The sequence below is a fragment of the Syngnathoides biaculeatus genome, chromosome 6 (assembly GCF_019802595.1).
Source record: "Syngnathoides biaculeatus isolate LvHL_M chromosome 6, ASM1980259v1, whole genome shotgun sequence".
NCBI classification, from domain to species: domain Eukaryota; kingdom Metazoa; phylum Chordata; class Actinopteri; order Syngnathiformes; family Syngnathidae; genus Syngnathoides; species Syngnathoides biaculeatus.
Genome location: NC_084645.1, coordinates 8,773,611 through 8,917,789, shown reverse-complemented (window position 1 = coordinate 8,917,789; position 144,179 = coordinate 8,773,611). Strand labels below are relative to the sequence as shown.

The 144,179-nt window shown below is 42.6% G+C and overlaps 2 protein-coding genes and 1 pseudogene across 4 annotated transcripts; 1 reads left to right on the top strand and 2 right to left on the bottom strand.

Moving 5' to 3' along the window:
- The first annotated feature begins 21,529 nt into the window (after positions 1 to 21,529).
- LOC133502816 (5S ribosomal RNA) lies at positions 21,530 to 21,648 on the top strand (annotated as a pseudogene).
- Positions 21,649 to 45,460: 23,812 nt separating this feature from the next.
- LOC133502229 (ras association domain-containing protein 10-like) lies at positions 45,461 to 47,712 on the bottom strand. The gene has a single exon (XM_061822785.1). It carries the CDS (start codon positions 47,551 to 47,553, stop codon positions 46,144 to 46,146), a length of 1,410 nt encoding a protein of 469 aa, XP_061678769.1. The 5' UTR covers positions 47,554 to 47,712; the 3' UTR covers positions 45,461 to 46,143.
- Positions 47,713 to 52,175: 4,463 nt separating this feature from the next.
- LOC133502513 (transcriptional enhancer factor TEF-1-like) lies at positions 52,176 to 120,183 on the bottom strand. Of its 3 annotated transcripts, XM_061823388.1 has the most exons (13): positions 119,901 to 120,183; positions 112,863 to 112,940; positions 87,636 to 87,982; positions 77,086 to 77,150; positions 72,086 to 72,148; positions 63,085 to 63,216; positions 62,832 to 62,881; positions 61,606 to 61,667; positions 60,557 to 60,681; positions 57,197 to 57,370; positions 55,164 to 55,304; positions 53,004 to 53,156; positions 52,176 to 52,900 (listed from the first exon to the last, which is right to left on the bottom strand). In XM_061823388.1, exons 3-13 carry the CDS (start codon positions 87,838 to 87,840, stop codon positions 52,787 to 52,789), a joined length of 1,284 nt encoding a protein of 427 aa, XP_061679372.1. In that variant the 5' UTR covers positions 87,841 to 87,982; positions 112,863 to 112,940; positions 119,901 to 120,183; the 3' UTR covers positions 52,176 to 52,786. The 3 variants fall into 3 exon arrangements, with proteins under 3 accessions (XP_061679372.1, XP_061679370.1, XP_061679373.1); XM_061823386.1 differs by lacking the exon at positions 112,863 to 112,940; XM_061823389.1 differs by lacking the exons at positions 77,086 to 77,150; positions 87,636 to 87,982; positions 112,863 to 112,940; positions 119,901 to 120,183 and adding an exon at positions 72,514 to 72,638.
- Positions 120,184 to 144,179: the final 23,996 nt, after the last annotated feature.

Sequence of the window (144,179 nt, the reverse complement as noted above, 5' to 3'; positions counted from 1 at the left end):
GAGGATAAGCAGTGTGGAAAAAAGATGGATGAAAAAACCATTCGCTCCACCGTCTAGCCTTAAAGGTTCGAAGGTCTGTTAAATGTGTACATACTGAAAGTGTGTTTATTTGACGAAAAGACAACTCGGATTTTCTCCTCATTAGACATGGCCCAGTACATAACAAACTGCAGTTGCCCTCCAATTTTTACCCCATTAAACATCAGCTTTGTCTTTGTGTATGTATGTATGTATGTATGTATCTCCATAGCCAGTGTGGTGTCTATGAATTAGTCTTTGTCTACACAGCTTGTCTAAGCAGGCAGCGGCAGTCTGCTGAGTAAATATGGTGAGCGACAGATAACAGTCATTTGGGAATAACAAGGACATTTACTCACGCTAACCCGCACACCAGAATGCATAACACAAAGGGAGTCATATAACAGTAAGAACTGAAATGAAATGATACATCAAAATCCAGGGTCGAACGAGTTATGTGGTTCAGAATTAGGGGAACTTTGAAGAAAGTTGAGCGGTCATATCTTAAAATGTGGTCTTTTTTCAATCAATCTTGCAATGCGCATGTTCTAAATGTTTGTAAAAAAAAAAAAAAGGCAAACATTATTTTTTGTTGACAAACTCAGTTGTCATTGGAAATATAGTCTTTGTTTTCTTTTTCATGTGCAATAAATATCAATGTAATTAAAGATTGTTCCCAGACTTCTTTTCATAGTGTGTATTTTCTTACCATTCTCACCTTATTGTTTTAATGATACACATTTCCATGCACATGTACGCATGTTGTTAAAAACTCTCGGGACTGGTTTTTGAAAATTGTTTGTTACAATGTCTTCACGTATTGTTCTGTACGATAAATCTTCCGAGTCCTTTCACTTTGAATGTTATATCTTCTAATCCTCTCTTTGCGTTGTTGTTTTGATTCTCAGTGACGAGCGTACACCTCAGACCAAAAGGCTTTTTCAGTCTCATGCTACTGGGTAAATGCAAACATACTGAACGTGTGTTCCTTTTTGTGTTTGCATACACATACAAGCAGTCGTACTTTTGCATATTTACCATTCCTCTTTGCTTTAGTCTTCTTGCCAAGTGGTTTCTGTTGTTTTAACCAGGGCTGTGGGTCAGCAGGGGTCACCAAAAGGATTATTCTAATTGACTGACTAACAGATTGAAAAAAGAAGTATTTGAACACTGCTAACTGTCAGATGTAGCGTACAAAACATCAATGAGAATATTAGACAAGTGACAGAGAAATACTGTATATCAGTCAGGCAGTGATCATTATCATTATTATTAGTAAGTTAGTGATCATTATTTATCCTCTGGTCCAGCATACATATACTTTTGATCTCCTAGCAATTGCATTATTATTCCAATGTATCTGAAAAGGATTGAACAATGTAGCTTATCTGTTAAGTATTTCAATATTTTCTTTTTAAATATTATGTCAGGAGAAATTCTTTGTGTGTCTTGTAATGTACTTAGTCATTAAGCTGATTCTGATTCTGAAGACTAAGTGTGCAAGTTTACAACTCAGGACGTGATGTCATCAATTTGCCTTAAGGGTCACACAACTGGAATACCACAGTCACTTGACATTATACCACAGTTGTGCTACATACCTCTAGCTGTAAAAGTATTGTCTGAGCACCTTACGTATCTGCGTTTCTTTAGCTCGTTGGTATTGTCCTCAAATTACCGTCGGAGGCATTGAATTTGTTAAGAAACTGGTATTTCAAACACAGGGTGAGCTGCAGGCAGAGAACAATGAAACAACAGTTGGAATGACTTCTTCTCTTGTACAATGTATCTCTATCAGATTTATTCCTTCATGCTTGCCGCAGCATTTTCTATTTTTCTTTCACTTCCATTTGAATCATGTCACAAATGTTTTTTTAAGCCTTGACCGCAATCATCCATTTTTTTTTTTACTATTTAAATGTAAAAAAAAGGCTCCTTTCCTCAGTAAGAGCATTGATGATGGCTGGGTTTTCTGCATGAAAACCAAACCCTAACCCAAACACAACTAAGGATTGGCCTTGTGGCCTTGTAAAAAGTGGTCCAGTCAGTCTCCAGACCTCAACTCAATAGAAAATGTGTAGATAGAGTTCAAAGCCCATGTCGCCCAACGACAGCTCCAAAACATGACAGATCGAGAGAACATCTGCATGGATTAGTGGAGAAAATACTGGCTACAGTGTGTGAAAATTGAGTCAAGAACTACAGGAAACATTTGACTTCAGTAATTGCAAATGTGTTTCGTTGGTATTGAGCTAAACATTTTTATTGTTTGGATCTTTATTTTCCACATCAATATACAAATAAATTATTGGAAACAAAACATAATGGTGATTTCTTGGAGTCTTTTTTTTAACAGTGTGTCTCCTACAGTTGAAGCGTAACTATCATGAAAATGACAAACCTCTCACATCTCTGACTGAGGCACTGATTTCCCTGACTATTTTGAAATGTTGGAAATTCTTATTGAATGATGCACAGGGGTGGACACAGGCTTCAAGTAGTCGCAGTTAAACTTCAACTGGTTAGGTATTCCTGTGTAATACAGTGCAAAGAAAAAGTGATTTCTGATTCCGGATTTCTGTATTTTTTTTTTTGCATATCACTCAGAGACAACCCAAGGAATTACAAAATGCAGTTTTCAAATGACAAATTCATTTACTAAGGCACAAAATTCCTTCAAAACTTCTAAAAGTAATACGCCACTGTTAAATCACAAAGTAACTGTGACTAACCACAAATTTGGAAAAGGTGAGTTCAATTTCACAAGCCACATAGAAACCTGTTCACCACTATACTTGTTGAATCAAGAGATTACTTAAATAGAATCTGTCATGGAAAATGAAGTAGGCTACAAGGTCTCAAGAACCAATGCATCAAGCCACAATCCAAAAAAATTCAAGAAGAAAGGAGAAAAAAAATCCATCAATCTGGAAAAAAGTTACAGAGCCATTTCCAAGGATTTGGGGCTTCAGTGAACCACTGTCAGGGCCATTTTTTACAAATGTAGAACACTGTGAACAGTGTCAAACCTTCCCAGGAGTTGACTACTAAAATTACATACGACAGCGACTCATCCAGGGAGTCACAAAAGAACCTCAATCAACATCTAAAGACCCGCAGGCCTTGCTGGCCTCAGTTAAGGTCCATGACTCCACCATAAGAAAGACACTGGCCAAAATTGGTGTCCACGAGAGAGTTTGGAGTGCCCAAGTGAAGGAGTGCCCAAGTGAAAGTTCAGATTTAAATACAATTCAGATGCTGCGGTGTGACCTTAAATCTGCAGTTCATGCTAGAAAACCCTCTAAGATAGCTCCTGGCTTGCTGCCCAGGCTGGCCGTGGCTAGCCAATTAGTCACCGCACACCTGCACCTTGTCCCAGCTGATGCCTCCCAGTATATATAGGACCCGGGGGACGACTTGTCCTCCACCAGATCGTCGTCCTTGATGCTCGTTCCCGCACTCCTGTTTGCCTGACTTCTGCTCCCGTGTACCGACCCACGCCTGTCCACTGACCACCCTCGTAAGCCTGCTGTACTATTACTTCTGATTGTTTGGACTGTCTGCCTGATCCCAGACCTTGGACCGAATAAAGGTTTCCTCTGCACTGTCTGCTTGTTTCTTGAGTGGTGCATTTGGGTCCACTCTCGAGCCCCGTTCATGACAGAACGATCTGGCCATAACATGGACCCAGCCGACTCAGAGGCTATCCGTCGCTCCCTGCAAGTCCAGGGCAGACGCCTGGTGGAGCAGGAGGCTGCTCTCCAAGTAACCAACAAGAGGCTCCATGAGATCTGCACCCGGCTGGAGCCGTGGCTAACCTCCCAGGCTAGCGTGGTTGCCACGCCAACGGTGGCCACTCCACCGGTACCACCGGTTCCGCCCGCACCGCTCTCCACGGAGCTCCCTGTTAGCAGCGTTACCCCGCTCTCCCGACCGGAATGATTCTCAGGCGACTCGGGCGCCTTTCCCACAGACCGCTCCAGGATCGCATTTGTCATATCCCACATGACGGGAAGGGCGGAGGCACGGGCCACGGCAGAATGGAGTCGTAACTCAGTAACTTGTCGTTCTTGGACGTCATTCATCTGCGCACTCACCCAGGTGTTCCAGTATGCGGCGGCCTCCCTCTTGACGCTACGCCAGGGTCGTCGTCGCGTCTCGGACTACGTGATCGAGTTCCGGATCTGCGCCGCCGAGAGTCAATGGAACGAGGATGCCCTGCACGATGCCTTTTTCCAGGGGCTTTCCTCCCAAATCCGGGGTCTCCTCATCGCTATAGGTCCTTCGCTGGACGCACTCATCGCGTTGGCCCTCAAGGTTGACTGAGGGAGAGAGGGAGGGGTCCAGTCCAGCTGCCGCCCAGTCGTCCACGGCTGAACCCATTCAGGTGGAGGGTCTCGACGGGCCAGCGGAGGAGCGTCTGCGCCGGCGACGGGAGGGTCGCTGTTTTTACTGCGGGCGTCTGGGACACTTGATCGCCCGCTGCCCGATTCGACCAAAGCACCCCGACATCAAGATCTCTACTCCTGGGTGTGCAGTATACCGCGGCGGAGTCGGGGGGGGGGGGTCCCTTCTTCACCTCACCTTGGGAACGGACTCCTGTTCATGCACTGTGACTGCTTTCATAGATTCCGGGTCGGACGCAAACCTGATAAATCCCCGCGTGGTCGAGGAGCTGGGGGCAGCAACTTTCCCCACGCAACGGCTTCGGAACGCCTATGCTGCCAACGGCAAGTTCCTTTGTTGGGTTACACATCGCACTCAGACGCTACGTATGAGCTTTCCGGACGCTCACTCGGAGCGTATTAGCTTTCATGTCTTCAACGCACGTAGTAGCGACATCATCCTGGGCAGCCCGTGGCTCAAAGAACATAACCCGCACATAGATTGGGCCACGGGTTAGATCAAGACTTGGGGAGAGGACTGTCACAGTTGCTGTTTCGCTGTCCAGGAAAACAAGGTTATTCAAGTCACGCCGGTTCGGCTAACAGAACCTAGTACCGCCCCGGAGCTGACCGCGGTGCCCTCCTGCTACCATGACCTGGTCTTCTCTGAATCTAAGGCAAAGTCTCTGCCGCCATACGACTGCGCGATTAAACTCCTGCCAGGCACCCCTCCTCCCAGAAGGAAACTGTTCTCGTTAACAGGACCAGAGCATCAAGCCATGAGGGACTACATCGAGGACTCGCTGGCAGCCGGACTCATTCGCCCCTCATCCTCACCAGCCGGTGCGTGTTTTTTTTTTTTTTTTTTGTCAAGACTCCACGCTGCGACCCTGCATCGACTACCGAGGACTGAACGACATCACAGTCAAGAACCGGTACCCCTTGCCGCTGATCGCTACAGCATTCGAACTCCTTCAGGGAGCCCGGATCTTCACTAAGCTGGACTTGCACAGCGCTTACCATCTGGTGCGGATTCGGGAAGGAGATGAGTGGAAGACGGCGTTCAACACCCCCACAGGGCACTATGAGTATCTTGTGATGCCTTTTGGACTGACAAATGCCCCGGCCGTCTTTCAAAACTTCATTAATGACACTCTTAGGGAATTTCTGAACAAGAATGTATTTGTGTATCTCGACGATATTCTAATCTTTTCATCAGATCTGAACTCTCACATCCAACAGGTCAGGGAGGTGCTCCGGCGTCTGTTGCAGCACCAGCTGTTCGTAAATCTGGACAAGTGTGAGTTCCACCGAGCGTCCGTGTCCTTCCTGTGTTTCGTCCTGGCAGAGTTGGAGATACGTATGGCTCCTGGGAAGGTCGACGCGGTGCTGCGTCGGCCTACCCCCGCCAGCAGGAAGGACGTACAGAGGTTTTTAGGATTTGCGAAGTTCATAAGGAACTTCAGCTCTGAGGCCGCTCCTCTGCACACGCTCACCTCGCCATGCAACGTCTTTGTGTGGTCCAGGCCCTGCCAGGTGGCCTTTAACAGGCTTAAGGCAACTTTCACCGCCGGGCCCATCCTCATTGTTCCGGACCCAGATCGCCAATTTATGGTGGAGGTTGATGCATCTAATTCGGGAATCGGAGCCATCTTGTCTCAGAGGAGTCCCAAGGATGGAAGGATCCACCCGTACGCGTTCCTGTCTAAGAAGCTGACCCTGGCAGAGAGGAACTATGATGTAGGAGATCGAGAACTGCTGGCGGTCAAGACGGCAATGGAGGAGTGGCGGCACTGGCTAGAGGGCTCGCAAGTGCGTTCGTGGTCTTCACTGACCACAAGAACCTAGAGTACCTGAAGACCGCGAAGCGGCTGAACGCCCGCCAGGCCAGGTCGGCCCTGTTCTTCACCCGCTTCCACTTTACTCTGTCCTTCCGCCCAGGCTCCAAGAACGGCAAGCCGGATGCACTCTCGCAGATGCACGAGGGGGAGCGCACGAAATCAGAGGCTGCTCCTATTCTGCCAGAGGCGTTCTTCGTGTCCGGCTTCACCTGGGCGGTCGAGTCGCGGTTGAAGGAGGCCCTGGGAGAGACACCGCCGCTCGCGGATTGTCCATCGGGCCGCCTTTTCGTCATTCCATCTCTGCGGGGAGACGTCGTCAACTGGGCCCATACCAAGAAGACGGTCTGCCACCCGAGTATGGCCAAAACGCGTTCAGTGGTCGAACAAAGGTTCTGGTGGCCCAACCTCAGCAAGAATGTAAGGGAGTTCGTCAACGCCAGCCCGGTGTGTGCGGCCAATAAGACTTCCCGCCTACAGCCTGTTGGTGAGTTGCGACCCCTGTCCACCCCCTTTCGTCCGTGGTAACACATCATGCTGGACTTCGTCACCGGCCTGCTGCCCTCCCAAGGGAACACAGTGGTGCTGTCTGTATTGGACCGTTTCTCCAAGATGGTCCACTTTGTGCCGCTTCCAAAGATCCCGTCGGCCAAGCAGACAGCCCAGCTGGTGTTAGACGAGGTCGTCCGTTACCACGGGCTACCCCAGGACATCGTTTCGGACAGGGGTCCACAATTCAGCGCCCACTTCTGGAAGGAATTCTGCAACATCATCGGCGCTTCAGCTAGTCTGACATCGGGTCATCACCCGGAGTCTAATGGCCAGACGGAGAGGATAAATCAGGAGTTAGAGACCGGACTTCGATGCCTGGCATCCAGGGACCAGAGCACGTGGAGCCAGCACATCAAGTGGGTAGAGTATGCCCACAATTCTCTGCCCTCCACCTCCACAGGTATGGCTCCACTCCACGTCGTGCATGGTTATCCTCCGCCTCTGTTTCCTCCATTGGCCACAGACTTTGCGGTCCCGTCGGCCCTGGCCGTGGTATGACTCGGAGCTCGGAGGACACTGCTGAGCATGAGCAGCGCCTACAAGTCCGCAGCGGACCGCAAGAGAAGGGCCGCACCAGTACTCAGGGTGGGACAGCGAGTGTGGCTCTCCACCAAAGATCTCCCGCTGCGGACGGAATCCTGCAAACTTGCTCCCAGGTTAGTTGGCCCGTTCCCAATTCCCAAGATCATTAACCCAGTCACTGTCTCTCTGAAACTTCCCAGGTCGATGAGGGTGCACTCTACATTCCACGTCAGCAGACTTCGCCCGAATCGCCCTTCGCCGCTGGCTCCTCCGGCCAAGCCACCCCCCGCATGCTGGACGGTGGACCGGTGTAAACTGTGCGCCTGCTGCTGTCTTCCCGCCGCAGGGGAAGGGGGGTCCAGTACCTGGTGGAGTGGGAGGGATATAGACCAGAGCAGCGGACCGCTCCCTCATCAGGGACTTTCACGCAGCCCATCCTAATGTTCCTGGCTTCCTGCCCAGGCTGGGCGTGGCTAGCCAATTAGTCAGCGCACACCTGCACCTTGTCCTGCATTTGGGTCCACCCTCGAGCCCCGTTCATGACAAAGAGTGACAAAGCAAAGTGAAAGACTCATTACCAATTAGCGCAAAAGTTTGATTTCAGTTATTGGTTTCAAGGGTGGCGCAACCCTTTATTAGATACAGGGGGCAATTAAATTTTCAGGGAGAGTCAGGACGGTTTGGATATTTTTTGTGCCTTAATAACTTGAATTGTCATTTGAAAACTGCATTTTATAATACCTTGGGTTGTCTGAGTGATATTAAATTTGGTTCGATAATTTGAAAACTTTGTGTGTGATCGATCTGAAAAAAAAATCGGGAATGGGGCGAATACTTTTCCACGCCACTGTACATTCTCTCTTGTTTGCTACACTATGGCAAAAAAAACATGCTTGTACAATTTTACTGAAATGCAGTGGTTTGAATGTTTAAATCTGATTTCAGTCAGACTAATCCATCCATCCATTTTCTTAGCCGCTTATCCTCATAAAGTTCACGGGAGTGCTGGAGTCTATCCCAGCTGTCAATGGGCAGGAGGCAGCGTAGACCCTGAACTGGTCCCCAGGCAATCGCAGGGCACATGGTGACAGACAACAGTCGCGCTCACAATCACACCTAGGGGCAATTTAGAGTGTCCAATTAATGTCGCATGTTTTTTGGGATGTGGAAGGAAACTGGAGTGCCCAGAGAAAACTGATGCAGGCACGGGGAGAACATGCAAACTCCACAAAGGTGGGTCTGGGATTGAACCCGGGACTTCAGAACTGTGAGGCCAACGCTTTGCCATCTGATCCACCGTGACTTATCCAACAGTTTAATTATTTCTGAATGTAAAAAGCATCATTCCTGATTACCTACTGTACATTATCAACTCGTTCAGCCCAAGATCTGCTTTATTTAGTCCAGTGACTGCAATTTGACCTCAGTTATGTATCCATGTATCCATCTTTTACACTGATTGATTGTTTAGCTAGAAATAGTCTTAACTATGTACTTGTCACCCTGACTAATAGAAGGATTATGTTCAGCAGTGTTTGCGTTGAAAGTTGATGACCATGAAGGTAGTGTCATAAGCAAGACTTGGCCACTGCCAAGAGGGGTGTGGCCATGCCACTGCTTTGAGCGGTGACACCTGCAACCAAACTGTTACAGAATATATAAATATATTGCTCCAATACTTACAGGGAAGACAGCAACTGCATGAAAGCCATGTTGTGCTGAATTTAGCTTGCCCCAAGTGTGTGTTTATTGGATGTACAGTATGTGCCCAACAACATCATTTAGAAGCTCCCAAAGTGTTGCTGTCACAACAATGTTTGTTTCTTGCATGTAAAAATTGTCTAGATGAGCGCCGTTTCCCACAAACAGGCACAAGTGTGCATGTGTGTGTGCGTGTGTATGTGTGTATTTTCTGGAATCTGTCATTCTGGTTCAGCTTTCGTGAATCTTTTGTCCAACTTGCTTTTGCCACGACAGATTCTGCACAACTGATGTCTTCTTTGAACGAGTCTGTAGGTAATCAGGAGAAGTGAAAATTGACCACACATTGTGATAAGGCATAATTAATTCATGATTTAAGAAGGGGGGTAATTATTTTTTCTAATAACATTTCAGGTAATTTTGAATCATTTTTTCCTTGACGAATGAAAATCAATCAAAAAATATTTGAAAGCAGCATTAAGTTCACTTCGGTTCTTTTTGTCGGATATTTACACTTGTTTGATGAACCTAAAAATTAAAATGTGGCAAATGTTGTCGTATATTTTCTGGTGTTAACACTTTGCATCGCATATGCAAGGGTTTTTCAGCAGGTTTTTCAGTCCAACAAGACACGGAGTGAGTCACGTAACTCACTCAATCATAATTTTCATTCACACAGTTAATACAATCAAGTTATTCACTTAAACTCATCATTATGCTGCCGCAGTGGTTCCAACATGAATAAAAGCGCATTCACAGTTCCATTTTCTTTGGATTTCATCTGGATTAAATGATTTAATAATCGAGTGAATCATTCTCCCATGCCGTAACACGAGGTATGGTAACCCATTCACATTTTTATTGTAGGTCTACAGTACACACACATGTGCAGTGTTTACTGTAAAGCCCTGGTCACAGTTTGTGGTTGAATTCTTATGTACTCCATGCCCAAACCTGCAAGGAATGTTTCTCACACTAAACAGTAGTAAAACAATTATTGGAGCCATAATAAAATTCTGCCTGTTAAACAATTCGTCTTTTTTAATCGTGCAACACTGAGCAAAACAAAACATTTCCATCTGATACTAAATATTGTATATGCAAGGATTAATCAAGGCCTAGTGTTTCTACCAAATAAAATGTTGTGAATGGCAATGCGCACACACAGGTTCACACAATGATAATCCCAAATGTTATGTTACATTGAAGTCTTTACATGTTTTTAATGCATTTATGATAGGCCCGTATGTGAGTGGCTTACAGAGAGAGAGAAAAAACATCCCGCTTAGTGTTCCATCATGTTTTACAGCTGGCCTGGGCGAGGACACGCCAGCGTGAAAATAGACCTTTATTTGCCTGTTGAGTAGCTTGTGCACCTTTTTAGTAACAAATTAACCTCTCATGAATCAGCAACCATCACCACCACTGCACAAAACAGCTCAATTTTTTTAAAAGCAGTGGACCCCAGGGTGGCTGGTTTTGGGGTGCTTCGGTTGGGTGGTGGAACGCCCGAGATCCTGGACCTGCTGCCAGCTGGGACGTCCTCGGGTGGGCCCCCGGGCCCTATCTCTCCATTCACTTCACTTCAATGTGTCAGCAGGTTCAGTTGCTTAGCATGGGACCACCACCTAATTGCTATAAACAATTCGTATGACCTTGTTGACATCTTGGGATGTCCCCTCGCTTGCACCCCGTTTCTGTAGATGTCTCGAATGTACATAGACACTCCCACCATGCTCCAGTTGAACAGCCGAGGCCACCACTTTACTTATCCTGTCCTGTCCTGTCCTATATTGTGCTGTTCTTCCCTCACAGTGTGTAGCACCACCACTGAACAGCTCATTTGTAGATCTTTTTCGGGAATACACTCTAGGTAGCTAAGAAAAGATTTACAGTGGTACCTCGAAAGAATGGAATAATCGTCCTATATGCTGATTGTCCACTAAACGGAAGCACTATTTTGAGTGGCGCAGCCATATTACTGTACGACACAAAACTATTGGGTTTTTTTTCATGCCATAAAACACCCAGTGCAGTACAATATAGTTTTAAATAAATATTAAATAACCTTGAAAATGTTTGAAAATTTTGAATTTTATCCAAACTCCTTTTGGACACAATGCTCCATTTTATTTGATATCCTTGATACTGGGGTCAGTTTTATTGAGCTTCCACTCTACTTGGTTGTTGAGTTTCACAGTTCATGGTTGTGCAGGCACTCCAGAGACCCGACAGTTTATGCAGATATAAGAAATCAAAAGTCTATTTTCCATACTATGGCCCCTTTAAGGGTTGTGTTTTGTGTAGCCCCCACGTTTATGGAAACCCTTAAAATTGAAACATTGTGTTCAGGTTTTAAATCTCGGAGTCACTGACCCAGTTAGAGCTATTCTGTTTTTTTTTCCTATCTTTCCTTTGAAATTAGATGAACATATGTGACCCCTGCAGCCTGCCAGCAGTGCTTTCGTGTGTGTGTAAATACTTTGCTTAGGAACATTGTCTGTTGTAATACTCTTTGGGTTTCATGTGTGAGAGGTGCTTTGGCACACAGGGCCGTGCATAGTATGTGAGCTCTTGGGCGTCTGTTGACTGAAGCGCGTCATGTCATCCAATTGTTGTTGACTGTATGTTAAGCAGTGTAGGACCTACTCTTGGCTGTGGTACTCACCTCTTAATCTCTTGTCCCTTGGGAGTTTTATTTATTTATTGGGCGACATATTTGCAGCTATACACTATCATATTTATAATAGAGAAGCAAGAAGTGTTTAAGTATTTACATATGGTATTCCTTTGTTCTTGTGATCAACTACGATAAGATGTGAAACCGAGAGTTGGTCTCATTAGATCTGTTTTAAGGGATTTTAAAGTAGATTTGATTAACTGCTCTGCTTGGAGATGTTTCAGTTAATCATCTATTGGTGGCTGTAATGTTGACATACTTTGTTAACAGTCACCCATTAAATTTGTATGTGCCTTAAGAACATGAGATAAAAAGCATCTAGCCCTCTAAATGTAATGCAGTTCTTGTATGTCAGACGTAGTACATTCATATTTGTATGCAGAGCTTTATGTAGAACAATTCTGTTTAGATTGTGGCATTAGGTGACAGATTGGTGAACCAGTACTCATGTTTGATCAGTCAGTGGTGCACAAAACACACACGTCACATATTTTGTTGAAGTGTCAGCATTAGCTTTTAAAATGGAATACAATATTAATAATGCAAACTCTAAATGAACAAATATTAATTCTTTATTAATGCTACTTTTCATTTTGAAGCTCTATATGGCTACACTTTCTATGTAAGCAAACTATATGTGTGTATAAATAGTTTCAAATGTTACTTTTAAACCGAGGGTGTCAGCCCACACCTTGCAAGAACAAAAACCTGATTGTAAATAGCAACATAGCTTGAATGTACCACACCTCACTATTTTTTCTGCAAGTACCAATGATGATGGCGCTCTCCCCTGTACTTACACTATTGGGTGATAAATAGAATGAATTGATTATACATTTCTCAAAGTGTCGCCTTTAAGGTTCATCTTGGGTTTGAGTTGACACAAAACTGTATGATAGAATGTGTGACTGCTGTCTACCTACAAAATGTGGTTGGATTTCACTGGGAAAGACAATTTCTGTTGAGTTAGGTTTGTCATCAGCTCTAAGTCTTGGTTGGAAGACTAAAATAAATGCGAAAAACCATCAGTGCAGAGTGCAACCTGCCATTTGACTTATCTGACCCGATGTTGCCACGGATGTATTTTAATTGTTTCACTCACCCAACTGACTTCAGTGAAGCTCCGCAGGGTGTAGACAAAGCCTCGAAGAAGGAGGAAGCGCCTCAGATGGCCAACATGGTCATAATCTCTTTTTGCCCAATACACAGTAATTTTTCAAAAATAATGCGCAAATTTTTCCCAAAAATATTTTCAAAATGTTAATGCAGTGCATTATATTTAGGTATGGATGAAAATGAAAAAATAGAATCACATTGTATAGTCGTATACAGGTACATAGAGTGGTGGAAAATGTATACGTATACATTTCGATATGAGAGGGGGCCCCGTAGCTCAGTGGTTAGAGCACTGGTTTGGTAAACCAGGGGTTGTGGGTTCATATCCCACTGGGGCCTCCACTCCCTGAGAAGGGTTGCGTCAGGAAGGGCATCCGGCGTAAAAATTGTGCCAAACATATGTGCGTTCATCTGAGATGACACGCTGTGGCGACCCCGAAAGGGACAAGCCGAAAGAAACACACACACATTTCGATATGATATTTGATGTCTTATGTTAATGCAGCCCTATGGGGGCACAAACCAGTGCAATCTGTAGGCCGGTCCCAAGCCCGGATAAATGCAGAGGGTTGCGTCAGGAAGGGCATCCGGCGTAAAAACTGTGCCAAACAAATATGAGCGTTCATCTAAAGAATCCCATATCGGATCGGTCGTGGCTCGGGTTAACAACGCCCGACCCCGGCACTGCTAACCTGCAGGGCGTCGGTGGAAATTAAACTACTGTGGGTCGAAGACAAAGAAGAGGAGGAAACCGGATCCATCGTCAGAAGAAAAAGAGGAATGCACAGACCCCACAACTGAGTGTAGGGACTTTGAATGTTGGGACTATGGCAGGAAAAGCTCAGGAGTTGGTTGACATGATGATTAGGAGAAAGGTTGATATTCTGTACATCCAAGAGAGCAGGTGGAAAGGTAGTAAGGCTCGAAGTTTAGGAGCGGGGTTTAAATTATTCTACCACAGAGTAGATGGGAAGAGAAATGGAGTAGGGGTTATTTTAAAGGAAGAGCTAGCTAAGAATGTCTTGGAGGTGAAAAGAGTATGAGATCGAGTGATGAGACTAAAATTTGAAATTGAGGGTGTTATGTACAATGTGGTTAGCGGCTATGCCCCACAGGTAGGATGTGACCTAGAGTTGAAAAAGAAATTCTGGAAGGAACTAGATGAAGTAGTTCCGAGCATCCAAGACAGCGAGAGGGTTGTGATTGGTGCAGATTGTAATGGACATATTGGTAAAGGAAACAGGGGCGATGAAGAAGTGATGGGTAAGTATGGCATCCAGGAAAGGAACTTTGAGGGACAGATGGTGGTGGACTTTGCTAAAAGGATGGAGATGGCTGTAGTGAACACTTATTTCCAGAAGAGGGAGGAACATATAGTGACCTACAAGAGCGGAGGTAGAAGCACGCAGGTGGGTTATATTTTGTGCAGAGGATGTAATCTGAAGGAGATTACTGACTGTAAAGTAGTGGTAGGGGAGAGTGTAGCTCGACAGTATATCATGGCGGTGTGTAGGATGACTCTGGTGGTGGGTAGCAAGATTAAGAAGACAAAGGTAGAGCAGAGAACCATGTGGTGGAAGCTGAGAAAGGAAGAATGTTGAAAGAGGTGAGGCTCTTGATGGACAGCAAAAGCTCCCGGAAGACTGGACTACGACAGCCAAGGTAATCAGAGAGACAGGCAGGAGAGTACTTGGTGTGTCTTCTGGTAGGAAAGGGGAGAAGGAGACTTGGTGGTGGAACCCCAAAATACAGGGAGTCATACAAGGAAAGAGATTAGTGAAGAAGAAGTGGGATACTGAGAGGACTGAGGAGAGGCGAAAAGAGTACATCGAGATGTGACATAGGACAAAGGTAGAGGTGGCATTGTGCTCATTTCTACGGAGTTTGAGCTCACATTGTTTTGATACCCACCTGACACCACTGTGAAAGCTGCTACAGAGTGAAGTCGAAAAGAGGGGGAGAGGCTGCGCTGCACAACCCAAACTCTTGGGATTCAAAAAATGTTTCCTCACAAACGCCTTGGATGGCACAGAGAATGACATGTGGTGGGAGCAAGATGGGATGTTTATGATACAATGCAAGAGGCACCGGAACTGGACCAAGTCATCAATCATGAGTTCCACTGTGATGCAGCAAAGGTTGCTACGATGGATATTGTTGGAAGACGCTCTTTTTCCTCTGTGTATTTGTTTAATTTCAGGTAGTGAGAATGTTGGTTATCCAAATAAAGGCTGGAGATGATGAACAGTTTCTTTGAAAAATTTACCTACAGAATATTCCGGGCACTTATGAGTTACAGACAATGGCTGTAGAGAGCAGATCACAAGTGTGAAGGTACAGAGAAAGCACACATCCTTTATCTTGTCAGAAGAGCAGACTATGGGTGGTATGAAACCTGTGGCGTGAGATGGGGGCTTTCCACTTAGACAAAGAGTTTCTGTCTCAACCGGTTCTAGCTGGCAATGCATTATTACGAAGTGTCCAGTATGCAGTTCATTAAGGTTAGCCTACGTGCAGAGATGCGCTCAAGTATACATCTGGCTACAGAGCGGAGCCCCACTGAGGACATGAGGAAATTATGGAGTCATGACTAAATATGGGCATAAGACATCTTTCAATATTTTTCGGATTGGCGATGAGTCAGATGCTTCTTTGAAGTCATGTCTATGGATATGTATTGTAGTGCATAAACTGCACGATTCACAAATATTTTATGCACAAATGTTTAATGCAAAAATATGTTTAAGTCAGTGTAAAATATTTTTTAAGACTAATATGTGTTATCAACAGTATTAATAAAAGGTTGAGCCATTATTGAGCATTTATTTTAGTTGGTTGAGGGATTCTGTTCTGACAATTACAGGGACCAGGACAAGTGTCCTCCTGTGGCCTGTCCAGAGATTATATTACGGCTACATGAGCACATGCATAATGATTATTATTAATGATTGTTGTAGAGACAGTTTTTTGAAAAACAATATAAGTATAAACCTAGCAAAATATAAATACAGATCATTCCTATTATTCTAAGCATATAGGTCGCAGCGAATTAGTGGTGTGCATTGTTCATTAGTAGAAGGGTTTTCTTGATTTTTTTAGGTCAACTTTGGGGGTGTGCATTATACTTCAGGACGCATTATATTTGAGAAATTACGGAAAACTTAATCCATGCATTACAATGAGATGACTGGTATTTAGTTTAACAAATAACACTTTTGTTCACTGCTTCTGTTGTTGTTGTTGTTGTTGTTGTTGTTGTTGTTGTTGTTGTTGTTGAATCACTGGAGGCGCCTGAAGATGGCCCTCAGAAACGTTAGATTCGCATGTGGGTGGTTCCGTAGTCATCCAAAGAGAAGAAGTAGAAGAAGATGATGAGAAAATATCAGGAGCAGAGGATGACGGGGTGATAGATATGGAGGTAGAGGGGGCGCTATGACCAGCCTGTGCCACCAGGGCTAGCGGTGGGGAGAACCCAAGCAGAAACAACAAAGGAAGCCTTGAAGTCCCCTCAAATAATGGGCCTGGCTGGAGCAGGCACTGTGGAACCCCATTGGCAGGCGATACAGGTGATCGAACCAAAGTCACAGCAAAAAGGTGGTCTCCCATGGCGCAAATCAGAGTGAAGTGCCCAGGGTTCGCAAGGCTCCCCAGGAGGAAAGCCCCATGTGGGACACCACGGGAAGGTACCTGGTCTTTGTCCCGTCACTGCTGCTGTTGGGCCCAAGCTCATCTTTGTGAGTTTTCTTCTTTGTTGTTTTTTTGTTATTTCCTTATTGTTTTCCACCACTTTCTTCTTCAGGGTTAGCGGACTATAGGTATTGAAACAGAGAATCACATTTTTTTTTAATTTGAATGTTTCTAGGAGAGGTCACTGATGTGGTACACACACCTGAGTTTGGTGCAGGCAGCACGGGATCGATTCCTGCTCAGTGATGGTGTTGAAATCTGCCCTGCGACTGACTGGCGACCAGTTCAGGGTATAGTCCACCTTTCGCCTAAAACTGGCTGGGTTAGGCTCCAGCTCTCCTGTGACCCTTGTGAGGATAATTGGCCTGGATAATGAATGGATGGATAAATTCTGGGAGAACCGGAATGTTAGCCCAGGTTCCAATCAGTTCTTGATTTTCCATGCCCAACCCTAATAACAGATCATTGTTGCTGTTAAGAATAACATTCACGACTTATTTTAAGATCCTTTCTACCCTCTCTGGTAAAGCAAAAAAGAAATAAACTGACATGCGCATGATGCAAATGTATTAGCCGACAACTTTTTATTTATTTGTTAATTAATTTATTTATTTATGTATTTATTTACCTCACTTTGTTGTGATGTGTGTGCCATTGTTGGCAGGTGCACATACCACTGACTTTTGTTTGGGTATTAAAATGGGGGCCCACTCCATTGTGCTTATTGGCACACAGCGTTTGAATGCTTGGCAATATACTTGTAAAGTGGAAGGCTGATGTCAAGGAGCAGTATTACTACTGCGCTTCAATGAGTGTATTGAGTTAGCTCCCCAAGATATTGTGTTGAAATGCCAGATTCGCTCTATTCAATGGCTGTTTACTAACACATTGGGACTGTCTCCAACCACATGCGGCTTAAACCACCAAAGCTCAGAGTAATCGCTGCTCACATACACAAAATCCAACTCACTCAAGCCAACATGCACTCAGAAAAAGCACAGCATACTCCCACATCCACTTCTTACATTACCTCATGCCATTGTCTCAGTGGAACGATTTAATTCATTTGGCCAAATGGTGTAAGTGACTGACAAAGTTACGGCAAACAATTAAGATTGAGACACAGTCGTGAAAAGAAAAAAAAAATCTGTCATTGCATTTGTAATGTTAATGGGGTAGTGGAAATATTAATGCTTCGTGAAGAGAGCTTTAATGTTTCATAATAGAGACATCTAGAGTAGAATGGGGTTGCTGGTTGATATAATCCTACGGTCTCTTTCCTAACATCTTTAAAAGGCAACATTTTCTTTTTTCTGTTTCTTTGAATGAGGGGATGAAATTAACCTGGCATTTTTCCAGTTTTGTATGCAGTATCAGAGGTTTGACACAACTTTTTATGCTATGCCATGATTTTGGGACCAGGGTGTGAAGTTTAACATCCGACATTGACTTGTCCCGCACACTTGAGCTGAATGCCAGTAGCGCAGGTATTCTTTTTGTTACAACAAATGATGATGACTTGAACTTTATTTTTATTATAGCTTGATAAACTACTAGGGTTTCATTGGTTTCAGATATAGGCAAAAATGCGATCAGAAATTTAAATAGAGGAAACAATTACCAAATTTCAAATGCAAATAATTTTCCACAAAATATGTAATTTAGGTGCAAATGTGGTGCAGCTGTAAAGCGTTCACCTTACAGTTCTGAGGACCCGGGTTCAACCCCGACCCACCTGTGTATGGTTTGCATGTTCTCCCCTTTCCTGCATGGGTTTTCTCCGGGCAATCCGGTGTCCTCCCACATCCCAAAAACATGCATTAATTGGACAGTCTAAATTGCCCCTAGATGTGATTATGAGTGTGACTGTTGTTCGTAATTGCTGAAATACAGGGCATTGTGAAATTATTCGGCCCACTTGACCTTTTTTACCTTTCGCCACATTTCAGGCTTCAAACATAAAGATATACAATGTTTTTTTTTCCTTTTTTTTGTCAAGAGTCAAAAAGTGGTGCACAATTGTGAAGTGGAACAAAATTTATTGGATATTTTAAACTTTTTTAACAAATGTCAGGTTCACCAATCAGACATTCATTAAACAGAAAAAAAAGGAAGCAAAGACACCAGTTCAAGTCTCGCGAGGAGAGAGGAGAGGAACTGTCTCGTACAATTCACCACTGCACTCTCTGATTATCCTCTCCTCACACCTCTATTTATTTAGTTTTAAGACACCCCTTAGTTACATGGGTGTTACAAAAAGGAGACAACAAGCAAAACAGTTTGAAACAAGGTGTACATGTTTGTTCATGTGCGTGTGCATGTGTGGAAGATTGCTGAATACATGTGTGGTGGTGGTGTCATTTCTTTAACAGGCAGCAGTTCTAACAGTTCTGATGATTAGATGTTTTTGTTCTTGCTATCTCCTGCTAGGAGGCTGCCACGTTATCTAGAGCAGAGCAAAGCTTTTCTTTATTGGAAGCAGATGTATGATAATTATGATCACAATTATTCCTACATTTCCCCCCGTTTATGCTACATTTGCTACCACGTTTTCTAGAGCAGAGCAAAACATTCTCCATTGTAGGCAGAGCAAAGCATTCTTCATTGCAGGCAGAGCAGTAACTGAATTGGAGCAGAGCAAAGCATTTCTTCATTGCAGTCAGAAGCATTTACTTAAGACTATTTCAAATTATTTCTATATTATCCTCCTGTTTATCCTACATTTGCTCAAATCCTTAAATCATCTAATAGATCACCCTTTCGGCTTACACCCGGAGGAAAATATAGCACTAATTACTTGTAATCTTCTGGATCAGAGAACAGGTCTGGAAGAGAATTCATAACGTCATCATCGTGGTCAAGAATATCACTGTCATTACTCAGTTGTGCTAATAGTGGATATATTTCTGCCAATTTTGAATTTATCGGGGCAATAGCAGTGGTTATAAGTTGGTTAAGTGATGCCTTTATGCAGGGAATACAACAACATCCACACAATGCAAGAATACCTGCAAACAGCTATAGAAACTAGGACACACCAATTTTTTTAGATTTGCCAAACTTTTTTTTCCCACCACTCAGACCTGGCTGATGTGTTTACACCAGAGTGCTCCTTCATCTTGTGGTTCAGGGTGCGGAGGGCTCGAATGGCCCTTGTGCGTGACCCATCAGGTGCTGTGATATTTGGAATAAACAAGACTGGTCACTGAACATTGAGCAGTCACCACCCTTCTCGGCCAGGAGCATGTCGATGTCTATGCGGTGCTGTAACGTCATGAGTGTACAAGGTACACTCCAAAGGTTCAGTGAGGATCTCTGAATGATCCAATGTTGACTGATTATGATACAGTAAATAGAATCCACCTGTGTGTAATCAAGTCTCCATATAAATGCACCTGCTCTGTGATTGTCTCAGGGTTCTGTTGAAAGTGCAGAGAGCACCATGAAGACCAAGGAACACACCAGGCAGGTCTGAGATACTGTTGTGGAGAGGTTTAAAGCCGGATTTGGATACAAAAAGACTGTGCTAGAAATCGTATTGAAATGGAAGGAGTATCAGACCACTGCAAGTCTACCAAGACCCGGCCGTCCCTCTAAACTTTGACCTCAAACAAGGAGAAGACTGATCAGAGATGCAGCCAAGTGGCCCATGATCACTCTGGATGAACTGTAGAGATCTACACCTGAGGTGAGAGCGTCTGTCCATAGGACAACAATCAGTCGTACACTGCACAAATGTGGCCTTTATGGAAGAGTGGCAAGAAGAAAGCCATTTCTCAAAGATATCCATAAAAAGTCTCCTTTAAAGTTTTCCACATGCCACCTGGGAGACACACCAAACATGTGGAACAAGGTGCTCTGGTCAGATGAATCCAAAATTTAACCCTTTGGCCACACTGCAAAACGATATGTTTGGTATAAAACCAACACAGCTCGTCACCCTGAACACTCCATCCCCACTGTCAAACATGGTGGTGGCAACCTTATGGTTTGGGCCTGCTTTTCTTCAGCAGGAACAGGGAAGGTGGTTCAAATTGATGGGAAGATAAATGGAGCCAAACACAGGATCATTCTGGAAGAAAACCTGTTGGAGTCTTCAATAGACCTGAGACTAGGACAAAGATCTATCTTCCAACAGGACAATGATCCAAAACATCAAGCCAAATCTACAATGGAATGGTTCACAGATAAACGTATCCAGGTGTTAGAATGGCCAAGTCAAAGTCCAGACCTGATTCCAATCGAGAATCTGTGGGCACAGCTGAAAACTTCTATAAGAAACATTCTCCATCCAACCTCACTGAGCTCAAGCTGTTTTGCAGGGAATAATGGGCAAGAATTTCAGACTCTCGATGTGCAAAACTGACATAAACCAAGCGGCTTGCAGCTGTAATTGCTGCAAAACGTGGTGCTTCAATGTATTAATGTAAGGGGGCCGAATAATATTGCACGCCCCACTTTTCAGGTTTTTATTTGTTAGAAAAGTTAAAGATATCCAATAAATTTTGTTCCACTTCACGATTGTGTCACACTTGTCGTTAATTCTTGACGAAAAAAAATTAATCTTATATCTTTATATTTGAAATGTGGCAAAAGGTTGAAAAGTAATGACTTTCCTGAAAAAGACGTTTGGGTGGCAGGTACCTTTCAACATTAAAGGTTATGCAGAGACTATGATATTTTGAACTCCAGGATTCCACTTTCCTTTTGACTCAACATACCAGTTAATCATAATTGACCCACCAAACAAATATTCACAATCAATACTTGTTGTGTTAGCTACTGCTAACAACACATTTTTTGTTAAACTGGAAAAATAAATAAATCCATGGTAAACCAGCAGTTGTGGGTTCGTATCCCACTGGGGCCTCCACTCCCTGAGAATTGTTGCGTCACGAAGGGCATCCGGCGTAAAAATTGTGCCAAACAAATATGTGTGTTCATCGGAGATGACACGCTGTGGCGACCCTGAAAGGGACAAACCCAAAGAAACCCCCCATTTTTATTAAATAATATTATATTATAATAAAGCTTACAGCCATGCGACCCTGAGAATGCCCAATCTTGTCAGACCTCGGAAGCTGAGCAGGTTTGGACCTGGTTAGTACTTGGATGGGAGACTGCCTTGGAATACCAGGTGCTGTAAGCTTCTCTCCCGGCTAAATGCAGAGGGGTTGCGTCAGGAAGGGTATCCAGCATAAAACTGTGCCAAACAAATGTGCGTTCATCTAAGATGACACGCTGTGGCGACCCCTAACGGGACAAGCCGAAAGGAAAAGAAGAGTTATATTATAATATTATTTGGTTATTATCATGCTGGAACAACCGTGCTCCCACAGTGAATCTTTTGAATGTTAACATAAAGAGTGCAATAAGGCAAAATTAACAAAATGTATTTACACAGAAAAATATTTATTTACATCTTGATGTACAAATTTACACGGCATGGTGAAAGATTGGTTAAAGTGTCTGCCTCACAGTTCTGAGGGGAGAGGTGAGGACTGGGGTTCAAATCCCAGCCACCCTGTGTAGGGTTTGGATGTTCTTCCAGTGCCTGTGAGTTTTCTCCAAACACTCCCTCATCCCAAAAACGTGTTAATTGGAGACTCTAAATTCCCCATAGGTGTGATTCTGAGCGTGACAGTCTCTATGTTCTCTAAGATTGGCTGGCAACCAGTTCAGGGTGTACCCTGCCTCCTGCGCGATGACAGTTGGGGGATAGATACCAGCACTTCCATGACCCATGTGAGGATAAGTGGCTCAGAAAATGGATGGGAGGATAGCATTATTAGATACTTAAATCTAGTAACATCAATTATTGGTTAAATCTCATCATACAATATATTCTATTGTAAAAAAAAAAAAAAAAAAGAAAAAACATTGCGGAATGAATCGATCAAATACATGATTCGACAGATAGCTGCTCACCCTTCTTTAACATCCTCAATCTACTGCAGATCATTGATTCCTATGCCTTGGGTGCTATCATGGCCTACATTGTTTTAAATAGTTGATTGTTGTGGTTTATTTTTCATTAATGTATATTTTGTCCCTCAAACTTTAGATTGAGTAGCATGATGAAAGGACACATGCACAAGGACACAGCTCCCAGGGGACAATGGACTCCCCCCATGTTCCTCCATGTTCATGTAGGTGCTGTAGCGGCGCCAGCTGGCGTCCGTCGTGGTCCCCCATTTCGGCAGCTGGTGGGGTGAGGTGAGGCCCCCTGTCACTCCTCGGGTCTGCTTCCTCCTCATCTCTCCATTCCTCGCGTCCCACTGCAATCATCCAGGCCTCTTCTTGCAGGAGGGTGGGAGGTCCCTGCAGGCTATGGGGTCTGCTGTGGGGTACTTTTCCATGTCCAATCTGGAAGCCTGTACCTCCCACACTTGTTGGCATGTAGTCGGTGCTGGCGGGAACGTGGTGGGCCGTCTCGGGGTTAATGCTGTGGAGTTATAGCTTCATTTCTGCTACCTCCAGTTCTGCTTCCTGTTGTTTCTTTAGTGCCACCGTCTCTAATCCGTACATCATGGCCGGCCTCACCACTGTTTGATAAACTTTGCCCTTCATCCTAGCGGAGACTCTTCTGTCACATAGAACACCAGAAACCTTCCGCCAACTGTTCACCCCGCTTGGACCCGTTTCTTCACTTCTTCACCACACTCTCCATTGCGCTGTATTGTTGACCCCAAGTATTTTAAGTCATTCACCCTCGTTATCTCTTCTCCCTGGAGTGACACTCTTCCTACTCCGCCCCTCATATTCTGCACATATATTCTGTTTTACTTCGGATAATGCTCATTCCTCTCCTTTCCAGTGCGTGGCTCCATCTTTCTAATTGTTCCTCCGCCTGCTCCCTGCTTTCACTGCAGATCACAATATCATCTGCGAACATCATGGTACAAGTGGATTCCAGTCCAACTTCATCTGTTAGCCTATCCATTACTACAGCAAACATGAAGGGGCTCAGCGCAGATCCCTGATGCAGTTCCATCTCCACCTTTAATTCTTCTGACCCACCAACACCACACCTCTCCACTGTTCTGCTGCCCTCATATACTGTATGTCCAGTAAAATTGGGACATATTTCTCCACCACACCACAGTTCCTCTCTTGGTACTCTGTCATAGGCTTTCTCTAGGTCTACAAAGACACAATGTAGTTCCTTCTGTCCTTCTCTGTTCTTTTCCACGAGCATCCTCAAGGCAAATAATAAATCTGTGGTACTCTTTCTAGGCATGAAACCATACTGTCGCTCGCAGATACTTACTTCTGTCCTGATTCTAGCCTCCACTACTCTTTCCCATAACATCATTCTGTGGCTCATCAACTTTATTCCTCTATAATTCCCACAGCTCTGAACATCGCCTTCGTTCTTAAAAATGGGAACCCTCTTTCGTATCCAACCTTGTGCACATGTCGTCATATGCCTCTTGTTTAGCCTTCATCACCTCTACCTTTGCCCTATGTCACATCTCAATGTATTCCTTCCGCCTCCTCTCAGTCCTCACCATGTCGCACTTCTTCTTCGGTAATCTCTTTCCTTGGATGACTTCCTGTATTTGGGGGTTCCACCACCAAGTCTCCTTCTCCCCTTTGCTACCAGAAGGCACCCCAAGTACTCTACTGCCTGCCTCTTTGAGTAACTTGGCAGTAGTATTCCAGTCTTCCGGGAGCTATTCCTGTCCATCTAGAGCCTGTCTCACATCTTTCTGAAAGGCCACACGAAATTCTTCCTTCCCCACTTTCCACCACCTGATTCTCTGGTCTACCTTTGTCTTCTTAATCTTCCTACCTGGTACCAGAGTCATCCTACACACCACCATCCTATGCTGTCGAGCTACACTCTCTCCCACCACAACCTTATGGGTTTAATTAATTAGTAACCTTCAGATTACATTGTCTGCACAAAATATAATCCAGCTGCGTGCTCCTACCTCCTCTCTTGTAGGTCACTCTATGTTCCTGTCTGGAAATTAGTGTTCACCACTGCCAACTCCATCCTTTTTGCGAAGTTGACAACCATCTGACCCTCAAAGTTCCTTTGCTGGATGCCATACTTACCCATCACTTCTTCATCGCACCTGTTTCCTTCGCCAACATGTCCATTGAAATCTGCACCAATCACAACTCTCTCTCTCACTGGGATGCCCAGGACTACTTCATCTAGTTCCTTCCAAAGTTTCTCTTTCAACTCAAGATCAGATCCTACTTGTGGGACCTAGCCGCTAATCATATTATACACAATACCCTCAATTTCAAATTTCAGCCTCGTCACTCAATCTGATACTCTTTTCACCTCTAAGATATTCTTAGCCAGCTCTTCCTTTAAAATAACATCTACTCCATTCTCTTCCCATCTACTCCATGGTAAAAAAAATTAAACCCTACTCCTAAGTTTCTAGCCTTACTACCTTTCTACTTGCTCTCTTGGATGCACAATACATCAACCCTTCTCCTAATTATCATGTCAAATAACTCCTGAGCTTTTCGTGTCATAGTCCCAACATTCAAAGTCCCTACACACAGTTGTAGGGACTGTGTATGCCTCTTCGTCTTCTGACGACTAAGTCGCTTTCCTCCTCTTTTTGTCTTTGACCTACATTATCTGAATTACTACCTACGCCGGGGGCGGGCGTAATTGTCCCGGGTCATGATCTATCCTTTATGGAAGTCTTTTGATGTATGCTCATATATTTTTGCCACAGTTTTACACTAGATGCCTTTCCTGCTGCAACCCTCTGCATTTATCCGGGCTTGGGACCGCCCTACAGGAGTTGTGCACCCATTCGGGCTGCAGATGGAAAATGGATAGATGGATGAAATACTAAACCACAGCAGCAGCTTGAAAAGTCCACTGTAACACAATAAACTGCAGGTTACCCATAACTTTACACTGAAAACTGGTCGGTCCAATTATTCTTTGCCGGAGAACACACGATTTAAAAAAAAAAAAGAATGAAAAATGAAAAAAGAAACTCAAAAGAAAAGACAGCATCATTAATTTGACTTATATTGCTTAGACAATTTTTGCGTTGGGTGTCACTGTTGATCAGAACTGCAGGCCAGGGCCCTTGCGGCTTCTACTGTCTTTTTGTGTTGTCTTACAATGCATAGTGCCTGAAGTATTGCTGTCATGCACGTTAGACGTGCACCACAAACCACAACTCTCTATGTATCTTTTTGACAAGAACATGGCTTCTTTTACCTACACAATAATTAGCCAATAATTGAGCTCATTCTGAAAAGAGCTTTATTTTAATTAAAGGGGTTCACATTTGTTCCTCTAATATGAATAATAATATAACACAATATATAAATAATAATCATAATAACAATATTTCATTTATAATGCTATTTATGTTTCACATACTAGTGCAAGCTACTATGGGATATTTTATTCCAGAAGTTATATTGGATAATGTTTTTAAGTAAACTGGTGTTCCTCAAACCTCTTTAATTATCAGTTCTATATGCCACAATGCCTTTAGAATAGTTTAGCAGACCAAAATAAACTTTATGACATCATATAGACTTCAGATTTCCAGATAAAATCAGATACACTATCAAAATAAATTGAAAAATATGTTTTTCAGCAGTGCTCCTGCTCAATTATGTTCTTAGTCATCTTGTGTGTTCTGGCAATTTAGTATTCAGGTAATGACCCATTAAAGCCCTGGAATGTTCTGCATGGACCCTGTGACGTGGTTAGAGCTGGTAGTTCAGGATCAAAGATAAACTTCCCAACCTGAGCTGTAGTGAACCAAGGGGGAATCACATACCTCTGTTCACTTAACCTGCACAATTTCAGGACCCCTGACTATGAAATCAAAACCACCAATATAAAACTTTTACCAGCTCCTTGGATGTTTCTCACAGACCAAAAGTGGATTTGTGTATAATATATATTTGTGTGTATGGGTGTGTGTGTGTGTGGGTGTGTGCGTGTGTGTCTGTGGGTGTATTTGAACACCCTGCTATATTGCGAGTTCTCCCACTTAGAAATCATGGAGGGGTCTGAAATTTTCATCGTAGGTGCATATTATGCACTGTGAAAGAGATAATCTAAAAAGAAAAAGTTCAATTTTGGTCTCATCTGACCACAAAACCTTCTCCCATGACTCCTCTGTGTCATCCAAATGGTCATTGGCAAATTTAAGACTGAGTGTTTTACCAACAGTCACCTTCGAAACAGTGGTCCCAGCTCTTTTCAGGTCATTGGCCAAGTCCTGTCATGTAGTCCTGGGCTGTTGCCTCACCTTTCTAAGGATCACTGAGACCCCACGAGGTGCATGGGGCTCCACTCCGGTTGAGATTGACCGTCATTTTAGCTTCTTCCATTTTCAAATGATTGCTCCAACAGTGGACCTTTTTTCAGCAAGCTGCTTGGCAATTTAGCCCTTTTCAGCCATGTTGATTTGTACAATTTTGTGTCTGGTGTCTTTGGAAAGCTCTTTGGTCTTGGCCATGTTACACGTTTGAGTCTTACTGATTGTATGGGGTGGACAGGTGTCTTTATGCGGCTAAGGACCGCACACAGGTGCATCTGATTCTGTATAATACATGGTGTGGAAGTGGACTTTTAAAGGTGGACTAACAGGTCTTCGAGGGTCAGAATTCTATCTGATAGACAAGTGTTCAAATACTTATTTGCAGCTGTATCACACAATTAAATCGTTAAAAAAATCACACATTGTGATTTCTGGATTTTTCTTTTTAGATTAGCTCTCTCACATTGGAAATGCACCTACGATGAAAATTTCAGACCCCTCCATGATTTCTCAGTGGGAGAACTTATTTTCTTCAATGTATTTGTTCTGTTTGACTGTTTGACTGATTGAATTCTCAACAAATATCTTTTGAAAGCAGCTTGGAAAATGGATGGATGGATGGATGGATGGATGGATGGATGGATGGATGGATGGATGGATGGATGGATGGATGGATGAAATACTAAAAGACCATATTTATTTTATGGAAGGATTTTAACTTTGGTGGCACGGTGGTGCAGCTATAGAGCATAGGCCTCACAGTTCTGAAGATTGAGGTTAAAATCACGGCCCTGCCTGTGTGGAGTTTGCATGTTCTCCACGTGCCTGCATGGGTTTTCTCCAGGCACTCCGGTTTCCTCCCACATCCCAAAAAACATGCATTGATTTTATACTCTAAATTTCCCCTAGGTGCGACTGTGAGTGCGATTGTTGTCTGTCTCCATGTGCCCTTGAATTGGCTGGCAACCAGTTGAGGGTGTACCTCTCCACCTGCCGATAACAGCTAGTATAGGCTCCAGCACTCCCACCGCCCTTTTGAGGATAAGCAGCTCAGAAAATGGATGGGATGATTTCCACTTTTAAAATGTTTACATTGGTAGTTTGTTTTACGATCAGAATCCAGAAAACTGCTCATTCTGGACATTCCTCACATTGCAGGCGGGCCAGTCTGATAGTGAAATTCTACGAATCACAAGCTTTGGTGACATGCTAAAAGTTGCGTTCATTGATGCTGGAACAATTATAGATGCACTTAAATGTGTGTTTCCTGGGTGGTAGCATGCTGTGCAATTTATGAATATATTATTTGTATGATGTATTCATAGACGCACAATTTACATATGATGCTTCTTCTTCTTCTTCTTTTCCTTTCGGCTTGTCCCGTTAGGGGTCGCCACAGCGTGTCATCTTTTGCCATCTTAGCCTATCTCCTGCATCTTCCTCTCTAACCCCAACTGCCCTCATGTCTTCCCTCACCACATCCATAAACCTTCTCTTTGGTCTTCCTCTCGCTCTTTTGCCTGGGAGCTCCATCCTCAGCATCCTTCTACCAATATACTCACTCTCACGCCTCTGAACATGTCCAAACCATCGAAGTCTGCTCTCTCGAATCTTGTCTCCAAAACATCCAGCTTTGGCTGTCCCTCTAATGAGCTCATTTCTAATCCTATCCAACCTGGTCACTCCGAGCGAGAACCTCAACATCTTCATTTCTGCCACCTCCAGTTCAGCTTCCTGTTGTTTCTTCAGTGCCACTGTCTCTAATCCGTACATCATGGCCGGCCTCACCACTGTTTTGTAAACTTTGCCCTTCATCCTAGCAGACAATTTACATATGATGCAACCACATCAAATGCATAAAGACACCTTGTCGGTTTCTGACTCCGTCACTTTTAGACCTGGACCGAATCCCTTAATAATCTCAACTTTTGGCAGAACTGATAAGATTCAAAACAAACATATTTAATATTTAAGTATTTTCATTTTTTTTTCTCATGAAGGTGATTGCCTTCAGATCATGTTTAGTTTCAAAATGTGAAATCCAGAAGAAAGGGTGACTTATTCATGTTTAAAAAAAACCTCATGATTCTGACCACTGCCCCACCTGTGTGGAGTTTGCATCCTCTCCCCATGGCTTGAGTTTTCTCCAAGTGCTCCGGTTTCCTCCCATATTCCAAAAACATTAATTGGAAACTCTAAATTGCCCCTAAGTGTGATTTTAGTGCGGCTGTTGTCTGTCTTTATGTGCCCTGGGATTGGCTGGCAACCAATTCAGGGTGTATCCTGCCTCCTGCCGGTTGATAGCTTGGATAGGCTCCAGCACTCCCACGACCCTTGTAAGGATAAGAGGCTAAGAAAATGGCTGGCTGGATTAATGAAAAGAACCCTAACCTTAGACGCCTCCCACCACCACCGTCCAAAACAATGTCCCAATCAATATGCAAATAAAATAAATAAATAAAAAGCATCTTCCCTCAAGCTTCTAAAACAGTGGTTTGTGTGTAACTGATGCATGGTTCATCTTCTTTTTCCCATGACATGACATTGTTATGTCTGTATGAGACACACAGACAATAAAATAGATTAGCTGAGTTTGAAATAAATTATATTTTACTTTCAAAATTTGGAAGGGTTTTGTGAACTCCAAATGAAACAATATTAAGAACCACTGTTCTAAAACATTCTACATTTTAACTAAAACCTTTCAGGTTATTACAGTACTACTGCAGTACTTGCATGATCTCTAGTTTTTTTAGTAAGGCATATGCAAAAATCAATGTTCCCCAACTGCTGTATATAAAAGTTCCCTGTTAAGATCAGTTTAGTAAATTCCTAGTTTCTTCCCATTTATCTCATACTGTCTGTAAATTGCTGTTAACGCATGGAAAGTTTGCTGCCCTAACTGGGACAACCCTTGAAATAATGAGCAGCATAGGAGATGGCTAAATGGTAGTCATGATTGCATACGTTACACGTATTGTCCTTGATGCAGTTCAATTGCATGTGAAAAATAAGGATTAAAAGCAAACAGTAATTCTAAATGAGCATATACCTTGTTCAGTCTGGCATGATGAGACACAGAAGGCAAGGAAAAGTCAAAAGATAATGCATGTGAAGTTGCTTGTGTGGGAATTAGCCATGCGTGAGTCATCCCTACCAGAGTGTCTTTGATCCGAGTTGAAATGAGGTTGTCAAAATGCTGCGATTACACTTCGTTCTGCTCTACTGAACTACTCAGTGATCAGCACAAATCCAACCATTTTATAATTGAATAAGAGTGTTTTGCCTTGCGTGAGCGCACGACACATGGGTGAACTGCTTTGTGGGTAAGAGTCGTTTAACATGCAAATGCCCCAAATCGCACGCTTCTGCAAGAAAGAGCTGAAAATGGCGACAGTAAGGTCCCCCCCCACACACACACACACACACACACACAATCCTACTTTTGCATCCTATCTGAAAGTAGCAGAGATGGAAAATAAAACACACACATAGATATACTCACTGTCGAAGTTATAGGAAGTGGCAATCAGGAAAGCAGCAAGCAGCATCTGTTTCCCTCTATTCATCTTTGGTGATGATGATGAGGGGGATGGAGTCAGATGTACTGTACATCCTGTGAGTCGCTTACATTATCACCCGGTGTGTATCGCCTGATTGCACATCTACAGCTGTGCCACATGGTCAGTACGCAATGGGCCTTGTGAAATGATGTGATTGTGATTTGGCTGATATGGCAACATTGTTTACTACACTGGAAAAAGTATTTAGGATTTCCCAGACACTGAGGGGGACAGTTGAAGTGAGCTGTTATCTGAAAAGAGGATGTGAAGAAATTTTCCCATGTTACTCTCAATTAAAAGGATTTTAAATTAAATCAATGTTTTCACTAACAGATAATGAAAACTTCTGCAGTGGAGTATGTACAAAAAGATAAGAGATTTGGTCTTCATCATAAAACAAACTTAACCCAGTTAACAGTTTAGGCTTCTTCTTCTTTTTTTGGCGGGGGGTATTTAAAAGAAATTTGGACACTGATGATCTCTGTACATTACAACCCAGAAAAAAAAAAAACTCACCGTACTCTCTTTAGCTTTACAATGTGCTTTTTATCTTCCAATTCCTCATACATACATATATTTTCTTTAGCATTGTTACACACCTCACATTTTGCTGATTTGTTGCTGGGCAACAAGTCCCATAACCAACATTGAGGTCCATCCTGCCATTGCACTAATAGGCGGTGCTCAAAGGATCAAGATGTATTTAATTGGTGGATAAGTGTGAATGTGTCAAGAATTAAGTCAGTGGCATCCTGCACATCCCACACACACATGTGAGAACCTTTTGAAGTCTTCACACCCACTAACACACACAAAACACATACTGTAACCCACACACTGTACCTGTAGACATTTATGGAAAAAGCTTCCACATGAGAACATTTAAAAGTCTTACGAAAAAAGTGTCACACTCTCTGTTGCAGTTACACTGTTTGACTTTCTCACACACAAACACATGAAATTCGGATCATTTACTGATACTATCAAGTTTGTTTGCCTTTGAAACGAGTCAGGAAATAGAGGGATCCCCAGCTTGAGCCACTGTGTGAAGACACACGGTTTACATGTACATTAGTACACAGGCTGAAGGCCAAAGCCAATGACCAGTCCACCAACAGCCTCACCACACTGATAAATACAACCCTGAACTTTGTACTTGGATGCCTGAATTACCTTATGTGGTTGAGAAACCTTTTAACACTAAACACACAGGATTAGCCATCCAGCCATCCCTCCACTTTCTGCACCGCTTATCCTCAACAAAGTTGCAGGTATGCTGGAGCTTTTCTCAGCAATGTCCGGGACAGAGGCGGGGTACACCCTGAACTGGTTACCAGCCAATCACAGGGCACACAGAAACAAACATTCACACTCACATCCACACCTACAGGCAATTTACAGTCTTCAATTAACCTACCATTTGTGTTTTTGCCAAGAGAAAACCCACACAGGCTCAGACCTGGAGTCATACTCCTCAGTGGTCCACTTTAGAACATCCTGCAACTAGAGTAAGGGGGTATGGAGAAGTACATCTCTAATCACTTGCTACAGGTATTTTTGTGTGTGTGTGTGTGTGTGTGTGGGGGGGGGGCACTTCTATCTCTATCGAAGTCTAGCTCCTGTATCTTCCTCTCTAACACCAAGTGTCCTCATGTCTTCCCTCACAACATCCATCAACATTCTCGTTGATCTTCCTCTCATTCTTTTGCCTGGAAGCTCCATCCTTAGCACCCTTCTACCAATGTACCTACTCTCTCGTCTCTGGACATCTCCAAACCATCGAAGTATGCTCTCTCGAACCTTGTCTCCAAAACATCCAACTTTGGCTGTCCCACTAATGAGCTCATTTCTATTCCTATCCAACCTGCTCACTCCTAGAGAGAACCTCAACGTCTTCATTTCTGCCACTTCTAGTTCTGCTTCCTGTTGTCTCTTCAGTGCCACCGTCTCTAATCCATATATCATGAGACGGTTTGGACTCACCAACGTTTTTCCCGTCTTTCAAATGCTGTTTAAAGGTTAGTCATCTGTGAAAAGTTTCTATTTGTCTAGGTTGATTACATCCTCCTCCTCTTCTCATAAACATGTATGGCTGGTGCTTCAGAGGTTCTAAGAAAACAGACTCTTCATAAAGACTGAGAAATCTGAATTTCATGTCTCTAAAATGTCAGTCCACAGTTACATCATCGTCATCAAGGAAGAACTGCACATAGATTCTGGCAAGATAACTGCTGTCTCTGAGTGGTCTCGACCTGTCAACCACAAATAATTGCAATGCTTTTTTTGATTGGGTAAATTTTATCAGAAGTTCATCATGGGTTACAGTTGCATCGCAGCCCCTCTCATTCCCCCTACCTCCACCACCGTTCCATTTCACTGGTCAAATGCTGCTACTCTGTCTTAAGTATTCTCAAGAGTCTCCTCTTTGCCTGTTGCCCACCATGACTCATTTCACCAGTTTATTGTGGGGGTGGGTGCTTCTGAGTGTCGTGCAGGTGCCATGCTTTCCTCATAGCAGGCTGAGGATGGTAAAATCCATCCATGTGCCTTCTTCTCCCACACAGGTGGAATGTGATTACATCATTGGCAAGCGAGAACTCTTGTCAGTAAAACTGGCTCTGGAGGAATGGCACCACCTTCGAGTGGGACCAGAGCAGTTATTTGTGACCGAAGACAAAAACATGAAATGTATAAAATCTAAACCCAAAAGACGAAACCCAGGAGCTTTAACCCATCCTTCCTCATTGGGAGATCAAATCCCTGTTCAGGAGGGCACAAGGTGAGCAAACAGATGCCTGAGTGGGATCTCAGACGGCCCTGTTTGTTCACAGTTCTTTTCATTCACAGGTCTTGGAGTGGCCTTGTAATTTCCATCACACATACCACCTGGGAGTCAATGGAACACTGGCTATTTTGCATCAGCACTCTGAGTGGCAAACTTACTCATTAATCACTGCATGCACTATATGCGCCAGAAGCTAGACCTCATTTAGGCCCAGCTCTGGACTCCTCCACCCATTATTAATTCCCAGCTACCCATGGTCCCATATAGCCACGGATTAGGAGGAAACTCAGTAATTGTCACAGTGGTGGATTGATTCTCAAAAGGAGCCCATTTCATCACCCTGCCTAACCTCCCATCTGACCTGTTGTTTAAAGATGTTTTCCATTTGCACAGTATTTGATCAAATATTGTTTCTGACTGGGTTCCCCAGTTTACTTCACAGGGTTTGAAAGTGTTTGTGCAGCATTGGGCATTGGGGCGAGTCTCTCATCTGGTTTCCATCCCAAGATTAATGTCAATGTGAGTGTAGTAATCAGGATCTGGAGACAACTTTCTATTGCATGACTCAGTCCAACCCAAATCTAAAGTCATGGAATGCCCAGATCACTTGGGTTGAGTACGCCCATAATTCCCTACTAAGTGTTATATCCCCTTCCAAGGCACCCTAGGGTACCAAACCCCACTGTATTCCTCACAGCAGAGCAAGCTTGCACTCCCCTCTGTGCAGAACCACATGTGCCAGTCGTCCAAAGTCTGGGGACAAGCTGCTTTGCTCTGCTCCAAAAGGTCTAGGGTACAGGGCAACCATCTCCACACTTGCTTATGCTCCTGGCCAAAAGGTATGGTTATGTGCAAAGACTTTGCTGCTTAAGGTCAACACCAGAAAATTGGGATTTAGACCTTGATGAACCATTTCGCCCTACTCCTTGGTCTTCAACAATCTTTTGGGTTTAACCCACCTAACATGTTATCCAAATTAAACCTCTTCAAGCTATTGGAATCTATAAGAACTCCAAGACTGGCCTTTTTTTTTTTTTTTTTGGAAGCTTGTGAGTCCAGGTATTAACTAACAGTTCTATTTTCTTTATTGCAAAAAACAATTGTCTCAACTTTGTTGTGGTTTAGGTGCAGAAAAATTTGGTTCCATTATTTATCTGCTTTAGAGTGACACATTACCTCAACTGAACTGCAGTCATCTGGAAACACTGTTAAATGTAAATGTGTGATATCTGCATAGCTACGATAGTCAAAATTAAAGTTCTGAAATTTTTGATCCAAGGATAGTATATACAGACTGAAGAGGAGTAGTCCAAGAATTGACCCTTGAAAGACCCCATTGGTCATTGCCATTTGTTCAGATTGACCACTTGCCCGATAGTTACGTAGTCCTCTAGGTAGGATCTGAATCATTTGAGGACTGTTCCATTTAGTCCTACCCACGTTTCTAACCTTTTCACCAGCATATTATGATCTACCGTATCAAAAGCCGGACTGAGATCCAACAAGACCAAAATTGACACCTTTCCCGAGTCAGTACTCAACCATATATCATTTAGCACTTTGGTAAGAGCAGATTCTGTATTGTGATGAGTTCAGAAACCTGATTGAAATTTGTCAAAAAGCCCATTTAAATTCAAATTAATTCCATCCAATTCAAGTGAGTCATGAAGTAAACTGAGTGATTCATTCAGTGAACTGGTGATTTGTTCGCCCAAGGAACCACATCCTACTCTGTCAACATACTCATGAGTGATTTTAACCTGCCTCGTCTTGTTCTCCCTTACACAAATGAGCAAAGGCGAGCCATTTGCTGAGTCATTGCTATCCCACAGCCACCTCCACCTCGACTGGGCCTGGCTTGTCTACAAGTAATCCTTGGAGTACCTTCAGTATGTGAGAAAAGTATCAGTGCTGCAGGCCTCTTTTCATGCTAATCATGAATGGTGAGGGGGAGAGTGGGTGGGAGACATCATAAAACAAGCACGAATGCACCAGAATCCATGTGGGAAGGGAAATGGCCCATGACGTCCACCTGCAAAACTTTTCTTAATAGAACTGTTTACTCTGATGAAATACGCAAAAGAGATTAAATTGAGTCACAATCAAGGTTGTTTTTCAGGTAGATAGGTTAATATCCCTGAGATGGATTTACACTGTGATCACCTGTTCCCTTTTGTGGAATTCTGTTGCTTTAAGTGATGTGAAAGTATGCATGGGTTGATTTTCAGGTGAAGGTAAAAAAATGGTAAAAATGAAAATAAAATCAGGCAACAGTTTGGACACCCCTCTGCTAGAGTGACTTCTCATCTTCTTCTTTTCCTTTCGGCTTGTCCCATTAGGGGTCGCCACAACATGTCATCTTTTTCCATCTAAGTCTATCTCGTGCATCTTCTTCTTTAACGCCCACTGTCCTCATGTCCTCCCTTACAACATCCATCAACCGTTTCTTTGGTCTTCGTTTTGCTCTTTTGGCTGGCAGCTCCATCCTCAACACCCTTCTACCAATATAATCACTCTCTCACCTCTGGGCATGTCCAAACTATCATGGTCTGCTCTCGAACCTTGCCTCCAAAACATCCAATTTTGGCTGTCCAATGACAGTAATGAGCTCATTACTAATCCTATCCAACCTGGTCACTCCGAGCGAGAACCTCAACATCTTCATTTTTGCCACCTCCAGTTCTGCTTCCTGTTGTCTCTGCAGCACCACCGTCTCTAATCCGTACATCATGGCTGGCCTCAGCACTGTTTTATAAACGTTGCCCTTCATCCTAGCGGAGACTCTTCTGTCGCATAGAACACCAGACACCTTCCGCCAATTGTTGCACCCCACTTGGACCTGTTTCGTCACTTCATTACCACACTCTTCATTGCTCCGTATTGGTGACCCCAAGTATTTGAAGTCATCCACCCTTGCTATCTCTTCTCCCTGGAGCTCCACTCCTCCTCCTCCACCCCTCACAATCATGCACATCCACACTCCCTGTAGCCTCACTCTTCCCCCTCCACCTTTCTCATTCACGCACATATATTCTGTTTTACTTCGGCTAATCTTCATTCCTCTCCTTTCCAGTGCATGCCTCCATCTTTCTAATTGTTCCTCCGCCTGCTCCCTGCTTTCACCGCAGATCAAAATATCATCTGCAAACATCATAGTCCAAGGGGAGTCCAGTCTTACTGTCTGTCAGCCTATCCATTACCACCGTTCGAGTGACTTCTCATCTTCATCTCAAAAATAAGAAACCTCCCATAGGTGAAACTCTTTCTCAATTGTTTTTTACATTTCCATATGGAGTTCCACCTGACCGGGTCCTGCCCATCTGGAAAACCAGTGACAGAAATAGATGTGTGAACTTCCTTCGCCATAAAAGCAGAATAGAACCAAATGAACTGTTCTTGTGTTTAATGGCAACGTTCCAGTTTGTTTGTGGTCTTCCATCTAATGTTTTTCCAACAGATGATGCACCAACGTTTCAACGTTTTAATCTGCCTCACTACCTCTTATTGTCAATTCACACATGAATGCATGGAGGCCTGTTTTGACACAGTTTTGTCTAGTTCAAACAGCATACACAATATAATCTCTGTTTGGTGTCCAGTCTGCATTTTTTTACAACTATCATCCATCCATCCATTTTCTTAGCCGCTTATCCTCACGAGGGTTGCAGGGAGTACTGGAGCCTATCCCAGCTGTGAATGGGCAGGAGGCAGGGTAGACCCTGAACTGGTTGCCAGCCATTCACAAAGCACATCGAGACAAACAGCCACACTCACAGTGTCACCTAAGGGCAATTTAGAGTGTCCATTAATGTTGCATATTTTTGGGATGTGGGAGGAAACCGATGTAGGTTTCTGTTTGTTTGTTTTTTAAACGATAAATTAAACACCCTGATTGACTTTTCGTTAACATTTTATTAGTGTGTCAAAACCACATTTTGAAGGCCACAAAGACTTACATGAAATGTGTGCAAATTCTGCAGGCTTCAATTCACTGAAACAGCTCGGACAACATTAAACTTAAGCTGGCATCTCAAAATAAAAAATAAACACAAATAAGTACACCTCATTTATCATTACCATCATCCATCCATCAATTTTCTGAGCCTCTTATCCTCACAACGGTCACGGGAGTGCTGCAGCCTATCCCAGCTGTCAATGGGCAGCAGGCAGGGTACACCCTCAACTGATTGTCAGCCAATCGCGGGGTACATGGAGACAGACAACAGTCTCACTGACAAACACACTGAGGGGCACTTTAGAGTGTCCAATTAATGTTGCATGTTTTTGGGATGTGGGAGGAAACTGGAGTCCCCAGAGAAAACCCACGCAGACACGAGGAGAACATGCAAACACCACACAGACAGGGCCGTTTATTAATACTCCATACGATCACACTGTCATCACATACATTTTTTTATTTTATTTTTTTTATAGTAGTCAGCCAGACTTGGTTGCAATGCCATTGTTGTTTTCATACTGTGTTGTGTGTGTTTGTTTTGCACATTGAGAGTAAAAGTCCTTTTTAGTTTTACTTTCTCATTTTAAAAATGACCATGATTCAAGCAATTGGTTTTTTTTTTCATGTTTTTGAGATTACAGGGTGAACAATGCAGCTGGCTACTTGTATGGACTGAATGACTGGCAACAATGGGAAAATGAATTTTGAGGGTAATAGCCTGTCAGCGACATTGTGAAACAAAACAAAAAACAAAAAAAAGAAAGAACTACAGTATGAATCAGTTCACTTTTGGAATGGGGAACTTAAAAAACTTAAAAACTTGTAAATTTATATTTATGAACTATGAATGAGCAGTTCAGGGTGTAGTTCGCTTTTCCCGCAAAGTTAGCTGGGATAGGCCCCAGTATTCAGTACTTGTGAGGATAAGCGGCTTGGATAATGTATGGAAACTTGTTTAGTTTTGGAATGGTGAAGGGAACCTTGAACTAATTTGCATTGAAAATGAATTTTACTAACACTGCTTGTTTTGGACTGGCTGAGTTCTGGTCTCAGATACTTTGGTGTTTCGCACAACACTGCTTTTTGTCATTATTAGCTAATGGATTTCAAAGTAAATGTGGTCAGTCCAGTCAATACTTGATCTGCATATACTAAATGGAGCAACAACAACAACAAAAAAAAGTACACATTGCAAATACTGGACTAATGCAGCAGCTTGAGGAATACAACATACAACATTTTGTGGCTATACTTTCGCATCTGCTCTAGCCAGACTTATTCAGAAAACATCTCACATTGTTCTCCATCACCCACTGACTGTGCGAACATCACACAGTATAGTCCAGTACGTCACAAGTCAAGCTTTTACCATGACCGGAGGAAGACAGAGGAAAATTGAGGCAATTTTAACACAACCACATATTCTCTTTATTCATAAAGGAGTAAACATGGCTGAAGGTCTGCTTGAAGGAGAACCACATTGTTGTGTACGAAGAACTAAGGAAGAAGACTCACTTCGGACTGAACTCTTATGAGACACCGCTTGAGAACCCGGACTTCATTCTTTTCACAGATGGATGTTGCTTCAAGGGCAACAATGGCCTTCAATCTGGATTTGCAGTAAACAGGTTTTGAAGAAGTACAGCACAAGCTGTAAGAATTTTAGGCTCACAGTCAGCACAAAGAGCAGAAAATTTGGCATTGACAGCAGCTCTCAGGTTAGCATAAAACCACTCAGTAAACATTTACACAGATTCAGCGTATGCACACATGACAGTTCATGTTGCATTAAAAGAATGGCAGCGAAACAATTTCCAAACTGCAACCGGTACACCCATTAAACATCAGGACGACATTCTCAAATTGCGAAATGCTTTACTGCTCCCAACAGCGGTAGCAGTAATAAAATGCAAAGGTCACTCTCGAACTAATGATTTTGTATCAGCAGGAAACGAATCAGCAGATTAAGCAACAAAAAAGGCTGCAGGGTACCGACCTTCACTCCCAACTAAATGTAAGGGAGTCTGAATGTGACAATCAACAGGAGGTGACAGTAGAAACAGTTAAGTTGTGGCAGGAAAAGGCAAGTCCAGAAGAAAAAAGAGTGTGTGGAAGTCGAAAGGGGGTGTCAGAGATGAGGATGGCATATGGCAAAAAGAAGGTAAATGCATTCCATCTCAGACACAATTGAAAAATCTAATTTGTGAAGCCCATGGAACATGCCATGTAGGTGTGGATGAAACATTGGGACGACTCCACTCCTCGTGGCATCCTTTTATGAGACAAATTGTTAGGGGTGAACTGCAGGACTGCAGCGTTTACAGTAGGTATAACAGTATGCCTACAGCAAAACCACCGCAGGGAGTACACGATCCGGACGTGGACGCTCCTGGTCAGGTGATTTCAATGGATTTTCCTGACATGATTAAAACAGTGTCAGGTTACCGGTATTTGCTAGTTATAGTAGATTCTTTTTCAGGATGGCCAGAAGCATATCCCTGCAAATCTGAAACAGCGAGCGTAGTGGTAAAACATTTGGTTAATCATTACATTCCAACACACGGGTTCCCTAGGAAAATTAGATCAGACAATGGAACTCATTTGAAAAACAAACATCTCCAGGCTGTAGAAAAAACGTTAGGTTTGAAACATCATTTTGGTTCTGTGTATCATCCACAATCGCAAGGTCAGGTTGAGCGCATGAACAGGAACATTAAGGAAAAAATAGCTAAGGCTTAAGCTTCATCCACACTCAATTGGTTGCAAGCTCTTCCATTGGCATTGATGAACATTCGGATGTCATTAAATTCTTCTAAAGGGTGGACTCCATTCGAGTGTCATACTAACAGACCGTTTCCTGCACCCACAGCTCCACTGGCTGTGGGTGAAGTTCCAGGCCTACCTGGGCTCAGGCAACTAACCATTAATTTCTCCCATTTGACAGAAAGACTACCAGACGGCCCCCTTGAAATGAACATTTGTGAATCTGTGTGGTTAAAAGTCATTAAACAACAATGGTCTGAACCTAGGTGGAGAGGTCCCTTTCAAGTTACTGAGCGGACAGCCACAGCAGTACGTCTTGAAGGAAAGGGGGACACGTGGTTCCACATCTCATCTACACGACCCGCCAGGTCCGCCTCAGGCTCAGCAATCCCTCCACCTGATGACAACCGGAATCATTCTACAAGGGTTGATTTCACGGTAAACGGGCACAATAATCCCGGTGAATCAACCTGGGACCAGGTAGTCTAACCCCAAGGTCCTGAAGAAGCCGAACCCTACTGCCGCCACTGAGAATGGATGAATTGGTCCCCCTTCAGGCTCAATGCACCAGCCCCTCCCGGTTTCAGGTGTCGGACTCTTTCGAGTCCGAAAGGGGGATTGAAGTGTGTCTTCTGCTCATATTTAGTCATGACTGTATAACTCATGTTCGAAGCATGCCACCTCATCAGATAACCTTAAGTGAATCTTGCTGAAATGTTTACTGGAGACAAGGACGTAGGAATATGCCCGTTATTACCAGATAGATTTGGTTTAGTCATTATGATTGCCGATATTTTGTGATGGTCTTTGCTTTATGATGCGATTCTCATGTGATGCTCTTTGTTTTCCTTTCATACCCTTCTGATAGTATAAGAATGCTGCAAATCCTTTGTATCTTTGCTCTTCTGATCTGCTACAGCCATTGTCTGTCACTCATTTGTGCCCAGAATATTCTGTAAGTAACAGCTTCGAAGAAACTGTTCATCATCTCCAGCCTGTATTTGGATAACCAACATTCTCACTACCCGAAACTAAACGAACACGCGGGGAGGAAAAAAGCGTCCTCCAACAGCGGCTAACTCATTTTTCACTGTTCAACTCAGCCTTGCCCACAGCCCAATATCTTACTAAAGTGGTTGGTGCTCTTTAACTTCAAATCCTTTCTTTCTGACATGCAAATATGCCGCGGGGCCTTGATGATGAAAGCCACTGAATGATTCCTAAGTCAAATGATGTCATCATTTCCTGTCCTAACGTTATCTGACTTGGCAGAACCGGAGCTTGGGCCCGCAAGCTGTTCCTACTTCATTATTCATGATCAGGGTGTTCTCCACCTTTGTCAATATATGTGGAATATTTTGGAGAGGTGGATTCTGGCACATTCTGCACATCTAAATAAATTATATCACTGAAACACTGTGTAAATCAAGGGCAGAGAAGCGTGTTATTTAGGGGTCACTGGTCCATTATGCCCATAAAAGGTTCATGTCGGAGTGTATTGCTAATGACAAGTGACTTCTGTGTCTGTCCCACATGAACGCTTTAATAGTTAAATGTTGTATGTTCTTATTCGTCACAAGAGCTGTGCTGCCCTACTATACTCAAATGTTTAGTTTATCCCAGGGCTATTTGAAAATCACATTCTGAATGTACAAAACTGAGCTCAGTAAACAGGTCTTTATCCATGATTCTGTGTCCATGATCAAAATGCCTTAAGATACTGAAATCTAATATGCATGTTTTTTTTCTTCTGAACTTAATGTAGCATTACATTTCATCCCTTCTTCTGAACAGGTATTGATCGTAAAGCGTTTTGTATTTCCTCTCATTGTGAAGCTAATTTATTTAAATACTGGTCAGCACCGGTAATATGTAAGTTAACCATAAACACTCATTTAAATAAAGCTTACTGTATATTTCATGGTTAAATGGCAATCCATAAAAGTTTGTATCTAGTTCTTGTATAATCCACAATGGAAAATGTCTGGATCCAACCGAAAGGATAATTATTGTATAATTATTGTCAGTTACTTTTGTGCCAAACAAAAAGTACTTTTTCAGATTTTTAAGTGTATTCATTCATTTTTGTCTTCTCATACGCTCCTTTGCCACATTATGTTTTTTTTTTTATCCATGATATGCTCAACATACTGTTACTGTGTATTTGATGTGGTAATGTATTTTTGTAATACAACACAAATGTGAACAGATTGTTTGTTTAAACACACATTCAGTGTAATACTAGTGATAAAACATTGTGGTGAAGCCAATCAACTTACTACATGAAAAAATGAAAGGGTTTCTTTGTGGATGTCAACACATTAAATACCATATTTATGAAAAAAAATTGTCATGTAAGGAGAGGTTGAGTAAAAAGTGCTTAATGATCTTTGATGTGGTATTGCACTCACTACTCCTGGCTTTCAGACATGAAATATAGCTAAATGGTTACATTTGTCCTTTGTTCCACTGCATTTTTTTTTATCTGCAGTGACACTGTTGGTTTGTTCAGATCTTACTTTTTATCATGAGGACGGATGTGGTTGTGTCAAGGAGAAACAGGTCATTCTTAACCCCTAAATGATTCAATGATCTTAGCGTGTATAATAAATTCTCTCATATTTCTATGGAGGCGCCAAATGTTAGGCGCAGTTTGAAAGCAGGCAGCTCACTTGCCATTCAGCACGCCCAGCAGATGCAATACATCGACAGGATATGATGTCATCATATACAAATGTCAACTACTACTACTAACCAACAAAGACTACATTACAAATTATTGCAACAATTTACATATATTTTTTTGTTTACATATCTAATTTAAGCGTAAGACTGTACATGCAACCATAAATACAGTACAGTCTTACCTTCTTGGTAGACGTAACAAGTAAACACCCATCTTTCAATTAATTTGCTGATATTGGTGTTGGTGCCAGTGGCAGGTAGAAGAAGAGCGACTTTTTCTTTTAAAATACAGTACAATCCGGTGCTATGAGCCATTGTCGTCTTTTCAAGTCAACCACGGATGAATGCAAAGGGACACTGAGGAGGAGGTTTGCTGGTATCAAATGAACTTATGGGACTGCCTCTCAGGAACAAGTGTCAATTATGTCAACCAAAAATCTAAGAAGTCAAGACAAAAGTCAAGAATTAGCACCCACACAGCATCATTATTACCGCATGAAGAACCTGTGTTCCCCGTTTGTTAGAATGCGACAGACGGTGTAGAATGGCAGAAGCCGTATCGAGTAATAATTTGACATGAATCCCGAGCAGTCCGACGGACAGCGGCCTCAGGGAACCGTGCTATCTGCACCGGACAGAGTCCGTTTGAAAGTCATTTAGCCACAAACAGAATGTATCACTATTAAAAAATCCAGCATGGTAAAAGATTGCCAGGCATTTCTGACTCACAGTCCTGAGGTTTGATGTTCTAAACTTAATTGTGGCCTTCGTGTCTGAAGACTGGAAGTTCTTCCTGTGCCTGCCATGGTTTACTCCATGTACTCTGGCTTTTTCCCACAAATCCAAAAACATGCAAGTTAGGGTAGTGGAAGACACTAAATTGCCCATAGCTGTGAGTGTTGTTTGTCCATTATGGACCCCACAATTGACTGGTGGCCCGTCAAGTGTGCTCCCAGCCTCTCCACCAAAGTCAGTTACAGTTCGTCATCATAGATTTATATGAACTGCGCTCATTTGCTAGTTTATTAGGTATGCCCAAATATAATTTAATGTAGTATCTCTACTGCATTTGTTCTGTTTACCGAAAGGGTGAGAGGCTATCCCTGCTTACTTAGTCTCTTGGGTTATCAGTAATTTAGCGATTTTCCACGTTCTAAGCCAGTTATCCTCACAAGGTTTGCGGGAATGCTGGAGCCTACCCCAGTTAGGTTTGGGTGAAAGGCAGACTACACCCTGAACTGGTCACCAGTCAGTCACAGGCCACGTTGACACCATCACTGAGCAGGAACCGATCCCATGCTGCACACACCAAACTCAGGCGTGTGTACTACTACACGAACACTTTTTTTTCCTGTACATTGTTACAATATCAATGTTTAATCTAATGTATATGTCGATCACCCCAAAAGTATTGAGTGATGCCATTTCCTTGTTTTTTTTTTTTTAAACATTTGGGAGTGACAAAAAAGGTGAGTGTGACACGAGTGAACAGCCGTACTTTTTTTTTTTTCAGGTTTACTCTGTACATCTGTGGGTCGAAAAACAACTTACAAGAATTATTTTGAAGAGACATTTTTTGGCAAGAAAGAAATACCAAGTCTGAAGTCAGACTTGGGGCTCTATTTTCATAGTGGCAGGGCACGAATGATGACAGATTCTGTTTTTCGTGCAAGTACAAGGCTCATCTTGTGCCGCATTTAAAGGGGATGGGAGAAGGGGCTTTGATTGGCTCACTCACCACTAGGCTGTGTTGACTTACAAAATATCCAAAATATCCAGTGGTTTTATGGTCTTTCTGTATCACTCAACCAGAAATGTTGTTTTTGTTTCATATTCATTGTACGATGTCAAATGGTCCAGAGCAAAAATCAAATACCCGGGCCTCAGTGACCCAGTACTTTTGGCCACAACATTATGACTATCCATTGATCCATGCTTTTCAACTGCTTGGTTCATTGGAGTTGCGGCAGCTTGCAGGTGACCTGGAGCCTATCCAGGCTGATTTTGAGCAAACACCAGGTTTCACTCGTGACACACACAACATACATAAACATGTAGACAAATAACAAATCATAATCACATGTGGATTTTTTGGCAATTAACACTTTTTTTTATTACAAAAATTGTAATTGATTTTGAAAAATGTACTTCTTGAGTAGCATGAACAGCCAGCGTTTGTGAAAGCGCTAGATCAACGTTGCCATGTTGTGGCTGAATAAAATGCTCCTTAAATTTACACCACGCAAGCCAGCTAATGCCACTTCAACCATACGAGTACTTGTACTGATAACACAAAGGCACTTTGCAATTTAACCATCAGACATGCAGGATTTGTCAATGCAATAGTCTGACAGTACAACACAAGAGTGTTTTAGTTCCCACTTGTCGTAGCATCTGTTGTCTTCTACGTTCCTCACCTGCAAATAATTAGACTAAGTCATGTTTAGGGATAATTAAACAAAGCCAAAAGTACTTTTACAGGAGTAATCTAATGTTAGATGAGTTTAGACTCGCTGTACATAAAGGCAGATGTAAAAAAAAAAAAAAAGATCTGGTAGGTGACTCAAAAAAAAAAAATTCAGTAGGTTTTTTTTTTATTCTCAAAAGTAATATATGTTACGACATTTTAAGACTGCAATGTCATTATGTCAAGGGTTTCCTGCTGCATTGTAAGAAATGGACACATTTTATGTAGAAAAAAAACTTAAATTTATTTCTTTGTTCTGTTTATACACATGCAGAATCATTGGTGTAAAACAAAAATTATTCAAAATGTTAACGAAAAACAACTGTCATTCTTACATTTCATAAATAGAGAGGAAAGTTGATGTTTGTCAGTGGTGAAGTGAACTTTCGCCAAAATATTCAGAAAAACCTACAGATATTTACACAGAATGTGATGGATGAAACTTTCAACTTTCCACCAAGGACAACCGCAAGTACCACTATGATGCTTATGTCCATTACAAAGCCCCCAATTGTTGTTTTAAATTTAAAAAAAAAAACCTTTGTGCATTTGGTTTATTTTTAGACTTGGCTGAATTGATATTAAACACAATCTTACAAGAAGATCATAGGTAAGTTTGTTTTCAACCTATCATTATTATTATTATTGCTCATTAAAATGATAACATCAGTCATAAGTCATTACAAAACAACAAAGACAGCGGATTAATCGGCCACATTAAATCATTACATACGCTCCAAGTTATAAATCACTAAGTTTAAAATCAGAAGCGAAGGAAAATAGTTTTTTAAACTATTATTGAATTAATTTTAAAAGGGGTTTTGTGAAACAGAAATTGCACTTTTTGAATGTTCAAGTGAAGATCATTGGCAATTGTTAATGATTTGAGCACATAACATGAAAGGAGGTGTGTTTTGCCTTAGATAAAATGATGTGGCAATTGAGTTTGACACCTGTCACTTAAAATATAATTGACATATCTATGAGGTTGACTTTGATAGATTTAATATAGCCTGAGAAATGGTACTTTTTCAACTCGCCTTGTGCAAGCAACAAGTCAGGCACAGCCTATCAAACCAAATATTAGCTTACTCTTCTAGCACTTTACTTTTCACAGGTTATACCCCCCGCCCCCAGTCCGTGTGATCCAGTTCAGACCAGAGACTCAAACACTGGAGGGTTGTCAGAGTCCTGACTGTGCATGGAGCTCAGGCCAGTGTCCGAGTCTTCGTCATTGATGCTGCAGGTCTTTGACAGTCCTCGGGCCTGCTCCACCCAAATGCTGTTCTTGTCTGCTAACACCCCTGCACCCTTATCTGCTTTTGTATTCTCATCGTTAACCTCAACATCATCCTCATCATCATCATCTTCTTCTTCTTCCTCATCATCCCCTTTGGAGTTCACCTGATTAATTTCCAGAGTCTCCACTTCGGCCATGAGCTCCAGCAGTTCGGTTTCCTTGCTCTCCCAAAGTGCAAGACTCAGGTCCAAGTCCCCCCTAATGCCGTCCAGGTCTGTCTTGAGTCTCAGGCCAATGTAGAGGCTGGTTTTCAGTTGCGTTTTGATCCTCTCCTCCTCCAAGGCCACCTCTTCTCCAGACACAGTCTGGAGTCCGGGTTGGGCAGAGAGGCACATTTCCGACACCTTTTCCTCTTGTCCCCTCTCCTCCCACCGTCGCTTCATCCACCGCCGGTTGAGCTCCTCTTGGATCTCGGCGGTAATGCTCTCCATGAGCGCTTCTCGCTCCATCAGCTCCTCCTGCAACCTCACAACCTCCTCGCAATGGCGTGCGTACTCTTCCAACTGGGCCAGTGCTTCTGGAGTGACTTTGCAGGTCTGGTCCTCCAGGGAGTAAGACGAGTCCTCCAAGTAAGCATCCTGCACATAGTTGACCCCGTGTCTTTTCATGCGCTCAAAGTGCACCTTAGAGTCATAGCTCTCAATCTCCTTGTCCAGCTCTTTGAGTCTCTGAACCTGCTGGCGGATGGTGTGATCCTGAGAAAGCACCAAGTGGACCAAAGTCTCCATCTTCTCCACCGAGCTCTTATCTTTATCAAGACCCTGCTCCTTCTTTTTGTTCATCTTATCCAACTTTCTGAAGGCCTTTCTCACAATGCGCCTCTGCCTCTCCCGGGACAAGTTGGTGGAGGCCGTGGCGGTCCAGCATGTTCTAGCAGGGACTCTGATCACCCCTTCGGGACTCCAATTCTCCCGCCGCTGGATCACCCTCGCCTCAGCACTCCGGGGCCCATTGTCGGGAAGCGACGCATCATTTTTGACTAGGATGAAGCGAACTTTCTCCCGCTCATCCCCCCAAGTGCTCCACAGAGAAAGGATTTTGGTCTTGTTGGGTAAAATCCTTTCGAAGCCCCTCCATTTCTCCACTATGCAATAGGACTGAAGGGCCCCGGAAAGCATCCCAGATGAGGCGCTTTGCTGCAGGTTCTGATCTTCCAGCAGGACTTGGACCACATCAGCACATGTAGTCCTCTTCGTTAGCCCAGAGACAAGCTTCTCTTCTTGGCAGACCCACACAGAAACTTTCCCTTCTTCTAGCTCCATCTCAAAGCGCTTGACCTGCTTCCAGGTATCCTGTTTATTCTTAAAAAAAAAAAGTTCAAACTTTGGGTGAAAGTCAACTAAAGAAAAGGTAAAAAAAAAATAAACAGTGAAAGGACGAGGGAGCGTTAGAGCTCATTTTGAAATCATTTCCTCCATTTCTGGTCTGGCGTGGATGTCTCTGTCGCCCAGGCAGAAAAAGCGCGCGGGGGTGGGGGGGGGTGTTGGGGGGGGGCTGCGTGGCCTACCCGTCTGGCCTCCCGCCTGCCCGCCTGCCCGCCTGCCTGCCTGCCTGCCTGTGTCAGGACAGACTGGGTGTGCGTGCGTAGGAGAGAGAACGGGAGGCTCCTGAAAGCTTTGTGACACGCCCTCTCTACTACGCCCGTCCTCCGTCTTGCCCACAAATAAAATCAACAAATATTATTATATATTCAGGCTAAAACTGATGGAGAGGCTTTGATGTTTGCTTCTTAAGAGATAGACTTCAAAGGAGACCAATGGGGAGTGGTTCATTCACAAGCCTCTCAGTTTGAAGGTTCAGGGTTCAAACCTCAGCTCTGTGGGACATGTTTGTGCCTTGCTCCCTCCAGACATGTGTGCTGCTATTAAAATTAATAAATAAATACATTAAAACACAAAAGAAAAATTGACACCTTACTGTGAGCTGCGTGTAGCTTTTGTTAATCCTTCTTTTTTAATTATAAATCAAACTTTCTTTGGTGTAAATATGGAAATTAATTTAGTGTCCATCAAGTTACTCCCCGATAATTTTAGCAAATGTGTTATTTTCCAAGTGTTATCAAACTGACATCCCTGCCCAAGAAATTGCTGTTTTAAAAAGGTTGGGGAGCCCTGGTCTTTGTGCCCTGTGAGTGGCTCACCGACTAGCCTATGGCCTCTGGCCCAAAATCTGCTGGGGCAGACTGCCACTCAGTGAAGAGAAATGGACTGTTGAAGAAGGGTCTGAAAAGATTCTGGTCCTGCTCTGGTCTCCTTTAGCTTGAGAGGAGAAGGAACAGCTCCATGTGCTTGCGATTGAACAAATGGAGTCCAGAAGGCAGGGGACATGAAATTTTAGAAAGATTGGTTGAGTCCAAGTTTCAGGTGGTCTTACTGGATGTGATGGCCCGCACACTGAGTCCAGTTTTCCCTTGTTTCTCGAGTTTGTGTAGTTCGGAAGTGTAGCATTGTAGTAGTGAATTCCTCTCTGCTCATCAGAACTCCTGAGCCTTGCTGGCAGACCAACGCTCAGTAAAGCATCCATGATCCCATTTCACACACACAGGCGGGAAGCAGTGTATGTACACACAAGTAGATCCGATAAGAAAGAGTTGTTGATGCTAAGGGTGCGTCTGCGCTGTCAGATAACACAGACTATTTTTATAATCTTTGAACTCATTTCCTGTAAGGTCACTAGAACCATAAACAGATCAGCCCAAGATATTCTCATATATTAAGGAAAAAATACCTTCTTGCTTGAAAGTATACTATTTTTACACTTGATCCTCGATAATTAGCAGTGATATAGTGAGGTAAAGTGCAGATAATAGCTCGAGGCCCTGTAGCTCAGTGGTTAGATCACTGGTTTGGTAAACCAGGGGTTGTGGGTTCGTACTCCAATCCCTGAGAAGGGTTGCGTCATGCGTCAGGAAGGGCATCCGGCGTAAAAATTGTGCCAAACATATATATGCGTTCATCTGAGAAAGGGACAAGCCAAAAGGAAAACAACAACAACAAACTGCAGATAATACGTCTTTAAATTCATATTTAAGGCAATGATTATTGGAGATGAGCTGTTTTAAGGGGATGTGCTTCAACCTTATCAGTAACTTTATTTTGGTTGACAATAATAAATGCAAAGGGCTTGGAAAATGGATGGATGGATGGATGGATGAATGAGGGGCAGCATGAGAAGTTTTCAGTTTCCATGCAATGAATTAACATAAGGCGGCTTACACAAGGCGGCACAGTGGATCAGCTGGTAAAGCGTCATCACAATTCTGAGGTCTCGGGTTCAATCCTGGACCCACCTGTGTGGAGTTTGCATGTTCTCCTCATGCCTGTATGTTTTTTTTCTGGGCCCTTCGGTTTCCTCCCACATCCCAAAAACATGCATTCGTTGGACACTCTAAATTGGCCCTAGGTGTGATTGTGAGTGCGATTGTTGCCTGTCTCCATGTGCCCTCCAATTGGCTGGTAATCAGTTCAGGATGTACCCAGCCTCCTGCCCCTTGACAGCTGGCATAGGCTCCAGCACTCCTCGCCACCCTTGTAAGGGTAAGCGGCTTTGAAAACGGATGGATAGACGCCTTCCACAAGTAGCTTATTATCTGGCAACCTCAAGTGGTCATAGAGGAAACTACACTGCACCGTTTTTGTTTTGTTTTGGAGCTCCTCCTAATACTCCAGGTCAGCATCCATCTATTTTCTCAACTTCTTGTTCTCATGTTTGTCGAGGTAAGCTGGAATTTACCCTGGCTGACTTTTGGAAAAGAGTTGAGGTACACTTTGGAGATTGGCAACAAAGACTATCAGCTAATAGTTGTTAAATCTTCTTTTCAAAACTGCCATGAATGAATACTGTATTTAAGTTCTTGTCACTAAGTTAACACTGCAGTACATGATTACAGGTGGTAGAATTTAATTTACAATGTTTTGAACAATAATGAACAGGTAGATTGATCGACAAAACATCATTTACAACTGGCCATTTATTTGAAAGTGAATAGCATATGCATACGAAGTTTCTACAAAGCTAGAAAATATCTAATATACTTTAGACCCACAAGGGGAAAAGGTTACAAAGAAACAATCAGACCCTGTGCGGTACCAATAGACACACCACCCTAGCATTTAGCTTCTCCCAGATGTACTTTCTTCTTCACAAAATAGGATGGAAATTAGAATATCAAAGATATACACAACATCTGCAATAAACATTATTGTCATCTTTATACAAAGCACCTTGTAAAAAAAAAAAACAAAAAAAAAAACAATCTCCCATCGCTTGTACAATAGGAAACAAATATTCAAGGCCATTTGGGAATGTATGTTTCTAGGACTCCAAAGAGAACTTTAACAACAGACAACAATCATTCACAAATTAAGCAGGTGAACTTTGAAATACATCAAATTTTCACCACTTTGAAATTCAGGAAATTTATTGAGTGCTGAGGACATCTTCGTAACAGTTGGTTCCAGCCAGGAGACACCAAGATGATAAAATGGCACAAAAGTATGTTGGAAAAAAAAACAAAAACAAAAAGAAACAGTAAAAGGACCAGACTATGTGGAGATGTGATGTTCGAAAAGTACTGCTTTTTGTTTTGCCTCTAAAGTAAGCGATACAGTGGATGCCACTTCTCAGAAAAGAAAAAAAAATATGTAAGAGCCAATTATAATTTCAAAGCTTTATGTTATGTGGGTCATGTAAAGAGTTTAATGCTGGATTTTGTTGTATTTATGTCTTCCCAATTTTGTTGACCAAATTCTAATTTATTTAAAATTTCCTGAATTTGTTAGTGAACACACGAACCTTAATGCCAAAATGCAGGCATAATTAATTTGTGGTGAATGTGAGGGTTATTTGTTGGGGAAAAATTGCCAAGTACAAGAAGCCAACCTGATTGTTTCGACCAGTTGGAATAAAAATCTCCCAATAATGTGGTAGAGTCCAAATTGTTTTCAATCAGGCAATTTTGAGCCTCGGCAACATCAGTACAAAAACTAAAAAAATAAAAAAAAACATCCACACTGTTTGAGCAGTCACTGCAACTAAGGAGTGTTGTATCTACATTTTTGTGAGAAGTAAAATTACTGTAATAAAACTGAAAATTCTAAGTTACAATGAGAAGACACATTGAACATTTAAATATGAGTCCAATATTGTTGAAGGATGTTTAGTTGCTTTCTAAAATGTCCAACACTGACAAAAAAAATTATATATATATATATATATATATATATCTGTGACAAAGAGATCTGTGAGAAAGAGAAGACACTTGAGTTTCCAGACAAAAGGCACTTCATGCCGTTTCACATGACACGGGTAAACATCACCGGCTAGAGTGCACAGCTTTTGGTTTCAATTTCATAAATGCACTCCTTCATTAATAGGTAGTAACCTAACAGGAAAGACGATACTACCATTACGTGTTCAATGTGCCCCATTGTACAAGCATTTAAAAAACAAAAAAACAAACAAAACATTGGCAAAATAATACGAACACGAGCATGATATTGAGTTTCTTTTTGAACACAATAATCTGGTCCACGTGTTAAAACTCAAAATAAGGTGGTGTAAGTCATCTGAACGACATTTATTTGTAGGGACATCATTGTTTGTTTGTTTTTACATTCTGAAACGTTCTCCCATCTTGTGCATCATGAGCAACTGTGTCATGGTATATACTTTATCAAATTCACAGTGCTTTCCAATAGTTGATACAAAACAGTCAGTCCAACTAAAAATGTACATGAACTTAACTAAAAATGTACATGAACTTAACTAAAAATGTACATGAACTTATATATATATATATATATATATATATATATGTATATATATATATATATATATATATATATATATATATATATATATATATATATATATAAACAGACACACATATAGGTTATTCTTTTTTTATTGAAGAAAGCATACAAAATTGTACAAAAATGTGATTATTTCCTTTGGGACAAACCATTTTTTGTGCAAGACTGCTGCTCACACAATTTAGCATTTTTATCTGTACAAAACTGCCTTTCTACTATACTTCATGACAATGTGGTAGTGTTATTTCCTTCAACATGAACTTGTATGATTATTGACGATACACAGGGTCTGACTTTTAACACATACATTGCGTATACGCAGATAAACATACACGCAGTCTCAGGAAGTGAGGACTATTTGATTTTTTGTTTTCAAGTATGCAAGCAACACAAATGAGAAAATAAGTGGGAGTAAATGGAGACACCTCTTCAGGAAACATGACATCATCTGGTGAGATCAGATATTTTATCTATACCCAAAGAAAACTCTCCCAGGTCTCATCTGGCATGAATTGAAACTAGTCTGACACTGGTTGTCATGGTGCAGCTATTTTTCTTTCCCAACGTGAATTTGTCTGGATTAAAGACACTGTGTGGATTTAATGTTCCGACAGTTCACTTCAAATGTCAAATTCTCATCCCATTCAAAGGCCATATGTGTGTGTGCCAAGGGAAGTGAGTATTATTCCTTGATAAGACGATAGATGTGGTGCTGTGCTCCGTGCTCATTGTTTGACACCTCAAAAACGCAGGCCATGCACAGCAAGGTCTCCTGAGTGTCTCTGTTGCTCACAACCTAAAATCCGCCACCAGCACCCCCACCCCAAAAGAAAAGGAAGATTCATCAGAAACAGGTGCATGAATAGAACAACATCCCACAGACTGTGCTCTTTGCTCACCAGCAAAATCGTGAAGTTCTCCAGTACACTATTCATCATATATTTTTCTGGTAGGTGTTTGAGCTTGTGGATGAAGTTGATCATGTATTCACACATTGGAGAGCGACTTATTCTGTAGACAAAACGGCCATTTTCGAACCTGGCGTATTCCGTCTGTAAGAGGGGAGAAGACAAGACTGTGGAAGACGTCTGTAACAAAGCCTGGAGAATCAGAATTTTTCTAGACTGATGTAAAAACAATGGTGAAGAGAAGACGTACTGTTCAATCAATCAATCAATCAATCAATCAATCTATCTATCAATCAATCAATCAATCAATCAATCAATCAATCAATCAATCAATCACTTTTCACATATAAATGCACACCAAAGTGCTGCACCGACATGAGAACAAACATTTTAAATAGGAGGAAATACACAATATCCCAGCCCGCCATCCCCAAGTTACAAACAAAAACACACCCAGAAACACACAAAGCTGCATACACAACATACATATTCACAACCACAGCACCTATTGATTAAGTTATAGAGACACAACAAGGCATTGAGTATCCAGGTGAGAAAAGACAACCCATGGGAGCCATCCACGAGAAGTGCCGGAGCCCAAAAGGACCGAGGATACTGTCACAGAGACTGAGAAAGACTGAGGGGGACTCCACCGCATTGTGCACCCCCCACCCCAGTTTCTCTGGGCCCAGAAAAATGCCAGGATGACATCCACGCAGGCAGACTGAACACCCTCCAGTGTAGAGGCTTCCATGAGGAATTAAGGAGTAAAACTTTACAAGACTAAGAGGCATTGAGACAGGACAAAAACTAAACCATCATGCGAGATACAATAAAATATAATTACAAAGAAAGAAAAATACATAAATAAATTGGCTAACGAGGAGATAGCTAAATAAATCATCAAGAAATCATTTAAAAGTTCAAAACAAATTGGTGAGTGAATCTTTGATCCCCTTTGAAAAACATCAACAGATTCTGTGGTCCGATGACCTCTGGGAGGCAGGTCAACGTGGCTGAATGCAGCCACTCTGTATATTTTGCATCTAGTTTTTGGAATAATTAAAAGGGCGGCGCCAGAGACCCACAAGGGTCGATATGATAAAAGCATATCAAATAGATATGATGGCCCAAGACTGTCTCAAACTTTTAAAAGACACTGTTAGACATTACTGTTAATTCTAGTTATTTACCACATACTTTACATTAAAATACATGTTCATGTTCATGATGGATATTGATTAATGCAATTTTCACCATGTGTGTTTACGTTACCCAGAGTTTTTTGAAAAAAGTGTCTTCCTAATTCTCCAACATGAAAAGACAATGATTGGTTCATTAAAGAAGAGCTGTTTCCAGCTATAAAGTAGGTACAGTCATGAAAAAGTTATTACACCGCCCTTTCTTTTCTTTAACTTTGAGTTCATATTTGTCCCTGGTACCATGAAAGGTACAGTGGCTACGGAATGTATTCAGACCCCTTAAATATTTCACTTTGTTATATTGCAGCCATTTGTTAAAATAGTTTTTGTTTTCCCTCAATGTACACACAGCAGCACTTTTGACAAAATGGAATTGTTGACATTTTTGCTCGGTGTTTTTAATACTTTCTATACTCCCTGTAGATATCCTGAAAATTAAAATAGAAACTTGACATGAAGGTTAAAATGAAGACTTGACTTTCTTAATCCTAACTGTAATTCCAGTGATTTTGGCTACGATCAAGAAAACCATCAAAAACCGCTAGGTGTCAGCTTGTCAATTCAACCATTATGAGGTATTTTTGCCATTATTACTTTTGAGCAAACAAAAACTGGTCTATTTGGAATTTTTCCATGACTGTACAACGGTTTGTCTACTAATAGCAATCGATTATCAAAACAATCGTTTGTGGCAGCGCTGTACTATCCATGAATGGTGCATTATGTGCACAAATACAATGTTCATATTCTATTTATCAACAAATCAAATCAAATTTGATATAATGGTCTGTTTTCCACAAAAGAGACACATCTCCATGAGAGACGTTATAAAATACTTTACTGTACCCAAAAAAGATATTGATAGCAGCCAGATCTGTGCTGTGCATTTTCAAAGTAAGGTGTTAATGCAAATACATTTCTTGATGGAGAAGGAGTAAAAGTGTCTTACCTCCACCTTCTCGACAACCTGCTTGCCAAACGAGCAGACCTTGGTGGAGCAGGTTATAGTCATGTTCTCTGAGCTCTCATACTGACTAGTGACCCCATAGAAGGCCGTTGGGTCTTCTTGTACATTGTAATTTAGGTCCGCCTGCCAAGATGTGAGCACAAAAGAAAGAATGGAGTGAAAGTGCACAGTAGGATGAAGACACAACCTTCACTCATGTCCAAAAGGTTTTACGAATTAAATACATGGTGCCCCCTGCTGGCTGCGACCATCCCTACAGAACAATATTTAAAAAAAACAAAAACCCCTTTACATTGATAATAATGGTAACAATGACACATTTATGATTCTGGTTAGCAGTGAAAGAGAATTGCATAAACTGTCTTTAAGAATCTGACTACTATATCCATCTTCATAAAAAAGTAAAAATATTCGATGAGATAAACAAATTCTTCAATATACAGTCTCACTGTTAATTAAAAAGCACTCATTTTTTTGTTAGCGCATTTTGTTTATTCTTACTGGTTTTTGTACTGTATCTTGTACCTCGAGATTACCCAGGCTGATTATAGTTTTATTTAATTATTATATGTATTTTTATTTTACAAACTATAAAAGTGCATCACAAAGTTATATACAGTAAATATTAGTCATCGACCTACTGTTTATTTTACCTGGTGAAACATTTTGGCTGAAAAGAATCAACAAGTCTCTTTTCATTTTCTGACTGAAACACGTTTTCACCGAAATAAAACTCCCAAAATAACATGGCACATACGTTACATGGAGTATGTAGAACCCAGTAATGGCTTGTGTACAAATGTGTACACCTCAGCGTAATGAATCACTTGTTATTAACAAACAATGCCATGTGGCTACCAGCCAATTACAGGAAACATAAAGAATCAAAATGATTTTTCACATAAAAATTGGGGAGGAATTTGACTAAAAATTATGTTCTTGTGTTTATTAAATGTATATCTCTGTAGAGCTGCATTGCATCACACAGGGACATGTTTTTGTTGATGCACTGAAAAATGACCATTTATGTACCTAAATAGGAGACAAGTCAATTTTCAAACTATTTTTTGCAACAAAAAGTGTTTTTACAAGAAACAAAACCCTCCCAGATTTGCAAGTGCGCAAAGTTCACAATTCTAAGAGTTCAAATAAAAACATTTTTAACCACCTGTCATCTTGAAGTAAATAAAATGTACCACTTCCCGACATGAAAACAATACTGGTTTAAACTGGTCTGGTTTAAATTTAAGGAAAGAAAATAAAATATTGAGACCAGACTAATGAAGAACATGTTGCTCCTCAATGACTAATTGAGGGAAGTGACTTGGGTGTGTACTACCGGTACTTGTAATGAGTTCTCCAAGGAGAAGTACGTGCCGGGAGTCAGGGAGTGGCGGTCAAATCTTTTGTCTACCCTCTATTGTTTTCCTCACTCGCTCGCTCACTAAAGGGACCAGGCACTGTGAGAAAATGTGATCGTTACCCTACTTTAACCCTAATTCAACTATAAATCTAAAAGCAATACTGATAAAAATCAGTCTACAATGTACCTACAAGTCTCTTGTAATAATGGCTGTCTTACCCATTTGTTGAGTCTCAGAAACAAAAAGTCACACAACAATGAAGAAAGTGCCCTGCAACTGGCTTTCAATTCATTTCATATAATTCACATTATAAGCATGACAAGTGAGAATCCTGGGAGCCAGGGATGCTTCAAGTCAAATGTATTCCAAAGTGGAGATGGAGCAACACAGGAGTCTGGAGGTGAGCAGGTGTTCAAACAAAGCCAGTGTGTGTTCATCACGCCACCACATGCATATCCCAGGTGGAAAGATGTCACACATATAGAACACAACACACACCCTCACACCTGTCAGCGCAAGGAAATGTCCCAGTGGAAAACTACCGGTTGACGTATGACACGATATTGGTAACTTTCAAAGCCGATCCTGAGCTTGAATTAGCTGAGTTGGGAGTAGAGATAAATGTGAAATCTCAATCAGTTACGCGCTCACCCAAAACTTGATGAGATAGAAAGCGTTTTGAGGGCCCTTGGCAAACAGCTCCTTAAGGCCCCCCTTCTTCTCTGGGAACTTGTCGTAGATCTGCCTGATGTCCACACACTCCAGCAGGGGGTCACTGTAGCTCGGATTGCTCTGATTGATGTGCACAAACAGGTGCTTGTTGTACTGAGGAGGGGAGAGCAATCGATGAAGTAGATGCAGAACCTATACAACCCAGTTTGTTAATTATGGCATCAAGTTTGAGGGAATTCAGCCTCTTTCTTCCTTGAACGCATCACTTGCGGAGACATTTCGAGGTCAAAATTGAATATTTATAAAACCATATAAAACCACACCATTGGGCAAAAATGACATCTACATTCATCTAGACTTAATGTTAGTAAATCTAGGAACCAAACGTTGCTATATTGATACATTTGACAGCATTTATAAAATAAAGGACATGTAATGATGATTAAAAAGAACATGATTGATGCTTTTGAATCAATACAGTTAAGTACAACATATGAATACGTGCTAGTGTACAGTTAGGTGCACAGTTGAGTGTACATGAGTCCTTTGAAGCAGTGATGTCTAAATCAAGGGCCGGGGGCCAAATCCAGCCCACCAAATCATTTGTTGTGGTTGTGATTCTTGCTAAAATCTTTGCCAAATTTCAAATTGTCATATGTAGTAAATAATATCATTAATTGGAATGATCAATATTATTGATAAAATAGAGATATTGGAAGGATTTCTTTTGTCATCAAACCCATTTTTGCAGTTAAATGAACAACTTTTACTCTTGACTTGTAATTATCCATCAATTGTTTTGTGTATCTGTAATAATATGTTCAGTCCCTGTACGACCGTTGTCAGAGTTTGGTCGCACTCGGTTTCGGTGAGAGTTGAACTCTGCCATGGCTGCCCTTTGTCACCGATTTTGTTCCTAACTTTTATGGACAGAATCTCGAGGCGCAGCCGAGGCATAGAGAGGGTCCAGTTTGATGGCCTCAGTATTGCATCTCTGCTCTTTGCAGATGATGTGGTTCTGTTGGCTTCAGCAAGCCGTGATCTCCAACTCTCACTGGAGCAGTTCGCAGCCGAGTGTGAAGCAGATGGGATGAGAATCAGCACCTCCAAATCTGAGATCATGGTCCTCAGTCGGAAAAGGGTGGCGTGCCGTCTCCAGGTCCAGGATGAGATCCTGCCCCACGTGGAGGAGTTGAATTATCTTGGGGTCATGTTCACGAGTGAGGAAAGAATGGAGCGGGAGATCGACAGATGGTCTGTAGTAATGCGGACATTGTATCAGTCCGTTGTGGTAAAGAGGGAGCTAAGTCGAAAGGTGATGCTCTCAATTTACCAGTTGATCTACGTTCCTACCGTCACCTATGGTCACGAGCTGTGGGTCGTGACCAAAAGAACAAAATCCCGCATACAAGCGGCCAAAATGAGTTTCCTCTGCAGGGTGTCCGGGCTCTCCCTTAGAGATATGGTGAGAAGCTCGGTCATCTGGGAGGGACTCAGTGCCGAGCCGCTGCTCCTCCGTATTGAGAGGACCCAGCATCTGATTCGGATGACTCCCGGACGTCTCCCTGGTGAGGTGTTCAGGGCATATCCCACCGGAAAGAGACCCCGGGGATAACCCAGGACACGCTGGAGAGACTATGTCTCTTGGCTGGCTTGGGAACGCCTCAGGATCCCTCCAGATGAGCTGGAAGAAGTGGCTGGGGAAAGGGAATTCTGGGTATCTCTGCTGAAGCCAATTTCCCCGTGACCTGACCCGGAAAAGCGGTAGAAAATGGATGGATGGATGAATGGATAAATCGATGTAATAATATGATGAACCGAGCAAAAATTTACCATATATGGTCTGCCAGTCATAACAGCCCTCTGTAACTCCAACGTGGCCCGTCACAAAAAATTAGTTTGGCATGCCTGCCTTAAAGCCCAAGTGTCATCCATATAAACATTCTAAAATAGATATTGTAATGAAAAATACATATAACATTATTCACTTCAATATCTATACGAAAAAATAAATGTGAACGGAGAGCGCGTCATCCATGCGTCTTGTTGCACAAGTGTCATTCTATGATATCTAAGTGGTCGCCATATTGGCTGCGTCCTCCGTCCGAGGCGTCACTCGGACATTCGCCAATGAAAACACGCGGTGCACCCTAACTATGGGAGACAAACACGCCCCTTCTGACACGGAAGCCCTTTTCGAAAAGGAGAACACCACACAACCGAGCTAAGTTACCGGGGCAATATTAAACTATTGTTTCAAGCCATATTCAGATGATATGCGATCACGGCCAAACCGCATCCCCGTCCGATCCACTTCCGCGGCGGAGATGAGCCGTCGCGGCTCATTGCAGCCGGCCGGTGTGGCTTATGACGGAGCCGAGCCGCCCTGCTTCAGGGGGGTGTTCACAAACGCTGCAGTACTGAGCAACACAGTCGAGCTGGGGCGCTTTATGCGCGCACGTGGCTGAGTGACGCATTCTCAGGTGTGGCTGATTTTTTGCGCCGTGGTGGCATATAATGGAGCCGAGCCGTGCTGCTTTGAGGGGTATGTTCAAAGACGCCGCAGTACTTGTTGAACACCGTCGAGCCGGGGCGCATTACTGCCTACTTGTTATTTGTAACCCACGAAGCTCTTGTACCCTGCAACCATGCAATCCATTTTTCACATCGAACCAGGTCTCTTGCAAACTTATGAAGGCTAAATCCATCCTCCCAAGTGTTCAAGCAATGTCCAGCAATGCAGCGAGTCGGCATTTTGGGTAACACGAAGGAACAACGAGCTACCTTCCTGGAGGTAAAACTAAATGAAACAAACGAGTGAACTCGGGGGCGCCTCTGTCCTGTATGTCACTTCCTGCTTCTTCTCAAAAACAAATCCCTGAGAGGATTTTTATGGCAGGAGTTACAAAAAGCTGTATATGTCAAAATCATGTTTTGTGGTGAAAAAAACGCATGGGCCCATGTTGGTTGACGTTTTTTCATTAATAACATACTAAAAATCATCCATTTCATGACAGGAGCCCTATAAAGTATCCAATAATGTTTTTGACTGTTGCCAGTTGAATTATAGAGTGCAGTAAATGAGCAAATGAAACAAAATCAACAAGATGAATGCCACTGTCTGTGTGTGCAAGGCAGAGAAATGGGATTGAATTCACAGGGTGATAGCATGACATACAGACTGAAGAGACAGTGCTTTAACAAGGTTTTTCATTGGTGGAGACACAATGGAGGCTAACATGGCTATCTGCCATCTTAGTGTGTGTGTGTGTGTGTGTGTGTGTGTGTGTGTGTGTGTGTGTGTGTGTGTGTGTGCGTGTATCTTTGTGTAATACTGACGGCTTCTTGCTCTCTTTGGGTTTCGAGGAATGATGAGAACTCCACCAGTCTTAGTTTAGTGGTGCCAATAGAGCGACCCTGCCACGCTGGTTCTCTGTGTGACTCCACTGCAGGACGCTCATAACCTGGCCAACACACACACAAATTTAAGCAGTGTCATGTCATTATGTTACCATAATGCATGATACATTGATATACAAACAAAGCAAGGGAACAGTCCTTAAACAATGATGGATAGCACTGATGGATTCTATGCGATGTAGTAGTGGGAGTGCTAGGATGTTATGAACTTGGATTGATTTATCTCTTTTTTAAAGTTTCAAGACAAAAATGCACTCTTTCCAACTGTTTTTAAATTCTTCAGATTATGGAGAAATATCCCACAATGTGGTTTCCACCGTGATACAGTGTCTGATTTAAGATTCACACATCTCTGTGTCAGCTTTATTCTTACTGTTAAATTATTTATTTCCCCTCTGCAATTTGTTACCTGTTAGCTCAGTTAGTTGCTGGCTATTATGTCCGTGTAATAAATTATAAGTTGTGCTGGTTATTTTGCTCTCTGAAACTGGAAATGTCTGAAAAGAATGCTCCTGTACTGTATACAAAAACCTCATCACACATCACTGTTGTGTTCGATCTTGAACAAATCACAATCACAAATAATAAAACATATATTCATGGTCCTGTATTCAGCTGTTTATTTATATACAATATGTAAAACTGACTGGAACTCCCACAATACTAATCAAGCCCAACTTAAATCCTGTTCTTACTGACAGTGGTATCTTTTGACTGTCTAAACGAGAATAACATAAAACCAGATGATTGCTGGCACATTTTACAAATCTAAATTAATCACTATAAATAACCTAAGGAGGAAGATTGACCCACTTTGTTCAACTCGGGCCCTTCCCACAAGGCAAGCCTCATGCTGACCCAGGCCAATCAAAAACTCTTTTATGGAGAAGCAGTGGCCGAAAGAGCAAAGACGAGGACCACCTGTTCACTTCAGAGATAATAGATAATTGTCATGTGGTTCCTCTCACCTGTGATTGTGGTGGTCCCTGCTGTCTGCACTGAGTAGGCTTGCTGCGAGAACGGCTTGATGCTGAGAAAGAGAGTCCAGTATTAAAAAGCTGAAAGGATACAAGACACAGCATGGGCAGTCACATTGTACCTGCATTGTACTGAAAGGGATTAGTGTGTTCTGTGACTTGGAGGAACACTTGCACAAGCACAAGAGGTCAAGAGGGTCTAAAAGCTATGAAGGTTGCATTTTAGAGTGTCATTACCATTACGCAGTCATGTGACTTCCACTTGACCTCAAGACATAAGGATGTCGGATTTAATGCAAACCTTGGTTAATTATGTCTATTCCAAACGAGCAATGTGCTTTTTATACATTCACATGAGTAACATAATTATAAAATCCTATCCTGACAGATTATTCCATATTGTGGGGTGTGTTAAGAGTCCCCTTCCCCAATCTGCTCGGAAAATGGTCAGAGCCGACAACTGTAAATATTGAGCCTGTTCTATAGTTATGATTGCAAATGCTAATGTGTGTTCCACACTGAGTTGGGATGAGCCACGGTTTTGATGATTGTGTCTTTGTAAAATATCATTCAGAATCATCAAATTAAAAACGCCAAGGACAAGGGTTTGCAATGACCATATAGGTACTGGGTCGGCTAAAAATTACTCCAGCTTTCCCTATTACTTTCTGCTACCAGCCTTTTGTGTTTTTGTAATGTTGGCACAGTGAACGAGTAGTTAGCACATCTGCCTCGCCTACGAAATTCCAAAATCAAGCATGATAGGTTAACTGAAGACTCTAAATTTACCATAGGTGTGACTGGGCGAATCGTTTGTCTATATGTGCCCTACGATTTGGTGGCGAACAGTCCAGGGTGCACCCCCCCCCCCTCCTGCCCGAAGCCAGTTTGGATATAGTGTAGGCACCAGCACACCCGCGACCTTTGTGAGAATAAGCCATTCAGAAAATGAATGGTTAGATGTTTGCAACATTGGTTAACACAGCATGAGGGATGCTCAGCCTGCTTCATCATTATCACCTCTCTAACTTTAAAGAAGCAACCGGCAAAAATAAAGTTCTGGTACTCTAAGGTCCACCTGCTACATACACGATTACAACAACGAAGACCAGGGAAACATTACTACTTAATTAAAAGCTGCTCATACTTTACACATGTGATACAATTCATATTGATCAGCAATAATTGAGCTTGAAAGAGTGCATAATTGGACTCACTCTTCAGAGGCAGAACTGGACTGTCCTCCAGGGATCATCCCCTGCCACAGCTGGAAATAAAGTACTATTAATACACTGAACAATGGACGCATGAATGCATGACATTCTTGTGTTATACACCATTGGAAAGGGAGGCTGTGAAGAAAAATATGGAGAGTATTGTTGTTCGTATTACCTCGAAAAATTTCCATCTTTCTCACCATCAAATATTTTACTTACACAAGCGTGTAGATGGTTTGTTGGCATAAGCTACCTGTGTGTTACCAGCAAAGTTGGCCCGCACTATTCCCGGCAGCAGCTTGTTGTGTATGGCAGTGGCTGAGACGATTTGAGAAGAGGACATAGTCGAGATGCTCTGCAGCGCTTTCTCCTTGGCATTATGATCCTACAATGCAGAAAACACAAACAGGACAATGTAGCAACCATCAATAAAACTATCACCTCATTCAAACTAAAAGCAAGCATTAATAGAAACAACATATTGAGACATTATTAACTGGCATGACAGTAATAAAAAAAAGAACCCATCCCAAATATGTCTGTTTATTATGATGGCTATAAATTGTATTGTATAAATTTGAATTTGTCGTTACATTTTTTTCTTTAATCAAATCTTGGTTCAAGTAGCTCGTGAAATATGGAGCTCAATCACCACGTCTGTATTTGTTATTATTATTAACATTAATATTATGCTTCCGTCCATTTTCTGTGCCCCTTATCCTCACAAGGGTTCTGGGAGTGCTGGTGCCAACCTCAGCTGTCATCATGCAGGAGGAGACGAACAACAGTTGCACTCACAATCACACCTCGGGGCAATTTAGAGTCTCCAAGTAATGCATGTTTTTGGGATGTGTGAGGAAACCGGAGTGCCCGGAGAAAACCCATGCAGCACGGGGAGAACATGCAAACCCCACACAGGCACTTTCCAGCTCCACCACTGTGCCACTATTCTTATTATTATTATTAGTAGTAATAGTAGTAGTTGTAATATCTGCCTTGCAGGCATTTTAGCAGTCTTTTTGTATGTCCACAAAATGTTTTTCCAACCTTTGTTTTTTCAATTATCTTTGTCACAACAATAATTCTGACATGGTTAAAATAATCGTTTGTAAGGTAAGAAGCCCAGATAAAAAAAAATAATGTAATAATAATAATATTAAAATAATAGCAAATAATTAATATTCATAGGCAGTTATACTGTTATTACTACATTCCTCATATTATTGATTTGGTAAGATCAATCATTTTTAACATGTTTTACCATGAACGGCATTCATATTTCTTCTTATTATTATTGAGTGCATTAGTTTAAACAGCAGATGTTGTGTACACACAAATTTGTCCCTTCAGAGTAGCCATAGCTCTCCATCCAACCATCTACCTCCAAGCGTAATTGTGCACAATGTGGTTTGGCATTGTCTTGCTGAAATAAGCAGGGGCGTCCTTGTAAAAGATGTTGCTTGGATGGCGGCATACGTTTCCCCAAAATTTATATGTACCATTCAGCGTTGATGGTTCCTACACAGAGGTGTACTTTACCCTTTCCATTGGCACTAACAAAGACCCATACCATCACAGATACTGGCTTTTGAACTCTGCGTCCACGACAGTCCAAATGGTTCTTTTCCTCTATGGCCCAGAGGACACGATCTCCAGAATTTCCAAAAAACTATTTGAAATGTGGACTCATCAAAGCACAGAACATTTTTCGACTTTGCATCAGTCCATCTTAAAAGGGGTCTGACCCAGAAAAGCTGGTAGCGTGTCTGGGTGTTGTTGGAAAGTGGACTTTGCTTTCCAGGGTAGAGTTTTAATTTGCACTTATGGGTGTAGCGCCAAACTGTATTACTTTTCCTGAGTCCATCTTGTAACATCCCTTTCAGATTGATGTCAGTTTCTGATGCAGTGCCAGCAGAGGTCTCGAAGACGACAGACATTCAATGTTGGTTTTCGTCTTTGCCCCTTACATGCATATGTTTAACCAGATTCTCTTAACCTTTTGATTATATTATGGACCGTTGATGATGAAATCCCTAAATTCCTTGCAATTGTACTTTGAGGTCCTTAAACTGTTTGACTATTTTCTCACGCACCTGTTAATAAAGTGAACCTCGCCCCATCTTTGCTTGTCACTTCAGGGAAGCGTATTTTATACCCATCCATGCCATCTGTTCTCAATTAACCAGTTCACCAGTGAGATGTTCCAAACAGGTGTTTGTGGAGCATTTCTCAAGTTTCTTGGTCGTTTTTGACACTGGTACCAGCTTTTTTGGAATGTGTTGCAACCATAAAATTCTAAGTGAATAATCATTTGCTAAAAACATGTAAAAAAATAAAAAAATTGAACATTTTGTCTTTGTAATGTCCATCCATTTTTGGAGCCGCTTATCTTTATAAGGGTCCTGGGAGTGCTGGAGCTATCTCTGGACATGAGGCACCCTGAACTGGTTACCAGTCAATTGCAGGGCACACATAAAATATAATTTGCACTCACATTGAATTTTGAGTCTTCAATTAACCTACCATGCATGTTTTGGGGGATGTGGGAGGAAACCAGCGTGCCCGGAGAAAACTCACCCAGGCACAGGGAGAACACGCAAACTCCACACAGGCAGAGCTAGAATTTGAACCCCGGTCCGAACAACCGTGAGGCAGATGCTCTAACCAGTCGGTTTTGCAAATCGTTGTTTTCTGTTTTTGTTTGTTTAACACAATGTCCATTGGAATTGGGTTTGTACAACTGCTGGCTGATGCTCAATTTATTTCACTTACCAGGGAGGACTGGACTTCAGGGAGTAATCACAATTATACCAGGGAACAATTTGAAAAAACATTTCTGAGTTGGATTTTTATGCTGATTAAAACGACAATTGACATGCAGATTCCAAAATTGCAGTCAGTTTTTTTTTTCAAGCACACCAAGTTTACCCTCCAGATACCCTCCAGATTAGCAAAATTCCAATGATTAGCTGTCATAAGTCTTGTCAGTCTTTTTTTTTTTTTTTTTTTTTAGTTTTCAAAGCTTGTATCAATTCCATACATTTTTCATATTTAAGAAATCAGGGCTCTTATAGTTTAAAAAAATATCACGCTAGAGAAAAACAGATCAGTTTTGGATTCCACATCCATCATTTGTTTCAACATTGCTGTCAGACCTAACTCAACAAAAATCGTGTAAATGTAAATTACAGTCTTTTGTTTTGGGTTTTTTTTTTTCTATACTGAAGAGAGACATATTGCTGAAGCATGCACTAGTTTATCTCAGTTACACTTTTATCCGTTTGCCCAAGTTACAAAGAACTGGAATATTACCCCAAAGATTGCATTGTGTAGCGCATGTGACCAAGGCATTCTGTGATGGTGAATTTGACGTGCCTTTACTAAAATGGGGCAAAATAGTGAGCTATTTCTAGGGGCACTGTCAGGCATATACATTTGTTGGCCAGTCCACTCAGCAGTCAGTCACAGAGATCATAGCGTCAGTTATATTATAAATGGTGAAAATGTCCCCTCCCCCCCAACACACACACACACACTCCCTGGATGTCTGATGCCTCCACAAGGAGATAGAGGAGCAGAAGAAAAAAAGGCGCAGGAATGAAACTGAGCAAGAACCACCACCAAAAGATGTGTCACTCCTGCTTATACAGGTCACGGGAGTACTGGAGCCTATCCCAGCTGCCATCGGGCAGGAAGCAAGGTACATTTTGAACTGCTTGCCAACCAATCGCAGGGCACATAGCCACGGACAACTGTCACACTCACAATCAATCACACCTAAGGCCAATTTAGAGTGTCCAATTAATGTTGCTTGTTTTGGCGATGTGAGAGGAAACCACAGTGCCTGGAGAAAACTGGGAGAGAACATGCAAACTCCACCCAGGAGGGGCTGGGATTTGAACCCCTGCCCTCAGAACTGTGAGGTCAACGCTCTACAGCTGCACCGCCGTGCCCTGCATCATGATTTGCAAATTGCTTTCAACCTATGTTTTCAATTGAATACACTACAATAACAAGACATATCATGTTCCAAATTTACTTTTTTTCAAATATTCACTCAATGTATATTTTGACACGTGCATCACATTCCAATAAGAATTTGGGATGATGAGAGTAATTATTGTAAGGTTGGTATATGGAATTCTTTCCCATTCTTGCTTGATGTACAACTCAAGTTACAAAACAGTTCAGGGTCTTTCATATTGTACTTTACCCTTCTTAATGCGCCAGATATTTTCAATGGGAGACAGGTCTGAACTGCAGAAAAGCCAGTCTAGTTGTCACACTCTTACTGCGAACCTTTTGTAACACATGCAGAATGCGGCTGGGTTTGCAGGTGCTGGCTTTTCTCCATAGCACAGAAATACAACTACAAAATATGAAAAACTGTCACGTCCCATCGGAACGAGAGTAGGACCCAAATGCAGGAACTCGGAAGACGCAAGGTAGTTCAAGAAGAGACACGTTTATTACATGCAGAGGTAGGGGATTGAGCAGGCAGTCCGGTGCAGCAGCGGTAGTTGGGACGTCGGGCGAAGAGAGCAGATGAGCGGACAGGCAGGAGTCGGTACACAGGGGAACAATCAACGCAGGCAGAAGTATCAAAGGAGTCAGGCTTACAAGGTTGGTCGGAGAACATGCGAAGGTCGGTACACACAGGTTCAATCAGGGATACCGGAGCACACGAATGGGACATGAAGATCAACCGAACTGGCGCCGGCCAGTTGTCATTGCGGTCATATAAATCCACAGCATAATCAGGCTGCATGAGGCGCAGGTGTGCACCTTCCAATCAGCGCACCTGCTCGGACACCCGCACAGCTCGTGCTGGAGTGGCAGGATCATGACAGTACCCCCCCCCCCCAAAGGCACGGCTCCCAGACGTGCCTAAACAAAAAAACAGACAATAATTAACACAGGCAGGGGTGGGCGGAAGGGGTGTCCCCCCCGAACCCCAGTCTGGTGGCCATCCAGGCCACCAAACACAAGGCGTCCGGGTGGACAGGTCAGGAGGACGACCCGGACGCCAAGCACCAGGGTCCCCAAGGGGCGATTCGGGCGGACGACCTCTGTGAGGAACCAAACGGCGAAGCAGGAACCAGAACGAGGCAGGCCACTGCTCCAGACGAGAACCTCCCACGCCGTGGTTGCAAGACGACCAGGGACTGGTCGCCACCGAGGCTTTGTCAGTAGGCAGCCGTGGATTGGTCACCAACAAGGCCAGGTCATGAAGCGGCTGGGAGCCATCTGGAGCGAATAGGATGATGGAGAGAAGGACCAGAGCCATGACCGCCTTCCCGAAGTCTCTCCAGCTCCAGGGTGGCTCCACAGAACTCCCCAGCTCCTCCTGGACCTCAACGTGAGAAGGCGGCGACCCCATCGCCTCCTCCTGGACAGCAACGTGAGAAGGCGGCGACCCCATCGCCTCCTCCTGGACAGCAACGTGAGAAGGCGGCGCCAGTACCGCCTCCTCCTGGACAGCAACGTGAGAAGGCGGCGGCAGCATCACCAACTCCACGTCCTCCTGGACAGGAGCGTGAGGCGGCTGGGGAACTGTCGCCACCTCATGGACAGGAACGTGAGAAGGCGGAGGCAGCATCACCAACTCCACCTCCTCCTGGGCGGGAACGTGAGAAGGCAGCGTCAGTGTCACCGTCGCCACCTCCTGAACGGGAACGTATGGGCGTGCCCGTCGCCGACAGAGCAGGAACGGGGAGCGACCGCGGGCCGGTCGCCAACAGAGCAGGAATGGGGAGCGACCGCGGGCCGGTCGCCGACAGAGCAGGAACGGGGAGCGACCGCGGGCCAGTCGCCGACAGAGCAGGAGTGTGGAGCGTCCGCGGGCCGGTCGCCACTGGTACTCCAGAGCACGGACGAGAAGCGGGTGTGGAGACGTCGCCACCTCCTGGACAGCAACGTGAGGCGGCATCGGGTCGGTCCCCACTGCCACGTGAGATTGCAGTGCATCCGTTGAAACAGCAACGTGGGCGTGGCGCGGTGGCGAATCCGTTTCCAAGGCAACGTGAAAGAGAGTCGGCAGAGAGTCAGTCGAAACTGACACGTGGGCGTGTCTCAGGAGCGGGTCAGTTGCAACTGCCGCGTGAACTCTGCTCGGAACAGCAAAAACCTCGACGTGGGAATGGCGAGGAGGCGGGTCAGTTTCCACAGCTACGTGCGCTTGGCGAGGTGGCGAGTCCGTACCCACTGCGACGTGCACTTGACGAGGTGGCGAGTCCGTTCCCACTGCGGTGTGCACTTGGCGAGGGGGCGGGTCTGTTTCCACGGCAACGTGAACGAGAGTAGGCAGAGAGTCAGTCGAAACTGACACGTGGGCGTGTCTCGGGAGCGGGTCACTTCCAACTGCCACGTGAACCTGCGTCAGCAGCGAGTCCGTCGCCGTTGCGACGTCAGCATACCTCGGCTGGTTCGCCAATCCATGCCGGACCTGGGACGTGAGAGCCGCCAATTCGGCGCTCTGCCGCGTTATCTCCGCCCGCATTTCACGGTAGAATGCATCGCGATTTGGCGGCTCCTCCTCCCTCTGGGCTGGAAGCTTCGCCACCAGCTGCGGGTCTGCCGGTTTCGCCGTTGCCGGCGAGGAGTGGGAGGACGATGTCTTAGTTGCCGCGCAGCGGGAGGCACTGGGGAGCGCCCGGCCGGGGAGTCTCCTCTGGCCGCCACGCGGAGGTCCCGGGTAGATGGCCAAGCGGGTTCCCTCAAACGGATTGATGTATTTGTATCCACCGGGCGAAGACGTTCGGGTGCTGGGAACACGGGGAGGTGGAGCAAACTGACTGGGATGAAAAGCCGGGCAAAGAGATTCAAAATCAAAGTCATCGGAGTCGTACTCAGGCAGCCGGTCATACAAATCACGGTCCTCCTCATATTCCGAAAAGTCAGAGTCCAGAAGAATATGAGGAGCCGGACGGGTCGTGTTCGGGACGTATTCATACCTCGCTGGCGGAGCGTAAGACACGGAAGCGGAGGACGTCAGGGAGCCTACCCGGATTGGACAGGTTTGGTCCTCCGGCAGACGGTCTACCTTGCGTCGGTCCTGGCGACGCCGGGTCTTTCCTGCTGGGTCCTGTTGTGGCCAGTTCGTTCTTTCTCGTCCCATCGGAACGAGAGTAGGACCCAAATGCAGGACTCGGAAGATGCAAGGTAGTTCGAGGAGACACGTTTATTATATGCAGAGGTAGGGGATCGAGCAGGCAGTCCGGTGCAGCAGCAGTAGTTGGTACGTCGGGCGAAGAGAGCAGGTGAGCGGGCAGGCAGGAGTCGGTATACAGGGGAACAATCAACGCAGGCAGAAGTATCAAAGGAGTCAGGCTTACGAGGTTGGTCGGAGAACATGCGAAGGTCGTACACACAGGTTCGATCAGGGATACCGGAGCACACGAACGGGACATGAAGATCAACGAACTGGCGCCGGCCAGTTGTCATCGCGGTCATATAAATCCACAGCATAATCAGGCTGCATGAGGCGCAGGTGTGCACCTCCCAATCAGCGCACCTGCGCGGACACCCGCACAGCTCGTGCTGGAGCGGCAGGATCATGACAAAAACAGACTGTCTGTTTCCTCTTGAGGCCGGTGGACACAGCCTACATGACTTCCCAAACAATTTGAAATGTGGACTCCCTAAATTCTGTGCCATTGTACATTGAGGAATTTTCTTAAACTGTTATGCTATTTGGTCATAGAGTTATTTTCAAAGTAGTGAATCCCACCCCATCTTTGCTTGTGAATAGCTGAGCCTTTTTCAGATGCTTTCATACCTAACCCTGAGACTCACCTGTTTCCATTCAACATGTTCTTCTGTGAAATGCACTAAATGGGTGTTTTTTGAGCATTCCTCAACCTTCCCAGACTTTTGTAGCCCATGTCTCAGCTTTTCAGTCATGTTTTTTAATTAAATTCATTAAAATCGGAATGAAAGAATATTTGCAAACCATCAGTTTGAACGTTACATATCATCTTTATTGTGTATCGAGTTGAACATAGGTTGAAAAGGATTTGCAAATCATGTTTTTCTCCTGGCTCACTCGCACGGGTGGCCAACCAGTCAGAGATGAAGAGACATATTTTTTTACTATGTTACGGCAAAGAGGCACATCATACACATCAAAGAGCCAAAGAGCCCCATCATAGACATGGAAATTATTCCCTCCTCACATACATACCTTTCCTCAGCCAGATTTATTGTAAATGTCACACACCCACATGATAACAACAAGACCACAGGCCAGTCATTTTAAATAATTAAAATTGCCTGTCTGCTCTTTCACACAGACAAACTACTAGTACAACCAAGTCTTGTCTTGCACAGTTCTCATTTAATGCAACACTTAAAATACTCACATGATTGGAGGTCTGAGTGCAACTCTGAATCAGTAGCCATGCTACTGTCTGATATTGTCTGTTCAACAGTGTGGCAGGACAGTTGATCCCAAATCAACCACATGTTTTGGTTTTGCTGCATTTTTCCCTGGCATTTTGATCGCGAATTTGACAAATTATTTTCTCCAAAGATCACTTTCTCACTGGGAAACATCTTCCCATTTTCATTCAACGCGAAAGCCAGTTTGGGGAAAACAGCGTGCTAACCTTTTCTGCTGCGGTTATGTGACCGTGGTCAAGACTCTTCCTTCTCTCATTGGACAGCAGAGCTGGGTGGGGGGAACAGTAAAGACACTCTTCCCCAGTCGCCATCGTGCTTTTTTCCCCTTCTCACGCTCCCGCTGCGCACGCTACGGACTCCCGTCTCTCACACGCCGACTTACAACGCACACATACACTGAGCTTGTTGTCACAATTCCCCTAACAACCGTAATAATCTCAAAGTGTGCGTGCATGCACACGCGCATAACAGAACTTAAATATGCATTCGTGCCTTCACAAGAGTCGCATGAAAGAAAACAAAGTCGCATTTGGCTCAAGAGCAGCATTGGTACACATGCCTGACTTTGGAATGGGCAAGATGAGATTGATTCCTGCTCAGTGATGGGGTCAATATGTGCTCAGTGACTGACTCAGGTTCAGGGTATTTGTCTTTTGCCCAATGTTAGCTGGGATCGGCACCGGCTCTGCTGCGACCCTTGTTAGGATAAGTGTCATGGCTTATGGTCAGTTCTTGCTGTCTTGCAGGGTTTTTCTGCATTCTCATTATCTCGAAGTAGAAATTCCAGCCTGGTAACATTTGCAACACATTGCGGTGACTGTGCATGTTAAAAACCTTGGGAAAGTCCTACTTACCTTAATCTTGGATTGGAACTCCCTTGATTTTCTTCTGGCTAAAACCTGGATATGACTGGAAACCTGTGAGAGTTGTTGCATACAAGTACAAAAAGTAGAAGAGATTAGAGGAGATGATAGAAAAAGAGAAGGAAACAACCAACTGTGGGTTCCCATGGTTATGAAAAGACTCTTTCCATGCACGCACACACGCGAATACACGCACACAAACACACTAGTCCCCTGACAACACACTATATCCATCAATGTGCATCAAATGATAGAGCAAAAAAAACACCAGGGAATATTGAGCCAGGGACTAAAGTAACAAAACGTAGTAGGGCTGCACGATCTGTTGCTTGCGTATCGTCATTGTGATGTATGTGTGCGCAATCGTCATATCGTAGCAGACTCCGCTAATGGCTTACTTTACCATCAAGTGACTCAACTGTAATATTAAACGTGACCAGCAGAGGAATCTGTTTGGACATGTTTACAATATTGGTATCCTGTTATGGTGAATTATAATCCTTCCAACAACACACAGAGAAGCCCAAAGTGTTGTGTACTTATCTCCTTGTTATAGTAACTATGGACGAAGACACGGGGAAGAGTGCACACCCGCTGAATTTCCTATTTCGCTGTTCACAGAATGAAATTACTCTGTGGAGGGACGCAGCAGCTGCGTGAGTGCCCGAGGTGAGTTCAGGGACATTGTGTAAATGGGAGCCCACTTTTGTTATTTAATGCATCACTGTTCTCGTAAAGGTCTCTGATGATGAAGTGGTGGACTCGCCTGACTTTGGTGCAGGAAGCGTGGGTTCAGTGTTCCCACTCAGTGACTGTGTTTATGCGTGCCCACCGACTGACTGTTTACCAGTTCAGGGTGTAGTCCCCTTTTTGACCAAAGTCAGCTTTAATAGGCTCCAGCACCCCGCGCCCCTAACCAGGATAAGTTGAGTTGAAAATGGATGTACTCGGAAAATTATTTGTATCAGAATCCATTTTGTACTGTAAGAATAGAGCATGCTTGAAGACAGCTGGGCTCCAGCTCTCCTGCACCCCTTTTGAGAATAAGTTGCGAAGCGGAAGAATCAAGCAACTATTTTGTTAATATAGTTAGCCAGAGCTGCGAGGAATGCAAAGTTATCAATGTCCTATAAACATTGTTCCTGCCATACTGTATTGCGTGTTTTTGTTTGCACATTAAGGACAACAATCCTGTTTTTTTTTTCTGATTAAAAAAAAATATTGAATCAGCAGGTGTTCCTCATGTTTTTTAGACTGTAAATGAAATATGTAGCTATCTGCTACTGAAGACTGAATGGGTGAATACAATGGGGAAATGAAATACCAGTATTTCGAGGGTAAACAGCCTGTTAGCAAAATCTGTCCATCTATCCATCCATCCATCCATCCATATTCTGAGCTGCTTATCCTCACAAGGGTCATGGGAGTGCCGGAGCCTATCCCAGCTATCTTCGTGCAGGAGGCTTGGTACACCCTGAATTGGTTGCCAGCCAATCGCAGGGCACATACAAACAAACAACCATTCAAATCTATGGACAATTTAGTCTTCAATTAACCTACAATGCATATTGGGGAATGTGGGAGTAAACCAGAGTGCCCGGGGGGAAAAAAAAAACACATGGGTACAGGGAGAACATGCAATCTCAACACGGGCATGGCCAGGATTTGAACCCCAGTGCTCAGAACTATAAGGTGCACACTCTAACCAGTGTCACCAGTTCTGAAATTTTTGGGAAAAAAGAACAATCAATTCATTCTTTTTTTTAATTGTGATTTTTATCTATTTATTTATTGCCCGTTCAAAATTTTAAATTATGAACTATGAGCTGAACAGCTGTAATTTCTCATACATAACGGGGACCCATGTATAATATATGTATTTAAACTTAAAAGCGCGATTATATATCCATATATGTACGCCTGTCATATTGGAATTAAAGTGTAGGCTATACCTTTTTCATAACCTCTAGGTGGCGGGGGCATACTAGAATGAAAGTGTACAAGTTTAACCTATGGGGAGTGGTGGTGTATCGCAACAAACATGTACACTTTTTACAGAACTTCTAGAATGGCACCATACCTCAGAATCAGCTTTATTAGCCAAGGACTAACAACACACAGGGATTATTTTTCCTCCGTTAGAAGTTGCCACACAAGTATGACATATATGTTTAGTAGGACAATAGAGAGACAAATGACATGGAACTTTTTTTTTCTTATATGAAGTCACAGTTGTGCAAAGTTGTGCAACGATGCAGTCTTCTCCAGGGATGAGAATGACCAATTTGGAAAAACACTGAAAATGTCTGTCGATGGGGGGGTGGGGTTGAGTTTCTTCCTGGATATTTTTTGCTCCTATCGGAACACAGAGTGCACAGCACTTTGCCGGGAATGTCCACTTTTTTGTATGAGTTCGGTTAGACATGTTGATACCGTTTTCGGTCCTATCTGCACGGTTACACATTTTTCAAGCCATGCCCGTCTGAAACAGTTTTTGATTCCAGCATCATGTCAGTTGCCCTCGCTCGAGCTTCATCCTTTTTTTCTAACACTTTCGCCATCGTAAAACTTTGAACACACCGTCGCTCAGTTCACGCTATCTAAGTCCCACGCGCCATTACTTGCCTAACTAAAAAGTTACACTGCGATTTCTGAGAACCGAGAACACATGTACATGGCAATGGTGAAACTCGATTATCCACTAACACGACTGGATCGTTATACTGTATAACTTTGTTGTCCATTCGAGTAATCTGCCGCAAACAAGTTTTAATGTATATGTCGCAAAATGCAAATATTTACACTACCAAGCAAGTTAGAATGGCATATGATAGTCGTGCTTGTGCGAGCATTAAGCTGAACTTGCAGCTCGGAGCCCACCACCGAGAGGCAGGCGCACGATAACCCCCCCACCCCCACCCCCCGCTACCCTCAAATTTTCTCAACGGAGTTTTTCTTATCTCGAGAATGGTCATTTTGGTCTGAAAAAGTCGGAAATCCACCGATCAGCGGAAAATTCTCATCCCTGCTTCTACCATTTAGAGCAGTCAGAGTGCCCATTTGAGCAATACTCCTTATGCAAAACAATTGTGTAAAGGGTGTCAAAACCTCAGGGAATGTATGCAGTTTAAAGTAACAAGTTGTACGATAGTCTATCATATATAATATTAATACTGATTGGGTAAGACAACAGTAACTCGAGGCAAAAAACTAGCAGCATGTTATGCTGGAATTCTCAGTTAGCTGTTGAAGGATTTAATAACTTCATTGCAAGAGGGGAAGAAGCCGTTTGAATGCCAGCTAGCTAGTTTTGGTTTGGATTGATCGGTAGCGCCTACCCGATGGAAGGAGTTGGAAGAGCTGGTGGCCGGGATGTGGAGGGCCTAATAGGATCGAGCCTGCTCTTGTTCTACATCAGGTTAGTTGGTTCGTTAGTTAGTTCTAGTTCATTTATAAAATGGGGAAGTCTTGTTCATTTTCACCTATACCAATGCATAATGCACACAATTGACAATTTTTTTGGGGGGGTGGGGATCCATGTTTTACATGAGAAATTACAGTACTTCATTTTTGGAACAATGAACTGAACATTGAAGTACTTTGTGTGGAAAATTAACTTTCCCTTCACTGATCCCCCAATGTAATTTTTTTTCAAGGACCCCCAGAATATGCAGAAGCTTTTAATCATGTAAAGCACATTGAGTTAACTTCTGTATGAAATGTGCTTTACAAATACATTTACTTTGCTTTAGTAGTTGTTTACATAAAGTGCTGTCTATACAGTAATGCCTCACTATGTTGCATTTCCATCCATTTATCCATCCATCCATTTTCTGTGCCACTTATCCTCATAAGGGTCACGGGAGTGCCGGACCCAATCCGAGTTAACTTAAGGCATGATTCAGGGTACACTCTGAACTGGTTGCCAGCCTATCACAGGGCATATATTTGATTTGAACACCGGACCTCAGAACTGTGAGGCAGACGCTCTAACCAGTCATCCGCCAGCTCACCTATATTGCTTTTCACTTATAACAACTTCAGTCCATCAGAGATTTTTTTTTGTTGGTCTGTGTAGTGCAATTATTTACTTGCAGATTGGTTCAGTTAGCATTGGTGGCTATTTCACTGGAACATAGTAGAATTTACTAACATAAGGACCAATATGGTAGATACTTTTACTTTGGAGGTTATTAAATTCTACTGAGTAATTTCCAAACACACATTTGGCGAGGCACTAAGTTGCTCACTAACACAATGAATGTGACCAGATTGACAGTATTTAACACACAAGCCACAGTGAGAGTTTCACTGAATAGATTCACAAATGCTAACCTAGCCCAATTTACAGTATAGCTAAAACACACACTGATAACAATTATGAAACAACTGCAAGTCAAGACTAATGATTAGTGTGATTTTCTACAACCTGGAGGTACCTTGTAGCTGTACCTGTAGGGCCGCAATATATTCTGGGAAGCAGCAGCAAGCACCACGATGGTTTGTGCTCCCTATAATCCTGAGCGTGTTATTGGGATGCACATTGTCTCATGTTTTAGCCAGCAAATTAACCTTCTTTCACATATCCACACATGGTTGACTTTCTACTCAAACAAGGAGACCACACCCACCTATTAAAGTCATGTGTTTATGTAGTGTTTGGGTGGTGGAGAAACCTGAAATGGACAAATAAATAGCTACATCCCACTAAACTCACACATAATGCCCCTGAAATGCAGATATGAAATTTTAAAATGTATAAAAGTGATGAATAATGAAAAAATAAGTGGTATAAACTTTATGAATTTTGTCTACTGCTGGGATTTTGTGGCATATAACCCCGGCAATAAATGAGGGATTACTGAGTACAGTACTGTATATGAAAACAACAACATAAATTTGCCTTGATTGTTAAAACTATAATATTAGAAATACTTGAATATGAGTTTTTATAGTTAAAAGTGAACCCAAACACCCTCATTAATTTTTACCTGTTTCCTTGTGCGCGTTTTTCCTGTGCGCAGTTTGATGTATCTGGCTATGAGCTCATTTCGACCTAAAAAGACAAAACGGGAGTTATTTCACCTGGCTGATAGTTTGCGCAAAGACACAGACAACTATATTTATTAAACAGTTCTTTATACACAACCAGAATCGGATGAAACTGAGTGCCACAATTTAGTGCTAGTGATCCAAAGACCCTATGACATGCAGCTTCATATTGTGGCGCTGTGCTCGTCACATCTCAATTGAGTTCCACGCACACACACATACACACGAATATTATCAAGCACTCCCAATAACCCTTGCCATGGTTCTGAATACACATGACCTAACAATACAAGCATTCATACAGACTGGCCACTCCTGATTAACAAAAGCACCAGGCCAGCTGTAGCCATGCTTACATCGGTGCACATGTGTGCATGCACACGCACGCACTGACATACACTTTGACAATGCTGAATAATTCAACCCATTGAATAAGGAGCACAGCATGACCTGGCCAGTATAGATTAGTGCTGTGTCCAAGGAGAGCCAAGGAAAATCAAATACTCTATATGTTGACAGTGTGGAACATGACTTATAGGGTCGAGCACTTAATGAGGCTGTGTACAATTATGTAATGCGTTAGTTATTTAGTTTGCATACGTGTAAACATGAGTGTTTTGTGTTGTTTAGTTGGTGTCTAATAGTGCTTTTAGTTTCAATCAAGTGGAAAACCCAGAAAGTCAGGCCAGCTGGCTAACTGATGGTCAAGATCAGCACAAAGCCAAACCTCAACACACAACCAAAATGGCTCTCAACAATACCCCAAACTAACTAGCAGATGGTGTGTGTGTGTGTGTGTGTGTGTGTGTGTGCGTGCACATGTGTGTCTCCTTGTGTGTTTTGTGTGTTCTGACCAATCAGACTCTCACTGAGATAGGCAGTAGGCTGCTTAGACTGATACAATCTTCAGCTCTACACGCAGGTGTTTTCCTTCCAGACGTCAAACACTGCCACTGACAACAGAACATACACAAATACGTATGTACATGCTTAACTGCCAACACAACACACACACACACACACACGCACACGGACACAGAGAACAAGTCCTGGCTGTGGAGGCTGACATCTGACTCCAGAGGGGCCAGCTGGTCTTTCTAGGAGGCTTAACGGTGAATTATCATCCTTCACTAACCCTGCGGCACACATCTTTCTCTCTGGCCCTCCCTTTATTTAAAACTCTCCAACACGCACAGACACACACGCACTCCCTCTCTCCCTACATCCTCTGTTCTGGCTATTCCTTTCCCCTCCTCTGTCCCTCTCCAAATGAATGGGCTTCGCCTCCCTCCCTCTTGCTGTCTCTGCCTCCTGCTGTACTTGCCCAGTGAAAGACTTCAAGGCCAAAGTCAGATGGTCATTAACCGTGACAAACAGAAACCCCAGAAAACACGCACACACACTTAAACTGCTGACGAACTGTTTCTCACTAAAGGATCCTCCATTCTTAAAACCTGTAATTTTCTGACACAATCATGAATAAAATGGTGTTTTTTTTAAATATTATTAGATACAGTATTTGATTGTAGAAGAGGGGCACTTTGACCTGTAGGATGTGAGCTCTTGAACAGAGTTAGTTTTCACTCATGCCCATACAGTCTGAACAAACATAATCAGGGTATGTATTTATTTATTAGCGTTTTTTTTGCCATATAGAACAAAAACTATCGTTGCTGCCATGTATTGTTAACCTATTGTATACTGACTGTTCACCATCAGTCCATGCACAGGATTGCCCTTTCCACTTCCTTTGCTTTTAGCCGTTTCCATAAATTAATTTCTTAAAGATTGTATTCGACTCAACAGCTTGTCTGATTTGTTTGTTTTTGACAGCCTACAAATTTCTTTCATGCGGACTTTTTTTTTTTTTTTACTGTATGTCAAATAAGGGAGAAGTTAGTTTTAAATACCACTGTTTGAAAGAGGTACCAGCTACGTTTAAACTATGTAAATAGATTTGGGCTCTATGAAATAAAAGCTGCCATTTAAACTGAAAATTTCAATGTAATGTCGTGGATTAGCTCAAGTCAGATGTATAAACAGATTGCTACCAAAACTGTTTAAACAAGGTATAAAGTGTACATTTAATTACATTTTAAAAAGCAGCAATATACATGATGAGCACCAAGTACTGTGTATCATTTAAATTACAAAAAGGATGAAAATGAAGCATTTTGTGTATTTCCTTGGAAAGAATAGTCTAAAATAATTCTTGTGCATATGCCCCAAAATGTAATAAAGTAAAAATGAAAACAGACAAAAACATGACATGAAACTGTGATTGAGAGTAGAGATGGAAAAAAAAAAGCGAATAATCAGTGTAAATGTATCAACTTGAGATAGAAAAGGCCATACACGGCGACTGAATACACGTCAATTAGGACAACCTCAAGGGCACATTCTGAACATCTTTACGTATAGATCCCATGTGTTAAACATACCGGTATGCCTCAACTACTGGTCATTATATATTGACTATTGACTATATAACTCCACCATTGTTCACCTTATTATTCTCGCTCCCTTTTACACACGCTTATTTATCATTTTTGACGCATTTCTTCAACAAGTACATCATGGTACCCTTGCACATCATCTTCTTTTCTATTGCAGCCAATTTTCCTGCAGCCAGTGGGGGGTATCGTTAACCAGAGATAAGTCTGTCACAGTAAGATTTCATTTTTTTTGCTCACCTGCAGCTCATTCTACCTTCACTGTTAGGCACACAGAACAACCATTAATGACAGTGTGGTATCGGGAAAAATGGTTTAAGTAGTCCTCAGATAGCATACATAATGCTTTGTTAAGTGGAACATGTTTTTAACATTATTTTCTTGTAGAATAATCCATGTTTTCCACATGGACCATGACAATTACCAAATCTGCAAACTGGACAGATGTCTTTTTGTATATTTGGTTAAGATTAAAGGAGATATATACTGTGCATTCATGATTTTTTTCCACAATTTAACACCGTCCTCTGGTGTTTTCCTCACATGTCTGCAGCATACTTTCATCACGATACCCCAAGGATTAAGAATTAAAGAAATATTTTTACTGAATATTTCTCCCCATGGTGAAATTAGCTCATTTTACTCATGATCTACTCGAATCGGAGCAGCCGTGAGACATGAGAACATCATCATGATCGTCACAACATTTATCAATATGATAATGTGTCCCCCTATTTAGCACAGAAGTTAGAATTGTTTTCATACTGTATGTTTAGGCGTAAACAAAAAAAAAGCTTGTGGTTCAGATTTCCCGACTGACCCTAAAAATTCCCACCGACCCTAGCATTTTTACACTATGTAATAAATATGTCAAGGGCGTGGTTCTCCATGGCCACGCTCTCATTTGTGGCGCGCCCCCAGCATTCGTGGAAGCACAGAGTTAAGTCAGGTGTTTGACAGCAGCGTCTGTGCGCAGGGGCCGTGGCCCTGAATACGTTGTGTATTTAAGCCTTGTTTTTCATGCCACTTGTGGCCAGATCATTCTATGTATATGCATGTGTGTTCATTAGCGTCAGCGATGGAATTTGAACCCTGGTCCTCAGATCTATGCGGCCAATCCATTCCTTTCGGTTCCTTCACATCCTGGCCACCAGCTCTTCCAGCTCCTTCTGCCGAGAAAGAGCTACAGATCAACACAAGTCAAAACTAGCAGGCATTTGAAGAGTTTTTTTTCCTCTCGGCAATTAAGTCATTAAATTCTTGATCAGCAAATTTACTATTTTCTGCCTTGTGCTATTGTTGGGTTATTCACTCACATCCTGCTGGTCCAATCAATATTAGTAATATATTTTATACACGATCTCACGATTCGTCACTTTAAACTGCTCCCTTTGCACAATTGTCATTGCACTATAACGGGAAACGTGAACGGATAAAGGGACTCTGTCCAAGCTTTTACACAATGTGGGACGTCAACACATTTATCGCTTACCTGTTCTAAATGAAGAAGATTGTATATCTTGCATGACCCTTTTAAAGAATAGTTCCTATAAATGGAAATGTCTCTTGTTCTTTGTTGTTGTTGCTTTGTTGTTCTTGTTCTGTATGTCGTACCAAGGCAGCACTGAGTGCCTGAGAACAATTACTTGAGTGTTTTTACACACTTGGCCAACAAAGGTGATTCTGGTTTTGATTCAATGCTTTAACCAGTCACGGCACTATGCCACCCAGGCTAGTCTCTAGGGGCCATCCATAAAAATATTTAGCTTTCCGGTAACCCGACCAACCGGAAATATTCAAAAGCAAAAAAAAATTGCCGAAGTCGGCATTTTATAATTTTTTTTTTTACTCGAAGGCAATGTAAGTCTGGACAAGGGAAGTAACTGTTTGTGTGTGTTTCAACAATAACGAGGCATGACAGCTTTGAATGTTCAGTAGTGTTTGTATTCAGACACCGCTACGCACATAACAACGGCGCGCTTACGCATACGCTCCTCCAACAACCCATTGAGCAGGGGGTGGGTACTACCATTCCTAACAGTAACCCGGGTCCTGTTTCAAATATTAACCAATCAGGAAGTGATTTTCTCGCCGTCTCCCTCATGCTATCATGCCGGACGCCGTGCCATTTGCCTTTTCACTTATTTTAAACGACGAATACATCGTGAGTAATACGTTGAGAAAGGTGAGCTCTTCTTTAACACTTCAGGATGCAATAAAACAAATTGCCCCAGAAGAATTTGGAGATGACATGCTGTCTGAGATAAAAGCACTACGACTGGGGCAAACGCACGGTGGCATCCAATGCGAATTTTGAGACATTACAGTTCGATCTGGATCTTGGGGTAGTGATTTTTCATTTGAGGAAAAATGCCACTTCTGGATGGCCCAAAATGGATGCATTTGTCACCACGATGGCAGCTGCCAAGGAAAAGTCAAGACCTTTCCTTCCCGTTAAAAAAAAAAAAAAAATGGTGATCTGGGAAACCACCGCCTTTTTAATTAAATCCTGGAAGAGGTCGGCCGAGTCAGTGTCTCATTCCCAAGTTCAGTATCCAAAGAAGAAGCTACGTATGTTATCCAGGCATGCACATTTTAGGAAGTTAAAAATATGAAGAAATAAATATTTACATAATTTATAGCTAAAACGTAAGCTACATCAACACACTGAATATATTCATTTTATTTTATTTATTTTATAGCATATGGGCCAAAATATTTGCAGAAACGCTGGGTTGCACGTGATGTCATGCTTGTTCATACGGGTACTTGACTGCCATTGCTGCAGACAAGCAGTCAGCTGTCCATCATCATCATGCCAGATTTTTGTTGCGTCGAACGTGGAAATCGCAGAAACAGAGACATTGAGAAGCAATTTTTCCGTGTTCCAAAGATTAGATTGCATAAAGGAGAAGATACAATGGAGTTATCGGAAAAAACGGCAACAAAAGTGACTTACAAATATACGACGTGGAGATCTGAACGAAGCTCGAGTACACAAGGCAAATGGTCATTTGAAAGTCTGTTCTGATCATTTTGTAAGCGGTAAGCATGTGTATTTCTAGTGTCCGGATATTCTACTTCAGGGAAGTCTTTCAGGTCCTTTGAAAGTACGTCGTTGTGGAGAGTATACGGATCGATACCTTCACAGAGTTTGATCTTCTGTACATATCTAGCTTTGGCAACATTATCGAGTGAATTAAAGTAGGCAGAAAATATCCGCCGTTCGCCGCTTACACATGGGTCTGTGGACGTTGTCATGGTGATGTCGTCTACAACACCTAGCTTGGACATGTAAATGCCGGCGATTATCGTGTGATTTCAACCCAAGAATATCATGGAATGGACCTTTGCAAAAAAAAAAAAAATCTGACATACCTAACTACTCATTTTTTTTTCACTCTTGTTACCAGAAGGCCTAGCGTCTATTCCGATATCAGACCCATTGTGATCCATATCACACAGAATAGAAAAACTATTTAACAGAGAAACAATAAAGGAAATTGTAACAATAACAACCCTGATAACAATTACAAGACGCTTTAAAAGCAAAAAAGTAAAATATGGCTGATAAAAATCTAAGCCCTGATTTTTCATTATATTAAAGGCATTAAAAAATGTTTATCGTGATAGTTTTTGGGTTATCATGACAAGGCTTAACTGCCGATATGGCGTCTAGGACACCTCACAACCACAACACAGAAAGTAATGGTCTTATCCTTTGACTCAAAAGCTGCTCATTCCATCTGAAGTGTTCACACACTGTATTAAGCTTTGCCTCAGAAAAAAGTAAATGTCAAACTCTATTACAGAACCAAATTTATGAGTTGAGAAAGGACTTTTTTTTTGCTATTAGTGTTTATGCATACATTTCAGGCCTATTCATACACCAACTGTTGAGGATGGGTGTTGCCTTCAAAACATTTACGTACACGTCATCATGCTATACTGTAACTGTGGAAAGTGTGAGCAAACATTGAAACATCCAGCAACAACAATGATTTGGACTTACCTGATAAATGTGAGTGAGATATCCTATTCATGATGCACACCAGCTGTTCACCAACAGTGCCTGTTTTTAAGCAGGTGGTGTGCAATGGCTTTATCATAGCATTTCACTAAAGCAGCTGATTACTGATGTTCAGAACACAGATGAGGATGATTTGACCCCTCCGTGGATATTGCGCAATCCGGGTCACTGACCAATCAGAGGCCAGAGATCTGCATAAACCAAAGCCCGTTTTTGCTCCCGCCATTTTCTCAGATAACATTGCATGGTCCAGTATAGGGTTAGTTAGCGTTTTATCGCGTATTTGGGTTATTTAACAAAAAATATGGTTAAGAGGTGTAGTCACTGACTTTGTAATAGTGACGACAGGTATCCTGAAAGGCTAGTTGGTGGAGTTCGATTCGTACCCTTTCCAAAACCGAAGACCCAGTACGAAAAATGCCTCCGATGGATCAAACTTTGTGGAAGACCGCATCATCAACTAAATCCATCTAATATCAACCGGAACACATATGTTTGCACGAAGGTAAGCCCTATATTTGATTTTCAATATATGTCTCATATAAATGAATTAGCAGTTCTTCGCTTGCATAACATAGCTACGTGTGAATGATTGACACTTGATCTGTGTTGAGCGATATTTAGCGATGATCGGACTGCACAAACGTATTGATTTCTTGCTGGGTCGCGGCCAGAAGCTTAACCAGACTGTGTTTGCACGAAGATATGCCCTAAATTTGATTTTTAATCCACGTCTCGTATAAATGAATTAGCAGTTCTTCGCTTGCATAACATAGCTACGTGTGAATGATTGACACTTGATCTGTGTTGAGCGATATTTAGCGATGATCGGACTGCACAAACGTATTGATTTCTTGCTGGCTCGCGGCCAGAAGCTTAACCTGACTGTGTTTGCACGAAGATATGCCCTAAATTTGATTTTTAATCCACGTCTCGTATAAATGAATGAGACGTTCTCCGCTAGCATAACACAGCTACGTGTGAACGATTGACACACTTATTCTTTGTTGAGCGATATTTAGCGATGATCGGACTGCACAAACGTATTGATTTCTTGCTGGCTCGCGGACAAAAGCTTAACCACACTGTGTTTGCACGAAGATATGCCCTAAATTTGATTTTTAATACACGTCTCATATAAATGAATGAGACGTTCTCCGCTAGCATAACACAGCTACGTGTGAACGATTGACACACTTATTCTTTGTTGAGCGATATTTAGCGATGATCGGACTGCACAAACGTATTGATTTCTTGCTGGCTCGCGGCCAGAAGCTTAACCAGACTGTGTTTGAACGAAGATATGCCCTAAATTTGATTTTTAATACACGTCTCGTATAAATGAATGAGACGTTCTCCGCTAGCATAACATTGCTACGTGTGAATGATTGAATGAAATCAGAAGCATGGCGTCTCTCTCAGTTAAGAATGTATTGTATTTAGAATCTATAATATAGCGTTGATTTGAATGAAATGAGAAGCATGGAGTCTGTCTCAGTTCAGAATGTATTGTATTGTATTTGCCATTTTTACTGTTTGTCTTACGTCAGCGCACGTGGCGTGACGTCACTTCAGGAGGCGTGGTTAAGTGCCCTGTACGGAGGGGTCAATTGGGAAAAGACCAAAGAAAAACTATGATGTCCAAAAGCAAAAGAAGATTAAAGCCTTAAAGGTCACACACAGTAGTCATCAAAATGGACTAATTGATGACAAATAGATTTTGGCCATTTACCGCTACCTTGCAAGCTTTTCCAGAAAAATCCCATCAAAGTAAAGGAAAAGAAAACTACTTCAGATACAAAATCTTAATTTATTACATATAGAAGCCCTGAATTGAAACAGTGTCATACAGAATTCACTAGAGAGCACTCTGCATGCAGAAAGAAGAGCAAGAGGGAGGCACAGCTGGTGGCAGCCAACGGACCATCTGCTCATTACAGTATTACTGTATATTAGTTCAAACACAGACAAACAGGTTTCCGTATGTCGTGGGGACCAAAGGGGCTCTTTGGTACTCTCTTGTGGACAATCGTGGTAATTGTGCACTTTTCCACCTTCACATTTGGGGCCCCATTTCAACACTACACGGTTACCTTGGGGTGCAACCTTGTCAGCAATGGTCATCACAATACCATTTCACGATAATATACACACTCTTTCTCCTCTGGATCTATCCAAACCATAGAAGTCTGATCTCTCTCACTTTTGTCTCCAAAACATCTAACATTTGCTGTCACTCTAATGAGCTAATTTCTAATCATATCCAACCTGCTCACGTCTACAGAGAACCTCTACATCTTCATTTCTGCCACCTCCAACTGCACTTCCTGTATACATGTCCTGTACTATTCTAAAATACTTCTCTGCCACTCCAGACTTCCGCATGCAGTACGACAGTTCCTATCTTGGTACTCTGTCATAGGCTTTCTCGAGAACCACAAAGACACAACATAGCTCCTCAAGGCAAATAATGCATCTGTTTGTAGGCATGAAACAATAATTTTCCTCTGAAATACTTCTGTCCCAAGTGTAGCCTCCACTACTCTTTCCCATAACTTCATCATCTATTTTTCTTTATCGTTCCCACAGCTCTGCACATCACCTTTGTTCGTAAAAATGGGATATAGCACACTATTCTTCTATTATTCAGGCATCTTCTCACCTGCTAGTATTCTGTTGAACAAGTTGGTAAAAACTCTACAGCAATCTACAGCCAAAATGCTTCCATAACTCCATAGGTATGTCATCAGGACCAACTACCTTTACATTCTTCATCCTTTTTAGCGCCTTTCTTACTTCCCCCTTACTAATCAAAGCCACTTCCCGGTCATTCACGCTTGCTTCTTCTACTCTTCCTTCACTCACATTTTCATCATTCATCAACTTCTCAAAGAATTACTTCCATCTATTTAGCACAGTATTGGCACTAGTCAACACATTTCCATCTCTATCCTTAATCACCCGAACCTGCTCCACATCCTTCCATTCTCTATCCCTCTGACCAACCTGTAGAGATCCTTTTCTCTTTCTTTGTCCTCGTATGCCTCTTGTTAATCCTTCAGTACCTCTACCTTTGCTCTATGTCCCATCTGTATGTATCCTTTTCTCCTCTTCTCATTTTACTCAATCTCCCACATCTTTGCTAACCTCTTGGCTGAAGTAGTCCAGTCTTCCAGGAGCTCCTCCTGTCCACTGAGAGCATGTCTCACCTCTTTCCAAAAGGCTGCACTACACTCTTACTTTCTCAGCTTCCATCACATGGGTGTTTGCTCTACCTTTGTCATCTTAATCTTCCTCCCCACCACCAGAGTCATCCTACATACCACCATCTATGCTGTCTAGCTACACCCTCCAAAACCACTACATTACAATCAGTAACCTAAAAGGCACACTTAAATGTCTTGAATTTTCTCCAAAACGGACAGGGCGCCTTATAATGCGGAGCGCCTTATACGTGATCTGTTGGCCAAAATTTGTAACCAACGGGAAGCATTTCCTGCTGACACGCTAGTTATATAAAGGAAAAGCGGACTTATGAGAGGACAGCATGTGGAAGTTATAGGAGAAAGTGTGGGCGTGGAGAGGACGCTAAAGGCACGCCCCCTTCAGAATGTACATAATGCAGGTTATGGTTATGGTTATGCAGGTTATGTTTGAGCTGTTTTACTGCCATGTTACAGTCCCTGTTTGGAATCAAGGTACGCAAATTAACACAAAGTCTTTCTGTGTGAATATGTAATTTCACAACGTACCAGTGTGTACAGTACTTATCCGAGACATGGATGTCTGGCTCGTGTATGGAAAAAAAAAAAAAAAACGCTACATAGAGTGGGCGCATCTTATTAATCGGTGCATGCTGTCATCCAGAAAATACGGTACCATGGTCTTTGCTGCTTGTAATCGGATAGGAGTGTCATTCAAATTAATTCACCATTTTTTTCTTTCTGAGGGTAAAAGAGGCTTTTTTTTTTAGATTTAACAACATACACTGTTCATTAGCACTTACCATACATCTTTCCTTCATCAGACAGTATAATCTTCCTTCTTCCACATGGTGGGTAAATGGCAAGGGCTTCTTGGAAGCTTTGCTCTATGTCAGGGCTCCACACCCCCTCAGGGTCTCCGTCCATTGTCTTGTCCCCACCAGAGTCACTCAGTCTGTCTATGTCATCCCCGGGACTCTCACTGCCACTCCAACTGCTGCGTTCCATCCTGGCAGCTAATGTTCAGTTTGTGGTCAGTGCACACAGATAGCCCCAAATTGCTTATGATCCAAAATATTCCACAAAATTTGTTGGAAAACCATAGAAAAGAGAAAACTTATTTAAAATCCCGGGGCAGGTGCAAGGAAGCCTATGAAAACAAGGAAAAGGAAAGAAATGTTTAAGTTATGCAGAGAAAATTAACAGCTCATATGACTCAAACTGGTCAATTATCATTGCAGTACAGTATATCTGCCTGGAGGCAGACAAATTCTGTTGATGCAATAGCATTAATGCTAGAATTAGATTTTCATCTTATTTTAGTGACAATGAAGACCAATTTCCCAACATGGGTACCCTCCAGGCAAAATAGTAAAGGGTCATTGCTGCCCATGCTTTATTACCACCACCATCATCTGGTTCAACTCAGAAATGTTATAGTTGGAAATAAAGTTTCAACTTGGAGGAATTCTGAAGATGGGTATTGGTCCTGAACTATAAGTAGAACAGGTTACAAATCATGCAGAGTATTCAGATGACTTGTGTTATTGCTGAAGCTGATCTACTGTAACTCCAAGTTTCATTGTTGTTTGTGACACTGAATAAATAATGTTGAAAAAAAAAGAGCATTGGATATGAAATGGAACGTTTTCAGCACATATGGATTCGAACTGGAGACAACGGCAATCTACTGTGAAGTTATGAATTCGTCTCGTATGATCTGAATAAAACTCAGTGATGTTTTGAAAATCAACAAAGTACAGGACTAAATCCAAATATAGACGACGACCCCATTTCACTAAATGTGCAGAACACAGTCCTTACATGTAGCCTGAATTGATTGGAGCCTTTATTAATGCCATATTTAAAACTAACACATTTTGCTATGGCATCACGGTGGCACAGCTACAGAACAGTGCCTTCACAGTTCTAAGGACTGGGGTTCAAATCCCAGCCCCGCCTGGGTGGGTTTTCTCCGGGCACTCTGATTTCCTCCCAGAGCCCAAACACATGCATTAATTGGACACTCTAAATTGCCCCAAGGTGTGATTGTGATTGCGACTGCTGTCTGTCTCCATGTGCCCTGTGATTGGCTGGCTGATTAGCTGGCATTAGGTTGTACCCCCTTCCCCTTCTGCCCGATGACAGCTGGCATAGGCCCCAGCACTCCCGGAACCATTGTGAGGATAGGCGGCTCAGAAACTGGATGGAAGGACGGATGCATATCTTGCTATAAATTGGGTCTAGTTGTAAATTTCTACTCTTACTGGATGAATTTATTTTATGGCTCACAAGAGTCCATAAAGAAATCATTTTGTAGTGCAAATTAGACCTATCAACCACAGCTGGAGGCATATTATTGCTTCCTTTCATGAACAAAAAATAAATTGCTCATTTTCTTCTCACATTACATTAGGAGCAACAAACAACACACCGCAAGTAGCAGATAAGGAGAGAAAAAATTAAGGGGGTTGCCAGCTGTCTACAATTCCCATAAAAACCCCTCCGGTGAAAAGCAGGGTTGGCATAGTACACACACACGCGCACACACACACACACACACTCAATTGCAGTGCCAGCTCCTTGGGCAAACATGTCATTTTGTCAGGCCTCAACTGTTAACACTTCCCAGCTCCGTCCCCCGTCCCTTTCCACAGTTTGAATTGTTTCTGTGTGCGTGTGCGCGCGTGTGTGTGGGTGGGTGTGTGTGTGTATGTGTGTTGGTGTGCGTGCGTGTGTGTGTATGTTTGGGGAGAGGAGGGGCTTTAGATTAACACTTAGATGCACAAATGTGCAACAGGAGCATGTTGCATTTGGGTGCATTTAACATCCACATGCTTCAGCAGTGCATGATAACTCAATAAGAACAGAAAATGCTACAAGGAAAAATCTGATGATTTGGCCTCCACTAGAACATGTAATAGATGTGATGTTCTGATTTTACGACTGTTTTTCCTCTGGTACCCCTTCCATGCTCATTCTGTTCACTTCTATTTGTTTCCTCTCCAAATTCCTGCCCTTAACTTCTATCTCCTCTCCTCTCCTGTCCTAACATTTTCCATTCAAACAACAATCCATTCATTCATCAAGCTGCATGTTGTTTCCACTGCTCTGACAGTGGGTCAGTATGCCTTTCCAGCAACATGTCTTCAAGTGATAAAACACCCAGTGGACATCATTCACCTCCAGTTGTAGTTGCACGCAAGAAATAGAGATTTTGGTCAGCATAGAGTTAGATGTGTTTGAAAATGTGTTCTATTTCTAATGTGAAATTCCTCACTTACGAAGAAAATATGGTTGGAGTGCAAAAAGTGTGCAAGATAAAGTTATAATTGTTCTTGGTTTTGTTTTTTGCTTGTTGTGCATCATGGAAAAATCCATGCAATTTGGTTGAAGATCTGAAAAATGTATATGCCCTGTCCATTTGTCCTTTTTGGGTATTTTTGCAAAAACTGTCCCGTAGGAATCGCAGGAGACTGTTAACACCTATATCAGCTGATGTAAGCACACTTAAGGTATACCTTGGACTGATCGACAGTCATGATTTTTTTAATTTTATTTTTTTTCCAATCATGTGCTAAAATACATAAAATGGAGCACTTTTTTTTAACCAGAAATATCCTTTCTCAGTATGAGGAGACATTTAGTTTTTAATGCAACAAGGACCCTTTATCTAGCTTTGATTTGTCCACTTAACGCATCAGGCTGCTGTAAGAAATGACTATTTAAGAGCTTGTAGTGAGTTTTTGTTTTTTTAATTAGTATGGAATTGCTCATAATGAGATGGTCATTGAAGAGGGCAAAAAGGAGTTTTTCATGAGATTCTCACATGAGAGGGGCCCAGTAACAGATGGACGCTGAAGAGAAACATTAGTCAAACAACAATCAACTCTAACTACTGGGCTTCATACCCTGAGTCATCCCTTGTACTCTTTGTGTGCGCAGGCAAACGAGTGTGAGTGAGTGAGTGAGTGAGTGAGTGAGTGAGTGAGTGAGTGAGTGAGTGAGTGAGTGAGTGAGTGAGTGAGTGAGTGAGTGAGTGAGTGAGTGAGTGAGTGAGTGAGTGAGACACTCTAGCCACGACAGCAGGCTTCATGGTCTCATTGCCAAACCCTCAGCAGAACACACGCAGGGCATCCAGCCACAATTCTGCAGCTGCCTTGGACCCTAACGTTCTCCCTTGGTGTTCCTTTCTCTTCTCGTGTAGCCTACAAGTTTGTTACAGCTTCCTTACAAGCCAAATACATGCATGGGTTTATCTGCATGTGAAGCCAATGGCTAAATGACTCCACAGTCCATTTATGTAAAATTCTGCTCATTTGCACACTGAGAGTATACATGGCGTGTTCCAGCAGGGTTATTGTTAGTATGTATAATATAACAAGAAGGTTGTCCTTTCCCTTCACTAATTCTTATATTAGTGGATCACTCAATGGCATCTGTTTTAACTGCTTCCATCATGGATACACACTGTCACGACCCATCGATACGGAGGGAGGACCCAAATGCAGGACTCCGGAGATACAAAGGCAGTTCGGGAAAAGTGTTTATTCGATCCAAAGTCAGGGATCAGGCAGACAGTCAAGTGGGGCAGTGGTAATCAGGACTTCGGGCGTAGATCGGCTGCTTATCTAATCCTTGCCGAATCTGGGCTGTGAGGACCACCAGTTCGGCGCTCTGCCGCTCTATTTCCGCCGGCATTTCACAATAGAAAACCTTGTGATTCTTGAGTCGCTGCACCTCGGGATTTGCGGACTCCTCCTCCCTCTGAGCTGGAACTTTCACCACCAGCTCCAGATCTACTGGTTTGGCCGTTGCCGGTGAAGAGTGGATGGACGAGGGCGGTGTCTTTGTCGCCGCACAGCAGGAGGCAGAAGGGAGCACCAGGCCTGGGCGTCTCCTCTGGCCGCCACACGGAGGACCCGAGTAGATGGCCAAGCGGGTTCCCAAAAAAGGATTGAAGGATGAGGACTTGGACCTACCGAGCGAAAACACTCGGGAGCAGGAAACGCAGGGAGGTGAAACAAACCGACTGGGATTAAAGATCGGGAGAGGAAATTCATTGTCAAAATCTGAATCGTAGTCAGGCAGCTGGTCAAGGTCTTCTTCATAGTCCGAAAAATCAGAGTCCAAAAGAATATGAGGCGCTGAGCGGGTCGTGGTCGGGACGTAATCATGACACGCAGGCGGCGCGTGTGACAGGGAAGAAGGGGACAACATCATGGAGCCTACCTGGATAGTACAGGCTTGGTCCTTCGGCAGTCGGTTTACCTCGCGTCGGTGCCGGCGACGCCAGGTCTTTCCTGCTGGGTACTGGTTTGGCCAGATCGTTCTGTCACAACCCATCGGTACGGAGGAGGACCCAAATGCACGACTCCGGAGACGCAGGGGCAGTTTGGGAAAAGGGTTTATTCGTTTCCAAGTCGGGGATGAGGCAGACAGTCAAGTGGAGCAGCGGTAGTTAGGACGTCGGGCGTAGAGAGCAGGTCCGCGGGCAGGCAGGGGTCAGTACACAGGAGATCGATCAGAGATGGCAGGAGTATCAAAGGCCTCAGGCTTACGGGATCGGTCGGAGGACAGGCGGAGGTCGGTACACCAGGGTTGACGATCAAGAGTACGGGAGTGCAGGAACGGGGCATGAGTTGCAACGATCTGGCAACCACCAGTCATCCCCTGGGTCCTACAAATACAGGGGTTAATCAACGATGATGAGGCGCAGGTGTGCGCCTCCTAATCAGCGCCGGTGTGCTGGGACCCACCCAGCCAGGGCTGGACCGGCAAGACCATGACACACACAGGTACTACCGTATAAAGACAGCTTTTCCCATAATTCACAAAACAAACATTCTACTTTCATCGTGCTTGAGAAAATGTAATATTTCACACATGGTCAACCCTTGCCTTCAAATCAAGGACCACATTTTACAGCAATTGAATACTTAAGTATGTAAGCTGATTCATGTGAGCTTTCATTTGTCTTGCCGCTTGAACAGTAACACCCTCCCTAACAGATTTGCAAGGCAAAAATCGTTCAGGTCGCGCTCATATTTTTCAAACAGTTATAATTTATCTGAAAATATTATGTCAACCACTGCTGATGGACTGTCTGTCTGTAAGTAGGCCATGACTCTGACATACATCAAATGAATTGCTCCTTTTTTTTTTTTAATTCTATGGAGGTTCTCTTCAGACCATGGCTTGTACTGTAAAATAAAATTTAAAAACATCCTCTGCGCTATATTGAAAAGAAAACTGAGATGTATTTTGGTCAAGGGCCAATCACATCTCTACCACTTAGCTCGTCCCCCTCATGTTGCCTTGTGGTTTTGCGTGTGAACGAGAATGAAGGGATATCCCAATTCCGGTATGGCAAACAAACCAAGGGGTCAGGGATCTTATTTGAAGGTGAGGGATATGGGACTCCACCCCCGCTGACAGGTGAAGAGTTTGCTTACAAGATGGCAGAATAGACAAGGGAGGACATGAAATTTGAGCAAAATTATTTATATGCATACAAATGCTGATAGTAACTATTCGAAAATACATTTTAATCAATATAAATATTCATCTCTTGAATAGTATCGCTTGTCTACTGTCAAATTACGGTGACAAATTCACAGCAAATGGTCTTCACTACTATGTACTGCATTGTATGCATTATTAGAAAGAATTGTTGGAAAGCTAAGTCCCATTCAGAAGCTACGTAACTAATGTAGTGCTGCTAATAATGCCAATTATGAGGACTGTATACATTGATGTTTGCTTTCTATATAGTTAAGTTGTAACCTCACTCATGCAATGGGGTATGTCATCAATTTGAAGCTGTTAGCTGTAATTCCCAGAAAACATCCTTGTTTGACATTGGGTTAATTAAACACAAGAGGTCAACATAAATAGCTGGATGCCTTTTCTTCCACACGGATGCATCAAGGCAATAATCTTCTTTAATAGTACAGAACACTTCAGAATGACAACGGATATTCCTGTGACAGTGACAATAAAGTTATTTTCTATTCTACACTGGTTGAGGTATTTTCCCTTTTTTGTGTTTACCAATATTTGGTTATCTGTGTTGTGATGGTTGTTGTTGATGTTATTTATTGGCCAACATTAGGCCATAAAGTTTGTCAAAACACTTCTTTTATAAAAGTTTTTAGCGTAAATAAAGATGAAATATAGAAATGTAAGTACTTTGTCGTGCCAGCAAACACTTACTGTACCAAGAATTTTAAAATATCAGTCAACGTTATAAAATGTAACAGATACATTTACATTTAATGAAGACGATTCATTATAGTATTAAAATTATTTGACACGAGACGGCATTTTGCAAATGTCAACAATTTTTGTGTCGATCTACCAGACAGCCAACAGAAGGTGACAGGTGACTTTGCGTTCCTCAGGCCTTTCCCTGAGCTGTTCAAACAAAGGGTTAAAGGGAAGAGGTAAATGGGTAAGAGGGGGAAGGGCTAAAGTGTAGAACTTGGATTGGCCTTTAATCGGAGGCACTTTAAATGGCAGCAGGTGTATCCAGACTCCTGTTCAACATGAGCTTGAATGTGATTGAATAATTCTGAACATAACCACATGCCCAGACAAGGGTATAGACACGTGTATGGTCATATACAGAGAGCCCTTGCCCATTCATGGTTCACCATTCGCAGCAATGCATATTTGCAGATTTTTCTCACCATTTTTTTTCCATGTACCGTATTTTCAAGACAGCAAATGTCTTAAATTATTTTCTAAATTGACGAGACACCACATTGAACATGGCGCCTTACAATCTGGTGTACCTTATGTCCACACTAAGTTCTAGCATTTGCAAATGTTGTGGGACTTGTCCAATAAAGTACACTTCATCATACTCGTTACACTGTTAGCATATATGGTAACACGTGCTTTAGGGTGTACGCAAGCTACCATAAGATGGCTCTCACGAGCCAGTGATGATAAATTGCATTACATATCTGGAAGCAGAAAAAGCTTACATTGCTCCACACACTGCCTGTGTAGACAGGTCATTTCGGACAATAATGTTCACACGCACAGTGTCACATTGAAACTTTAAAATTTAGGGAGGTCACAAGAGGAGCAGATCACTGAAGAATCCAGATGACCTATGCTGCTTGCCACCTCAACCACGAGTGAGCGGCCATGGAGGGTCGCTACAGTGAAGAGCACTTGCGACCCTTCCAGCCAATGTCGCCACACTTTCATGGCTGTCTTGACCGCCAGCAGTTCGCGGTCACCCACGTCGTAGTTACGTTCAGCCGGAGTCACTCTTTTTGAAAGGAAGGCGCATGGGTGAATCATTCCGTCCTATCCCAGAGTCCGATCCGTCCACCTCGACCACAAACTGCCGATCTAGGTCCAGCATTATAAGGATCAGTGCGGTGGAAAAGCTTGCCTTGAGCCTGTCGAAGGTCTCCTGACAGGTCCTGGTCCACTCGAAGGTGTTGCGGGGAGATGTGAGAGCGTGCAGAGGGGCGGCAATGGAACTGAAGTTCAGGATGAACTTACAATAGAAGTTAGCGAACCCAATAAACCTCTACACGTCCTTCCGACAAGAAGTAGTGGGCCATTGAAGGACCGCGTCGATCTTCATTCCATTCGAATCTCTCCTTTTGCCAGGATGAACCCCAGGAAAGACACGGAGGCTCGGTGGAACTCACACTTCTCCACGTTCACGTACAGCTGATGCTGCAGCAGCTGCTGAAGCACCTCTCTGACGTGTTTGATGTGGGAGGTCAAGTCTGAGGAAAAAATCAGGATGTCGTCGAGGTATACAAAAAAAAATTTTATTCAGTTTTTTCAGGAGCACATCGTTATAAAACTCTGGAAATCAGCAGGTGCATTCGTCAACCCAAACGGCATCACCAATTATTCGTAATGACCCGTGGGGGTATCGCCTTCCATTCATCCCGCTCCCGGATCCGTACCAGATGGTACGCGCTCCATAGGTCCAGCTTGGTGAAGATCCGGGCCCCTTGAAGGATCTTACAGGGGAAGAGGGTACCTATTTTTTACGGTGATGTCATTGAGTCCTCTGTAGTCGATGCAGGGTCGTAGTGAAGTGTCCTTCTTTTTCACGATGAAGAACCCTGCACCGGCTGGTGAGGAAGATGAGTGAATGAGTCCTGCCGCCCGCGACTCATCGACGTATTTCTTGATGGCCTGGTGCTCCGGTCTTGTCAAAGAAAACAACCTCCCCCGAGGAGGTGAGGTGCCGGGCAGGGGCTCTATGGCGCAATCTTATGAGCGGTGCGGCGGCAGGGATCTAGCTTTTGTTTCCGAAAACACCTCCTTGATGTCCAGATAACAGGGAGGCACCGCGGTTTACTCTGGTGCGGTACCCGGCTCTTCAATTTCTACGGGCGCGACTTGAATCCTCCCCTCCTCACGAACAACGAAACACCCCTTGCAACAATCTTCGACCCACGCCCTGATTTGGCCCGGTGTCCAGTCGATATGCGGGTTGTGCTCCTTTAGCCACGGACTACCTTGGACGATATCGCTGCTCCGCGAGTTGAAGACGTGGAAGCTAATTCATTCCGTGTGGGCGTCTGGAAATGCCATCCCTAAGGTTTGCGTGCAGAGCGTCACCCGACAGAGGAATTTCCCATTCGCTGTGTAAGCATTGGGGAACCGCTGCGTCGGAAAGGTAGCTGCGCCCAACGCCTCGACCACGCGGGGGTTGATCAAATTCGTGTTGGAGCCTGAGTCAATAAACGCTGTTACGGTACACGACCGCCCCGCCGTGCATAGGGTGACTTGGAGAAGCGCCTGACTTGACTCTGCCGCGGTATATCGCACACTCACCGGGGTAGTGATCCTGAGGCTGGGACGCTTTGGTTTGAGCGGGCAATAGGCTATTAAGTGGCCCAACTGGCCGCAGTAAAAGCAGCGTCCTTCCTGCCGTCCTCGCAGGCGCTCCTCTGCTGGACCGTCAAGACCCTCCACCTGCATAGGCTCCGTCGCGGGAGCAAGTGTCGGCGGCAGGGAAGCAGGCGGAACGGACGCCCCCGTCTCTCCTGCATCCAATGAGGTAGGAAGATCCACGGGGATGAGGATACCGCAGATCTGCGGGGAGAGCCCCTGGAAGAAGGCGTTGAGGAGGGCGTCCTTGTTCCATCGGCTCTCAGCTGCCCGGACGCAGAACTCAATGGCGTAGTCGGAAACGCGGCGCTGTCCCTGGCGTAACGTCATCTGCGACGCCGCTGCCTCGTGTTCCGACGCGGCGTACTGGAAGACCTGCATCATGGCTCAGACGAACACCGTCCAAGAGCGTCCACCCCGCCATGGTCCATGCCTCTTGCTGTCATGTGGGAGCGGTCCGTCGGGAAGGCGGACGACTGTAGCTCGAAGTGGAGGTCACACTGACCGAGGAAGGGTCTAACATTACCTGAGTTGCCAGAGAAACGTTCGGGTCGGGAGAGAGGTGTTACGATGGTACGCTGAATCTCCGCAGCGGGCGGGGCAGGCAGAGTGAGCTGGACTGAGGCAGGAGTCGGGACGGCCGCCATCGGCGTAGTGGCAGCGCGAGCCTGAGAGGCTAGCCGCGGCTCCAGCCAGGCACAGATCTCAAGAAGCCTCTGATTAGTCACCTGGAGTGCAGCCTCCTGCTCAGCCAGGCGTCTGGCCTGGAACTGTAACGAGCAGCGGATGGCTTCAGAGTCAGCTGGGCCAGATCATGAGGCATGCAGGCCCACTGGCATGTGGATACCCCCTGGTGCCTCAAGAACCAAACCCCCAGCTATAGGCAAATAGTTCTACTGCCTGCAGGAATCCTGGGAGAGTAGAAGGCTAAGGGAGTGAACCCTGACAGAAAATCCGGAGCTGGAATCCCTAAGGCGGATCGATGTTGTACTCCTGTAACAGCACAGGAACCATGTGCACTTGCATCTGCCTTTTCAATTGATCATTCTGGCAACATGGAGAGGGGGGATCTACTGCATGGGTAACAGTCTGTTCTCCATTCACTTCTACCCAGGCACTTGTACATTGGAGAGAACACTCAAGGTTCGTTGTATAGCGTTGACCAAACACAGAAAGCAACAGTCTACTGGTTATAAGTCCTCTTCTCAATTGCCGTAGCGTTGGATGCCAGTGGTCGTTTCCGACGGTAGGAGAGGTCATTGTGCCTCATCAGGTAGCTACTGCCTGCCTCAAGCTGGGCAGCCTACAGCCCGAAAGGTGCTGCCTCGACATGGTCCATTAACCTCCCTGGGTGAGTGGGGTTCATGGTGAAAACCGACAAGCAGATCATTACGTGTGCACCAAGCAATAAGAAGACCAATAGAAAGTGAAAAGCAAAGACGTTTTGTGCCCAGAAGCTGGGCACATGGAACGTTTGAACAATGACATCGGGTTTCTCAGACATTCTACGAGATTATTTATACCCGCAAAACAGCCGTCATCGACTGGGAGCTAAACAGGCTTCAAATGGACATTGTTTCTCTCCTAGAAACCAGACTCCCTGGATCAGGCTCTGCTAGACAAAAGGACTTCACTTTGTTCTGGGAGGGTAAGTCACCAGTCGAGACCAGGGGACACAGTATTGGCTTCTCAGTCAGAAACAGCCTGCTGGGATCCATCATCCCACCGACAGAGGGAACATAGAGAATCCTGTTCCTACAGTTCCACACTGCAGCCCTATCAGCCACTCCCATAACCCTCACTTCCTACACAGACACAAAAGACAAATTCCATGATGACCTCAGCTCTGCCATCAGAAACATTCCTGATATACATTCACTCTTCGTCCTTGGCAAGTTCAACCCCAGAGTGGGTGCCAACCACACAACGTGGCCCTCCTGTCTGGGTCACTTCGGTGTTTAACGTATGAATGAAAACGGACAGTGTCTGCTCAAACTCTGTTGCCTTCATGACCTCTGCATCACGAACATTTTTTCCAACACTAAGCTGCAATATGAAGTCTCCTGGAGACACCCCAGGACCAAGCACTGGCAACAACTTGATCTGGTGTTCATCAGACGTCACAGCCAACCATGTGTTAAGCTCACCTGCAGCTACCAGAGCACTGAATGCGATACGGACCACTCATTAGTGTGCAGTAAGGTGAAACTGCAGAGCAGAAGACTCTGTCGCTCAAAGAAAGTTGACAAACCCCAAATCAACAACAGTAACACACGAAATCCAACTAAGGTAGCAGAATTTTCCGCAGCCCTGTTAAAGTGTCAACCAGGCCACCAGACCAACAAAGCCAAGGAAAGATGAGAGTACCTGAGGGAAGTTGTGTACACCTCAGCAATGTAAGCGTTTGGAAAGCAAATAAACAAATCAGCAGACTGGTTTGAAACTTGTGCTGTGGATATGACCTGCAGTTGAAGCAAAGAGGGCTGCGATGTCTGCCTATAAAACTATCCCACGCAAACAGAGCATGCTGACCGTACAGGAAGCCGACAGCAAAGTCCAGAACATTGCACGGTTTTATTACAATGACTATTGGCTGCAGCTCAGCTCCAAGATCCAGACTACAGCTGACAGTGGCAACATCAAGGGGATGTATGATGGCATCAAGCAGGCTCTCAGACTGGCAGAGAAGAAAACAGTCCCTTTGAATTCCTCTTCCAGTGACATCCTCAAGAACCGAGCAAAACAAAAGGAATGTTGGGTCGAGAATTACTCCGAGCCCTACACCAGGGAGAACATCGTCTCAGAAAATGTCTTCAACGTTGTTGAGTGTCTGCCAATGGTGGAGGGGCTGGACAGCAAACCAAAACTCGAAGAATTGCAAGACGCCCTGGACTCCCTCTCCTCTGGTAAAGCCCTGCGGAAAGACGCTATCCCACCGGAGGTGCTTAAATTCTGCAAAAACGTTCTGTCTAAAAGTGCTGCACCATCTCCTCTGCCTGTGCTGGAGGGAGGGTGAAGTATCACAAGACATGAGGGATGCAAACATAATTATGTAATACAAGAAAACCCTTCAAATCCTTCAAATTAATGTGGACACCTGGCAGGCCAATGCCTCTCACTGACTAGTCTGGAGACGGGCAGTGAAAGAGGGGCTGTCAGACTTTGAGGGGACCCTTGCTTGGCTGTCGGAGGCAAAGAGACAAAGAAGAAAGGCTTCAACCCAGGCAGATAGATCTCATCCGTCCTGGATGTAGGAGAGCCAGCCATTCTTGTGTAGGTATGACCAGCCACACCAGAAGATGTCTTCAATTCCAGCCTGTAAACCCATAATCTACCGAGATTTGGATACCGAAGAAGAAGAGCATTTACAGACCCCATAAACAACAGCATTGTCTAGCAGCTCTTCAATTTTGACTGTTCAAACTGGGATATTTCACCCCACTTTAAACTGGAGACAACACAGTTGCAGTTGTTTCTACCATTTTGGTAATGGATGTGGCAAAATTATCACTATCCCTATGATGTACCACAGGCAGACACAATCACTAAGTTTGATCAGCAAACAGCTTCTTCATGAAGAGAGTGAATAAGTGAAAAAAACAAAAATGTTTCAGTGGTGGGGGGGGCAATACATGTTTTTTGGGCACATAAAAATTAAAATGGTGGCAAGTGTATGTTGACTCCTATATGTTATTTTTTTTTATTTGAAGTTCATGCTCTGAGTTAATAAAAAAATAAATAAATCACAAGTTAGTCACAAATCTTTACTTGAGTAGTGTTTTTCAGTGAGTACTTTCTTATGCTTTTTCAAGTAAATATTTGCATCTTTTTTTACTTTTTTGTATTGTACCATATTACTATTTCATTACACTTGAAATCAAGTAATCAGTAAAGTAACTTGAGTAACCTAAGCTCAAATAATCAGTCAATTTACGTGGCATGTATCAATCATTTTTATTCTCCCAGATCTAAATATGTCTTTTTACTAGGATAGGTTGTTGCATCAGTGCAGTGGTTTCATAGTTATGCAAATTTCTTCTTCTTCTCTTCTATAAAAAAATATTTATATTGTGGATCCCGGGAGTCCAAGGACACTAGAGTTGCTTTCCATTTTGGTGCAAATCCTCATCAACAGTGGCTGGGATGCAGCTGCGCTCCTCTCAGACAAGTTGTGGCTTGACTGTTTTGGTGCACATGAAAACACAGTACAGTACATATTGACTTGTCAAGATGTCACTTACAATTCTGTCAGTATTGTAATTTTCCATGTTCTCATTATACTCAATAAAATATATACATATAGTGAAGAAAATAAGCATTTGAACACCCCGCTATATTGGAAGTTCTCCCACTTGGAAATCCTGGAGGGGTCTGAAATTTTCATCGTAGGTGCATGTCCACTGTGAGAGAGATAATCTAAAAAGAAAAATCCAGAAAATCACAATCTATGATTTTTTAACGATTTATTTGTGTGATACAGCTGCAAATAAATATTTGAACAACTGAGACAAAAATTTTAATATTTGGTACAGTAGCCTTTGTTTCCAATTACCGAGGTCAGACTTTTCCTGTAGTTGTTCACCAGATTTGCATACACTGCAGGAGGGACTTTGGCCCACTCCTCCACACAGAACCTCTCAATATCAGACAGGTTTCTGGGCTGTTGCTGAGAAACATGGAGTTTCAGCTCCCTTCAAAGATTTTCTCTTGGGTCTAGGTCTGGAGACTGGCTAGGCCACGCCAGAACCTTGATATGCTTCTTACAGAGCCACTCATTGGTTTTCCTGGCTGTGTGCTTCGGGTCATTGTCATGTTGAAAGACCCAGCCACGACCCATCTTCAATGCTCTGACTAAGGGAAAGAGGATTTTCCCCAAAATTTTACAATATATGGCCGCGGTCATCCTCTTCTTAATACAGTGCAGTCGTGCTGTCCCATGTGCAGAAAAACACCCCAAAAGCATGATGCAACCACCCCCATGGTTCACAGTAGAGATGGTGTTCTTGGTATGGAACTCATCATTCATCTTTCTCCAAACATGTTTCGTGGAATTATGACCAAAAAGTTCAATTTGGTCTCATCTACCACAAAACCTTCTCCCATGACTCCTCCGTATCATCCAAATGGTCTTTGGCAAACTTAAGACGGGGCTTGACATGTGCTAGTTTAAGCAGGGTTACCTTCCGTGCCATACATGATTTCAAACCATGACGTCTTAATGTATTACCAACAGTCACCTTGGAAACGGTGGTCCCAGCTCATTTCAGGTCATTGCCCAAGTCCTGTCGTGTAGTCCTGGGCTGATTCCTCACCTTTCTAAGGTTCAGTAAGACCCCACGAGTTGATATCTTGCATGGGGCTCCACTCTGATCGAAATTAACCTTCATCTTTAGCTTCTTCCATTTTCTAATGATTGCTCTAACAGTGGACCTTTTTTCACCAAGCTGCTTGGCAATTTCTTTGTAGCCCTTTCCAGCCATGTGGAGCTGTACAATTTTGTCTCTGGTGTCTTTGGACAGCTCTTTGGTCTTGGCCATGTTACAAGTTTGAGTAAACTTATTGTATGGGGTAGACAGATATCTTTACGCAGCTAACAACCTCATACAGGCATCTGATTGTTGCATCTAATTCTGGATAATACATGGAGTGGAGGTGGACTTTTAAAGGTCGACTAATAGGTCTTTAAGGGTCAGAATTCTAGCTGATAGACAGGTGTTTAAATATTTATTTGCAGCTGTATCACACAAATAAATCGTTAAAAAAATCATAGATTGTGATTTCTGGATTTTTTGTTTTTAGATTATCTCTCTCACAGTGGACATGCACCTACGATGAAAATTTCAGACCCCTCCAGGATTTGTAAGGGGGAGAACTTGCAATATAGCAGGGTGTTCAAACGCTTATTTTCTTCACTATATATATATTCCTGTCACAGTGTAATATTACTAAATGGCAGTACAGCACTTTGTGTTTCGCAGAATGTCCACTGGGCGCTGAACTTAGTCTTTTTTTTTTCCATGAGAATTTGTTATTTAAAAAGGGATTCGATACCAACATTATATTGTGATGCTTTTAAGTGTTAATTACTAGTCCCGTTTGTAAGCATTCAGCCGCCCCCCACAAAAACAAGAACCATTTCCAAACGGAAGTATTTTCAGGCTTCTGTTTGTGTGCAAAAAAAGGAAAAATACCCCAAACATACCATGTCTTGCAGGCATGGCTTACAATTGAACAGTGTTTACGAGTGGACTGTGAGGACTTCGGCCAAATGAAGCTAAGTGCAATACATACACTCCTCGTCATAGGTCACAAAGAGCCACCACGCTGGTATTCTTATTTTTATCGTGGTGAGGTGGCTTAGACTCATAGCACAATCATTACACACAATGAACTGCTTAGCATTGAAACACTTACATGGTAATTGATCCCCAGCTGCACACCAATACAATGATTATCATTTTGTGGGAAATGTGATGGAAAGGATAAACTCTTTTCTCTTGTCAACATCTACTTTTTTGCTGAGTCAAAGAATTATCTATCTTTTTCGTTATCTGATCAAATGCATTTTGTTAAGATACATGAAATAATTTGAGAACGTGGTTCTCAGCCAAAAAATGATTGCTCAGCTTCGGATACTTTCTGGTGTTTAGCTTCCTAGAAATACGAAAAAACATCCACAGCTCAACCTCAAATTTAAAATGAACCTTCTCTCTTTTTTTTTTTTTTTTAGGATATCTCAGTATTTGGGGACTGTATAAATGGGGAGTGACGTGAATTAGCATTCCAATCCGCCAAAAAAACTGAACACCGAGTCAGACTTTTCTGATTCAAATCACAACAAATCAAAGACGAAAATACTATTCTGAAAATAGCTGCAATGATTCCACGCCACATTTATTTCATTTCCCTTTTGTATACTGCTTATCCTCACTGTCACCCACAGTCGCACTTTCAACTAGTACAAAATATTTCACAGTTTTTCATTTATTGCACAATTTCTGCATTGGGAACATTCACATCTCATTTTGGGCCCCCTGGGGGCTGGGACACGACATGAGGTGGACACGTGTGCTGGTCTCTAGTCTGTTCGCAGTCCTTCTCTGCCCGACCGGTCCTCCAATTCTAATGCATTATACAACCATCATTAGGGGGCAGGCAGTGTGGGGCTGGGCAGGACACTTGGGGAATGTGGAATAAGGAATTCAGTGTGGGAGTAGGGGGTCTGGTCCTCTAGCCTCTCCCTCGAGCAACTGGTCATTGGACTTCACCTGGGCTGGGGGGACCGCCCTGGGTCCTGGGGAGTGGGCGGCGTCTCCCTGGCTGGTCCCCTGCTGGGAAGGGCTCGTTGGGTTGGCCCACTCTTGCAGGTGGAGGGCGCCGGGCCACCACTCTTCAATGTGCCAGCTCAATAACTGTGTACACCTGTTGACTAACATGGATGTGACATGTTGTTCAATCACTAAAAATTTTGATGGGCAGACGATAGGCTTGAATTGCTTGCGCTGGGAACACTAATAACACAGGTAATATTAAGATATCAACTCACAGGTTCTTATCAGTGTTTAGACACTATAAAATGATCCCTCTGTGCCACTCATCAGTTGTACTGCCTGGCTCATTTCTCACAGCCTGTCCTCTCCTATCTTTTTCTGTCCTCTCACCTTTTTTTATTGGTTAGTCGTTACATATCCTCACCGAGTGTTGCCTCAATTTAATTCCTCGTGTTGCTTTCTGACCTGTCTCTGTCTTCATCCTGAGTGTGTTCCTTGCACCGACGCTACTAGGCCAGGCCCCTCCCCTCATCACTGCTAGCCACGCATTCCCGGCCTCAATATCTCACCAGTGCACCTTAAAGGAGGACTTTATCTAAAATTTCTATGTACAATAAACCCTCCAATCTGAAGTAATATTAATATTACATATATTTTGGACACGGCAGCAAGGTGTCTCAGCTGGAAAGCGTGTGCCTCACAGTTCTGAGGTCCCGGGTTCAATCCCGGTCCCGCCTGTATGGAGTTTTCATGCCCCCCCCTGTCGTTGCGTGGGTTTTCTCCGGGCACTCCAGTTTCCTCCCACATCCCAAAATCATGCAATATTAATTGGACACTCTAAATTGCACCTAGGTGTGATTGTGAGTGCTGTTGTTTGTCTCCATGTGCCCTGTGATTGGCTGGCAACCAGTTCAGGGTGTACCCTGCCTCCTGCCCATTGACAGCTGGGATAGGCTCCAGCACTCTCACGACCCTCATGAGGATAAGCGGCCAAGAAAATGGATGGATGGATATATTGGACGTTTTGAATTGAAATGGTCAGTGGTGGTTAGCATTCCTGGCAATTCTTTCTAGCTAGGCCAAGATTCCGACGTGTTGTACACCAAACTGCAACAAAACTGAGAAATCACACCCAATTTGTCGTTTTTTAACCTCCACTTGTTGAGTCATTCATCAGCATAAACCTATAGTACATAGCAACTTACGATAGCCGGAACAGGCTCTGTATTTATTTATTATCGGTATGATGGAAAAAAACAACAAAAGAGCGACATACAACCGGATGGTTTCTGCCCGAAAACCAGATTGTGGATTATGGATCAACCAGGGAAATCTGCATGCATCTGCAGTGATCACTTCGAAGGACGGGTTCTGAAACAGGACCCTAAATTTTCCATTGAACCACATCTTTACAACAAACAGAAGAAAACACTAACAGTGGATGCCTATCCTACTATTTTTGAACATAAAAAACAGTCAGCCACAAGAGAACTATCAATCAACAACAAAAGAAACGCCTAAGAATAGAGATAAATTGTTTTTGTGGGCTATTTATGTGGGCGATAATAGAAGCTAAAATCACCACAACTGGTAATTAGTCGCCTAGGTATACATGAAAAATAACATCATTGCTGTCTATAAAAATCTGACCAGTTTTGTAAAATCACATTGGTTTTGAACATGGACAGATTTTCTCTCATTGGTAAACTGCTCCAGGATTATCCCTGTATATGTTATGATAAAAGGCAATTTTAGTAATTGATTTAATAGACTGTTGAAGGTTAGATTTTATGTTTATTTCAGGTCAGGTTGGAATCGGACTTGGTCTTTGCTTTTAAAGATAGCGAGTCCAGGTATTTACGAACAGCAATCTGTTTTTCTTTATTGCTTTACCACAACATCCCAACTTTATTGGAATTGCGTTTGTAAAGCCGTTATTTCTCTTGTGTTTTGTAGATAGCTCCCAGAAATAAAGACATTATGTTCAGATTTGTTTGTTTTTTTTATATATTTGAAGGCTTTTCACCTACAGGCTGCAGCCTACTGGCTAGAGGCTAATGGCTTGTTGAGAAGTTCTAAAAGTGCACACAAATAAAAGGAAAGCTGCCTGCTCATTTGAGTGAATTCCAGTGAAAATTCTGAGTAGATTAGATTATTCTACCCTGTTCAAACAGGGATATTACATAGCAAAATTTGAGGAACTTGACAATAACTGTCCCATGGTACTCTTTGCCACATAGTTTTAAAAACTTGAAGGTTCGCAAATTGTTCTGGAAATCAATTTCCACAGGTTGGCAGTTCTCCAGTCATCGATATATATGCAATTTTTTTAATAATTTTGGATTGATAAGTGGCAGGTTTGAGAGATAATTATATTTCAATCATTGTAAATTACTTTGGGTTCCATTTTGGAAAAGCACTTACAAATTCAGTTTGCTTGATAATTTCTTTGTCTGTTTCAGCTTTCAGGATATGTTTAAGGTTATGGAGCCATACCTGCCCTTGACAGTTCACTATATTAAAAGTGATGGCATTCTAATGTTATTGTATTTTATGTATAAACTGTACTTGTTTCCAGTAAGTTGCACTTTGTGATTACACTGTTTAATATATTTATTCAGTTAGCTCTTAAGTTATTTTGAATTTTTGGGGGAAATTTTATTTTTCTGCGGCATGGTGAATCAGCTGCTAAGCGTTGGCCTCACAGTTCTGAGGTCCAGGGTTCAATCCCGGCCCCGTCTGTGTAGAATTTGCATGTTTTCCTCATGCCCGCGTGGGTTTTCTCAAGGCACTCCTGTTTCATCCCACATCCCAAAAACATGCAACATTAATTGGACACTCTAAATTTCACCTAGGTTTGATTGTGAGTGCACCTATTTGTCTCTATGTGCCCTGCGATTGGCTGGCAACCAGTTCAGGGTGTACCCTGCCTCCTGCCCATTGACAGCTGGGATAGGCTTCAGTACTCCAGTGACCTTGTGAGGATAAGCGGCTAAGAAAATTAATTTTTGGTTCTTTGATTCTTATTTTTCTCATCTATCGCATATTTTAATTCAAAGTTTGCATTGAAAACTGTTCACATAGTTTGTTGAAAAGACGTGCAATACAAATACAGATGTTTTGACTAACATGACCAGTAATAATGATTAAATTCTGTTTACAATATTGATGAAAATAACCCTGATATTCATTTTGGCCAAAATTGTAAGCAAATTGTAAATAGCTGTTGGAGAAAAGATCCTTCCTGACTACCTTCAGCAAGACAGGTCTGTGTTTGATTTGCTACCAAACTAAGCAACAACAGAGCAAAAGCAAGGCACAACACAGACGGGCAAACTCCTCAGATCAGGACTCAATTGTATTCCTGGACCTTCAAGAGAGACAGCACTTTTTTGTGAAAAAAATGTCAGACAGGGAAGACATGTTTTGAAAGAGAGGTGCCATATACACAAAGGTGGAAAAACATCAGTTAACATAGGAGGGGGCATCCAACATCCTACTTCCAATGCCATCCTTTCGTCCATTCCTAAGAAACTCAATAATTCTGCCTCCAACAAAGAGCAGGTTCCACCCAACGACTGGCCTCTCGGCCAGGCAGCTTAATGGCTTTCCCCTGTTTTTGCATTCCAAAAGATGGTGTAGGGGTGAGCGATACATATATATCAGCTTTAAAATAATCGTGAATGTTGCTTTAATGAAGTGCAATTTTACATTGAGTATTCATAGTCTCAAAAATCAAACCAAGCGGGAACATGGACAACATGGGAAGAGAGAAAGGAGCTAATGCGTAAAGTCCTCATTTGCCGAATTGGCGCTCCGGATGTTGTCATGATCCTGCCGCTCCAGCACGAGCTGTGCGGGTGCCTGCGCGGGTGCACTGATTGGGGCGCACACCTGCGTCTCATGCGGGCTGATTAGTCTGTGTATTTATATCACCCCGATGACGATTGGTCCTGGCCAGTTCGTTGATCTTCATGTCCCGTTCATGTGCTCCGGTATCCCGGATCGAACCTGTGTGTACCGACCTTCGCCCGTTCTCCGACCACCCTTGTAAGCCTGACTCCTTTGATACTTCTGCCTGCTTTGATTGTTCCCCTGTGTATCGACTCCTGGCTGGCCGCTCACCTGCTCTCTTCGCCCGATGTCCCAACTACCACTGCTGCACCGGACTGCTTGCTCGAACCCCGACCTCGGCATATAATAAACGTTTCTCCTTCAACTACCTGGCATCGTCCGAGTCCTGCATTTGGGTCCTACTCTCGTTACAATGGGACGTGACACATGTGACTCAGTGGTAAGCACATGTCTTGCTCTCAAAATAGTGGCCCAATGCAGAGAAACCATTTCAGGAGTTTAGAAGCTTAACAAGTGGGTGAATGGACCTCAATGGAACGCAAGTATATATTTTTTTGTTGGGCAACAGAAATATGAGACAGGCCACTCAATATACATACTGGCTTCCCAAAGTGATCAGTTTAAAAGTGAAACGAAGGGAATGGAGAATGGACGGTACGGTTTTGATTGTACATACATTGGAGTCATCCCGACTGCTGGTCAGGCTAATGGAAGAGCAAATATAGCATTGCCCTATAGTAGCAGTCAAGAAATGGGTCACTATTTACTTATTAAAACCCTATTACCAGCTGCTAAACTCATCACCCGTAAGTTTCCGTTGTCATGGCATCACATATTCTCATCATAACACGGAACTGTATCGGAATACATATCGAAAGTAACGCTACCAACCTCGAGTATGACGAATATGTAAAACTTTGCGATTCCAAAAACACGCTAAAGAAAAGAGGTAAATATGCGCAACACACTTAGAAAACCCTCACCAAATCATTGAACAAACAAGTACCATGTGATTAAGCAGGTGAACATTGTCAAAACATAAGGATGGCATCAACTACATTTCTTTCTGTAGGATTTTAACCAAATTTGTTAAATATATTGTCCTGTAGTGAGAAACAAAAAAAGGAAACATCCATCCAATTTCTTAGTCATTTATTCTCACAAGGATCACGGGAGCCTATCCCAGTTGTCAACGGGCAGGAGACAGGGTGCAGCCTGAACTAGTTGCCACCCAATCGCAAGGCAGATAGGGACAGACTATAGTTGCACTCACAATCACACCAAGAGTGGGATTTTTTTTAATTAATATTGCATGTTTTAAGGATGTGGGAGGAAAAAAAACTACGCACCAAAGGGAGAACACGCACATTCCTCTGTGAGGCCAATGCTGTACAGCTGCGCCACCGTGCTACCCACTAAAAAAAATGTTTTTTAAATATTTGGTTTACATTTAGATGTCATCGAAACTGTTTTTGTTTTGTTTTTCTACAAAAGCTTAATTAAAATATAGTACTATTTTACAAACCTGACTTGGCACATTCTCCTGTATACAGCCTGTATATAATTGAAGATATTAATTGATAAAAATTGCCATACAATATTCTTGTCCAATATTTTTCTGTAAATGCATTTTACAAAATATATAAAATTACACAAAAGCTGTTTTTCTGAAATTATGTGTCTATCAATAAATAGCCAAGGAACTAGGTACAGATTTACTCCATGTTTTATAAGATATCATAATATATATATATATATATATATATATAATTTATTTTTTTTTTTTCCCCTCATTTAATCCACCCCTAACGTGGGGTGGGGCATGTTTCAAAGTTGGAGCATAAATATAGCTTTCCACACAAACACAGGCTGGTGGGTCCTAACTATAGTGTTATGAAAAGCTATCCTGATTTCTGTGTTTTTTGGGAGGGGGCATAACTCAAACACAAAAAGTTTTCAAATCATCAAACCATTTTTAATATCACTCAGAGAAAACCCAAGGAAATACAAAATTCAGTTTTCAAATAAAAATTACATTTATTAAGACACAAAAAACATCCAGAACTTTCTGACCCTCTGTGTAAAAGTAATTCCCCCTTCAGCCTGATAAGTGGTTGTGCCACCCTTGGCAACAATAATTGAAATCAAGCGTTAGCATAATTGGTGATGAGTCTTTCAAATTGCTCTGGAGTAGTTTTGTCTAACTCTTCTTTACTGAACACTTTCAACTCCAGCATATTGGAGGCTTTTCTAGCATGAACTGCCCATTTAAAGTCACACTACAGCAGTGATTTCCAACCTTTATAGAGTCAAGGCACATATTTTACAATTGAAAAATCCCACGGCACACCTACAAAAGTAAATGTCACCAAAAATTGATCAATTAATTAATGTATGTACTTCCTGCCATCTAATAGAAGAGGATTTTTTTGTTCTGTCTGTCATTGTGCCTCACAGGCATAAATAGATGATAGATACATTACATCTTGGAATAAATGTATTTTTTTAGCTATTACATAAAGTTGGATAACTTCCTACGGCACACATGAAGAGCGCTCACGGCACATTAATGTACCCCGGCACAATGTTTGGGAATCACTGCACTACAGCATCTCAATTGGATATAAATCCGGACTTTGACTTGGCTATTCCAAAACCTTAACTTTTTTTTTTTTTTAGCCATTCGGAAGTGGACTTGGTGGTGTGTTTCGGATCGTCGTCCTGCTGCATGACCCAAGAATGCTTGACTTTGAAGGCAAGAAGTGATGGCCGGATGTAACATGCCACACTCCTTTGAAAAAGTTACATTTTCCACAGAATGTTCCTATAAAAGTCTTGAGTGTCATCAAGATGTGAGATGAGCCTTTGTATTCTTTTATGACAGCAAGGTTTTTCGCTTTGAAACCCTCCCATGGGTGCCATTTTTGGCCAGTATCTTTCTTATGGTAGAGTCATGAACACTGACCTTAACTGAGGCCTGCAAGGCCTGCAGCTCTTTAGATGTTTTTCAAGATTCTTTTGTGACCTCCTTGATGAGTCGTCGTTGCACAGTAATTTTAGTAGGTCGTCCATTCTTGGTAAGATTTACCACTGTTTCCAGTTTTCTCCATTTGTGGATAATGGCTGTGCCAGTGGTTCGCTGGAGCCTCAAAGCCCTGGAAATGGGTTTGTAACTTTTTCCAGAATGATGGATTTTTTTTTCACTTTTGTTTCTCATTTTTCTTGAATTTCTTTGGATCGTGGCATGATGCATTGAGCTCCTGTAGCCAACTTCACGCTCTCTGACAGATTCTATTTAAGTGATTTCTGGCCAGAACTGCTGAACCCCCCCCCCCCACCACCACCACCCAAAAAAACAAAAAAACAAAGGTTAGTCTACGAAGAAAGCAGTCAACAGAGTGAGCGGTTTCTCTACTCGTAGGGGTTCATCATGTTAGCTCGGCCAGTCAAGAAAATGTAAGCAAGATGGACCTGAAATCCCCACTTCCTGTATGCCTCATGCTGGGCTCAGGAAACAAGAGGTTGATTCAGGCTTCCCATTGTGGGTTAGTCACTCCTGTTTATCTGCTGGGGCTACAACCAGTAAAGCAACTCACTAAGGACAATATTGATGAAGACTAAGATAAAAACAAATATGTAAAAACATCTGAAAACTGATTCATAAAGGTTTTGGAAATTAGACTTGAATTGAAGGAAAGAAAGTAAGGCATAAACTGATGAATACCTTTGAAATACTTGACAGTCCAAAATATTACTAGTTGGAAGTGCAGCTAGATTAAACATGTAGGCATTATATCTTGTGTACAATGTCTTTAAGGCAGATATCATTCATGAAGGAAAAATAACATTTTTCATTTTGCAACAATCATGTTCTCTGAATTTCATTTGTGTACGTTAAAGTTTAGAATTAGCTTTTGGTTGTCTTTCAACATTTAGATTTCAAGATTTACATAAATTAACTGATGAGAGTCAAGGTAGTAAATGCTACCTGTTGATCAAAACTAACAGGAATGTCGCTCTTCGGGCAGACTATCGGATGATTATAATTACAGTATATTGTGTGTCTCCTCTCATCAAACACAAACGCTACAGACAGATTCGACGTTCCTTCTTTCCTGTCACACAGATGTTGGCCAGCCAAAACTGGTTATCATTTCCACACTACTGTCACTGTACAGTACATTTTGCTACAACACACCATTACATATTACTACATAATATTTGTGCCTCGGTATCAAAATTCTAACTTTGACACTACACCTGCAAAAAATTCCTTCAAACTAGGACTTAAAATATACTACGGCAAAAATACAAAACATCAGTAAAAACAGTGGAATATGCATCAATTCATCCATTTTCTTCACCACTTATCCTCACGAGGATCGCGGGGAGTGCTGGAGCCTATCCCAGCTGTCAACGGGCAGGAGGCGGGGTACACCCTGAACTGGTTGCCAGCCAATCACAGGGCACATTGAGACAAACAGCCATACTCACAATCACACCTAGGGGCAATTTAGAGTGTCCAATTAATGATGCATGTTTTTGGGATGTGGGATGAAACAGGAGTGCCTTGAGAAATGCCTGGAGGAAACCCACATAGGCACGGGTAGAACCTGCAAACTCCACACAGGCGGGTTTGGGATTGAACCTGGGACCTCAGAACTGAGAGGCCAATGCTTTACCATCTGAGCCACCATGCCGAACAGTGGAACAGAAATTGAAAAAAATATCTTAATTGAAAATATTAAAACAAACTAAAAATGTTATGTAATAATGGAATTAATCCATTCTTAACATTAGTCATTCAAATAATTACATCAATGTTTGCATTATCATACACAGGTATAGATAGATAGATAGATAGATAGATAGATAGATAGATAGATAGATAGATAGATAGATAGATAGATAGATAGATAGATAGATAGATAGATAGATAATGATGTATATACAGTATAACTGTAAATCTATATACAGTATACTATTATACATAGATGGCATGGGAGATGACAGCTTAGCTTTTACCTGCCTCACAGTTCTGAAGACCCAGGTTTGCGCTCTCCCGTGCCTGTTTGGGTTTTCTCCGGGTCGTCTGGTTTCCTTCTACAGCCCCAAAACATGCATGGTAAGTTAATTGAAGACTCTAAATTGACCATAGGTGTGAATATGAGTCTGAATGGCTGTTTATGTGCCCTCCAATTAATTGGCAACTAGTTCAGAACAAAAAATAAATAAAATGCAAAAAATATAAATGTTATATATTAAAAAAAACTTCGTTTCTTCAATTTCTTGTTCAATACAACCACTAAAGACATTGGACATGATGAATGCGAAAGTTTAATTATTAATTTGGGTTATTATTAAGAAAAACACAGAAAAGTGCTCGAGGTAGCTATCAGCTCTTTGTCACCTCTTAAGAGCAATTTGCATAATCATCATATTTAGCGAGACAAAGCTAATATTTTTTCATTGATCATATTATTTTTGTAATTATACATACTTAAACTTAATACTGGATATTTCAAACTTTCAAGCTTTTTATTCAAGCTTTTAGTAAGCAATATTTTTTAATTTGACTTTTATTTGATTTCTCCTATTGAAATCAATACATTGCCACCCACTCACTGGCCCTGCCAGTGTTGTTTTTTCATTGCATACGAAGCCACAACACTCAAAATGTGGAGCTTTTAGTTGGATAATAGTTGGTTTTCCCTGTTGCAATGCTGTAGATATTTTTATTCTTCTAGGACTGCCTGATTTCTGGAGTGGTTTCTGATGAAGAGTGTAACCTGTGAAGGGGTTGGAGCACTCTGAGCTTGATTTCAGTGCAAAGCACACCTGTGTTATCCATGCTATCGATCTCCTGTTGGTTACAGTGAATCTTGTGTGTATCAGGTTTCCTAACAGCACAGGCGAATCCATCGCATATAACAGTAACTTTGCTCACATAGCCTCATGAGCTTTGAGGACATCCCTGTGGCTACCACTAACATGTGCTAACAAGTCCACAGGAGTCAGAAGTTTGTCAGCAGTTTGAAAACATTTAATTCTCCCAGCTTCCACACAGTCGCATGCACACAACTTATCAGAAGACATGCAGCCACTGGCTGACTGTTGGCTTTTGGGTTACTGGCTTTTAAGACACCGTATGAATTGATCGCTGTTGTTTTTTTGTTGTTGTTGTTTTTGGTTTTGTTTTTTTTAAACTACCCGTACTTTAAAAAAATGGTATCCTGCTTTTTTTTTTTTACATCAGAATACCACTGTAAGGGATTGGTTTCAGTACTTGGTGCATTACTACTACCTAATTTTATGATTGCAAAAGTAAAAGCAAAGTATAGTGACTAAAACACTTTGAATTGTTAGCATGGTGCAGCTGTAAACTATCACAATGTTCACGCGCATTAAGCAGGGATGAGAATGACCAATTTGTGACTAATTTTACGAGCGTTGCCGATAGATGATGGCGGCCGGTCTTGATCACTCCCCCCCCCCCAAAAAAAAAAAAAATTCTCAACGGATTTACACGTTTAACAAAAATGACAATTTCAGCTGAAAAAACTCAGAATTCCGCAAATCCCCGGAAAATTCTCATTCCTAATTAAGGGCTTTATTTTTGTGGATGGTGCTTCTGCAGTGGGCCACGATTTCTGGCATGTCTTGATTTTCATGTAAGTGTGACGCTTGCTGCGCATTTCCCAATTTGGAAGAGCAGTCTACAACCAGCTGGGTGTTTCAGTGCAATGAGGGTGAGTCGTTTGATACACGTCCACATAAGTGAAAATTTGCTGATAGAAAATCAATCTGAACTTGTGACTGCTGCGACCAACTCCAAGTCCAGCTCAGTATGTAAACCGATGGTCTAAATCAATTTTTGGTGATTTTGATTGGGGCAAAGGCAGACAGATTCTGAAGTCTGCGGTCGTTTGGGATGGCCTGTCAGATGTTAATTTATCTTCCATACCACTTATTCTCACAAGTGTTGCAGGTATGCAAGAACCTATCTCAGCTGACTCTGGACAAGAAGTGGGCACACCCTGAACTGGTCATCAGCCAATCGCAGGGCACATGGAAACAAACAACAATCCACAGCAACATCCACACCTATGGGCAATTTAGTCTTCGGTTAATCTATGCATCGTTTAGGGATGTGGGAGGAAAGCGGAGTACCTCGAGAAAACCCACATTGGCATGGGAGAGAACATGCAAACTACACAGATGAGGCTGGATTAGAATGTGGGAATTTGAGTTAGACATGATTCCCCTGTCAGATGCTTTTCATTCATAGATGTTAGAATGGTGGGCATCAAATCCTCTGAAACATTGTATAAATAAATTAATTGGATGCATTATTAGTATAATCATCATTGGTACTTTTTTGTTTTTTGATCATCCCACTGATCGGCACGTAGCTAGGTGTGGGTGGGATGTGAACAATCAAGTTTCGGATAGATATGGGACGTCCACGGACATATTTTAAGTCTCTAGCAGTTATAACTAGCTCATTCTGGAATAATAACTACACTATCAAATTGTCTGTTACCACATCAGCCACCAGTAATAAAAATGCACCTTGACACACATGGATTACTTTCCACATTTAATGGGTATGAGAAACGCCGCTTTGATTGGTGGCAAATGAAGTTCACACCCACAGTAACAGAGACCCCGCCCCCTTTTTTTTAAATGCAATAACATCCACGCATCTGCGCAATCACCAAAGTATGATCTGACCCCGTCTCTGTGCAGATATGCATTGTCTGCTGTGATTTACAATCGAAGAAAATAGAGCTGGTTTTAATATGACACTTGCATAACATGAAATTCTGAAAAAAAATTTTACTTAACAATGCGTATAAAAAGATTTTCAACTCAGAAAGAAGCCTGCAGGATTGGATTGTGTTCCATTACTCCATGTGTGCTGTTTCTTGACAATTTAGAAACTTTGTGTGCTTGGATGTAACTAAAAAGATAGTTTAGTGTTTACAGTATACTTTGATAAATTATGTGCTGTATGTACTATGTAATGTAACATATCACCAGTGCCTACTGTGAAACATATTGGAGACAGAGAAAAACAAATGTCTAGTGGAGAGCAGTAACAGGGTGGCGGGGCATCAGACAAGCTAGCACAGGCTCTGCTGGCCTTCTGGAGCCACAAACTAGCCCCCACTCCCATGCACATGACCCCCCCACCCCCCACCCAGGAGGATATTCATTGTTCCCCCTATCCCCAAAACAAAGCCTAACAAACTCCCACACCAAAACCCACCCTCCCTTTCGCCCCTACACCTACTCTCATTGCTCCCTGCACCCGCAGATCCCACCCAGACACTCAACATAGTTGCTCTCTGCTGCTCCCCAAATTTCATAACATCTACAGCATAGGACCTTCCTTCTTTTTTTTTTTTTACACACATCGCCTGTCAATGAATGATCACATTGACTGTATATACATTGAAATGGTCTCTTCCTTAATCCTGCGTAAAGACGCTCATTATATGTTGTAGCAAAACCCCATCTTGGAATTACAACTGCTTTGGGTTTAGGGCGAGTGTTTCAAATGATTATGTAATCAGCAAATCAGTGAGCTCCAAGAACCCCTTTGTATCTAGAAACAAGCATTGATTCTCACATTTACTGTGTCACTTGTCGATGTGTGTCATTGTGAAGAACTCATTTTAACTGCTTCCACTCAAATGGGAGGGTGTTGCTGGTAAGGCAGACTATCTCAACATCTTTTAAATTTTTTTTTTTACTTAAGTCTGGATGCCGTATTTTTTCCTCGTGTCAAGAAATGAGATGCCAGATGACACAGAAGGGAGCAGCTTGCACAAGCAACTTCACCGTACTGAGACCGCATTGGTTTGGTACATGAACACACACACAAATATGCACAAGTACACAACGGTTGTGACTAAAGCACACAGAGGCCATATGGTGCGTCCTCATCCACCGACGCCTGTTGCTGCTTCAACAATAGACCTGCCTGCCCGGGACACCAAGAGGCAAACACACATACACAAATGGTTATTAGTCAGCCGATCTGCGTTGCTTAGTCCCTGAACAAACGCCAGGATTTGCATTCTGTACTTCCCTTATCGGCCTCCCTTTTCTCGTACCCACACACATACACACACACACACGGGCGCACACACACACTCTTCCACAGTCTACAGGTGCACAGAGCACTCAAAACAGATGTCAACGGAATGAGAGTGTGGGGGTGGAGAAGGAGGGCAGGAAAGTGGGGGGGACGATAGGAGGCTGTTTGCCCAGGGTGACTGAAAAGCTTTGTACCCTCCCAAGCCTGGACACAGCAAAGACAATAACATGCACACACAAAAGGAACAGGAACAGAGAATTTTATATATACATATATATATATACACACACACACACACAAATTTAATACTAATACTATAGGCATAAATGTGTGCGACAAGTAAAAAAAAATCCTACATGTTAACAACTCATGTTAATGTTCAAACTCCTTTTAGTGAAGCTTATACTACCACAAATTAAGAATACAAGACATCTTAATAGGGTTGACTATACAGAATGATTGTTATTTGAAATGTTGTCACTTGTAAAATTGATCTTGATTGCTTGGCCTAATTGGCTTAAACACAGGCTCTACTAATTCACTTTTCGAGTTGGGACATCTGTTAAATTATTATGATTATTTTTATATCAAGAAAAGGATAATTGTTGAAATGCAAATGTCTACTTAGAAAAACACACGTAACTTTGTATTTTCTGTCATCTAATTAATTAATATGGTTAACATTTCCTAATCAAAATTAATTCCCCATCGTTGAGCAACAACATTTGGTCAAATGTCCATTATTACCACATCAATATTGTAAAAACCCTGGCTACAAAACAATACAAAATACCTGGCTACAAAAACATACATCTCGGATGTGTGATTAAAAGTGAGCTGCAATTGACTGATTGTGTTGTTTTTTAAAAGGTTTAAGATATCTGTCAACTATCCAAATCCCTGTAACTCGTTTGGATTTGGGCTCATAATTGTTATCATTTATATTTTTATGCCCAATATTGCAAAGCGCTACTGTGTCTCACTTAAATATCAGGTTTCAAACTTCTGTATATTTTTCAAGCATTCCATGTTCGTTCATAAGCAAGTACCTCCAGTTTTTTTTGTCACTAGATACTGCCATCATCATCACTTGTATGCAACAAAAACATGATATTGGTCTGATTACATTATGGATTACCATTTACTGTATGTAGACCATTATTTATGACCCCTACAAGTGCGTCTATCTATCTATCTATCTATCTATCTATCTATCTATCTATCTATCTATCTATCTATCTATATCTATCTATCTATCTATCTATCTATCCATTAGGTTTATTTTGGGAGAGAGGTGGGGTACTTCCTGGACTTGTCACCAGTCCATAAAACAATGATTACTTGAATATAATTTCTTACACGCATATAACCCAGGAACCTTTTTTGTCTCCCTGTTTGTTTGTTTTTAATTAACCGTATTTCCACAACTGTAAAGGTCTTGATATAAATAGACTTAGCATCTTAGAATGTGTTTCATCTTATGTGCACAATAACTTCCAACATTTGCAATTGTTGTTGGGTGACTTGTCCAAAATCATGCACTAAAGAATTTAAAGACCATGGTTACACAGGTAGCATGGACACCAACAGCAACAGAATGTACGTAAGCGACCATTTGATACCGCTCATATGACAGTAAGGAACAACTGTATTTTACACCTGTAAGCAGAAGAAATTTACATTGGCCCACACGCTGCCTGTGTAGGCAGGTGATTACTGACAATGTTGTACAGAGTCACGGTGTCAGATCGAAACTAAAATTACCACACCGCAGCTGACAGAGTATTGCCACTCAGGAACCCCATTGTGCCGCAAAGCATGATGGGAGCATGTAAATAGCGTTTAAAGAGCGTGTTTTGTGTTAATTATTTCATGAGTCATTCTTTCATTTGTTTTATTATTTGCTAGTGATGCTATTTTATTTACTGAGGTGTGAAATGCAATTGTTCCTCACTGCCTTGTGAGCGCCATCATATGGTAGTTAGACGTTGAAACACTTGCTGGCATGCATGCTGATAGTGTAACCAGTGTTATTAATACTGCTTCAATTATTTGCGGATTTTCATCATTCACAGGGGTGTAAGGGATGTAATCTGAGCGTATAACGGGAGAACACTGTATATAAAGTATTTACAATGAAGGATAATGCCTCCAATCACAACCATATAGAAAGATATGACACATGGAAAAAATGTCAAAATTAGCACTTTCATATTCACATCTTGATAGTGTAGAGTGTAACATTAAAATTGAGATTCCAAGTGAGTTGAACTGTTGTATATCCTTTTAGTGTCTAACGTAGTGTGTGTGTGTGTGTGTGTGTGTGCGTGTGTGTGTGTGCGTGTGTGTGTGTGTGTGTGTGTGTGTGTTGTGTGTGTGTGTGTGGTGTGTGTGTGTGTGTGTGTGTGTGTGCGTGCGTGCGTGCGTGCGTGCGTGACGGCAGTCTGTACGTACTGGGAGGCTGTGGCCTGTGTACGCGTGTAGTGCCTGGGGCCTGCCTGCCTGCCCGCCTGCCGCTTGCCTGCCCGCCTCCCACCCTCCCTCCCCAGCCTGCGGAGCAAGAGAAAAGCCGCCGATGCAACAAGTCCTCCATTGACTCTCAGCTGCCTTTGCAAAGTGCCTGCGTGTTTTGCTGCCGTCTGCTACGAACACCAGTCAGCCACGAGATCATCAAACTGTGTGGGAACGCCAGGAAGGCTCCTATTTTGGGTCACAAAACAACATTTGTATCTCCGGTATCGCCGACTCAAAGTGGAACGAAAAGCGACACCGGCGGCTCCGAGGTGCACACGAAAACCACTTAGTACTGTTCATAATATTGGATAGACCTTCAGAACGTGCTTGAGAGTCTATCTTGTTCTCAATGTCGATGAAAGTGTTATGAAGCGTCAGTGAGGACTTGGAGCTCAACGTTTAAACGTAAAAGCGGAGGAGGGGAAGCCTACAGGACAACTTACCTCGATCGATTTGCCCCTTTATGGCTAAATTCCCAGACTTTGGCGCACACGGGGTGCATTCGAAGCTCCCTCGGAGAGTGGCGGAGCCTCCACTCGGTTTGGGGGCTTGACGGAGGCTCGGTCGGACGCGCTGAGTGCGTAAAATGCGCCGGGTCTCTCCAAGGATGCGAAATATGCGCGGAATGGGAGCAGGAATGAAATGAACGCAGTGGACGGAGTTGAACGGGGCGGGGTGACTGGCGTCACCCGGGAGAGATCCAATGGAGGGAAGAAGGGGGTGATGGTGAGTGAGTGAGTGATCCACTAATTTTCCCATCACTCACTCACTCACTCACTCACTCACTCACTCACTCACTCACTCACTCACTCACTCACTCACTCACTCACTCACTCCATTTGATCTATCTAGGGTGACGCCCTGGAGAGATGGGAGGATGGGTGGCAGGAAAGAAAGAGCAGGCTGGGGGGGGGGGTGACTGTAGTGGAGGTTGAGCAACAAAAGAAAGTGCGGAGCCCAAACTCTTTTCAGTAGACCAAGAGAATAAGAGCAAGCAGCTGACAATGTCAAACAAAACAATGACAGCAGACCAGGCTGCAACATTTTCAGCTTTCCTTCACACGCTAGTTGCTCGAACATTCCCCTTATAAACTAAAAGAAAGCTAATTAAAAGAAACAACGTTTCATTTCAAGGGGAAAAAAGTCAATATTGCCTTTTTAGCAGGGAATTTGAAAAACAAAGACATAACTGAACTAGAAGAAAAACATTCTCTATTCAAGTTTAATTGCACTAAACAAGAGGCATATGACGACATGTACTCCAGGTTGGATACCAAAGGAGAAAATGAGCTCTACAGGTTGGACAGACAGAGAGATAGAGATGGGAAGGATGTGCAGCAAGTAAAGGTGATTAAGGATAGCGATGAAAATATCTTGACTGGTCCCAGTAGTGTGCTAAGTAGATGGAAATAGTACTTTGAGAAGTTTATGAATGAAGAAAATGGGAGAGAAGGTAGAGTAGAAGAGGCAAGCATGAATGACCGGGAAGTGGCTTTGATTAGTAAGAGTGAAGTTAGAAAGGCACCGAACAGAATGAAAAATGTAAAGACAGTTGGTCCCGATGACATTCCAGTGGAGGTATGGAAGCAATTTGGTAAGGTGGCTGTGGACTTTTTGAGCAATTTATTCAATAGAATACTAGCTGAAGAGAAGATGCCAGAAGAATGGAGGAAAAGTTCTCATCCCCATTTTTAAGGACAAAGGCAGCGTTTAGAACTGTGGAAACTAAAGAGGAATAAAGATAATGAGCCACACAATAAAATTATGGGAAAGCGTAGTGGAGGCTAAACTCAGGACAGAAGTAAGTTAGTGCGAGCAATAGTATGGTTTCATGCCCAGATAGAGTACCACAAATGCACTATTTGCCTTGAGGATGCTCGTGGAAATGTACAGAGAAGTTCAGAAGGAGCTACATTGTATCTTTGTAGACCAAGAGAAAGCCTAAGACAGAGTACCAAGAGAGGAACTGTGGTACTGCATGGGCAACTCTGGTGTGGCAGAGAAATATGTTAGAATAGTACAGGACATGTATAAGGGCAGAAAACCAGCGGTGAGATGTGCCATTGGTGTGTCAGAAGAATTTAAGGTGAAGGTGGGAATGCATCAGGGTTCTGCGCTGAGCCCCTTCATGTTTGCGGTAGTAATGGATAGGGTTAGGTGATGTTCGCAGATGATATTGTGATATGCAGTGAAAGCAGGGAGCAAGCGAAGGAACACTTAGAAAGATGGAGGCAAGCACTGGAAAGGAGAGGAATGAAGAGTAGCCGAAGTAAAACAGAATATATGTGCGTGAATGAGAGGGGCGGAGGAGGAAGAGCGAAGCTCCAGGGAGAAGAGGTGGATGACTTCAAATACTTGGGGTCAACAATACAGAACAATGGAGAGAGTGGTAAGGAAGTGAAAAAACGGGTCCAAGCGGGGTGGAACAGATAGCGGAAGGTGTCTGGTGTTCTATCTGACAGAATAGTCTCCGCTAAGATGAAGGGCAAAGTTTATAAAACAGTGGTGAGGCCAACCATGAGGTACGAATTAGAGACGGTGGCACTGAAGAAACAACAGTAAATAGCACTGGAGGTAGCAGAAATGAAGATGGTGAGGTTCTCGTTCGGAGTGAGCAGGTTGGATAGGATTAGAAATGAGCTCATAAGAGGGACAGCCAAAGTTGGATGTTTTGAAGACAAGGTTGGAGAGAGCAGACTTCGATGGTTTGGACATGTTCAGAGGCGAGATAGTGCGTATGTTGGTAGAAGGGTGCTGAGGATGGAGCTGCCAGGCAAAAGAGTGAGAGGAAGACCAAAGAAAAAGTTGATGGATGTCGTGAGGGAGGACATGAGGGCAGTGGGTGTTAGAGAGGAGGATGCACGAGATAGGCTAAGATAGAAAAAGATGACACGCTGTGGCGACCCCTAATGGGACAAGCAGAAAGAAAAAGAAGATTCAAGTTTAATTGCTGTGGCTGTTTTTTCAAACGAATAATTTTTATGTCAACGTTAATGTACATGCAAGTGTAATTTACATAAAATGGTACAATCAGATTTTTTAGCATACAATTATTTATGCCTATGAATCTATTTTGAAAAATAACTTAATTGATTAGATGCTCTGAAATTAATTAATTTCACTTAACCACACTTTAATCATAAAACATGTGTCCCAAAAGGTTTATTTGAATGTTAAATAAAAGAGAGAGACTTGAATACTGTTAACTTAAAGGGCCACTGTCATGAAATGGATGGTTTTTAGTATGTTATTAATGAAAAAACGGCAGCCAATATGGGCCAATGTGTTTTTTCACCACAAAACGTGATTTTGACGTATACAGCTTTTTGTAACTCCTGCCATGAAAATGCTCTCGAGGGATTTGTTTTCGAGAAGAAGCAGGAAGTGACGTAAAGGACAGAAGCGCCCCCAAGTAGACTCGTTTGTTTCCATTAGTTTTACCTCCGGGAAGGAAGCTCATTGTTCCTTCGTGTTAGCCAAAATGGCGACTCGTTGCATTGCCGGACATTGCTTGAACACTCGGGAGGATGGATTTACCCTTCATAAATTTGCGAGAGACCCGGTTCGTCGTGAAAAATGGATTGCACGGGTGCAGAGGACGAGAGCTTCGTGGGTTCCAAATGACTAGTAGGTGTGTATACAGCTACTAAAAAAAATAATAGTTTGGGACGTACCAAGTAATCGGTCTCTCATAACGTAACAAAAGATCCGCGAACCAAATGTGTCCATGTGCTCATCGGACAGCATCGGGCTGCTGCGTCGCTTCGCCAGCGAAGGCTGCGTTTCGGGGTCGCGGACAGCAGCGGCTCTGAAGAACACAGCCGAGAATGCTTCACTCAGCCGCGTGCGACGACAATGCAGTAAAGCACCTCGGCTCGACGATGTTGCCAAGCCCAGTCGATGCAACGCCCCCAAGATCCATATACCCCACCGCAATTGGATGGTTCATCAGCTCAGCACACAACACTGTAAAAGTGCCATTCATTTGAAACGAGAGGGCCAAACTAATATCAAACTTTCATATTAAGGTGGGGGCCATAAAATATTGTCTCACGTCTGGCAAATAGCCCACGGGCCACCAGTTTGAGACCCCTGTTATAGATTATATCGGAGGGTTCAAGTCTGCTGATGGTTTGCAAAGTTCATTTTGAATAAAAACAAAAACACATTTTTACTGTGGCTTCCATCCACTTTTTAAAAACAATCAAATTTGGCTCCCACAAGTCCTTCATCTGATTTCTTCATTGTGTTAGCTGTTAACCAGGGAGATGGTTAGCTAAACTCTGACATGCGCATCAGTGTCATTGGTGTATCGGGAAATTGTGCACGCTCCACGTTTGTTTAGAAATTAAACTTTGTTCAATATGCATCAATAATTTTCAAGCGCTCATTAGCACAATAAAGTCCCACCATGGAAAAAAAAACGATCTGCTGTAAGAGGGTAATTTGGCCCTCTCGGCTCCTCAATTTGTGAACCATTAGAAGAGAAAGTCAGACGGACACGTAATATGGAAATTACTCCAAAAACAACATAACAAGGATTATGACATTTATTTTACACTTTATATATACAGTATATATATATATATATATATATATATATATATATATATATATATATATATATATATATATGCCACTTAATCTGGTGACATCTAAATTAAAAGTCAGAATTTTGATATCAGCAATTGTTTGTGAAGCCCCATTTTTTTTCATTCGACATTTCCGAATCCAGATTACAGTTCTTGTATAGTCATACAGCGTCAGTTGAGAGTTGATGAAATTATTGACAAAGATCCTTTCCTGCCACTTAAGAAACTGTCATGATCTGTTTCTATTACATTTGTTTCATGTTGTCTTGTTTCTCTTTGTCTGTTGTTCAGGTCTTAACCACTTGTGAGCTTTCATCTCCACCAGTTCTTGTCATACCTGTTCCTTGTTTCTTCCAATCAATTCCCACCAGGAACCCGTGTCTAGTCCCGGTGTTGCCCATTTACTCATCCATTTTTTTGGTATTCATTTCCCTGCTTTGTTAGTGTCTGATAATTGTTTCTTCGTGACCTTTCTAATTTTATTGTGCTTCCTGTTGCAGTGAGTGCTTAGTTTCCTTGTGTTTGAGAGAACAAAACCTTTAGAGTTTGATTCTTGGCCCCTGTGACTATATAGATGTATCCTTGAGCCAGCTACTGAACCACCAGTTGCTCTTGATGCTGTGTCATCAATTGAGAATGAACGAAAAAATGATGTTAAAGTGCTTAAGTACTATGTAGCGCCATATAAAAAGCCCATTTACATTGTAGTTTTGAAGCTTGATTTTTGGATTTATTAGAGGATTTAGATATTTTAACGTGCACTGTTTGCTTTTTGTTTCTTTTTTTTAACCCTTATTTTTTTCATCCTGCCTTACCTTCGTGCATTGGAGTTATCCACGATATCTACCATCACCACAGAATCTTGACAGAAAAATTAAAAGATTTTAAAGTCAGAAGTACGGATACATTTCTTGTAATGGAAATCACTGAATTGTAGTTTTTTTCCAACATATACAGCACTGATGGGGAAGTTTGTTTTCTACACAAATGAACTAGTTCAGTTCATAGTTCACACTTTTTAACTAAGGTCACCAGTCCAAAAATGAAGTAGTACAGAGTTTGTTTGTTTTTTTGCAAAACATTGCGGACAGGCTATACTACCCTCAAAATACTGGCAATTCATTTCCTCATTGCTGCTACTTATTCAGTCCCCAGTTGTAGGCAGCTGCAGCTTTCAACCTACAATCTCAAAAACATGTGAAAAAAAAACTTGTTCACTGAAGTCTTTTTTTTTGAATGAGCAATTAAAACAAAAACAGGGCTTTTTTTCCTCAATGTGCAAAACTCAAAGCATTTTATTTTTAATGTTAAATTTTTGGGCAATGATTTTATCTCCAAAAGTATAATCTTAATGTTTAACAAATTTTTCAATTTAAATGATATTGATCACATGGTGTTTGACTAACTCTTCAGAGATCCAATGAAGATCCACCTTTGCTCCTACTTCTTCATTTTGAGAGGCAAGTCAGCGCCATTTTCCTACTCCTGTATTTTTACATGCTAAATGAACTTCAAACTTACTAAAATCAGGGGGAATGGATACTATGAGAAAACGACAGTGAAAGTCTTGCCACTCCCAGGATGCACTGCACACACTGCGATAAGTGTGTGTTTAGTGGGCCTCTTTCTTTTGTGTACCCTTGACTGTGTTGTATGATGAGTAATAACCTTCCAGCCATGTTTGCTGTAATTGCAACATTCTGACACTTACTAGCTGTCTAAGTATTTCCGGTCCTATGAATAATACATGTAACTTCCAAATGCAATTTTATTGTAATTCTTATAAAATCAATTCAATATTTTTATTACATAGTAGTGTAGGTAATATATTATAAGATGGGTATTTTCATGTTCATAGAAGAAAATGAGGAAAGTGATGATTTAAGACTTTTTGAGGACATTATATATTGACCGAACATGTATCTATTGTATTTACTGCAAACCTGTGTTAAAAAAAAATGACAGAATGAAAGCAGCTGATTGCTACAAAATTCATTCTTGGAGAAAAGAAGGCCATATTTTTTGGCAAAATTTGAAAGCCATTTTTGAAATAACTTTGGGTTGATTAATTGACATTTGTAGTGCAACGCTTGAAGGAGCAGGCCACAGCATGAGGGGCAGTTTTATAGTTGAAGGAGATGGAAGAGATGGAGACAGGTCACCCTGGTTTGTGCCAATCATGTGCTTTCTCTGCTGTGAAGCTGCTATGGTTTCTTAAAATATTTTTGATTAGGACCGTTGCAATCAATCACATGCAGATGAAAGAGAAATTGAACTGGTTGGTTTACATTGATGGATCATACCAGAATTGAAGGACATTTTTTGTACCTCCCATGAACTTTCAAAATAATCCCTGCACGAACTACAGAAACATGCTGCTGTCGTGCAATTTATAGTTGTACTTTGACAAAACGTAATTGGTGGTTGTAAAAGTGTTTCCCAAATGTTATTAAAATACAAAAGACCTCTTGAGTACCCAGTAACCCCCTTAAATAACCTTTTCTCTTGTCCCACCTCTTGATGACCAACTTATGTATCAAACATTCATTCGTTCATTTTTCATTCCGCTTCTACTCGCTGCAGTGTGCTGGAGCCGATCCAAGCTAATTTTGGGAGAGAGGCAGGTACACCCTGAACTGGACCCCAGCAAATCGCAAGGCACATATAAACCAACAACCATTCACACTCACATTAACACCTATGGCAATTTAGTGTCTTCACTTACTATGCATGGTTTAGGGCTGTGGGAGGAAAACAGGTGCTAGCATACATGCTAACAATGTAACCAGTGTGTTCAAGTGTACTTCATTGGACGAGTCACACAAAAATTGTGCACAATAGACTTTTAATAGAAGACTTTTAAGTACATCTTATGGTTGCAAAAATATGGTACATTACATACAGAGGAATAATAAAACTGCATCTATATTATTCACAGATTTTTGTTGTTTGCGGTTGTGTAAGGAACATAACCCCCACAAATAACAGGGAACACTGTAATTGTTAAACCATTTTACTTTATCATAGGCATTTAAGTAGTATTAATCATTCTGCGAAGTTCTGTCCCTCAACATGCACACAACACTGTTACGGAAACATTTTATCTATGGACAAGGCAAAAGAAAAAGAATAAGATGAATCCATTCATGGGCAGGGTGGCAATTTTTTGCCTTATTGAGATAAAAGTCTCCTAACAGGCCACAATCAAGGAAATAACACTTCTTTTTCATCTATGGTTAAATTATATGATAACTTTACTAATTTATAATCTCGTACCAAAAATGGGACACTGCCCGCGAGAGGGTACTTGGGTTTTCTTAGTAGATCGTCCCAAAAACCAGAATCAGAATCAGATTAAAACATTTAAGTATTTTGATATACTGAAGTGCTTGTGAAGTGCTGAATGCTTGAAAATCATGATGTCCCAAAAATGGGACGCTGCCCACGAATGTGTTGGGGGGGAGCTAGTTGTCAGATAATGCTATATAATTATAAACAACTAGATAAATGACCAGATAAGTGGTTTTGTATTTTTCAAATTTTCCGTCATTATGGAGTACCAACCCTGTTTCTCATAAAACCAGATAAAAAGACATTATCCAAGTTGTCCTTTCATATCATATCACGACAGTTCCATAAGCCTGTTTTTGACCAGTTTACATAGCATTTAACAAAAGCAACAAAAGCATGCACAGTACTCAGCAAAAACTCTGACATTACTGTTGACTTACCACCCTGTAACAATTAAAGAACTACTAACATTTAATCAGTAGCCTACAATATTCACCTTAAATTAAACTTTTAATAACAGGGACCCCGGCATAGACTATATATTATGTAGTTTATTCGCTGTCATGGAGGCGATAGTTAGGCTTCATTGACAATGAATGCGATGTGCACGTTCACCATTGCAGTCTGTAATTGTATTTAGCCACGTTCGCCTCTGCAGCTCAGCATCTTATATAGCAGCGTTAGCTGTAACTTGTAGATTAGATGGGGCAGTGAAAACACATTGCATGCATCAAGCATTCCACCTGAGAAGCCGAACAGTGGAAATCAGCAAGTTGATGTGTCAATAGGGAAGTTTCAGTTTTGACTAGCCGTGAGCATAATAATGGTAAAGACTAAAGGTGCCCACAATTCATTGCAACATGCAAATTTGAACTGTTGATGTAAAAATGATGTTCATTTTTGCTGTTAATGTGTGTTTATGTTACCACTACTTGGCCACGCCTGTGTGGAGTTTGCATGTTTTCCTCGTGCCTGCATGGATTTTCTCCTTGCACTCAGGTTTCCTCCGACTTCCCAGAAAACATGCAACATTAATTGGACACTCTAAATTGCTCCTAGGTGTGATTGTGAGTGCTGCTGTTGTCTGTCTCCATGTGCCCTGCGATTGGCCGGCAAGCAGTTCAGGGTGTCCTGCCCGCCTCCTGCCTGATGATAACAGGGATAGGTTCCAGCACTCCCGCGACCCTCGTAAGTCGTGAGGATACGCGGCTCATAAAATGGATTGATGGATCTAAACTAATTTCAGGTTTATGGTTAACAACTGTTATTATCAAGATGTCACTGTAGGCTGTGTGTAAAATAATGACAATTCAACCTCATAAATGGCAAAGCCCAGTGAACATAACTTGTTCATTGCAAATACTTCTTTACTACAAAATGAACACGCTTTCGTGCCAGCCACAGCAAAGTTGAACAAACATACATCGTGTCATTTGGCTGTTTAATTTCATTGATAGAAGTCTTTATGTCCTAAACTGAAAAGCATTTCAGATTATTATTTGTCAAAACATCTTAGCTGCTGCAATTTGAGTGATATTCAGCAGCACTACAGTATGTATACTTAACCTTAATGGTGACAGTGTGTTATATTTCTCTGTTGATAGTTTATAAAAATTGAAAATCTTGAAAATGAATTGTGTAATACATTTTCAAAAAGTGAGATGACCATCTTGAAAATATTCAAGTATTCAACATGCTCAATGTTTTACCTTTAAATGAAATGTGCACTTATTTTGTTACACTCTACATGGCCCCCACTAAAGGGACTGCACTACAGGGATCCCACTTTTAGGGAGCCGCTGCCCTAACCAGAAACTCTTTTGTCTTTTTCACTCTGTAAGATCTCTGAATGCACCAAGCAGCCGCCTCATAAAGGAGTTGTTGTTTATTACTAAGCTCTGCCTATCTCAGGTTTCATTCCCTCAGGCCAAGCTGGACTGTCTTTTCCCTAAAGGGAGGGGCTGTGACATAAAACAAACACAGATATGCCAGGGTCACAGCCTGGAACACCCAGTGAAACCCTACACTGCAACACATAAGAGAGCAGTAGCAGGCATATTACAGCATTCCGCCCTGCAGTATGTTTGGGAAAAAAATATTCACACATAGACATACACGCATGCAGCTGAGCCACATTTCAACCATGCACACATTGTCTGTTTTCTTTTGAGAGGCTTTTCTAAATGATCCATTTGTAAGATTAAATAGTTTACTATTTGTGACTGACATCGTTGTGGTTTTCTCACATGACCATGAGTTGGTTCAGTTCAGGTCTGTCTTTGTTGTGCCATGTGACTGACGAGCAACCAGCCCAGGGTGCAGTCTGCCTCATTCTTGAAGTCAGCTAGGATAGGCTTCCGTTCATTGCAACCCTAAATACCGTAATTTCCGTCTTACAGAGCGCACCTGATTATAAGCCTCAACCAGTACATTTGTTAAGGAAATAACAATTGGGTCATACATAAGCCGCACCTGTGTAACAGCCGCAAGTGTGCACATTGAACCCCACATTGAAACATGAGATATTTGCAAAGAAAAACTGTATACAGAAAGATTTTTCAAAGTTTCAATACCCGAGTTTAGCTTAACATGGCAACAACACGGTAGTACGAACAGGGCTGGTAAAAAAAAAAAAAATGCCGTGGCAGCTACACAGTAGCAACATTTTTGCAGCACTAACAGGGCTGGTTATAAAAACATACCGGTAAAAATCACTGAGGCACTGCAGTAATACAGCAGCAACACGCTAGCACAGCGCTAATGGTAGCGCAGTACTAACAGGGCCAGTTAAAAAAAACATACCGGTACAAGTCACTTCCTCTGCACATATATTCCACCGGTCTCACTCTTACCTTTTCTGCTCGAGTGCCCCTTTGCAGCCGTTAGAAAAAATGTAAAAATTAGACACATGACCGCATAAGCCGCATGGTTTAAAGCGTGTGAAAAAAGTTGCGGTTTATAGACCGGAAATTACGGTAGGCTCATCTGTAGAGTTTTATCTTTATGGAATGGTGGGGCAACTGGTTAACACATCTGGCTCACATATCTGAGGCCACGGGTTCAAGTCCAGCCTTGCCTGTGTGGAGTTTGCATATTCTCCACACGCCTATGTGGGTTTTCGCTGAACACTACGGTTTCCTCCCACATCCCAAAAACATGGATGCTCGGTTCACTGAAGACGCTAAAATTGCACATAGATGTGAATGTGAGTCCAAATGATCTTTCGGTAATATGTGCCCTGCGATTTGCTGGCAACCACTTCAGGGTGTACCCCGCCTCTCACCTGAAGATAGCTGGGATAAGCTCCAACACATCTGGGACCCTAGTGACGATAAGCAGTTAAGAAAATGGATGGATGGGTAAAAATTGCTCAAATCTGGGCTCAAACCTTTTTTTTTAAACTTCTACAGAGTTTGTATTATATGCTCTCTCTGTACATTCTTTCCCAGGTACTTTGACTTCCTTCCACATTCCAAAAACATGCAATAAGTTATTAAAGACTTTAAAATGTCTTTGGTTGTGAATTTGAGTGTAAATGCTTGTCGATATGTGATCTGTGTTTGGCTGTGTGAAATTGCTTTCTACACCAATGATTCCCAAAGAGTGTGCCGGGGTACATTAGTGTGCTGTGAGCACTCTTCAGGTGTGCCGTGGGAAGTTATCCAATTTTATGTAATTGATTAAAAAAAAAAAAAATCCAAGAAATAATGTATCTTTATTCATCTATTTATGCCAGTGAGGCACACTGACAGACAGAACAAAAAATCCTCTTCTATTAGATGTCAGGAAGTACTTACAGTCATTAATCTATCCATTTTTGGTGGCATTTACTTTTGTTGGTGTCCCGTGGGATTTTTCAATTGTAAAATATGTGCCTTGGCTCTATAAAGGTTGGAAATCACTGTTCTACACAAAATCAGCTTGAATAGGCTCCATCTTGCCACTGACCCTCAACACGATAAGAAGTACAAAATAATTGGATAGATATTGTGATATTTTTTTTTTTTTGTTAATATCCTCACATTTTGAATGTTATCTGTTCCTGAAAAGCTGTGACAGGGACAACAAAACACTCAGAAAGTTTAAGAATGCTCAAAAAGTCGTTTGGAACATTCCACAGGTAAACAGGTGAAATGGAAACTGCTGAGTATCATCCGCAAAAGGTTCAGTTGTTCAACAAGCGAGGAAGGAGTGATGTTCACGACTGTGTGAACAACTGCATGAGAAAATAATCAAACATTTTAGGAACAATGTTTCTCATTGTACAATGCAGGAGATTTTAGGGATTCATCATCTATGCTCCATAATATCATCGAAATATTCAGCGAATCTGGAGAAATCTCTGCAGGTTAGTGTCATTACTGAAAACCAACATTGAAAGCCTGAGACCAACCATCCCTCAGGCGGCACTGCATTACGGAACAGGAACATTTTGTGAAGGATATTATGACGTTGCCTCAGAAACACTGGAAAATTACTCTCAGTTAACAGTTTGTCACTACATTTACAAATAATAACTAGTTCATTGATATTTAATCGTTAAAACTGCCATACAACGTGAACGTCATATCACCAAAAACACTACAGGATGTGTTTCCTGTGCTTGAGCACTTTTGAGATCGAGTGATATAAAGTGAAACTGTGTGGTGGTCTGATGAGCCCACAAATTTAAAAATGTTTTTGGGAAATCATGGAACCCGTGCACTTTGGGCCAAATACCATCCAGATTTTACATGTTACTCATGAGCACTGTGTTCGTATATCAAAGAGATGTTAACAAAAACTCCAAAGTATGTGATCCTAGTAGAACAGTGACGTGCACTAACATAATACTGTATATAAGAATAAGAGTCTTTGAAGTTTGTACCTCTGTAGACTGTAATGTCATATTTACATGCGCTGTGGGCCTAAGATACCAAAACCGTCTCAATAAAAATCAGTGAGTACTGGTGACGATTGGTGAGATTTCCAAAGCCAAGGAAATGAAATAATTGAGAAGTGCATAATACACAGTGAGAGAGGCCCCGGAGCTCAGTGGTTAGAGCACTGGTTTGGTAAACAAGGGGTTGTAGGTTCATATCCCACTGGGGCCTCCACTCCCTGAGAAGGGTTGCGTCAGGAAGGGCATCTGGCATAAAAATTGTACCAAACATATATATGCGTTCATCTGAGATGACACGCTGTGGCGACCCCGAAAGGGTCAAGCCGAAAGAAACTTTTTATAATGCACAGTGAAGAAAATAAGTATTTGAACACCCTGCTATATTGCAAGTTCTCCCACTTAGAAATCATGGAGGGGTCTGAAATTTTCATCGTAGGTGCATGTCCACTGTGAGAGAGATAATCTAAAAAGAAAAATCCAGAAATCACAATGTATGATTTTTTAACGATTTATTTGTGTGATACAGCTGCAAAAAAGTATTTGAACGCCTGTCCATCAGCTAGAATTCTGACCCTCAAAGACCTGTTCGTCCGCCTATAAAAGTCCACCTCCACTCCATGTAGTGTCCTGAATCAGGTGCACCTGTGTGAGGTTGTTAGCTGCATAAAGACACCTGTCCACCCCATACAATCAGTTTACTCAAAATTGTTACATGGCCAAGACCAAAGACCTGCCTGTAATTGCAGTTAAAAAAAAAAAAAAAAGCAACAAGCACAATCTAATTTAAACTACAAATAATGGATTTTTTTTCCTCCAGAAATGGATGGATGGATACTTACAGTTTGTAGTTTAAATACTTGTTTGAAGGTTTTGGAAATTATGTCCTTGTTGGATGGCCATCAGAAGCACAGAACTGTACTTGAATTTCTTGTTTTTGTAAGGGGAACTGCGACTAAACATTTTCAAAACCTGTATGGGGTTAAGATTATGTCAGCAACGATGACACATGATAGTTATGTCATCAATGCTGACTCTAATATCTTCTCTGATCGGTGCTCGAGCTTAACACTCTTCCCAGGACAAACCACTGAAGATGGTTGCTTCTCAGAGAGGTCGCTCATAGCAGGCTCCTGGGTTTCACCTTTCACCCTGGACACCAACTTTTTGACTATAACAATTTGTGACTTAAGTCACTGATGGTGTAGTGGTACACATACCTGCCTTTGGTGCAGGCAGAGTGGGGTCGATTCCCGCTCAATGATGGTGTCGATATCTGCCCTCCAACTGGCTGGTGACCAGTTCAGGGTGTAGTCTGCCTTTTGCCTGAAGCTAGCTGGGACAGCTTTCCTGGAACCCTTTTGAGGATAAGCAGCTTGGGTAATGACATGACATTTTGCAACTTTTTGAAAATGTTTATTGATGGTTTTCCCTTCCAAAACAAGACATTCAACCACAGCTGTCTGCTTCCGATGGAAGGCCGAAAATGAGATTTGAACAAAAAACCTCAGGACTGAGACAATTGTCATAAATCCTTAGCCACAACGGACCATATTCGAGAACACTAAATAAGTCCATTAGAAGACTGTAACTTTGGTTTGGCATTAAATAGTCCTAAATTCTCATACATATTTACCGAAATAAGTCAAGAACACATTTTTATTCCCCACTCTTGGCTGGTGTTTCTCAGCATTTGTTGAGCCAAGTCATTCATTTTACATTAGAAAGATCTCAAGGCCTTCTACTAAACAAAAACAGTGAACAAATGATGATCTTTATAAAGTTAGTCACAAATAGATTTGTGTAATCTGGGCCTGTTTAATCAAACGCAAAGATGATATACCAATACAACTACTACTAATAATAATGATAATAACTAATTACAGTTAAATAGGGAGGCACAGTGGAGCAGCTGTAAATCGCTGTTCTGAGGACCTGGGGTTCAAATCCTGGTCTGCCTCATGTTCTCCCCGTGCCTGGATGGGTTTTCTTTTCTCTTTCTCTCTCTCTCTCTCTCTCTCTCTCTTTTCCTTTTTGTTTGAAGGCAGCACGGTGGTGGAGCTGAAAAGCGTTGGCCTTGCCATTGTGAACACCCGGGCTCCATCCCAGCCATCCCTCTGTGGAGTTTGCATGTTCTCCCCGTTCCTGTGTGGGTTTTCTCCGGGCACTCCGGTTTCCTCCCACATCCCAAAAGCATGGTTTAATTGGACACTCTACATTGCCCCTTGGTGTGATTGTGTGACTCTTGTCGGTCTCCACGTGCCCTGTGATTGGCTGGCAACCAATTCAAGGTTGTATCCTGCCTCCTGCCCGATGACAGCTGGGATTGGCTCCAGGACTGCTGTGACCCTTATGAGGATGAGCGGCTATGAAAATGAATGGATATTCATTCCAAGTCACACCCTAGTAGTTCTAAACCTTGCGTAGCCACGGTTGCCCCGGGACAGTCTTGGTGAAGCATGGCTGCCAATTCTGAACTTTCACCCCCCTCATCTAACCCCATTCATTATGTGAGTTAAATATTTTGCCCAGCGACACAATGATGACTTGCTCAGGCGGTAACACAAACCATCAAGTTGCAGGTCGTATTCTTACCATATACTTGTAAGGAGCCATGAATTATTCTATTGAATCAATCATGCGAGACCGATCCTAGTTGGCTTTAGACAGATAACCATTCACACTTACATTTACACCATCACTGAGTAGGAATTGAAGCCATGTTGTCTGCACAGAAGTCAGAATGAACACATACATAATCAATAATCCATCCATCCATTTTTCATACCACTTATTCCCAGCTAGCGTCGCAGCCATGCTGCAGCCTATCCCATCTGATTCTGGATGAGAGGCAGACAAGGGCACTCAGAAAAAAAACATTTTTCTCTTAAAGGAAGTGCTTTTAGTGACGGGTGTCATTTTGGCACTGATCTTGTATTTCTGGAGTTTTGTGTCCTGTTGTGCATCCTTGTACAGGAAAAGGCATGTGGTTATTTGTAATGTTGACGAGACCTGATGTGTGTCCACTGAACCTAATCTCACATGAGGATATTTAAACACTAAACTCACGGTTTCCCAACAATTAACTACTGCATTACATGAGGGATTATTGGCTAGATCTTAACCGTATGGAAACCAAAACTTGCAACTCCGAAGTGACAATGGTAGTTACACTCTTACAATGGGAATAAATTGTCTCATAATTCTTATTATTAATAAAATGCAGTTTATTGTAATGAAATCTGTCTAATTGAAAACTAATGATCTGTGAGCTCATCGTTCGGAAATTTTAATCAAAAATTCACAAAACATGAATAAAAATTACCTTTATAAAAACTCGAGTGTTATTGGTATGATTATCAAAATTATGTTGACTTATATTAATACATTTTTTTGTTTGTTCCGCCATCTTGGAATGAAACGTTTGGGAGTAGAGTCCCAAATTCCTCCCTTCCATGTAAGCTCCCCCACCAGACTTGATTTCAAGGTCTCGCCACCCCTTCATCTTCGCCCTTCCCCGACGAAATGGGATAGCCCTTCGTTGTTGTCCTTCTATCCCCTTAGCACCTACTGGCAGTCTGTATTCGCATGTCCTTTAAGGGCTAAGAGGAAGGGGCAAGACAAAAACGGAGGGTTTAGAGTTATTCACCCTTATTCCAGAGTTCTGTACTGACAAGTGATGGCTCCAGATAAAATACTCCTTGCCCCCGGCCACCTATCAGAGAGAAAAAAAGCTTTATTTTGTGATAAAAATTTGATTTTGAACCTACATTTGTGATTCTGACACGTCACAAACAGAAGCAAATGTCATTTCATTCTAGAACATCTATGGATAAGGAGTTAATCGCCGTGATTGGCATGGAGAAAGCAAAAGAGAGACCGTAAATAGGGTGCCAGCTTGCTAGAACGCGCCTTTATGTGCGTGCGATCGACGTATTTACCACACCCGAATCAAGCAAGAGATGGATGATAGGTTGAGTTCTTTTTTTTTTTTGGGGGGGGGCACGCCATCACGCGATCGACCAAAACTACCTTGCAATCGCACCCCTGCTCCAGTCCCATTAGTGTCATGCAGAGCGGGGACTTGCTGCATGGGCTACTTTTCCTCCATACTTAACCACCCAGGCTGACATCCGACAACACCTCACACGACACCGCACTCACCTGGAGAAGACATTCCATCTTCACCTGAAGTGTCAAAACAACACGGAGAATATCAGTTACTGGTTCTCAGTCATTGCTGCATTGGCATAGAGCAGGGGTGTCCAGACTTTGTTACCCCAAGATCTACTTTTCAAGCAGCTGGGGGGAGACCGTAAATAGAACGAATTTTTTCATTATTAGAATGACCAATTAAGAAATAGAATAAAGATAGATAGATCAAAGATATAAGGAAGAATATTGCACAACACAAAATTATTAACTATGAACATTTTTTTGTAACTATCCGAGTTCACGATGATGACTTGCACTGAATTGAATCAGCCAGAGATGCATAGTCCAGATAGTAGCTGCTGACAGCAAGCCTCAAGCACACTTCCAAATGTTCATCAGTCATGGTGGAGTGGTACTTGGACTTGATGATCTTCATGTGAGAAAAGGTGGACTCACATAAATAAATAGAGCCGAATAATGCAGTCAAGAAGGTAGCACATTTCCTTAAACTGGGGTACTTCACCTCTGCGAGTAAGTTCCAGAATTGTCCATGAGCTCTTGACTTCAACTCAATGCCGGCTTGAAGAGTCAAAATTTCATCTTCCACTCCAAAAGAGTTCAGGTCGAAGTGTTGCAATTTTTGATGTAAGCGTCTCAACCTCAACATCTTCACAAAATGGATAGCACAAGAAAACTGGCTCAAGCAAAGAAAAGTCTTGAAAGCATTTGTCAAACTCTGACAGACAGTTGTCAATCTGCTTCAAGTAGCGAGCACTGTCAAGTTGCACACAATCCTTCCCTTGCGTCTCCAGCTCAGACACCAGATTCTGGAAATTCGACAAATTATGGCGCTGCATCTTTGAAGAGAAATGATGCATCTTTCGTTTGAAAGCATTCATTGAGCTGATCATATTGATCACTGTAGGAATAATTGTGAATATAATTATCATACATGTGCTTCCAATAAAGAAATGAAAGAAATTTCTCCCGGGGAGGCACAGGTCCTCTTGGAAAGATGGAGAGCCGACATAGATTGATGCAATTGGCATCCCACGAGGCGTACCAGATGATTATAAATTGACTAACCAGATTGCTGCAGGATGGGAATCCATCTTGTTATGGATAACCCCAAATACATAATCAACTACATACATTACAATGTACAGAAACGAGGTAACTATATGGAAGCAGGCTTTATTGCCATAAGAGAACAACCAGCTGCATTCATGGCGTTCCAGAACCGCATAGTGGTTGACATGCTCCTGGCCGGGAAGGGTGACGTCTGATCAATGTTCAGTGACCAGTGTTGTTTATTCCAAATAACACAGCACCTGATGGGTCACTCACAAGGGCCATTCAAGGCCTCCGCACCCTGAAGCACAAGATAAAGGAGCACTCTGTTCTGAACACATCAGCCTGGTCTGAGTGGTGGGAAAAAAGTTTGGCAAATCTAAAAACTTGGTGCTCTCTGTCCTAGTTTCTATAGCAGTTCTATAGTGTTTGCAGCTATTCTTGCATTATGTGGATGTTGTTGTATTCCCTGCATAAAGGCATGACTTAACTGACTTATAACCACTGCTGTTGCCCCGACAAATTCAATATTGTCAGAAATATAGCCACTATTGGCACAACAGGGTAATGACAGTGATATTGTTGACCACGATGATGACGTTATGACTTCTCTTCCAGACCTGTTCTCTGATCTAGAAGATTACAAGTCATTAGTTCTATATTTTTCTCCGAGTGTAACTTTGCTTAAGATATTGTTTCTGCTTGCAATGAAGAATGCTTTGCTTTGCTCTAGATAATGTGGTTGTTGTCTGTTAAAGAAATGATGACCACACACGTACTGAGCAAACTTCCACACACATGCACACATACATGAACAAACAAATACACTTTGTTTCCAACTATGTTTTGCTCACCCGCCTCCTTTTCGTAACATCCATGTAAATGAGGGGCATCTTGAAACTAAATAAAAAGAGGTGCTGAGGAGAGGATAATCAGAGAGTGCAGTGGTGAATTCTACGAGACAGTTCCTCTCCTCTCTCCTCGCGAGACTTGAACTGGTGTCTTTGCTTCATTTTTGTCCAGTTTAATGAACGTCTCATTGGTAAACCTGACAATCACTGTTTTGTCTTTACCTTGCAGCTCGAGATTGAGGTCGTTCAACATGTTTGTCAGTACTTTTAAAAATGCCGTTGACAGCTGGGATAGGCTCCAGCACTACCCGTGACCCTTGTGAGGATAAGTGGCAAAGAAAATTGATGGATGGATATTCTGCATGTCCAGTTACATAGAAAAACCCCTCCATTTCTGGACAGAGCTCTATAAATATTTGCAGGAATTTCCCTCGACTAAGCCATCCCACATCAGTATGTAGCAACAATTCAGAGTGGTCGCAGTCAGCCTTCTCCAGATGTGCATGGAATAATCGTCTTTGAAGAGTTCTGGCACGAATGGAACAGGAGCTCTTTGTGGCAACATCCATAATCTCTTTCATGTTGAGCATTTTAGTGCATAGCGTTTATTGGTGGATTATACAACGGTAATTCAAAAAGTGTGTCCTGCCTACATTTGCCAATGAATCAACACATTGCTGACTATGACAGGCAGGGAGCAATGGCTCAGTGACTTCTCACACAGGGCCTAAGTCTAAGTCACGGGCCACCACCCTACCACAGTCCCCGTCACCCTCATCACCACGTACATCACAACACTCTCCTCATCATCCCATACCAAGGACAAGTTCCATGAGAATCTCAAAGCCACCATCATCAGTATCCACAGGTACAAACAAATGTCCAACTTGTCGACTTCAATGTGAGATTGGGTGCAGATCACATCTCTTCACCCTCCTGCCTAGGATAGTTTGGTGTGGACAGGATGAATGAGAATGTCCAATGACTGCTTGAGCTATGTGTATACCACAACCAGTGCTTCGCTAATTCCTTCTTCAAAACCAAGCACCATCATAAAGTCTTCTGGAGACACCTGTGCTGGACCTCATCCTTGTCACATGCTCCACTATCAAAAATGTTCTCCACACACGCTCTTACCACAGCACGGACTGTGACACAGACCACTTGCTGGTGATGAAGATGACGATCCAAAGATCTTCCACTATGGCAAGAAGGAAGGAAGGAAGGAAGGAAGGAAGGAAGGAAGGAAGGAAGGAAGGAAGAAGACTTTTGCACCACTGGTTTGAGTCCGAGGCTGTCGTAAGGACTCCATTGATAGCAGCGTGACCCAATCGAGCAGAACTTGCAAGTTCTAAGGGCTGCCAGAAATAGTCCAACAGAATACCAGGCATTGTGAGTACTGGACAGAGCTGAGTGAAGCCATTCAAACAGCAGCACTAAGAGGGAACATCCAGGGATGTACGATGGGACCCAGAAGGCCCTGGGATCAGTGCAGAACAAGACGGCCCCCATTAAGTCCTCCACCGGGCATGTGGACAGAGGGTTGGAGATGGAGAGATGAGTGGAAAACTACTCCGACCTCTACTTCGTGCATAACACTGTTGCACCTGCAGCCCTTGATGCCATTCAATGGCTGCCCGTCATAGACGAACTCAACGCATAACCCACCGTGGAGGAGCTGAGCAAGCTGACCAATGATGGCTTGGCTTCTGGCAAAGCCCCAGGCAGTGACAGGATTCCCCCAACCTTCTCAAGCACTGCAAGATCACCCTACTGCTCCCGCTGCGTGATGTTCTCCTTCAGTCTGTCAGTGCTGGCAGGACAGGCCCATACCACAGGAAATGAGGGATGCCAAGCTCCTTACCCTCTACAGGGATACCCAGACTTCCCTTTCTCTATCCACTTCATCCAGCTCTTCTGGAGGGATCCCAAGGTGTTCCAAGGCCAGAGACATTGAGACATTGTCTCTCCAGCTGACCCACAGCTCGTGACCATGGGTGAGGGAAGGAACATAGCTTGACTGGTAAATTGAGAGCTCTGTCTTGTTACTTAGCTCTCTCTTTACCACAACGGAGCAATACAAAGTCTGCATCACTAGAGATGCTGCACCAGTCTGCCTGTCGGTCTCCCGCTCCATTCTTCCCTCACTTGCACACAAGACCCTAAGATATTTGAACTCGTCCACTTCAGGCAGGATATCATCTCCCAAACTAGAGAGGGCATGCCACCCTTTTCCGACTGAGGACCATTGTTGTAGATTTGGAGGTACTGATTCTCATCCCAGCCGCTTCACACTCGGCTGGAAACTGCTCCAGTAAAAGTTGGAGATCATGGGTTGATGAAGCCAAAAGAAAAACATCATCTGCAAAGAGCAGAGAGGCAACACTGAGGCCACCAAACTGGACCCTCTCTATGCTTCACCCTCCTGAGATACCATATGGTGGTCCAGATTTTCCTCAAAGTCTTTCTCCATGGCCTGACCGAACTCCCTCCTTGACCGAGGTGTCTGCATTCTACAGGCCAAAAATGGCCTATAGACTCCTTCTTCAGCTTGATGGCATCTTTCACCATGTGTGTGCACTAATGGATTCGGGAATTGCTGCCACAACAAGCACCACCCACCTTACAGCCACAACTCCCGTCTTCTGCCTCAGCAACAGGGGCACGAAACATGATTCACTCAGACTCAATGTTCCTCATCTCCCTAAAACATGAGCAAAGTTCTTTCGGGAGAAGGAGTTGACATTCTTTCTGATAGTGGATTCTGAAAAACATTACCAGCAGACGTTCACAATACTTTTGGGCCTGCCACGCTGGATTGGCATCTTCCCCCACTGCAGCCAACTCACCACCAAGTGGTGACCAGTTTGCAGCTTCACCCCTCTCTTCACCCAACTGTCCAAGACATGTGGTTGGAAGTCTGATTACACAACCACAAAATCAATTATTGAACTGTGACCTAGGGCATCCTCTTGTCAAGTGGCCACGTGGACACACTTATCTAGAACACAGCATTTCTTATGGACAATCCGTGATAAACACAGAAGTCCAATAACAGAACACCCATAATTTTCCCATTCATGCCCTTCTAGGTCTCACTGTCATTACCCATGTGAGCACTGAAGTCCCCGAGCAGAACAATGGAGTCCCCAGCAGGACAACTCTCCAGCACGCCCTCGAAGGACCCCAAAAAGGGTGGGTGCTCTGAACCTGAACTGTTGTTTGGTGCATAGGCAGAAGTAAAAGTCAGGACACGTACCCCTCCCAAGGCTGGAGGGAGTGAACCCCAATGTACAGGCCCCGGGCCGCGAAGGCAATAAGTATACCCACACCTGCTCAGCAACTCTCACCATGGTGAACTCCATAGTGGAACAGAGTCCAACCTGACTGTATCTACTTGGAACTTGTTGACCCCACACACCAGCTCGGGCTACGTTCCCTGCCAACTCGCCAAGGTCCCCTGCCTTTGGCCACTGCTCAGCTCACACTGCACTCGACGCTTATGGCCCCTCCGACATGTGGTGTGCTCATGGGAAGTGGGCCCACGTTACCCTTTCGTTTTGGGCTACGCCCGGCTAAGCCCCATGGTTGCAGGCTTGGTCAACAGGCGCTTGCCTTCAAGCCCCACCTCCAGGCCTAGTTCTAGAGGGGGGCTCGAGTTACTCGCGTCTGAGCAAGGGAAACCTCAATGCATTAGTTTTCCTCATCATAGGGGTTTATGGAGCCATGCTTTGGCTGGTCCCTCACCTAGGATCTTTTTACCGTGTGGCTGACGCTACCAGGAGCGTGAAACCCCAGAAAACTCAACTTCTAGGACAGGAGTGGCAAACTTGTGGCCCTCAAGCTGCATGCGGCTCTTGCCTTCTTTCGTGTAGCTCTCGTGAAGGCGTGAAAGCATATTGTAGTTCTATTTACGTGTGTATTGATTGTGCGTGTGATTTCAGTAGTTGCGAGCACATTCCTACGTCCTGGTCTCTAGTAAACATTTCAGCAAGATTCACTTAAGGTTATCTGATGAATTGGCATGCTTCAAACATGAGTTATACAGTCATGACTAAATATGAGCAGAAGACACACTTCACCCCTAACTGCCTGGATTTGCTAAAAAAAAAAAAAAAAAACTATGTAATTTCCTGAGCTCCAGAACACCTTCCCTTTCTTCCAGACAAAACTGAGAGCCATGAGCTGGCTCTTCAAGAGTCTGGTCTTTCCTGCAGTGCACTTGATCTCGATGAGCCCCACCACGGCGCAACAATCACAAGATGTGTAACCGTCCGGTGACGCTCCTAAGTACGGGTGCTTCTGACTGAGAACCAGACCATCGTCGCTGACAGAGAGACCCTGGTGTTTGCTTGTCATAATGCGCTCATACTTGCCTCACACAATTTTTTCATGCTCACATACCAACCTAACAAAGAAAACGTTAATACTTTGAAGTTCACAATAAGGCAATGACAAGAGTATCTTTGACAAAGAGACATCTTCCTAACAATCACAAACTTGTCACGTCCCATCAGAAACGAGAGTAGGACCCAAATGCAGGAACTCGGAAGACGCAAGGTAGTTCAAGAAGAGACACGTTTATTGTATGCAGAGGTCGGGGATCGAGCAGGCAGTCCGGTGCTGCAGCGGTAGTTGTGACGTCGGGCGAAGAGAGCAGATGAGCGGACAGGCAGGAGTCGGTACACGGGAGAACAATCAACGCAGGCAGAAGTATCGAAGGAGTCAGGCTTACGGGGTTGGTCGGAGAACGGACGAAGGTCGGTACACACAGGTTCAATCAGGGATACGAGAGTGCTGGAACGGGACATAAAGCTCAACGATCTGGCGGAGGACCAGTCGTCACCGGGTCCTATATATACAGGGGATGATCAGCCCGTATGAGGCGCAGGTGTGTGCCTCCCAATTAGCGCAGCCGCGCGGGCACCCGCACAGCTCGTGCTGAAGCGGCAGGATCATGACAAAACTGAAATAATAGCAACCTTATTTTGATTGAACTTCAATAACGCATAATAGTATGAAGGTTGCATAATGTTTCAAAGTTTGCAACACGTTTGTATCAGTTACGGTAAAAGGCGTTTTGTAGTTTTATAGATTAGAGACCACGCATTCTGATATGAATTATAGAAGAGGAAGGGATTAGACAACTAGCGATAAAAACACACAGTGACACTGTTACACAGATATTTCAATGCTAGTATATCATTTGTGACATGCAGTCTCAAATGTCAAGCCATAACATTTTAGGTATTAATTAAAATATACTTACTTGAGCTTTGAATACTCAGAAATCTGTACTTTTAATTAGTGAAATAACATCTTGCACCCAACCAGCAGCAAAGAAACTTTTGTAAGCTTTGAGGCCCTCTCCTGTGTACTTGGGGTGTTGATCAGGTAGTTAAAAATGTCAATATAATGTACTGTAGATCTGGCTTGCGAACGAAATAAAAAAAACTAGTAAAATGATGTAAAGGTATTCAATAAGGATCAACACCGATCGCTTGTATCTTTTCTGTATATCGTTGTTTGTGATAACTGCCCAACTGTTGTGCAGTAGCTGATTAAGCTCTAGAGTTTAGGTCCGACAATGACGAGTCTGCCATGATATGTAAACACGATCTTGCCGTCCAAGATGACGTCGTAAAGAAAAACACGTGTTGGGCATGACGTCACTGCAAGGATCTATTATCGCGCAATGTGCGCTGATTGTCAAGAAGGAAGCTGCTCTGTCTTTTTCTTTGTATTTCTTTTTTGGAGCTTGCTTTACATAATAGATGCTGAGCATTATGAGATTGCTGACACCAGTGGGTTCCGAAATGTCATTAAAACATGTACATGACTGAACATCTGAATCAGATCAGTGTCAAAATGAAAATTCATGAT

What these genes read in the sequence shown, in the direction of transcription:
- LOC133502229 (XM_061822785.1), bottom strand. Translation starts at nt 47,553, where the DNA reads ATGGAGCTAGAAGAAGGGAAAGTTTCTGTGTGGGTCTGCCAAGAAGAG.
- LOC133502513 (XM_061823388.1), bottom strand. Translation starts at nt 87,840, where the DNA reads ATGGAACGCAGCAGTTGGAGTGGCAGTGAGAGTCCCGGGGATGACATA. An exon ending in TCCAGTTCTGCCTCTGAAGA is followed by an intron (nt 61,668 to 62,831) that starts GTGAGTCCAATT and finishes TCTCTTTCTCAG; the next exon opens with CATCAAGCCGTTCTCGCAGC. An exon ending in TCTATCTCATCAAGTTTTGG is followed by an intron (nt 55,305 to 57,196) that starts GTGAGCGCGTAA and finishes ACATCTTGGCAG; the next exon opens with GCGGACCTAAATTACAATGT.